Below are 104,186 nucleotides of genomic sequence, written 5' to 3'. Positions count from 1 at the left end.
ATTTTACTTAAAATTTTTGCAATGATATTCATTAGAATGATTTGTCTATATTTTCTTTATCTGTTTTTGTTCTTCCTGGTTTAGGTATCAGCACCATATTTATGTTGTAAAAGGAATTTGGAAGAACTTCTTTGTCTATTTTCCCAAATAATATTGGGATTAATTGTTTTTTAAATGTTTGGTAGAATTCACTTGTGAATTCATCTGACCCTGGGGATGTTTTTCTAAGGGAGTTTATTGATGGGTTCAATTTCTTTTTCTTTTTCTAAGATGGGATTGTTTAAGTATTCTATTTCCTCTCCTGTTAATCTGGGCAGTTCATATTTTTGTAAATATTCATCTATTTTATTTAGACTATCAAACTATTATTAGCATGTAATTGGGTAAAATAACTCTTAATAACTGATTAGTTTCAGTTATTAATTTCAGGTGGTGAATTTTTCACTTTTGATTTTTCATACTGGTAACTGGAGTTTCTTCTTTCCTTTTTTAATCAAATTAACCAATAATCTACCTATTTTATTTTTTCATAAAACCAGTTTTTGTCTTTATTTTTTAGTTCAATCATTTTCTTACTTTAAATTTTATTAATCTCATCTTTGATTTTCAAGATATCTAATTTGGTGTTCAATTGGGGATTTTTAATTTGTTATTCTAACTTTTTAAATTTCATGTCCAATTCATTGATCCATTCTTTAATTTATTGATATGTATTGAGATATATAATTTCTTCTAAGTACTGTATTGTCTATATCCCATAAACTTTCATTTCATTGTGATCATTCTCCAATGAAATTACTGATCATTTCTATGATTTCTTCATTGACCCATTTAGATTTAGAATTAGATTTTTAGTTTCCAATTAATTTTTAATGTCTTTCCATTCTTTATTTAATATAATTTGTATTGCATTATGATTAGAAAAAGATGCACTTAATACTTCTTTTATGCATTTGTTGTGAGGATTTTAGACCCCAATACATAGTCAATTTCTGTCTAGATGCCATGTACTGCTGAGAAAAAGGAATATTCTTTTTTGTTCCTATTCAGTTTTCTCCAGATGTATATTATATCTAATTTTTCAAAAATTCTGTTCACCTCTTTTTACTTCTTTCTTGTTCATTCTTTATTTGGATTTATCTAGTTTGGTGAGGGGAAAGTTGAGGTCCCCTACAACCCTTCTATTATAGTTTTACTATTTGTTTCCTTCTGTAAGTCTTTTAACTTTTCTTTAAAAAATTTGGATACTATACCACTTAGTACATATATGTTTAGCATTGATATTACTTCATTGTTCATAGAACTTTTTAACAAGATATCATTTCCTTCCTTATCTCTTTTAACTAAATCTATTTTTGCCTTAGCTTTTTCTGAGATCATGATTGCTACTTCTGCTATTTTTATTTCAGCTAAAGCATAATAGATTCTGCTCCAACCCCTTACCTTTACTCTGTATGTGTCTCCCTGCTTTAAATGTGCTTCTTATAATCAGCAGGATTCTAATTTTTGATCCATTTTGCTATCTATTTCCATTTTACGGATGAGTTCATCCCATTCACAATGTGTTTGTTTGTTAATGTAAACTAATATACTTTAAGGAATCCCTAAATTATTAGGTAATCTAGCATGTATTGAAGTGGATAGATATTAAGACTATAGTACATTTGATTAAAATTAGGCCTTAGACACTTACTAGCTATGTGATCCTGGGCAAGTCATTTAATCCTATTTGCCTAAATTTCCTCATTTGTAAAATGAGCTGGAAAAGGAAATGTCAAGCCATTCCAGTATCTTTGCCAAGAAAACCCCAAATGGGGTCACAAAAAGTCATACAGGACTAAAATGCCTGAACAAATATATTTTGATCACAGAGTTGAACACAACTGAAACAATTAAACAAAAACATTTGATTTTATACTATATCAACTTGTTTGTACTGCCATCTAGTGTTCTTATAGTATATAGATTGTATTTAGAGTTTCTCGTTTTCCATTTTGAGATATATACATACATATATATCTATGAACACACACATACACACATATATGCATATATACACATACACATGTAGCTATTGATATAAATGTATGTACACATATATGTGTTTTTTGGGGGGGAGAGGAGGGTGGAAACCAGGAAATTGTGCTGAAACCCTAAATGGATTGATGACTATTATATCAGTGCTTGGAGATATGTCCTTGGGAAGTGCTGAAGATACAAAGAAAGACAAGACAGATTTTGCTCTCTAATACCTCATGAATAGCTTACAGGGGGAGACAATATGATGACATGTATGTACAGCCAAGTTATGAATAGTGTAAATTAGATTTTTCTAGCTCTTGCTTGGTTTTAAATTCTTTCCTTTCCCAAAGATCTTGCATGTATACTATTCTGTGTTCACCTAATTTGCTTATAGTTTCCTTCTTTATATTCAAGTCATTCATCCATTCTGAGTTTATCTTGGTGTAGGGTGTGAGATGTTGATCCAAACCTAATCTCTCCCACACTGTCTTCTAATTTTCCCAGCAGTTTTTATAAAATAGTGGGTTTTGGTCCCAAAAGCTGGGATCTTTGAGCTTGTCATAGACTGTCTTGCTGAGGTCACTTACCCCTAGTCTATTCCACTGATCCTCCTTTCTGTCACTTAGCCAGTACCAAATTGTTTTGATGACCACTGCTTTATAGTATAGTTTGAAATCTGGGACTGCAAGGCCTCCTTCCTTTGCATTTTTTTTTCATTATTTCCCTGGATATCCTTGATCCTTTGTTCTTCCAAATTTGTTATGGTTTTTTCTAAATCAGTAAAGAAATTTTTTGGAAGTTCCATGGGTATGGCACTAAATAGATAAATAAGTTTGGGTAGGATGTTCATTTTTATTATATTGGCTCGTCCTACCCATGAGCAGTTAATGTTTTTCCAATTGTTTAGATCTATTTTTAATTGTGTGGAGAGTGTTTTGTAGTTGTGTTCATATAGTTCCTGTGTTTGTCTTAGCAAATAGATTCCTAAGTATTTTATATTTTCTAGGGTGATTTTAAATGGAATTTCTCTTTCTAATTCTTGCTGCTGAGATGTGTTGGAGATATATAGAAATGGTGAAGTCTTATGTGGGTTTATTTTGTATCCTGCAACTTTGCTAAAGTTGTTGGTTATTTCCACTAGCTTTTTGGTTTATTCCCTGGGGTTCTTTAAGTAGACCATCATATCATCTGCAAAGAGTGATAGTTTGGTCTCCTCTTTGCCTTAAGTAGTGTAAATTAAAGATGATCAACAGAGGGAAGGCATTTGCATTATGGTGAGCTGGGAAATGTTTCTTGTGAGAAAATTGAGGGAATTATAGGGTTTGGGGACAGCAAATTGTGGGAATTTAGCAAACCACACTGACTCTATCTTGTGACTCAATTCTGAAGCTAGTTTGGTTTTATCTCTCTTCAATTATGGGTCTAATCTAAATTCTGTCATGTGAGACAATTTTATTCAGTTGTGAAAACTGGGAGAAAATTTCACTGTAGTGTTTGAATCCAATCTTGTGTTGCTTAGGAAATTGGACTTGCTGTTTAGAGACAACCAAGGACTTAGTTTATGTTGACCAGAAATGCAATCAGATCCCTATATATAATTTTTTTTTGGTCTTTTTTTCCCCCCTTTAAGATGACTTCCAAAAAAATTTTTAAACCTTTACCTGCCGTCTTGGAATCAATTGTATTGGTTCCAAGGCAGAAGAGTGGTAAGGGCTAGGCAATGGGGGTTAAGTGACTTGCCCAGGGTCACACAGCTGGGAAGTGTCTGAGGTCAGATTTGAACCTAGGACCTCCCATCTCTAGGTCTGGCTCTCAATCCACTGAGCTACCCAGCTGCCCCCTGACTTCCAATTTACAGTAAGACAGTTCTAAGAAATTCATTCCTTGTTCACAAAAAAGAAATTGTTAAATATTTCTACCAATAAATAACATTTCTCACCATTTTCATTAACACTATAAAATGCAGGAAAAAGGAGGCTATCTCCAGGGAACAGATATGTAATTCTTCATTTATGAGAACAACAACAACAACAAATACTTGTACCGCTACCCAATCTCATGCTTTTTAAACAAGTAAGTTCAGGATCCTTTTGTGATGGAGCTAGTTGAAAGTCTATTAGAGAGAAATCCCTGCTGATCAGACATAGTGTGTGGAGAAAGGATGACAAAGGTGTTCAGGACAACGTCACTGTGAAGGTGGAAGATTAAAATGTACCCTTGTTTCCCAAGCCCCATTGCAAGCTCCCTTCTTATTACACGTTCTTTGCTATAACATGCATAAAGATTAATTTGGGGAATTCTGAGAGGGACAAAGGAGGAAGAGGATAGACTTCAAACTGACTTTTATTGGCAATGGCAAGGTTGTGGGTAGGTGAATGAAACCAAATAATCAAAACAATATCAAATAAAAAATCAAAAGAAATAAAAAGAAAGGAGTTTTCTAATAATTTTACATCTCAAGCAACCTATGCTTCTTGTCTGAAAATTGGTCACCTACTAATCAGTCAGTTATTGTTTCTATGTTTCCTTGATTGTTTACAGATAGTTGCAGAGGAGTGGGACATCTTTTTTCTGATTTCAGTGCATTGTATCTATTTGTTCAATCCTTTCCAACTTAGAATGTCCCTAATCTTTCCTCCTATTAGAAATCAAATGACTTAATGTTTTATTATTTCCTTTTAACTGATTGGCCTTATTTGATGAATTGTTTTTAACGTATTAAAAACACTAAGCTGAAGAAGAGGCTTGCTCTCAATTTGTTAGACAATTGACATTCATTGCTTAATAAATCAATATACACAGGAGGTCAAGCTTTTGTTTCCTTAGTCATTTCATCTTTTTTTTCATTAAATTGTAGAAGATGGCATTTTAGATGGGACTTCAAGGAGGGCCAGAAATTCTAGGAGGCAGAGATGAAGAGTATGAGAATTCCAGCCAGTGAAAAATGCATGAGGAGATGGAAAATCTCATGCAAGAAACAGCAAGGAGACTAGTGTGCTGGATCACAGTGCTGGGTCAAGGAAGATATAAATTGAAAGAAGATTGGAAAGGTAGGGGGGCATGGAGCTAGGTGATTCAGGGCATAGAAAGCCAGACCTGTAGTTGGGAGATCCTGGGTTCAAATATGGCCTCAGACACTTCTTAGCTATGTGACCCTGGGCAAGTCACTTGACCTCAATTGCCTATGGCTTACCTCTACTGTACCTTGGAACCAATATTTAAGATCAATTCCAAGACAGAAAAGGGTAAGGATTAAAAAAAGAAAAAAAGTAGGAAGGGGCTAGGTTTTGGATTGCTTTTAATGCCAAAGATTTTTATTTGATCCTGGAGGTGATAGAGTTATTGAAAAAGGGGATGAAATGATCAGCTCCACAGTTTAGGAAGGTCACTGGAGAATGGACTGGAGTGGGAAGAGATGGAGTAGGGAGAACAAACAAAAGACTATTGCAGTGATCCAGGTATGAGATAATGAAGGCCTGCACCAGGGTGGTGGCAGTGACAGAGGAGACATATTGTGAAGGTAAACTGGACAAGACTTGTCAACAGGGGGTTATATAGGGAGTTGACAAACAAGGATAACACCTAGGTTGTGAGCTTGGATGCTTAGGAAGGTGATACTCTTCATAGTAATAGGGAAGTTAGGAAGAGGAGATGTTATGGGGTATAATCCTCACTGCCTACTTTAATTTCTTCAATATATTTTTTCTTATAGCCAAACTTTGTATTTCTAATACAGTATTAAATAATAGTGATAATGGGCATTGTCGCTTTACTTCTGATCTTATTGAGAAGATTTCTAACTTCTTCCCATGGCAGATGATACTTACTGATGGTTTTTGGTAGAACTATTTATTTTAAGGAATGACCCATCTATGCCTATGTTTTCAAGTGTTTTTAATAGGAATTAGGTGTATTTTGTTGAAAGCTTTTTCTTCATCTATTGAGATAATCAGAAATTACATAGAGATATTACATGGAGAAACAGAAATTACATTTCCGTTGGGGTTTGGTTATTGATATGGTCAATTATGCTGATAGTTTTCACAATATTAAACCAGTCCTGCATTCCTGGTATAAATCCCACCTGTTCATGGTAAATGATCTTTGTGATTTGTTGTTGTAGTCTCCTTGCTAATATTTTATTTAAAATTTTGGCACCTATATTCATTAATGAAATTGGCCTAAATTTTTCTTTCTTGATTTTTGTTCTTCTTGACTTTGGTAACAGTACCATATTTGTGTCATAAAAAGAATTTAATAGAATTCCTTCTCTATTTTTCCAAATAATGTATATAGCATTGGAATTAATTGTTTGATAAAATTCATTTGGCTCTGGGGATTTTTCTTAGGGAGTTCACTGATGGTTTATTCAATTTATTTTTCTGAGATGGGATTATTTAAGTATTCTGTTTCTTTTTTTGTTATCTAGGCAATTTATAGTTTTGTAAATATTCATTCATTTCACTTAGATTGTCAGATTTTTTGGTATATAATTGAGCCAGATAGCTCCTAATGATTACTTTAATTTCTTCTTCATTTGGTGGTGAGTTTACCCTTTCCATTTTTGATGTTGATTATTTGATTTCCTTTATTTAAAGTTCAATAATGCTCTATTTTATTTTTTCATACAACCAGCTTCTAGTCTTATTTAGTAGTTCAGTGATTCCCTTACTTTCAATTTTATTAATTTCTCCTTTTTGATGATTTCTAATTTAATCTTTAATTGGGGATTTTTAATATGTTCTTTTTCTAGTTTTTCTAGTTGTTTTTTTTTATTTGCATGTCGAGTTCATTGTTCTGCATTTTCTCTGTTTTATTGATGTAAGTGTTTAGAGATATAAATTTTCTCCTAAGTAGTGCTTTGGCTGAGTCCCATAAATTTTGATTTTTTTTTTATCCTTATTGTCATTTTCATTAATGAAATTATTGATTGTTTCTAGAATTTGTTCTTTGATCCACCCATTTTTTAGCATTAGATTATTTAATTTTTTAAAATTTGTCTTTCCATGAACCCTTATTGATTAAATTTTTTGTTGTGTTATGATACTAAGAGGATGCATTTATTATTTCTGCTTTTCTGCATTTGGTGACAAAGTTTTTATGCCCTAATATTATAGTCAGTTTTTGTGTAGGAGCCATATAGTGCTGAAAAGAAATTACATTTATTTCTATTCCCATTCAGTTTTCTTTAGAGATCTATTAGTTCTAACTTTTCTAAAATTTCATTCACTTCCTTTACTTCTTTCTTGTCTATTTTTTGGGGGGTTTGATTTATCTAGAGCTGAAGTAGAGGTCCCCTACTAGTATAGTTTTACTATTTTCTTCTGAAGCTCATTTAATTTCTCCTTTAAAAATTTGGAGGCTATACCATTTGGTGCATTCATGTTTAGTATTTATATTACTTCATTATCTTTTTATATAGTACCTTTTAGCAAGATGTAATTTCCTTCCTTATTTCTCTTAATCAGATCTGTTTTTGCTTTAACTTTGTCTGAGATCATGATTGCTACTCCTTTTTTTTTTCTTCAGATGATGCACAATAAATTCTGCTCTAGCCCCTTACTTTTACCCTGTGTATATCTCCCTGCCTCTAATATGTTTCTTATAAACAACGTATAGTAGGATTCTGGTTTTTAAATCTGCTTCTATTTTATGGATGATTTATTCACAGTTATAATTACCAATTGTGTATTCCCCTCCTTATTTTCTCCTTTTCATCCTGCTCTTTCTCCTTTCATTCTGTCATTTCACACAGTTTTTTTGCTTTTAATCATCCCTTCTACTTCCCCCTTCGTCCTATTACCACACCCCCTGCCTTTGTCTTATTCCTCTTCTACTTCTCTATTAGGGTAAGATAGGATAATATATATATACATATTCCCTTTCTGAGCCAATTCTGATGAGAGTAAGATTTAAGCATTGCCTATCACCGCTGTAAGGATTGGGTAAAAGGGAATAAGGAAGGATTGTAACAGAGAATGGAGGAGATGAAAGGACAGAAGGAATAAGGAGGGCTGGTGAGGTAGAGGAGAGAGAGCCATTGGGGCTGAGAAATGATCTTTGTAATTTCTCCCTTTCCTTCACACTTCAACCCATGAGAGAGGTACCCCTTAGTTGATATTAAGGCAAGGATGAATAGGGGCTGTGTCTCAATGAGTAGGCTTCTGGGGGAATAATGGAGTTTACTTCTTTCAAGACTTGGTTGGTACTTGAGTCCTCAGAAGTCCTACTTGTCTGTCAGGCTGACTGTCCCTGTTGGCTCTTTGTTGTTTAGCCAAGGCTAAATGGCTAGCCTAGCTGACTCCCTCTCTTTCTTCTAAACTGCTATGATTTGAATCTGACTGCGAGTTTTTTCAATACAAGATTGTTTATTAATTCAAGTAACAAAAGGGGGGGGCGGGAGAATAGGTTTGTGGGAATAGGAGACCCTATACGTTGTCTTTGTCCTTCTTCAGCTGAGCCAAATGGCTCAGACTTCAGAGTCTCTTTTTTCTCCTTCCTCTCTAATTTCTGTCACTATCTTATTCTAATCAGGTGTCAAGCGTCCTTCCTGGGAAGGTCAAAGGATGGGAAGGGTCTTTGGGGTGACCCTGTGAAGTTCAAAGGATCAACCCCTTTCAACAGCAGTTTGTTGTTCTTTTCTTTCTTCAATTGATGATTTAAAGATATTTAAAGATATTCTCTCTTCTGGCAAGGGCAATGGAGGCAAAGCTCTGTCACCACAGGTTGGGATCTCAGCTTGGGTCCTAACTCCTAACTCTCCAGAGTTCACAGGGCAAAGGCCTCTCTTTTTCAGCTCTCACTCCCACAAGCCCCTTTTGCTGCTCCAACTGCTGCTCCCCCTCCCGGGCACATTCTAAACAATGGTTCTGCAGTCTCAGTTTTCCTTTCCATACCATCCTCATCCTCCCCTCCACTTTAATAATTTTCCTGCCTCTTTAGGCGAGTTAATTTACCCCATTTCACCTCTCACTTCCCTTTTCTCTCAGTGCAATCTTCTTTTTTACTTCTTGATTTTTTTTCATATATCATATGATCCCAATCAACTTAGTCTCACATTCTTTGTCTATGTATATGGAGTATCTCCTTCTAACTGCTCTAATAGTGATAACACTTTTTGAGAATTACAAATATCATCTTTCTACATAGGAATACATACAGTTTTACTTCAGTGAGTCCCTTCAATTTTCTTCCTTATTTACCCTTTTATGCTTCTCTTGGGTCTTGTATTTGGATGTCAGATTTTCTGTTTGTCTGATCTTTTCATCAGGAATGCTTAGAAATATTCTATTTTATTTAATGATCATTTTTTTTTGTTAATCCTGAAAGAATATACTCATTTTTGCTGAATAGGTGATTCTGGGTTTTAAACCTAGATTTTTTTGCCTTCTGGAATATCATATTCCAAGCCTTCCAATTCTTTAATGTGGAGGCTGCTAAGCCTTGTTTAATTCTGACTGTAGTTCCATGGTATTTGAATTATTTCTTTCTGGCTGTTTGCTAAGCCATTTTCTCCTGCATATATATCACTATTAGGGGGAGATATTTCTATTGCTTCCTATATACAGGAATTGCAGCACAAACTGTGTGAACTCCATGAATCCAGAGCTGCAGTTCAAGCAGGACCACTAGACTTTTCACTTTATGACCTGAACCCAGGAGACAAGGTATATAAAAAGAACTTCCAGCATGCTAGAGCAACTCAGCCTTCCTGGGAAGGGCTGTTTCAAATATTGTTAACCAGTCCAACAGCTATAAAAACTGGAGAAAAGGACTCTTGGATTAATTGCTCACAGCATCTTCTATTGAAACTGATTGACAGAATACTGTCACATGCATTGGAGATAATAGGTCATAGACAAGACTGTTTGGGGGAACACATTGAATTCCTGAATTTTTATTTTATTATTGCCTTTCTTTTATTTTAATTAGAATATTTTTTTTTCTCATTTCTTGGACTTAATATACATACAATCAGTATTAATCTTTTTTTTTTTTGCCAAAGGGGACTGCCTCCTAATTGGGTTTTGTCAATGATCCTAGCAAAACATTGGTTTTACTTTATCTCTTCTGTTTACCTCCTATCTTTAACAATTGTAGTTTTCTCTTAGAATGTACAATTTTGTATGTACCTGTACTTAGATTTTTAGAAGTACAAGATGATTATGTTAAATGATAAACTGGGGAGACTAGTCTCCCAAATGATCATCAGGGGGTATTATGAAGATGGAATTACCTCTCCCTTATTTATTCTCTAGATTTTAGCCACCAGGAATGTATACACCCCCACTTAATTCTTAATTGGGGAGGAGAAGGTCTATGACCCACATGTGCTAGCAAGTGGCAAATCAAAAACAACTGACTGCTGTTATATTAAAAACTGTTATAGGGAAGGTTTTAGGGAAAGGTTTCATGGAAGGGTAACAGAAGATAACACTAATAAAATAAATAACAGAGGTATATTTAATTAAAAGAATAAAGGGAATTGAAGGGGATTTAGGGAAGTACTACTTCTATTAACCCACCCAGGTATTAAACTTAATTAAACCTTAACTTAACTAAAACTAAACTACAAGGGGTTAGTAATGTCCACAGGGCCAGATTCTCACAAATTACAGATGATTGGGTCAGACAGCAGACTCAAGATGTAATGTATTAACAAGGTCCAAAAAGAGAGAAGGTTCTCACCATTCACATTGTCCACCAATGTGAAGGGGAACACTCATTCAACCTTACTTGATAATTCAAAGTCCTTGGCAGCTCCTCAAATGGTTTCTTCAGGGAGACCACTAGGCAAACCTTCCAGTCTGACTAGGTTGAGAGAAAAGAGACTTTCCAACTGCCTTAGAATCCTGACCCAGCCAAGATCTGTGGAATTTTGATCTTGCACCATTCCAGGCTGCCAGCCTGCATTGCTATGCCCTGCTAGAAATCCTTTCCTACACTGCCCCCTGGACAATCCGAAGTAAGGTTAAAGCTGCCATTGTTACACATAAGAGTGGACCAAAGGCACAGGAAGTGATGCAAAGAACTGTCTTTAAATTTGGTGGTAACTTCCTGTGAGAGGGGTTTTGCCTTTGAACTTGGCCTTGGAGGAACTTGGGCTTGAGACCTCAGACTGCTTCCCTTTGGACTGACATGAAGGTGAGTGAAAAAGGCTGACCCCCTTTCCTTGATTTTTTCTGGAGGCACTAGCCTTTAGAGAGGCTCCTCATCTTGGAGGAGGCCTCGTGACTGGAAGCTCTCTCTCTCTCTCTCTCATTTTCCTTACTTTCACTCTCCCTATTTGTAAATAAACTACCATAAAAGTCATTCTGACTTGAGTAATTAATTTGGAATTATGTAATTAAATTCAGTTCAACCATAATTTTACCCCTTACAGTTGGCTTGCACTGATGTTGGCTTAGACAGGGTCTTAGGGTCTGAATGTTGGTTTGGGCCCAGGTTTAGAACTTGGAACAGTAGATGTGGGGTATTGGGGCTTGCTGTTGTCTTGAGCTCTGCTCTCACCCTAGTGAACTGCCTACCTTTCAAGTTATTCTCTACATGAAAGTTGCTTCACTTGGTCTTCTTGTTAGTTCTTTCACTGCAGTATTTGTTTTGAGGCATTATTTTAAGGTTGGTTGGAAAGGATTGTTGTGGTTTGAGCTTTCCTTGTTTCTACTCTGCTATCTTGGCTCCACTCTACTTTTTGTTTAAAAAAGTTCTACTTTGGTGTTTAACTGGGTTCTAAAAATTTATTGCTTTTCTATTTTCTTTTTAGTTGTATGCCCAATTCATTGATCTGTTCTTTATTTATGAAAGTATTTAGAGATATAATTAGAAGAAAAAAAGGACTGTTTTACTTATATCCCCCCAATCTTGGTATGTTCTTTATTTATTGTCATTGTCTTTAATGAAATTATCTATTCTTTCTTTTTGTTCTTTGAGTCACTCATTCTTTAGGCTTGAGCTATTTAATCTACTTAATGTTTAATTATTTCTTCAGCAGCCCCTTTATTGAATACCATTTTTCTTGCTTTATGATTATTTATTTATTTTTTTTAAATTTTATTTTATTATTTAATTATTATTTAATGATTATGATAATTTAATATTCCTGCTTTTTGGCATTTGCTGTGAATTTTTTTTTAATCCTTACGTTCCATTTTAGAATCAATTCTGTTTATTGTTTTCTAGGCAGAAGAGTCATAAAGACTAGGCAGCTGATTTGCCTAGGGTCACACAAATGGATGTGTCTGAGGCCATATTTGCAACCATGACTTCTTAGCTCTTAACCTGGCTCTCAATCCACTGAGCCATCTACCTATTCCCTTGTAAAGTTTTTATACCCTAAAACATGGTCAATTTTTCCAAGGTACTATGTGGGACTCAGACATATGTATTCTCCTTTTTTAAAAAAAGTTCTATTTTCTTTTCTTTTCCAAAATCTTTTCCATCTTCCCTACCTATTGAAAAGGCAAGAAAAAAACCCAATTTAAATATATACAGTATAGTCATGGAAAGCAAAATTTTCACATTAGCCATGATGTATTTTCCTTCATATTCCCATTCAGTAATTTCTAGAAATCTAGCCTATCTAACTTTTCTAAAATTCTATTTGGGATCCTACTTTCTTATTTTTTGGTTCAATTTGTCCAGTCCTGAAAGGGAATATATCCCCCACTATTATCACTATAATGATTTTTTTCTCTTAGAATTTAGATACAGTGCCATCTATTCAGTGCATAGTTGTTTGGTACTGACATTAATTATTTCTGGTACCTTTCAGCATAAACAGAAGCAGCTATGGCTCAGTGGTTGGACCCTGGGCCGAGTGTAGGGTAGATGAGTTTAGATGTGGCCTCAGACACTTTAACTGTATGACCCTGGGCAAATCATTTAACCTCTGGTTGTCTGACAAAAGATTCCTGACAACTGGATCCTCTGGAGAACAAAATAGCAAATCACTCTAGTATCCTTGTCAAGAAAAGCCCATGGATAGCTATGGTCCATAGGGTCAGGAAAAATCAGATGCAACAAAAACTTTTCAGCATAATATAATCTCCCGCTATTTTTTTAAAGTCTATTTTTGCTGTTGCCTTGTCTGAAATCATAATTACTTGGCCTGACTTTTTGAGTTCAGCTCTCTTGACTGGAAAAAAACACAGAAGTATTAGTCAAAATCACTCTTTCATCAAGGGGAAAAGGGGCTTAATGCAATAGTAGGCCTCGACACAGAGCTGCATGCCACACTTGTCTCAGAGGATTGAACTCTGGCCACTCTGGACTGACCCCTAGGAAAGCCAACCGTGCTAGATTGGACATTTCCATAAAACTTGGGACTTGAACCCAAGACCCTAAGACTAAGAAGCTCACACCCTACCAAGTTAGCAGGGATGACATTTCACAATATACACAAAAAAGGAAAGACCATGTCAAGGGCTGTGCCACCTTGGTAAGGGACTTTAGCCTAGGGGGACAAAAGAGATATTTAACTTCCGATGGGATTAGCTATTCCCACTCAAACTACCAGGATGTCTATTGTTAGCCTGAGTCCAGTGAAGTAGGACCTTCCCTCAGGAAGAAACTCTCCTGTGACAAGGTCAAAACCTGGGGTTTCTACCTCCAAACTAAATAAACTGGAGATCGCCAAATTCCTTCAAGCTACAAATTTGGGGACTACCAGATTCCACTTTGACAGCTGATATGTAATAGATTTAGCTTCAGTCACTTATTTGAACTCTGTGTAAATCTTCTTAAAAGCAAATTTAAAAAACAATAGCATTTTTGGATTCTGCTTTTCATCCATTTTTCTATCTTCCCTTTTGCTCATGAGCGCATCCCATTCACATTTACAGTTATAATTTATAATTGTATATTTCTTCACATCCTGTTATTTTTCTCTCTCCTTTTCCCCTTACCCCTCTTTACAAAGAAGAGGGAAGTGAGAGAGGAGTGTGCACCAAAAGTTTGATGCCATCTGCTTCTGCTCTCCTGTCCCTCTTTTCTTACCTTCTCCCAGAGCTCAATCACATGTACTTTCTCTTTCTTTTCTTCCTTTTAAACTGCTCTCTTGATCTCTCCAAAATTTTGTTTTGCTTAGGACTAATTTCCCTTCTCCTCTGCCTCTTTACCTGCTCTCTCATTCCCCTCTTTGCCTTCCCTTCTTTCCCTCTTGTTTCCCTGTTGAGTAAGATATCTTTCAGGACCCAATCATTTGTGTGTATTTTTCCCCTTCTTTGATCACTTCATGTTGTGAACTTCCTCCTACCTCTTTTCTCCTGGTCTGTATGGTCTTCTACTTGCATATTGACTCTTCCCCCAGCATATTCCTTTCCTCCTCCCTTTCCCTTCTTTAAGATCATCAAAACATTACAAAACCATTCCCGGGTCCTCTTATTTGATAGCTATGAGCCCTGATAATATTAGGATTCTGAGAGAATACATGTATAATTTCCCCCATTCAAATGTAAATACTTTATTCTTAATTAATTCCTTGTGCTTGTTCACTCATTTTTACCTTTTTATGTTTATATTTCAAAGTTTCTATTTAGCTTTGGTCTTTTCATCAGGAATACTTGGAAGTCCTCTTTTTCATTTAAGAACTTGAACAAGGCAAACATTCATATGGAGTTCAGGGAAAAAAATGGTACAAGGTTTCTTAAGGTTTCTCTGAAGAACTTTAGTATCAATTGTGAGACATGAGCAATGATAGTACAGGATCATACATCAAAGAAGACACTATATAACAAAGCAGAATTGCAGTAGCCCAAAGTAAACATGAAATGGGCAAATCTAGAGACATGTCTGTCCCAAATGTTCCAAAGGACTACATGTGCTCAACCTGTGATAGAATCTGAACTTTTTTTGAATCCATCAGCCACAATACAACATACTCTGACCCCAACATCTTCAAAAACAGTTGGCTAAATGACATGGGCATTGTACCCCCAGAAACTCAGGCAAACTATGATCAGGGAAACTCCCTTGCTCCCTTGCATCCTCGTGACTCTGAACCTAAAAACATCCAATGATCCCTCTAGGGTCCTGAGATGACTATCTACCTTTGATCGTCCTCTTGATTTAAGATGGACAGAGAGAAGCACCTCCAGGCCACACCTCGATTCTATCAGACATCTGTTTGTTCCCTAAAACTAAGGAATCCTTATGTCCCCAGGCAGATGATCACCCTACCTCGCCAAATGCCTGGGTGACTAACACTGTCTGTTGTAAAAAGTATAAAATCCCCAGAACTTATGTCATCTGGGGGAACAGCCTTTTCATTATTAAGAAAAAAATTAGTTTCTAGTAATAAAAGTATTATGTTTTTATGATTTATTAAAGATGAAGAAATAAAGAAAATACAAAATAAGAAAGAACGTGCCTAGGAGGGCCGAAAGGCCCATTCAATTTCATTTACACTACAGCTTGAGAGATGCCTGTGCTTGGAAGCTGAAGCAGAAGCAGGGAGAGAGCATAGGCAATACAATAGCTATTGTGTTTTTGAACTCAGGTGAGATTCAGGGAGATTAGAGGGTAATCTGGGAACTAGTAAGGACTTCTGGGGATTGAAGTCTGGGGTTCAAATCTCCATTTTTACTCCATTCATGCTGTCCTCCCAAGGAACTGCTCCCCATCTTGCTGTTCCACCTGCTATCCTCCTGGCCATTCTCAATATTACCTCCTAAATTAATAAATTTCTCTTTTTGTTTTTAAGTTTAGTTTTGGAATCTTGCAAAAGGTATCCTTCCTGAACCCCAGGGGTACACATCTGCACCCCACAACATGTAGACCAACATTTAAGCAGGCACATAGATATATAGTTGGTTCTTATCATTCCTGGTAGTTATGTCCTATAAAGTTTCTGTGAACAAGGAAATTGTGGATACTGCACCCATTGCTTTTAGAGGAAATGCAGAGTTAGGTAGGTTCCTGAGAGTCTCTAGTCACATTTAATTTAGAACTTTTCAGATCTGCTTCACATATAGATCAGCCTATGAAAACACTGTCTTCATGGTGAAGGAGCCCCAAGCAGGGAGCTGCTTGGTCAGTACAGCACATATCACTATAGAACATCTGACCAACAGACCCCTGTCAGGGAACCTAAATGTGCTGACGCCCAAAACATAGAGTCCAGAAGAAACTTGTACTGACGCCCAAAACGTAGATTCCAGGAGAAACTTGTGGGCCACGTATGGTGGCTAGTGATATGCTGTCAGGCATTGGGTATAAAAGACTCTGCACTCACAACTGCAGGCGGAACTCTTGTGCTGAGCTTCCCCTGGTGTATACCAGAATAAAGGACCCTCCTGCTTGATTGCATTGTCTGTGGGGTCTTCCATGGCGGTGGGCGACGCACTGGACCCTAACATTTGGGGGCTCGCCGGTACCCCTCCACCTTGGAACCCCCCAGACAGGAGGGCCTAAGGCATTGCCTTGGACCGGACCTTCAGGTAAGCTGAATGTTGTGTGACTGTGGGTGCGAATGGTGACCGAATGTGTATGGGGGAGATGAGGACCCCTGATGGGCATAAGGCTCAGTGGGGCATTCGTTTTTTGTGGTTTAAACAAGAGCCCCTATGCCAAGCCCCAGGGCCCGCCTTTTTCTAAGGCGAGAGGCTTAGCCTCGGCGCATCCGACCCTTCCACCTGTTTCTGAGTGCGGATTAGGGAGTACCGCATTTCTGTGTCCTTCGAGAGAAGGCCAGTCAGGAAACTGAGGAAGCGTCTGTGATCAGCAGTGGGGAAAGGATACGGTCCAGGGCAGGTGCCCAGATTGGAACTTCCAGGTGGTTAGAGGCCCCTGAGGACAGAGGTCTGACTCTGCCATACGGAGTTAAAGTCTCTGTCAGGTTGAGATAGCCCTGAGCGTGGAGCTCCGTGTCTCCGCTAGGTGGCCACTGCTCTCAACTGGTTTGAAGGGAAAGGGGTTCAAGTCCCCTTTTGGGAAGATATTGCACCCCTAGGAGAGACTGGGGGATGCCCCATGATCTTTAGGTGATTTTTAGACACACTGAGGTTTTTTGCCACACAGAGGGATTAGGTGGCCAGCCTCTGGCTGCTTGCCCCTGACAGATAGCCGGAGGCAGCCGAAGGAAGCTGGAAACAGCTGAAGGGAGCTGGCCACTGATGAGTAATTGTGGGTATCAGGTTTCTTTCCTGATTAAAACTAGCTGCTTTAGGCAGTTGTTAACCCTTTCCTTGCAACTTCTTGGTCTCAATAATAGAAAATCAGCCTGTTTGTCAAAAAGCTTGCTCAAGGTTTTACGGTCCTTACAAGTACATGCCAAGAAATGAGATCTTAAGATAAGCTCCTAGGATTGGTGAGTTTACATGTCCATGTCTCTGTTATTTGTCTTCTGGCTTTTGCTGTTTGTCTTGTGTGTCTTTCTGTATTTGGATGCAGGTATGTAGATGTGTGGGAGAGGGTGTCCTATAGGGTTCTTTGAGTCTTTGTTGTGGCTGGATTAAAGGGAAAGAAAAAAAAGGGGGGAGTTTGGGATGCAGGGTTACAAAGGAGAATAGATTTTGTACCCCTGCTCCCTCTGCCTGCGTTCCAACTAGGCAAGCTATGATAAAGTAACACTGTGACAGGCTTCAGGGCGGGAGAGAGTGCAATTACCCATTCAATGATTTTTCCCTCCTTTTTCCTTTGGATGGGCCCCCAAAGGAGCGGAAGAGAGAAAATTCTGAGCAGAAAAGGGAGATTCTTACTCTACAGTTAGAAACTTTCTCTTAAAATTAATTCTCAAACTGGGTGGATTGCTAATGATTTTGATACGGTACAAATGTAATCTATTGTAGTTACTGTTTGTCAAATGTGAAATGTTGCCAGATTTTTATTGAACAACAAAACTCCTGATTAGAAGTTTGTTTTGTTAAACCTTGCAATGTGAATTTGAGAATTGTGTAAATGTGATTGATAGCAAGTCTGATGCAGAGAGGAAAGTTTATTCTGTATGGACAGAAATTGTACTGACTACTTTATAGATGTAAAAGTTATTCAGAAAAACTTGTGTTGTTGAAAAGAACTTTTTCTAGAATTTGAATTTGGTAATCCTTCAAATCACATTTATTTTAATATATGTGCTGTCAGAAATAGCAGCAAGAAATTATATTACACACACAAGAAGTTTTTTTTTTCTTTTTCAAAGTAGTTAATCTGTGCATGGCATTAATGAGATAAATGCTAAGAATTGATGTTTTACAAAAGAGGAAAATTTTAAATAATGTTTTTAATCAAGGTTATATGAATTGTTTTTAAATGTGCAAAATGCAAATGCATAGGAAGGAATTTGTAATCTAGATCCAAATGCTGAGTGAATGCTAAATATGTATGCATTATATTATGAAGAGGATTAAGTTTTCCACCTAAATAGGTTAAGGGTATATGACATACAACCTGTGTGCCCTTAACAAGCTAAATTCAACCAGCCCTGTAATCGAGAGGGCTTTTCATGAGGATTAAATACAGTCTAGCTTCAGATATGTCAAAGAGGTCAGGCTGGAATGTGTAAACCTCAAATTTCCTTAGACTTATAAATGTTGGAAATTTCACCAAGTATGAAATATCCCAATGGTGAAATTTCCAACATTTATAAGTCTAAGGAAATTTGAGGTTTACAAATGCCAGGTAACATGAAGCTAAGTAGGGAAAAGTGATTAAGTACATGTGAAGGGAAATAAGTTTATGTCTTATAACCTGTCTATATAAGTTAATAATTGAATTTTGGGGTGTCTGGATTCATTTTATGAAGTGCTCCACTTCAATAAGAGTAATGAATAGAGATACTAATTGATACTATGAATTCTAGTATGAAATAGACACAACAAATTATAAATTGGAATAATGTTGATGGACTTAAATTAGGAATGTAGCAGTGTTTTGAGCTAGAAAGAGACTAAACTGGAGGTTCTGTTCTGCTTTAGACAGGTTTGAGAGAAGTACAGGTAAATGCTTTGCACCTCAGTTTGGTTACACTGAAACATTGCTAAAGGACTTAATCAGAGTTATTTGGAAGTGTGGAGTTCAAATTGAAATCCGCTGAGACTAAATTATTATGAAGGGGGTTTGATACATTCAAACTTTTACATTATAGTGAGCTCACTGGTTAAAGAAGGATGGGCCAAGGTTGCTAAGTAATAAAATCTAAGTCAAGACCAGCAGCCTTGGGATAAAATTGCTCAGAAGCTATTAACCCCTTCCTTGCACCCAGGAAGGAGAAAGAAGTGCTTATAACATTATGAACTGACATAGGGGCTTCAAAGAGTTAGCAACCGCTGTGTGATAGAAGTTAAAGATGAGTATATCTTAATTGTAGAAACGGAGGTTTTAAGGTGCTCAAGCAAGCGAATATTGCCAGCCCTGTCTGACAAAAAAAAAAAAGGCTTGTTTGCAGCTGTGGAATTTTACTACAAACATTCCAGGTCCAGAATGATAAAATGAGTTGAGTGATATGTAATTGATGAAGTTACCTCATACGAGTTCTGGGGATTTGTTGGTTGATATTTTGATTACATTTTGATCTGTATAAGGATATATGTGGCAAACAATAGCCAAAGAATAGGTAGGGTGTTAAAAATGGCATATATGTGAAAATGCTTGCTCAGAAATTTATGATTGTCATGTGAGTGGCTGCTAAAATGTGTTTAAGTATCATTTGGATATTAAAAAAGAAAACCTCACTGTAAATCTGACTCAACCATATAGTTTGTTACCTCAGTCTACCAATTTGTACTATGAACTGAAATTTATAATGGTTGAGCTCTATGCTAAAGACTGTTCAATGATGTAATCTTTTTAAACCAGAATTCTTTGGGGTTACCAATTAGCAATTGAAGTGATACCAGGGGGCTGGTTGTTTGACTTATGATAGTAAAAGCATGTTAGAGAAAGTGGGGAGGTATGTTGGGTTTGAATTTGGAAGAAAGGAACTTTGATTTAAAGTCCATAAAGCTTTAGTATGTGGGTTTGTAAAGGAAGAATGGACGGTGTGTTCTGCTTTTAAGCAGAGGGTTTTGGAGGAACAGAAAGGGAGAGAGAAGGTGAAAGGGAACAGATGAATGTTCTGCTCTCATAATTGGCTCTTTAACTTAGGGATAATATATAAAGTAATGTATGTGGGAAAATCACACATGATTCTTTGAACAGTTACCCTGAAGTGATTCCTGCATGACCTTGTCTTAGTCTTTCAGGTGGCCTCGGTCCAGGAGATGATACAGCCCTGGTTTATAGGGAACTACTTAATTCAGCACTCATGTGACTACACCTGATGTGTAAATACATGAAAATAATTGTGTGATCAGCCTTGTAGGGATATTAAAGGCTTGTTTGGGGGTGTGGAGATTTGTTTCTGGATTGCTGATAAGCAAATTTCTCTGAGCTGTTAATGGGTGAGACTTGTCCTTTAAGGAAAAGAAGGCCTCTGGCATCCAGTGGCAAGTGCTCTAAGGAGAGTAAAGTCCTAGGATGGCTATAGAGAAGGCAGCCCAAGGCTCACTTTGGACTGAATTTTCCTGACCATCCTCGAGTGGAACAACAATGGCAGTGACAGCCTTGCTTGGGGTGTCTTTTGTGACTTGGAGATATTTCCCTTTCAGGGCCTTCTTCCTTTGTGACAACTCCCATGATCAGCACAAAATGCAAATTGTGATATTAAAGTTTCCATTTCCTCAAACAACCCTAATAATTGGGAATTCTCAAATAGATGAGAAATAGATGGAGTTTGTTCCTAGATGGCATGTATTTGTAGCCTTAATTTACCACAGTTGAGGTTTGGTTCTTGAGCTTGGAAAGATAGCTCACAGCCTTCTTGGTTTCCCCAGCCTCTGGGGTAAGGAAATACATCTGTAAGATATCGTTACTTCAGTGTTTTTAGATGTTATAGTTAATGTGTATTTTGCAATGGGATGTTCTTTAACAGAAACATCACATACCAGCTCTGCAAACAACTCAGGAAGGGATCTGTTCCTGTCAGAAGATGATTTCTGAGGATGAAGTCTGTTGGTTAAGATACCCAAATGCAAATATGTGATGTTCACTGCTATTGTATTAATGTCCTGTTCCTATCTGCTATTTGCCCCAGTACACTTCTCACTTAGGGGCTGACTTCCCCTTGTGACCGGTCTGCCAATCGAGGGAAGGAGTGACAGGACACCCTTCAGATCTCCAGGCAGTTCTCCACCGACCTGGGACCCTGGAATCCACTGAGGATGCGCCCCTAAAGACACTCTGCAGCCTTCCCTCCCCCTCTTATTCCCCTCCCTCCCTCTCTCCTACACATAGGTAGGGACAGCTCTACGCCCATGCTCAGCACTGAAGAAACTACAGAAGATCTGGACCTCCCGCCCTTTTCCCCTTAGACATTTGGAGAGGGGAGGGGATGGGATGGCAGGGGGCACTGAACCAGGTGGGGCCTGAGACTCTGGCCCTCCGGGAGGCTATGTGGTTCCCCTATGGATGGCCGGGCTGGCCAGATGGCAGGACTCACCAGAAGCAGTGGGGAGACAGCTAGCAAAAGGAATACATGACCCACTCGCTTCCATTACTTCACTTTCTCCCCTGCCTCTTGGTTTCCCCCTCCCTTGTCACAGAGTATCCCTCAATCGGGAGATACTTATCCCACCCGCAGGAGCGCACTGGCTGTGCCCCGCTCTGGCCTACAGCCCTGTGTCTCCCCTAGCTCCCTCACTGCCCGCTGCACCCCCTCTCAATAATACCCCGAGTGGCCTACTATGCCAAGCAGGACCTCCTCTTCCTTAAGGAGGGGGCCTCTGTGCAGCCTTGGGTGAGGAGTGCTGCTTCTATGTTAACCACTCAGGGATCATTAGGGACTCCCTAGGCTAGCTACGAGAAGGTCTAGAAACCCTGACTGAAGGAGAGGGAAACTGTCAGCCCCTGGTACGCCCACCTGTTCAATTCTTCTCCCTAGTCACGTCCCTCATAGGACCCCTCATAATATTAACCCAGGTGTTGGACATTTGGCCCCTGCGTTTTTAACCGCCTTGTTCAGTTCATGAAAGGCCGGCTGGGTGCCACCCAGGTGTTGGCCCTCCGACAACAGTACCGACCCCTAGCGAGCCCCGGGCTGAGGGCCACAAGCTGCCTCAGTGGACAGGCCTTCCCTCTGCCCCCTAAGAGAAAAAGGAGTTGGGAATGAGGGAGCCCCAAGCACGGAGCTGCTCGGTCAGTACAGCACATATCACTATAGAACATCTGACCAACAGACCCCTGTCAGGGAACCTAAATGTGCCGATGCCCAAAACGTAGATTCCAGGAGAAACTTGTGGGCCACGTATGGTGGCTAGTGATATGCTGTCAGGCATTGGGTATAAAAGACTCTGCACTCACAACTGCAGGCGGAACTCCTGTGCTGAGCTTCCCCTGGTGTATACCAGAATGAAGGACCCTCCTGCTTGATTGCATTGTCTGGGGGTTTTTCCTTGGTGGTGGGCAATGCACTGGACCCTAACAATGGAACCTCCATATTGACTAATTTCCCAGACTGTTCCTAGAGAGTTAAAACAAAGGATAAATATTGAATTAACTATGAATTGGGTTTGTCTTTTCCCCAAGGATTGAGTTTAAAGAAGACAGTAGACTCTTAAATATCTTTCTAATCACCAGAGCCAGGAGTGGCTAAAGATAATAATAAAAAATCTTAAGTATGTCTCAGACATTCAAACTTCTATGATTATGGCTATCTCTTCTTTTCCAAGCTTCAGTGGATTAAAAAGTGATTTTTCTGACTATTTAATAGTTCTGTGTTTTTCTAAATCGACAATACAGACCTACTAGTGGTATTGTGGGTGGCTTGAGGGATTAGGGAAGGGTATCTTTTTTTTTTTTAAACCCTTACCTTCTGTCTTGGAGTCAATACTGTATATTGGCTCCAAGGCAGAAGAGTGGTAAGGGCTAGGCAATGGGGGTCAAGTGACTTGCCCAGGGTCACACAGCTAGGAAGTGGCTGAGGTCGAATTTGAACCTAGGACCTCCAGTCTCTAGGCCTGGTTCTCAATCCACTGAGCTACCCAGCTGCCCCCAGGGAAGGGTATCTTTTGCAGGGATGCAAGACTCTGAAACTTAGCTTAAAAATAAAACGAGAAATGTATTAATTTAGAAGGTAATGTTGAATCTGGCCAGGAGGATAGTATAGGTGGAAGACTGCCTCCTAGGGGGAACAGCATAGGTGAAATACTGTCCAAGATGACATGATTTCTGGGGTCTTTATACATGAAGATGTGACTTTAGAGGTGTGCACTGAGGCATGGGCAGGGGGGTATGGTCATCTGCCTGGGGTCTGCCTGAAGATATAGTGGGTGACCCTCATAGTTTAGGAAACAAATGGATGGTCTGAGACACCACCCAATGGTATCAAAGCATAGCCTTGAGGTGTATGTCTATGTCTATCTCAAACCTAAAGAATGATCCAAGGAGGATAATTCTCTCAGTGAACACACCTCCCCTAAGTTCTCACATCTACCAATCACAGTAAACGTTTTTCCAAAGGACAGACCATTCTGAATTCACACCTGAGTAGACTAAAACCTGAGTAAGTTCTCACCTCTTTGCCCTTTGCAAGTTCACAAGTTGCCTGACCATTATAGGTACTTAGCACCCTTTTGTATTAGATCTAAAAATAGGCACAGCTTAAGGGCTTTTGTCTTACTATAAGTATGGGTTTAAGTACTTTTCATTGTTCAGCAAGGAGTTTACAACTTTTTCTTCCCCTAAAGTATGCTTAAGTAGGGGTGGAGTAGAGTTCCCACATTCCTGATCAAGTACCTTCATTGTTTAAATGGGGAATGGTCTTAACCAAACCTTATGAAGTAGGGTCTGAGAATTTTTAAGATTCATATCACAAGGATAGAAGGGAGCAAAGGAATTTCCCTGCTTACAGTTTGCCTGTAACACTTCTATAGTTTTCGGGGTAAAATACCCATGCCAGTATTACTGGATCAAAAGGTATTCATTCTTTTATAGCCCTTTGGGCATATAAATTTGTTTTGTTGATTAGGGAAAAACACAGAACTATTAAATAGTCAAAAATCACTTTTTAATCGAGGGAAAGGGGTTCAATGCAATAGTAGGCCTCAACACAGAGCTGCGCACCACACAACTGCACAGAGTACGAGGATTGAACTCTGGCTGCTCTGGACACTGACCCTAGGGAAAGCCAACCATGCTAGATTGGGCAATTCCGAGGAGCCATTAAAGTTGGGAAGCTTAAATATCTTTCTAGGTGAAACATGGGGGCTGAGGATGAGAGGGACAGTTGATTGACTTTATAATGGTAAAGGAAAATGAAGAGTTTCAGACCTAAATAACAATGAGTGAGGGGCTGATGTTTTACAATGGACACAAAAGGGAAAGACCCAGCCAAGGCCTGGGCTACCTTGGTAGAGGACTTTGGCCTTAGGGGGAGAGACCATTGCCACAAAAGAGATACTTAACATCTTAAAGTCTATTCTTAGTCTAAAACCAGAAAGTAGGACTTTCCCTCCTGGAGGAACTGTCATGTGACAAGGTCAAAACCTGGGGTCTCCACCTCCAAGCTAAGTAAACTAGGGATCACTAAATCTTTCTAAGCTACAAGTTTGGGGACTTTTAGATTCCATGTTGACACACACCCCTTTTGGTCAAGACTGGACATCGCTGACCAAATAACTGCACAGTTGACATTTCAAAATTGCCCTCCAGAATGGTTGAATAAGTTGACAACTCCACCACCTATACATTAGTGTCCCAATTTTACCACATTTTCTCCAACATTTATCATTTTCCTATACTGTAATATTGGCATAGGCATTGCACCCCCAGAAACTCAGGCAAACTATCATCAGGGAAATTCCTTTGCTCCCTTAGGCCCTCCTGACTCCCCACCCAAAGAGACACTATTCATTCATTTATCCTCCAAATCATGAGAACAACCCCATGCCCTTCCCCACCCCCTGGCTCCAGAGTAAAAGTCTTCACTGTTGTAAAGCGTATTGAATCCCCAGAATTGATGTCCTCTGGAGGGTACAGCTTTTCCACCCATGCTATTCTACCTAGGAGGAAGGCTTCCACCTATGCTGCCTTCCTGGCCAGATTCAACATTACTTTCCAAATTAATAAATTTCTTTTTATTTTTGAGTTGTTTCCGAGTCTTGCATTCTTGCAAAAGGTATCCTCGAACCCCTGGGGTTCACCTCTGTACTCCACAACAATATTACCAATTTGATAGGTATGAGGTGTCATCTCAGTTTTAATTTGCATTTCTCTAATCAAGAGGGATTTAGAACATTTTTTATATGATTATTGATAACTTTGATTTTTTTCATTTGAAAAGTCCCTATTCATATCCTTTAACCATTTATCAATTGAGGAATGACTTGGATTACTATAAATTTGATTTAGTTCTTTATTTGAAGTCACTCTTAATTCCCTTAACTTCTACTTTCACATTCATTGACAACACAACCAACCCTCTGTTTTCTAGCTTCAGCCTCAATCCGCAATTTCCGCCCCGCCCCCAGGCTCGCAGCTTCTTATTGGATTCTTAGGTGCGGTTAATGCCCTTTTATATTTCAAGACTGTTCTAGGTTACTTGCTCCTGTTTAGCTTTTGGTATAATGAAGACTGTAAGATAGCAGGGAAAATTTAAGACTATCAAAGTAGGATGTGAGCAGATCCAAAAGGATGGTTAACATTAAATAGTGGCTATAAGAGGGATCACTGAATGATGGGATTTGTAGTTCTTCCACGGGATTGTGGGAGTGCGCTTGCGCCACTTGGTTCCTGAAGCTTCCACAAGAGGCTCCCTCCCCTCCGGGCGGTTAGGCTGGGTAATTGCGCTTGCGCTTGCGCTTTTCTGGTTGGAGACTGCGTGACTTCTTGCTCCTCCCCGCCGCTGGCCGTTGGGCGGAGGGAGTGCGCTTGCGTGTCTCCGCCCCAGACTCCGGTTCTGCGCGTGGGTGACGGTTGGTCCCGGTCCCGGCTACAGCTCTGTGCGCGGGATGGCGAGCGCATCTGCCCTCGCGGGGAGCTCTGCCCTAGGGCTGGGCGCCGTTGGGGGGACCGGTCCCTGGGGCAGCGCGGCCGGTGGCCCATCCCGCTATGTGGCCGGGATGCAGGAGCTGTTTCGGAGCCATAGCAAGACTCGCGAATTCCCGGCGCACAGCGCCAAGGTGCACTCGGTGGCCTGGAGCTGTGACGGCCGACGCCTGGCCTCGGGCTCCTTCGACAAGACGGCCAGCGTCTTTTTGCTCGAGAAGGACCGCCTGGTGCGCTCGACCCCGGGGGCGGGGGGTTGGGACTGGAATCCAGGAGTTGGGGGGCTTAAGGAACACCTCCTAGGGTGGCAGAAGCTGGAGAGAGAACGCACCCCGGACCAGCCAAACTATCCTCTTTGGTTTTTCTCTCGTACACGACGACATTCCATCTCCCACTTCCATGCCTTTGCATAAACTATTCCCAATGCTGATAATGAACTTGACCCTCTAGGTTTCCTCTCTTTTCGGCGCCCCCTCCTCCGCCCCCAATAGTTAGGTTCAGGTCAGGCGTCATCTCACACTGTTTTTTGTGCCTCTTCCTACTCCTTCCCCCACTGTTACTGCTTTCTTAACAATTGTATTTACTTATATCTGAATTGTGTACCCCAAAGACCCTCTTCCCCCCATGTAATTTAAAGGCATGACTTTTGTTTTTGTATTTCTCCCTTAACATACCTGTTGCGCTAGCAGATGGTTAATAAATTATTTTTGAGCTAAATTGGAATATCTAGAGCTTTTGGGAGTTTAAAATGATGGGGATCTACCTAAAGGATGGAGAAGAGTTAAAGTTGGGACCTGAGAATTATAGGGACTAAGGATTTAGGGGTGGAAGGATAAGGGAAGTGGAATATTAGAGGAGGTGATGGAGCTGAGAGAGGCAATGTGTTGAGGCATTGTGAAATACAAGAGAAGATCATGGGGCCAAGAGCAGACTTGATGGACATCTTTGGAAATGTTCTGGGGCTCTTCAGAGGGGGTAATTGTGGTGTCCTATTTCAGTGACCCTACAATAGTCTCAACAGACCCATGGAAATATTATATTAATATTATATTCAGTATTATATCTGACATCCTTATTTTAGGTAAAAGAAAATAACTACCGAGGGCATGGGGACAGTGTTGATCAGCTTTGTTGGCATCCAAGTAATCCAGACCTCTTTGTCACTGCATCTGGGGACAAAACTATTCGCATCTGGGATGTTAGAACTACAAAATGCATTGCTTCTGTGAATACTAAAGGTGACTGTCAAGAGGGCATGAGGGAGGAAGGGACTCCTGTGAGGTATAGTATTAAGAGCCTTATGGAAATTTCAGTAGAAGACAAAGGTTAAGTGCCAATTTTGAAATTTAGCAAGATGACCTTGGGAAAAGTTCACCTCTGATTTCCTTGTCATTAAAATTGTGATAGTTATTTTCACCTCTATCCCACAGGTTTTATTGTAAAGCAGTATAGAAGTGGGAGCTAATATTTTAATACAAATTAGTCACAAAGTAATTACTAAAAGCAATTTTTTATGCATATATTTATATCCATATACATATCTAGTCTAGTGGAAGGAACACTGGATTTAGATTCAAATCATGTGGGCTCAAATTCCAAATCTATTGTTTACTAAATGTTTGAATAAATTATTTGATCTTTCTGGGCCTCAGTTTTTTTTATCTGTAAAATGAAAATAATGCTTGGACTGTGCCTCACAGATAGCAATTTGGAACCTATACGCATAGGGCTATAAAAGAATGCATATACCTTTTCATCCAGTAATACCACTAGTAGGTCTGTATCCCAAAGAGTAAAAAAAAAATGGGAAAGGACCTGTTTATACAAAAATATTTATAGCTGCTCTTTTTGTGGTGGCAAAGAATTGGGAATTAAAGGGATGTCCCTCAATTGGGGAATGGCTGAACAAAATTGATGGTGATAGAATACTATTGTGCATAAAGAATGATGAACAGGATGATTTTAGAAAGAGCTGGGAAGACCTACATGAACTAATGCAGAGTGAAATAAGCAGAACCAGGAGAACATTATACATAATAACTGCAGTATTGTGGGGTGATCAAATATGATAGACTGCTACTATCAGCCATACAATGATCCAGGACAATTCTGAGAGACTTAAGACAAAGAATGCCATCCACCTCCAGAGAAAGAACTATTGGAATAGGAATACAGATGAAAGCAAATGACTTCTCACTTGTTTATTTGGGTATATGTTTTGGCGTTTTAGTTTTATAAGATTATTTACTTAGTAAAATGAATAATACAGAAATGTGTTTTGTGTGGTGATACAAAAAAAATTTATTTGGTGGATTTTGGTCGAGTCAGTTTGCTTATTTTTTTTCCTTTCTAGGGGAGAATATTAACATTTGCTGGAGTCCTGATGGTCAGACTATTGCTGTGGGCAATAAAGATGATGTGGTAACTTTCATTGATGCTAAAACCCATCGTTCAAAAGCAGAGGAGCAATTTAAATTTGAGGTCAATGAAATCTCCTGGAATAATGATAACAATATGTTCTTCCTTACTAATGGCAATGGTTGTATCAACATTCTCAGGTAATTGATATCACTCCACTTAGGGTAAATTCTCCTATTTATAGCTGGTATGGACTTATAGAACATTAGAGTGGGAAGGAATTTTAGAACCTAAAATGTCTCGTTGGATTGTTTAATCAATTCACATTTAAGGTTATGATTGTTAGGTTTGTGTTTTCATCTTATTTATACAGATTTTTAGCTTCATCTTCTAAATCAGTACTTTGTCCCCGTTATTACTTTTGCTGCCTTGATGCTAGTCTTTTTATAGATTCTTCCTTCATTCTCATTTGCCTGTCCAATCCCAAATTCCTTGAATTTGCTTAGTTTAGAATATAGAATATCAGAGGTGGGATGGGGACCTTAGAAATCATCTAGCTCAACTTCCTCATTTTACAGATTTGTTCTAGGTCACACTGTTGGTTAATGGTAGAACTGGAATAGTACTCAATGCTTTTTCAGTTATATTCTGTTTCTGAACATCTCTTTGGAAGTTGGGACCCATTGAACGTGGAACCAGATACTATATTCCTACCTGGAATCCCTGTAATAATTAGACTTAAAATGAGTGCTGTAATGAGTGAGAAATATTTCAGCCTTACTCCCCTTCATGGGGTTCGTTAAAATAGTCATTACTTGTGGGGAGAATATGTTTTGATATTTTTGAAGCCTGACTTGTTACAGTCACTCATTTGTAAATTTAGAGAAGGCAGCATAGTGTAGTAAGGAGAGTAGAAAGAGTACTAGATTTAGATTCTGATGATTTCAGATTTGAGCACTAGCTATGCCTAGTTAACAGTTGTATCCTCTTGGGCAATTCACTAAACTGATCTGGGTCTTAGTTCATTCCTCCAAAAAACTAGGACTAGATAATCTCAGATCTTTTCTCTTTTGTATCTTGCATTTTGGTTGCTTTTTTAAGAATTCATAACATGAAGATATTCTCATTCATTATCATGGTAATTTAGATTTATGTGGTACTTTATAGTTTATGAAATGCGTTACTCATAACAACTCTATTGCATTATCACCCCTAATTTGACATATATAAAACAGATCCAGAATGGTGTAGGGTCACACAGCTATTATGTAAATGAAAATGTTGAACCCAATTCTCAAGTCTATTGCTCAGTCTACTAGATCATGGCATTTCTCTTATTCATCAAATATTTGTAACCTTATTGTGTAAATTGTGCTAGTTTCTGATCCTTTTCCTCAGGAATTTATAGTCTAGGAGATTAAATTAGACATGAACACAGTTATAATCTAAGTGTCATGCAAATGATACAAAGTGTGCTTTAGAATTTAAGAGAGGAAGAATGATGATTTCATATTGATATCATAAAAGGAATATAGACTAGGTGAATTTCAAAGAAGCAAAGTAGGTAGAGCTATCACTATAGTGATAGATACATTCATTGTGCTCTTGTGAATGAAGAATCTACTCCCTATTCTACAGATAGAAGAGCAAAGACAAGATCTAATAAGATCTGCGATAATAGTTTGAGCAGGTCACTTCCCCCTATAGTCCTGGGTTTCCTCTTTTGTTAAATGAAGGGCTTGGCCTAGATTTAGGATGATAAAGTTGTCTAGTCTAATCCTTTTATTTTACAAATGAGGCAACTGAGACCTACAGCAGTTAAGTGACTTGCTCAAAGTAGCACAGGTAATAAGTAGCATACCTAGGATTTGAATCCAAGTGCTTTGACTTCAAATCTAGTGCTGCTTCTTCTGTACCATGCTCAAATCTCTCCTAACTTTTGTATTCCACGATGCTCTATTTTTTATATCCCTATTTGTCCTGAGAGTATCACTGTTCTTCTAGTCACTTACTTTCACACATAGGATTCTTTCTTGATTATCTTTCTTGCTTTTCCCCTTTTCCTCTCTTCCCTCCATTCATAAAATCTTTGACATTATCTACTCTAATTCAACAAGTTTAAATTATTTAAAAGTACATTTTTATTGCAACCTATCATATTTACATCACCAGTATTTCTCACTTTATTCCTCTCCCTTTCTGGGAGCCATCCCTTATATTGAAAAATAAAATAGGAGAAAAAATCAAGTAAAACTCACCAGCATATTGAAAAAGACTAACATGTAATGTTCCAAACTGATAGTCTTCTACTTTACAAAAAAGTAGAGGGGAAGTATATTTCTTCTTTGAGGTCAGGTTTTTCTGTTATAATTTTGAGGATTCAATTTGTACTGTTTTCCAGCAATCATTTGAAGAGCTTAAAAGAACCCACATTTTAATGGGGGAAAACAAGTAAATCATCATATACCTAGAAGATAAATATAAGAGAGATGAAAGGTATTTTTTTAGAACCCTTACCTTCCATTTTGGAGTCAATACAGGACTCCAAGGCAGTAGAGTGGTAAGGGCTAGACAATGGGGGTTAAATGACTTGCCCAAGGTCACACAGCTGGGAAATGTCTGAGGTCAGATTTGAACCTAGGACCTCCTGGTTCTATAAATTTGATTTAGTTCTTTATATGAAGTCACTTAATTCCCTTAACTTCTACTTTCACATTCATTGACAACACAACCAACCCTCTGCTCTCAATCCACTGAGCCACCCAGTTGCCCCCTGAAAGGTATTTTTGAGAGGGGAAGGCACTAGCTGCTGAAGGAAATGGGAAAGATTTATTGTAGAAGATGGGATTTTAGCTGAGTTGTGAAAAAACCCAGGGAAACCACTAGATAGCATTTGGGAGGGGAGCTTTCCAGGAATGGGGAGAGCCAGTATAAAAGAAAGGAGCTGGTAGATGGTATGTCATAGTTAAGGAACAGCAAGTAGACCAGTATAGATGAACTATAATTCTCTTGTCTTTTCACTCACACCGTCATAGTTCAGTTCTTTTTTGTCTTGCTTGAATTATTTAGTAGCATTGATTGAGGCAACTAGGTGGCACAGTAGATATAGAGCTAGATCTGGAATAAGGAAAGCTTGAATTCAAATTTTGTCTCAGACACTAGCTATGTAATTTTAGGCAAATCATTTAACTTTTCTTAACCTCAGTTTCCTCACTTGCAAAATGGGGATAATTATGTACATTTTGGGGTTGTGAAGAAGTATGATGTAAAATAGAATGTGATTAGGTTTAATAATAAATGAGAATAAAAAACACTGAGAAAATATGAAGAAGTGTGATATCACTTGTAGCTCACATTTGCTTTATTAGTTTTTTTTCCCTTAGAAAATTTTAGTTAATTTAAATATTTTTCCATGGTTAAAAGATTCATATTCTTTCCCTCCCCTCCCCCCACTGTGCTCAATTCCACTGGGTTTACATGTGTCATTGATCAAGACCTATTTTCATATTATTGATATTTTCACTAGGGTGATCATTTAGAGTCTACATTCCCAATCATATTCCCATTGACCCATGTGATCAAGCACTTGTTTTTCTTCTGTGTTTCTATTCCCACGGTTCTTTCTCTGGATGTGGATAGTGTTCTTTCTCATAAGTCCCTCAGAATTGTCCTGGATCATTGCATTGCTGCTAGTAGAGAAGTCCATTACATTTGATTGTGCCACAGTGTATCAGTCTCTGTGTACAATGTTCTCCTGGTTCTGCTCCTTTCGCTCTGCATCAATTCCAGTTCACATGGAATTCCTCCAGTTCATTATTCCTTTGAGCACAATAGTATTCCGTCACCAACAGAGACCACAATTTGTTCTTGCTTTATAGTTAAAAAAAACCTTTCCTTAAAATAATACTATGACAGAGATCATCAACAAGCATGTTTTAAGTACCTACTATGACCTGGATACTGGGGATACAAAGACAGAAATAAAATAATCTCTGATTTCATGGAGCTTTCAGTGCATTTTATTGCAGAGACAACATGACATTTAACTTATATGCAAAATAAATACAAATTAATTATGGAGGGAGAGGACAGGCTCTAGTGCTGGAAGGATAAAGAGCATCTTCATATGGAAGATGATGCCTAAAACAAGCTTTGAGAAGTAGAGAAAAGTATTCACGAGGCACTTACTATGTGCCAGAGTGAATTCTAGGAGCTCGAGGTTAAGGAGAGAATAGTTCTAGAAAGGAGGGGGGATGGGTAGTATAAAAAGGGAGGGTATTAATGAATATTATTACTCAGTTTTACAGGTGAGGAAAGTGTGGCTCAGAAAGACCAAATGTAATTGGTTGGGTTGCCCCACAGCCATTTAGAATTTGGGTCAGTTCCCAATCTAATACCTTAGCTAATTTTGATCCCAGGATTGAGTGTGCGGATAAATGATTGATGTGCCTCTTTCTGTGTTTTTTTCTTCCTAGCTATCCTGAGCTGAAGCCTGTGCAGTCCATTAATGCCCATCCTTCCAATTGTATCTGCATCAAATTTGACCCCACAGGGAAGTACTTTGCCACAGGAAGTGCTGATGCACTGGTTAGCCTTTGGGATGTTGATGAGTTGGTGTGTGTGAGATGTTTTTCCAGGTCAGTGCACTTCCTGATCATTCACCCTTTGTGCCTGTATTTTGTCTAGACCTTTTTTTATTGGTTTCTCTTCTGTAAAGATAGTAACCCCTGCTTTGTACCATTCTTCTCTGCATTTCTTAGATGAATTTCATATTTGGTTCTATATTATGTGTGTAATATTTTGTATATATCAACTCAGTACTCTGGTTGTCCTATCTATTTTGTCCGTGGGACTAGCCTATTTCCCTTCCTAGTGATAATGTATGTTAAACATAAAAGAATTTCTTTGAATCCTGAGTAAAAATGCTGCCTTCTCCAAAAGTCACTTATGTTTCCTTTGTTTATCCTGTACTACAGATTGGACTGGCCAGTGAGAACCCTCAGCTTTAGCCATGATGGGAAGATGCTTGCATCAGCATCTGAGGATCACTTTATTGACATTGCTGAAGTAGAGACAGGTAAAAAAGTTCTGCTTGAGGAGATTAGCATCATGTCCAGTGATACATGTTTTATAGATCCATTTCAGAAAATCATGGAAAGAATAGCTGAAAAAGACCTTAGGTCTCTGTCCCAGCTTTCTTTTTTATAGATGATAAAACTGATGTGAATTAACTTATCCATGGTATCACAACTAGTAAGTGGCAGAGCTGCCATTGAAAGGTTTTCTAAAGCTACGAATCAAAGGACCACTTTCTGAGTGAACTGTATTTTCTAATCTCTCTCCCTTCCCCCCAGTAATTTTATACTAATAGAAACAAATTAGTGGGAGTAGAGAAGTAGATTCTGTCCATTTATGTCTTAGAGTTGCATTTTGTATCTATCCAAAAACTTCCTTAGGTAGTAATTTAATTTGTAGGTACCTTTTACTTCTGCTTCTAAAGCCTGAAAATATTCAGTATTTTTAGATAAAAGATTTTATTGTTACATTTGACACCATTTTAGAGTACTGTTGACAGATAAGCAAATTTAAGAGTTATTCTTGAAGATAATAAAAACTTCAATCAAAGATATCAGAGAAGAAGTTTGAGTAAAGCACTTTGACACAGTTTTGGCAACTCTTTGAAATGCTAATGCAATGGTGAATAGCCACTACCTTAATTCATACTAATTCATTGCTAAATCTTGAGAGAGAAAGCCACCCTGTTATAGATCCCAAGAAGCCAAATTGAGGGAATCTTTGAGGCAACTTGATTTTATACTCATTGGTTCGTTTTAATTTGAGGGAATGACTAAAAAGCACTGTTAGATTTTATTATTCTTATACACTTTGGATCTGGGTGAAAACCCAAAGTGAAAGCTAATCCTTTCTGATATGCAGATAACTTGTCAAATTCCAAGATACAAAAATCTAAGTAAGTGATTAAGAGAAAGGATGGCTGAAAAAGCATGGGTTTTGCTCTCAGAAGACTGACTCTGGGCAACTCACTGTTTTGTTCCTCAATTTATGAGGAATGATTGATATACTACCTACTTCATAGTATCGTGAGGAAAATATTTTGTAAACCTTAAGACCTTACATATAGGTTTTTATTGACTCTTGTTGCCCTTGGTGGGAAAATTCCAAGCCTTTAAACATTGTCAAAATTTATTTCAAAGAATTTTAGTTTAGAGTTTCTTTTTTGGTGGCCTTAAGTTTCAAAGGAGAGAAAATTCTCTCCAGTGTTTTTTGTTTTTTTATTCTTACAAGTTTTTAATAATGGGGCAAAGATTAGCTAGTCCAGTCTATATTTTGGAAACAGTGGAGTAGAAAGAGTATTGGATTTTGTTGGAAGGCTTAAGTTGTGATATTTCCTAGCTCTGTGATCTTTGGCAAGTGGTTTTTACCTCTAAGCTTTAGTTTTTTACTCTTTGAAATGAGGAGATAAGCCTTAATATTATGTATCTCACAGGAGTGTGACGAAGTACTTTTTGGGTCTTAAAGTGCTATAGAAATGTGAAATTTTATTTCTAATCAATCTGTATGTGAATATATCTGACTTATGCTTTCTTTGTATGTTGATTGTAGGTGATAAGCTCTGGGAGGTGCAATGTGAGTCACCAACGTTCACGGTGGCCTGGCATCCCAAAAGGCCACTGCTGGCATTTGCTTGTGATGACAAAGATGGCAAATATGACAGCAGCCGGGAAGCAGGGACTGTGAAGTTGTTTGGGCTTCCTAATGACTCTTAAAAGGAAATTGGGAGGGTCCAGTGTACAGAGGGGAGTACAGACTCCCCAGAGAGGCTGGGAAAAGGCCTGTGAAGGTCAGGTATCATTTTGTCTAGTTTATTTGGTCTGCTTCTCCCTGAGTACATTCTTCTCCATCCCTAAACATCCCAGTATAAAAAGAAAGTTGTTCCATGTCCACCCATTGAATATAATATCGCTTCTGTTTGCAGTATTTTTTGGGGGGTGGTAGGGTGGTAGAGTGGTAGAGTTTCCATTGTAGTAATCTGTTAATGGAAAGGGCACTGAAATATAGAGTCAGAGCAGTGGAAAGAAGACTGGATTTGAGTTTGGAGGTCTCTCTGTTCAAAACATATTTCTGCTACTACCCAGAACTTTGCCTCTCTAGGCCTTAAGTTTTCTCATTTTTAAAATGTGGGATTCAGATGATCCAAGTTCTATTATCTTCCTTTCTCAGGGGATTGCCCTGTGTACTTCAAGAATCTTAGGAGTTAAAAAAAGAATGTTAGGAATTTCTACAGGTAATTGAAGAGTCTAACCAGTTTCCTCTGTTTTTCCTTATTGCCATTAAGTTTGAAGTGTTGTAAAGCTACATTTGGTAACCTTTGCTGACTCTAAAATTATGATGGTCTTAAGAGGTGACAACTTTACTTCCCCATCAAAGATGGCATGGCCCATACGAGCAGTAACTGCGTCTTGAATAGAGATGAAAAAGAATGGTGCCTTTGTACCACACTCCCAAAAAAATAGCTCCTTCCTCTGTAAAGAGAGGGGGTTGGATTAGATGACTTCTAAATTTCTGTGATCCGTTTTTATAGCACTTGGTTTACACAATAATTTCCTCAACCCTAAGGGGAAGGGGGAGGTTATTATCCCTGTTTTATAGGTGATGAAACTGGCATAGAGAGGCTACATGGCTAGAAGAGTATTTCTGCCTAAGTAACTGTAGGTGGTATAGCATGATTTCAAGATCCAAGTTGCTACCTCATTTGGGTATATCCCCATGTGTGATGTGTGTCGACAGCTCTTCTCTGCTTATACTCTTTCTACTTGTGGGGGCCAGGGTTGGTAAAGAGGAATGTAACTTTTTGGGGAAAGTATTTTTTAAGAATAATTTTGATATTTCAGCTTTTAATAAAAGTTAAACTTTTGGGCATTCTTACATTTAGTAAGGTGGTATTTTCTTTATCTGTGAGAGATGGGTAAATATGATTATGGGTAACCTTGATCTTTCCTACTTGGCATTCTGATTTTAAACTCTTGAAGAAGCTGAAGCAAAAGAGTGATCATTTAAGCTATCATTTACTACCTTACTGACTCACATGTCTTCAATGAAAGTTTTCAGAGTCTTGTGAAGTATGAAGCAGGGCAGAGATTATTTTACAGGGTAGGGGGTGGGTCTATTTTAACCAGGAGGTTATCAGTAGAGTACCCTAGGTCCTTCACTTGAAAAAAAAATTTTTATTGATAGCATTTGTTTTTACATTTCATAGATTTCCCCTAGTATTTTTTCTTTATCCTTTTGTAGTCAGCCATTTGGATTTTTTTTTTAAGTCCATGCCTTCTTAGTATTAATTCTAAGGCAGAAGAGCAGCCAGGGCTAGGCAGTGAGGGTTAAATGACTTTCCCAGGGTTATACAGCTAAGAAGTATCTGAGTCCACATTTGAACCTAGGATCTTCTGCTTCTAGGCCTAACTTTCAATCCACTGAGTCACTCAACTGTCCCTGAAAAGAATATTTGAGAGTTAATTGTGGGGGTGGAGCTGGAAGATTGAGATTGCAGTTTTAAGCATTTAAGTAGCTTTTATGTACAAGAAAGGTTTGGCTTTTTCCATTTGGCCACAGGGGGCAGAATGAGGACCATTCTCTCTCTTGTTGGGAGGGGGGGTGGGAATAGAGAGTGGACAAGCATTCCTGAAAGACAGATTCATATTGTGGAAAGAATGATGAATTTGGAGTAAAAGGTCTTTGGTTCAAAATAGTTCTCTGGCACTTAACCAACTGTGTGACCTGTGACCTGTCCTTTTACTTCCCTGGGCCTCAGTTTTCTTCCTCTATAAAATGAGGTTAGGCTGTATGGCCCCTGAGGTCCTTTCCAACCCTGAATCTTTGATCTTATGATTGCATAGCAAATTTAGACTTTATAAAGGAAAAACTAACAATTAGGATGCTCCCTTAGTGGAATGTGTTGCCTCTTTTGTAAAATGAGAGGTAATGGGTTCCCTTTTCATTGGAAGTCTTCAAGAAGAAATGTCAAATATTTGCAAAGAATGTTATTGTGGGGATTTCTTTGGGAGGATAGGTTTGAATAGATGTGTGCTGAAGTCCTATCAAATTCTAAAATTATCTTTTTCAATCAGACTTGAAGGAGAAGTTCTGTAATTTGCCCATGCTCACAGCAGAATAGAGGCAGGGCACAGACTTAGAATCTCTGAATGTTGTAGTTGAGAGACACCTCTGAGATCATCTATTTGCTGTTCCTCAACTCTATGGACTGGAAGGGGATGGAGGCTCAATTTGTGACTTGCTCCTAGGAGGCTATGGAGTCTCATTGTTGGCTGAGCTAGGACTCATCCTTGCTGCTGCATACTGCTTTGCCTTATGCTTGTACTTTATGGGTTTCAAAACACTTTTCATATCCAAGACTCCTTTTGAGTCCTGTGGGGGCAGGCAGACGGGTGGTTTTTACTTTTAATTAACAGATGAGGAAACCAGCTAAAGTAGAGGAAATGATATGCTCACTGCCATATAGCTGGTTAGTAGCAAAATGGGAACTGGCATCTACGTCCTGCGACTCAGATGAGTGTTGCCATGCTACTGCTCTGCCTTGTGATCACCTAGTGTTGTGAAGTGGAAAGAAAACTGAGTTGAGAGTCCTAAAATTTACAGATCTTAGTTTTCAGTCCTGACAACTTGTGTGATCTTGGGCAAACATCATGGAGATATGGTAAGAAATAGTCCTTCATGTCCTAGAGAAACAAGAGCTATTAACATCTTAAGTCATATAACTGTACTTGAAGAGTGAACCCTCCTGTGGCAAATTGTCCTGGCCATTTATGTTGCCAGCATAGCCACTCCTTAAATTCCTGGTGGGTACCTTCAAAGAGGAGCTTGCTGGGTCCATTGATTTTGCACTTCACCGGAAACATTTTGGGTGACCAGCCTTTCAAACCCTCCAACTAATGTTCAGATGTGGCTGACTCTGTGACCCCATGGACCACTGCCAATGGAGTTTTCTTGGTAAATATACTGGAATGGTTTTCCATTTCCTTCTCTGGTGGATTCTTTTGCCTGGCAGTCAGTGATCAGAGTGACACACAGCTTAGGAAGTGTCTGAGGCTGTTTGAACTCAGGTCTTCTGACTCCAGGATCAGACCTTTATTCACTGAGCTACCAACTGCCTCAGTGTTACCTTCAGTCAAAAATAGGTGTGAAATGAAGGGTGTAAGTATTTTGCCAGATTGAGTTGGACTTAGCCCCCACTTAAGGAGTCATTATCTAAAGAGGGGGAGGGGAACAAGTTTTACAATTTAACATGTGAATTTTAATGCCAGAAAATTCTCTTCATGGAATATCAGAAAGACCTGACATGAGGATACACAAAAGCTAGATTTCAGCTTAGATGCTAGCTCTGGGTTTGGTGGAGACCCCTATTGTATCATAGACATGTTTGGTTCAACAGTAACAATAGGAGGAATAAAAATAACATTTTTTAAATTTAATTTAATTTTTTATTTTAATAATAAGTTTCTACACAAGTTTTCTGAAGTCATGTGATCCATATAGTCTCTCTTCAGAGCTGACAAGCAATTTAATCTGGGTTGTACATTTTTATCAATGAAAAACATTTCCATATTATTCATTTTTGTAAGTGAATAATCTTATAGAACCAAAACCCAAAATATATACTCAATTAAACAAGTGATAAATCATGTTTTCATTTTCATTCCTACTCCCCAACAATTTCTCTGGAGATGGATAGCATTCTTTTTCACAAATCCCTTAGTTCTGGATCATTATATTGCTGAGCTTAACACATTTCTAATGTGCTTTTGAATTTACAGAGTGCTTCGGTCACCTTGCACTTCCTTCTTATCTGTTCCTTTGAAACATTCTCAGCTCAGTTACCATTTTCTCCAGGATACGGTTTAAGAGTGATCCCTTCTACTGACCAAAAGTGTTGTCTTTCAGAAATTTCCTTTAGAGTACTGGGTCAGATTTTCCTTTGACCCTGTCACACACTATGATCTTTTGTATATAATCAAATAAACTATGTGCCAAACACTGTGCTAAGGGCCAGGGATCCAAAAAGAGGCAAAAGACAGTCTCTGCCCTCAAGGATCTTGCAATCTTAATAGGTAGACAACATGCAAATAAATATATACAAAGCAAACCATATACAGGATAAGAATTAACTGAAGGAAGGCCCTGGAATTAAGGGTAGGGAAAGGCTTCCTATAGAAGGTGAAATTTTAGCTGAGACTTAAAGGAAGCCATGGAAATCAATAATTGGAGTGAAGGAGGGAAGAAGAGCCTTCCAGGTATGGGGGACAGCCAGAGAGAATGCCCAAAGCTGAGAAATCTTGATCCCGGAATAGCTAAGAGACCAATGTTCCTCTATCAAAGAATATGTATCATGAAGTAAGGGCTAAGAAGACTGGAAAGGTAGGAGGGGGCTAGGTTATGAAGGGCTTTGAATTAAATACTTTTGTGTTTGATTCTGGAGATAATAGGGAGCCGATGAACTTTATTGAGCGCGCGTGTGTGTGTGTGTGTGTGTGTGATGATGCTGCAAAGGTGAAATTCACAGACCTTGGCAACCTTGATTTGTAGGGGGTGAGAGATAGTAAAGAATCCAGAATGACTCCTAGGAAATGAGCCTAGACCCAGAGGGTGGTTATTCTCTTTAGTAAAAGGGAAGGTAGGAGATAGGGCTTAGTGGGCAAGATAATGAGTTTTATTTTGGACATATTGAGTTTATGATAGTCTTCCAAACATCCTTTTTGAGATGTCTGAAAGACTATTGGAGATGCAAGATTGGAGACCAGCAAAGACTCCAAGAGAGGTGAGGTAGATAGGAGAATCATTTGTGATAATTGAATCCATGGGAACTGATGAGATCATCAAGTGGAGTAGTATAGAGGGAGAAGAGAAGAGGGCCCAGGACCGAACCCTAATAGATGATGTCTAGGTTAGAGGAGGATACAAAGGAGTTGAGAAGCTTGAACCAGATATTCTAGGGTCCCTTCATCCTGAAGCCTTGTGAACTTGGTCATCAAATAATTCACATTTCATTTATTTATTTTTGGAAGGTAATAGATTTTAAATCACATTTTACATAAAGCTGAAGCTCAGTACTACAGCTGTATGAAAGAAGCTTAATGTTTTTACTTTTTATAGCTCTAGGACTTATCACTGTGTCTTGTACATGTTTTTCATATATACATATATAAATATATATTGGGTTAGATTACAGATAGAGGTAAAGAAAAAGCAAAAGAGTTTGATGTGCCAAGCTCAAACAAAGCTCTTTCACTCACTTCATCTACAAAGCACCTTAAGTTGACAAGAAGTGTGATATGAAATTCATAGTATAATGTAATGGAGAATATTCCAGACTTGGAGTAGGAAGACCTGGGTTTGAGTTTCAGCTCTGATGTTATTATTTGTGTAACCTTGGCAATAGTGCATCCCCTCTGGGCTTCAGTTTTCTTCTCTATAAAAGTTTCTTCTCTATAATATAATAAATCAAATGGGTTGGACTTAGATGATGTCTAAGATCTAATCTAACCCTAAATCCTGTGATCCTATTTCTTTACTGACCCCACTTTGCTTCCTTCCTGAGGACAGAGTGACTTAGTTTTAAGTATTGGTCTATAGTAATTCAAAGAAAATTTACTCATGTTTCACAGGGATCATGAATGCATATTGCTACAACAAAATGTTCTGTATAATATTTATACAGCATCTGCCTGAGGTCATTTTGTAGAGGAACCCTCATCAACTATTGGACAGGATTGCCATGGCAACCATGAATTTTACCTATTATTCCAGTGTTGGCTGCTCTTTGCTAGTGAGGTTGGGGAGGAGACAGGGATGGATGTTTAAAAAGTTCCCTGGTTCTCAAAAGTATTTGATATTAAAGTTCCTAAAGGCTTTGTTTATGAAAGAAATCTTGAAAGTTTAAAAGAGGAATGTTTTAGATTACTAATTGTATCTTATCTGGCAACTATCCATTTTTGACCTTCTGAGTTTTTCTCCCTTAAGAACTTTAATCCCAAACAACTCTTTGAATCTGAGAATGGTTTAAGAATCCATTTTCCTTTCTTCCCCACCCTATTGATAAGAAGTAAATACATCATACAATTAGAAAAAGCAGAAAGAGCTGACCTTCATGGGAATGAGTTCCCCTTCACTGGAGGTGTTAGATCAGAACACCTCCTGACTGGATGTTTGCTTTTTGGAATGCTATCCAGAGCCAAATTGAATTAAAATTCTGACTCTGACATAGCTATATAATAACTCTTTACAAACTATTCAACTTCACTGATCCCTGGCTTTATGTAAAATCTGGCTCCTTCTTTGACCCAGCTCACAGGGTCACAGAATGAAGGGAACCTAGATCAGCCAGCCTGTATGTCTTGCTATACTAGTGAGGAAGCTGAGGTTCCCAAAAGACAAGCCAGAAAACCTGAATGCAACGTAAATGAGACCTATTGTTACTCTTATTTGGGGAAAGGGATTCCTTTTTGGGTAGCTGCAAGTCTAGATAGATGTTCCCTGAGGTCCTTTCCTTAGATCTGATTCCTTGAACCATGGAGGTGAGGACCACAACTTCACAACTAGCTGCTGTAGACCTGGCCTGGCTCGGCTCTTCTGTGCAGTGCCGGCCACCAGGGGGCAGCATAAGCACAGCAACCAGTACCAGACTGGCAGGTGCTTACGGATCTGGGGGCCTCAGGCTGTGTGGTCACAGTCCCTGCCCTGTGATCAATGTGAGAGCCACAGGCTCTCATCTCGATGTTCCTCTCCCACATTCCCCTCACATCTTGGTGCTGTTGTACGGATGGGTTCTCCTTTGCCCTTCTGGCTCAGGCTTTGCTCAATGCTCTTGGCTGGGGCCAGAGCTTTTTGAATGCAAACAGCTGTGTTTATTTCTCAAGGGCAGCAGAGAAAACAGGGCGCTTTTTGCCTCATCACTCCCAAGTCAAGAAATAACCAACAGTTGCTCTTCTCTCAGTGGAAAACTTGGATTATTTTGTGTTTAGCCTCTATTCCCTAGGGATCGGGACTACCCCTCCCCTTAATTCTTGGAGGGGAGAGGGACAGAGAGGAAGAGAGAATCCCATCCTAAATCCTGAATTGGTATTTTTGGAGTGGACCAAACTACTTTGGTTTTGAACCATCTTCTTTCTACCGTTTTTGTCAGGAAGCCCATCAGAGAAAATGGGGAGCAATGGAAAGAGCCCTGAGCTGGGAGTCAGGAGAAATGGGTTTAGTTGGGAACCTGCTGATTGCCTGCTATATGACCCTTAACAAGCTCTAGGTTTTCTTATTTGTCTCCCCCAGCTTAACATAGAGCCTTGTAGGGAATTTCTATATATTTGTTGAGTGAATAGAAAATGAGGGGGCAGGATGATGGAAAAGGGCTTTGTTTGTCTTCTTTGGGATGTGATCTCCTTTATGAAATGAAGTGGTTACATGGGATCTAGTGGAAAGATACTGTATTTGGAATCAGAAGACCTGAGTTCCAATTCCAGTTTTAACAAATTTTAATTTTGTGACCGTGGGCAAGTCATTTCATGAGCCATGTAAAATGGGAAGAATATTTATACCACCTACTTCACAGGTTTATTGTGATCTTAACACTCTAGAAATGTGAACTGTTATTAGATGATCTCCAAAGTCCCTTGTAGCTCTAACATACTATGGCTGCATCTTTTAAAAGTTGAGGTAGAGGGATTTATGGTCCTTTAAGAGTAATGAGAGAGAATATGTACCCACAATCAAATCTGTTATATATGGCATTGTCTGCTCAGTTCTCTCCATATGTGATCATTATGGCTATACCCAAAATAAAACTACTGAACTGCAGAATAACAGAGCAGCAAAGGACCTAGAGATCATGTCAAAACCCTTCATTTTGCAGATGAGGAAACATGCCCCAAGAATTGAAGGGTCATCAAGTGAATTAATGGCAGAACTAAGACAAGAGCCCAGATCCTCTGACTCCCAGGCCAGAGCTCTTTCTATTCCACCATGACTAATGTAAATAAGGTTGAGACCCAATAGACATTGGGTCTTTCTAGTGTGCTACCTTTGGGGGCTTCTTCCATGGCATGGGGGTGCTAGGGGTTCCCTACTTTGCCATCACACCAGGAACTTAGTGAGAGGTGGGAGGTAATAGTCTTAAGAGTGCAGGTGTCAGTGGAGGGAGACTGCCATAGCAGGGCAGATGTTCCTGGCTCTGAAAACAATTAGAGCCATATCAATATGGATCCAGAGCTGGTTTGGCAGGTGGCCCATGTACCCAAAGAACAATTTCTCCTGGCTCAGGTTACTAATTTCCTCCATCTCGGATGAAGTCACTTTGAAGTTTCATCTTTTTCTATTAATTATCCTTTAAACTTTACAACTAGCCTGCTTTTCTTTGCCACAATAAGGATTTAAGCCAGAATGTTTGAACAGAATATTGTTTTTTCCATGTTAACTGTTCCTACCAGTTGCTGGCAAAGAGCTTCGGCTTAGCTCTGGCTTAGGACAAGTTGTAAGTAAACATGGACTTATTCCCAGCACAGACACTCCCATCCCCGCCTCACCCTCACCCTGTATTTGGATATGCAGTACAGTTTCTAAGCTTAGTATCATACCATCTTAGAACTGGAAAGGATCCTTGATTCAATTTAATTCAACTTGTAGTTATGGTGATAACTAGACTATAAGCTTCTCAAGGTCATGTATTAGCTAAACTTGCATCTTCCCCAGCACTTAGCACAATGCTTTGGATACGGCAGGGACTTAATAAATATTTATTGAATGAATGACTACTTATTGTGTGCTCAGCCTTAGAATCATCTAGCCCTGCTCCCTTATATACAATTGAGATAGCTGAGGCTCAGAGAGGTGTAGGAACTAACTCACAGTTGAAGAATCAAGAGTAGAAGCTGGGTTTCTGAACTCCTAGTAGTAACCTTTCTCCATTACATGCTTTCTCATTGTCAAGTTTGTGCCAGAATGTTCCTGTGACTTCACTTTCTTTACATGGATGTTTCTAAAATTTTTATATATTCAGCTCTGATGACTTTTCCTGAACTTAAGACCTGTGTCTTAAGGGTATTGACCTGGATGTCTCTCCAGCATTTCAGATTCAACAGGTTAAAATTTGATCTTTCCCCTTAAATTTGCTCCTCATGACTACTGTTTCTACCTAGGGTACAAACATTAACTCTCTGTATCCTATTTTTAAAACCTTGGAATTGTGTGATTTTTCCCTTTTGCCAGACTATTTTTCAGTTTCACATTGATCTAGCTTCCCAGGCTTCCTCACCTTTTGCCAGCTATGGTTGTCCTCCTTTTCCTTAGTGGGGCCCATACTTTTTACATGGAATCTCCATAAGGGGACTTTCAGAACAGATGCCCTCAGTCTTCAAGTTAATTCACTAATTTTTAGAGCTACCATTCTAGGTTCCAGCTCAGTTGATTGGTGACCTTGTACAAATGAATCCATCTAGCCCAATATATCTCCTGGCTGGGTTTAGACACCCAATTATACTTCAATTTCACATCTTTTCACCCATCCAATCAGATTATCTCATCATCTGCTCCAGTCTTCCAAGAATAAAACCTTCCTTGATCACGATTATTCCCCTTTATGTTGTCTTCCCTTATTAGAATGTTTAAGATCCTTGGGGGCTAGGTTTCTCTTTGTTAAAAAGATTTCCCTGTTTCCAGTTCCCCACTTCCAATCCATCATTCATGTATTGCCAGTCCAATCTTCTTTCCTTACAGATCTAGTCATGTCACTTCTTTCCCCTAAAATCCTTAGTGGTTCCTGATTGTCTACTGAATTGAATTCAGATTCCTTATCCTGGTCTTCAGGACTGACTACAGTCTGGTGCCATCCTATTTTTCCAACCTTATTTTGTCTTACTCCTATATGAGAATTCTATATACCAGCCAAATGGGTCTATGGGATTACTTTCTATCTTTTGTCCTCCTCTCACTTTCCCCACTTTCTTCTTTCTATGCCTTGGCTCCTACTTTCCCCTCAACTAAAATATCCTTCTTTCTCTTTGTTGAATTCCTGTCCCTTTAAAATGAAATTCAGATATATGTCCTTCAGGAAGGCTCAGGAAGTCAACATTTCTAAAAAGTAATGACTTCCCATTTTCAGTCACAGAAAACACTGTCTTGTACCTCTCTGATAATGTTATTCTGCATAATTTGTTATTTAGTATAGTGATTGTGTGTCATATCCTCCTATGTAACTGCAAACTGTGAGAGCAGAGATCATGTCTCATCTAATTTTGGTATCAACACAGTAGGTGCTTAATATTGAATCTTGAATCCTCACCTAGGTATCTAAGTGGAATAGTGACTAGAGACCTGGATGAATCTGGATGACCTGAATTCAAGTCTGGCCTTTGACATTTATTAGTTGTATCACCCTGGGCAAGTCCCTTAACTGCTGTCTGCCTCAGTTTCCCCATCTGTAAAATAAAGATATTAGCACCCACCTACTTGAGATATGAGAATCAAATGTGATAATATTTGTAAGGCATTTTGAAAACCTTAAACTGCTATAGAAATGTTGGCCTATAATATTCTCTCAACTGAGCTATCTGGTGTCTAAAAGTAAAAGTCTAGTTCTTGTAAACTGGGAGAACTTAGATGCCTTACTGGATTTGGTATAGCTGTGTGAATTTAGTTTTTTGTTTATCCTCTCCAGGCATGTTTCTTTTGTTAACAGGAAGGAGCTGGATTGGATAATCTCTAAGGTCACCTTTGATTTTCCTTGTGGGGGCTATCGTATTACACAAGATACATATTTTTTACATTTTACATTTTATAATTTACATACAATTACATATAGATACATATATCTATACCTATTTAACCTTTTTCTTTTTTAACTCTTTGCCTTCTGTCTTAGAATCAGTAAAAATATTGGTTCCAAGGTAGAACAATGGTAAGAACAAGGTAATTGGGGTTAAGAGATTTGCCCAGGGTCATACAGCCAGCAAGTTTCTGAGGCCAGGTTTGAATCTAAGTCTTCCTGATCTCAGGCTGGGCTTTCTATCCTCTAAGCCTCTAGCTGCCCCTTATTTTATCCTTTAATAAAAATTGTCAATTCATTCTCTCTTTCATTTCCACCCACCTCCCCCCATTAATGGGGGCATAGTACATTCTGGTTCACAGGGAGGAACTGGCATAAGGGAAGCACATTTTCTTTCTTTCTTATTTTTTTTAAACCCTTTTAGTAACACATCTAAGACAGAAGTGCCTTGCCTAGGCAATTGGGGTTAAGTGACTTGACCAGGGTCACACAGCCCAAAAGCATCTGAGACCAAATTTAAACCTAGGTCCTGGCACTGAGCCAGGCTGCTTGCTGCCCTGGGAAACACATTTTCTGAGACAATACATCAGGAGAGCAATACAAATGAAATTTTAAACAACTACAGAGTCTGAGTTCTTGAAGTGGCTTTGTATGCTGTCTCTATAGTAATGGAGATTTACAACCACTGGTTGGAGAATTGGGGGTGTTTTGGGGGAAGGTCCAGGAGGAATGATGTGGGCTTGAGGGCCATGTGGGTAAGGGAGTTGTGGACAAGTGCTGAGCAATGACAGAGTTGGACAGGGGTGTTGGGTAGGGAATAAGGGGGAGGGAAGCTGGCACAGATTCTACCTACTCTGTTTTTTCAAGTTCACATCTTAGTCCTTTTAAAAAACTCCTTGCTCCTTTCCCTCCCCCTTCATTAAAAAAGAGGTAGGGGGGGAAGAGTGAATTGGGAGAGCTGGGAGCAGTGAGTAGGTGAGGTGTTAAGGAGACAGCTTGATTGGGTGGGCAGTACAGATGACAGGCGGGTTTGGAGGGAGAGGGAAGTGGGTGGTGTATGCTCTGCCTTGCACCAGTGGGGGCTGTTTGCAGGCATGGCCCAGGCTTTATCCCCAAGAGATGTTCCCCAGTAGAAGGGGATGCAGACGGGAAAGGGAATAAGTTCTTGGAAAGAAGGTGGGATTCAGACTCACCTTGGAAGGGGGGGTAAGGGAGGGAGAGACTTTTCAAGGCTAAGGACCTTTTAGTACCTTAAAAAGTCACATTTTCTAAATCATATAAGCATGCTTTAAAAGTTTTTTGGGGTAGGAAGAGAAAGAGGATTTGTATCATAAAGGGGATATGATTAAGATATAGACATAAATTGGGGGAGATGATCTATTTTTTTATCAATGCTAGAAAAAAATATCTCTCTCTGTATAAATGCCCTGTGTTATAAGAAGGATCTGTCATGTGAGTGACTATCTGATAGCCTTCTAATTATAAACCAATCAACCGATACTTTAAGATTCTACAATTTCAGCAGGGCGTGTGTTTTGTCCACTCACATAGACTGCATTACTGTATTAATTTTGTAGTTATTTGAGAGTTTTGAGGACTGAAAAATGCATTTCTCCAAAGCCAACCTGGTGATGACCCTCTCTGAAATTAGGGTGACTCTCAGCCAATAGTCCTATGGTTTATTACAATACTTTTAATGAATCAATTAATATTTTTGAGTGGTTGTTAAGTGCTGACTCAACATATAGAAGATTTGTAATCTGCATCACTGGAGAAAATAAAAATCACAGAACTTTATTGTTGAAAGGGACCTCATAGGGCATCAGATCCAGCCTCTTACTTAGATAAGAATACTTGGCAAGCAATCACTTAGCCTTTGCTTGCTGACCTTGAGCCATGGGGAACCCATTGCTTTCCAAAGTAGACTATTCCAATTCCAGAGAGCTCTAATTGTGAGGAAAAATTTTTTTAAGTTGAACATCTGATTAGTCACATGGATGAAATCATAGATCCTAGTAGTATTAATAAGAAGATTGAATGCTTATATATGGGTTCCAGTCTTAGTTCTGTTACTGATTAGCAGTATAATTATAGATAGGTAATTTCATCTTCCTAGGCTTTGGTTTTCTTATCTGTTTTATGGGGTTTACAAATAATAACAAAACATGGTATGTCCTGCCTCTGCCTCTTTAAGTTTATCAAATAGATTTAGTGAAATCACAGGTGTGGAGAACACAATGTAATATGTAAAATGTTATATATAGGTAAGACAGAATATAATTTGGTGGTAAGAACCCTGGCTCTGGAATCAGAAAACTTGGATTGGAATCTTATTTTTGCTACTTACTTGGTGATTTTGGGCAAGTTACTTCAATTCTTTGGACCTTAGTATTTTCAACTGGAAAAGAAGTAGGATGCCCTAGGATAGGAAGGCCTTGTCACCATTTAGGAAATGACAAATTCTTTTAAATATATTGATATGAGAAGCTTATTCCAGGATTTGAAGGTGTGTGTGTGTGTGTGTGTGTGTGTGAGTGAGTGATGATGTTCAGTTTGAATAAGTTTCAAGGGGACAGGATGGGGAATTCATGCATTTGAAGGGCTGTCATGTGGCTGAAGGATTAGATTTATTCTGTTTGGTCTCCTGGGCAGAACCAGGAACAATAGATTAAGATTTGAGGTCAGGAAATGTCTGTTTTAGGGGCTGGTGGATTTTTCCTCTTTGGAGGTCTAAGCAGAGACTGGATGAGCATTTGTCAATAATGTTGAAGTAGGGATTCCTTTTTGGTATAGGTTGAACAAATTAGTCATTGAGTTCCTTTCCACTTCTAAGATTCTGTTATACTGTAAGCTCTCTAAATTCCCTTCCAGCTTAAAATCTTATGATGCTATGTAAGGGAATAAATTATTTAATAGTATAAAAATTCCTACAACCATTTTTTTTCCAGTGATGCAGATTGCAATTCCCTTGCTTTCTCAGTAGACAGTTTAATCAATTGCAGCGATCAAAGAATCAAGGTTTCTTGAAGATGGAAGAACTGTGAGAAGACCAGTAAAAATTTAGCTGCTGACTATGGAATGAAAAATTATTTATTAAATTCTTTCTGTGTTTGAAATGTTGTATTAAATACTGATAACATAAGCAGAAAACTGATAGGTTCTTACTCTCAAGCTCATATTCTATTTGGGAGAAATCACACATAAAGGAGCATTCATATTTATGTTCATTCAGTACATGGCAGATGGAAAAACTGGTTAGTAGTTAGGTAGGGAAAGTAGCAGGGCAGATGGTAAGGCCTGAAGGAACCTGGGGAGCAATGTCAGAGAAGATGATCCCCTACCATTGCTAGAAAAAAAATCACTATTGGCAATCTGGAATATTGGATTGGAAAGAATAATGACTGATGAAGCTTACTCTTTTATTCAAGGTTATACTAAAACATTGTCAGAAGTTCAAGTGAGCCTGGACATTGTCCTCAGACCACAAATCATCACTCAAAAAATATTCGTGTTTTTTTTTTTTAATATTTCCAGTGGACCTGAAGACCTTGTCCCATTTAGGGAATGACAAATTCTTATAAATATATTGATACAATGAGAAGCCTAATTGTTTCAGAATTACAGTAATTCCTAGATTGAAATGATCATAAACCTACATTGTATAGGGTTAGAAAATTTATATAAGAGATCAAGATAAACATGGTTTAGTGGTCTAGGATTTCACCTGATTTAAACCCTTATGAGTTTAATAAATAAATAAACCCTAACTATGGGTTTTAATCGACTAGTCTTGGAAAAATGAACTGTTCATCAAAGGCTTACTTAATATTCAATGCAATAAAAGTATGGTTTCATGATGAAGAATTAAAGAATATGTTTTGAATCTTGTGAACTCAATGCTAAATAATGTAAAAAAGTGATTGTAGCAAAAAGATGTATTGCAAACTGATATTTAAAAATTCATAAAAATTTAAAAGGTTTATTATATGTCAATCAATTTATTTTTAAAAATTATTTAGAATATTTTTCCATGGTTACATGATTCATGATTCCCCCCCTCCCTCCCCTCTCCCCTCCTGGAGCTGTATGCCAATCAATTTAATTATTTTACTTCCCCCCCTTCATTTTAACATCACTGTAACTATATAATGGGGGGATGGTGGTGGCTTGTTTATCATCCTACTTGATTTAGAGATAGGCTGGGAGAAGTAAGGATGGTAAGGGCTTGGATCAGTTTCCTGAGGGAAAGTGAGCTAGATCAAACACAGAATACAATTTATTCTAGAACACAGTTAACACTGCAGGTTTGGGCTATATCAGGAGTTAGACCAGTCAAAATTAAAGAATCATCATGGAATAATAGAATGTTGGGGATTTTTGCAGATTTACAGAAATGGAGGCCCAGAGATGTGTGATTTGTCTTTGGTACTGAAAGATTCAGTAGCAGAATAGACTCGAAGTTAGGACGTCGGGACTCCCAGACCAGGGTTCTTTCTTTTGAAGAGCAGAAATTTTTGCTTTACAAATGGAGAAAACTTGAGTAAATTTCCTCCGGGCACATGTTGAATCAAGGACAAGATTGGTAATTGAGTATAGGCTGAGTCCTTATCTCTAGAGACAACCCCTCTCCCTCCAGGATACTTGAGTGCCCCTGATTGGTATTCACATTATTCAGGGCTTCCCCATCATTTTTTTATTGGGTTGGCAGATCTGCAGATTCTCTGGATCTGCTGGCTTTGAGTAAGAAACACTTTCATCAGTATTTGTTGTCAGTTGCAGTTACTAACTTGGTGGGTTTCCATGTAAGGGAAGGCTGAACTCTTGGAAGGAACTCCAGGGGACAGGAGCCAGGAGGGTCCAGTGTGGAAAGAGAGATGCTGCATTCTTTCAGAGGCAGAGGACCTGAGGCTGCCCTTTCCTTTGGAAGGCCTTTGCTGCTTTCTCACTTTGGACCATGGGCTCTGGACTGTGAGAGAGACCCACCTGGCTATAACCCAAACACATCATTAAAGGGAAGATTAGTCTGTGGGTAGACATTTAGCTCAGCAGCTGAGGGCTGAAGGGAGCTCCCTGCCTAGACACAGTCCTATTTGCTCAGTGCTGGCTGAGTAGCTCCTGGGCTGTGCCATGTAGAAGACTGTCTGAGTGTTTAACCCTCCCTGTGTGGTTCCTTCTTGGTCTGGAAGATGCCTGAATGGATTTGGTATTAGGCTGTTTTTCAGTGTCATCTTCTGTGGTGGGGGAGGCTAGAGGGAGGAGGGAAGGAGAGGGTGAGGAATATGAGAGAGGACTTGGAAGGAAATGGAAGAGAAGGGGAAAAGGGAGGAAATGGAAGGAGAGAAAGGGGATAAAGGAAGAAAGTGGGGAGAGAAAATGGAGGAAGTAGAGAGTAGAAATAAGGAGAGAGGGAGGAATGTGAGGAGGAAGGAAAGAAGTGGGGGAGAGAGAGAGGAGTAATAAGGGGAAGAAAATGGAGAAAGGAGGATGGAGGGAAAGGTGAAAGAAAAAGGGAGGAAAGGGAACTAGTATGGAGAGGGGGATAGGGGATGGAAGTTGGAGAAAGAGCCCTGCTCCCTTAAAGATGTTAATTTGATCAATTATAGGATGAAAGACATCTGCTTCACAGGTTGTGAGGTGCAGCAGTCACGACCTGCCAGGAAAAGATGAATTGCTCAGGCCTATGAAGACTCTTGGTGAATTATTCTCGGCTTTATTTCACAGGCTTTTGTGAGAACAGACTTAAGGAAGGAAGATGGGCAGGTGGAGTGAAAGATGAACACCAGATCTAAGAGAGAAACCCCCTATCATACTTTTCTTGGAACGTCTTTGTTTCCGCACTTTTCTTCCCATCTTTGACTTTCTTTGTTTCATCCATGTGTAACCACCAGAGTGGGACTATAATGTCTGGATTCCTTTAGTGCTAGCCTTTTTTTTTTTTTAATACAGGAGAGAACAGTTTTTTGTATGTGGAATGTCACAGATCTTAACAAAGGCAAATGGCCCTCTGTTCTATGCCTTTCCCACTGAGGAACACCAGAGAGTACAGCATGTAACACCATGGAGAATGGAATGCTAAGTATGAGAATGAGGCTATCTGTCTATGATTGCTTGCCTGACATATATAGGCCTCTTTGGGTAGCAGGAGAGATTAGGGTTTGACCTGCTATGCTGGGGCCAGAAGTAGATTCTTCCTTCAACATCTGTCCAAGGTCTCCTCAGAAGACATCAGGGAGAAACAGTAAGAGGCATCCTTGGGGACAGATGGGAAGTCAGAGCCATCTATATACTCTTCCTCAATGTGGGATTCTAAGTTTTGGCCTCCTGGTTCTGGGCCTCCAAGCATGCCCCATTCCTGCTCAGAGCTGGTCCTCTTTGGGTTAAGTACCTGTCTAGGGGCCAAATAATATTAACTCCATTCAACAAACATTTATTAAATGCTTACTGTTTGCAGAACACTCTCTCCTAAGGTCTGGTGGAGCTATAATATAAATAAACTAAAAAATACAAATCCTACAAATAATAATGGTTTACATTTCAGTTGCTCTTTACAAGTTATTTGACACAACTTACCACAACCCTGTGAAGTAGGGACCTGTTATTTTCCAGATTTTCCAGATGGGAAAACTGAGGCTCATAGAGAGGAAGTAACTTGCTCACAGTCAAACAATTTGTACTTGGTCAAGTCAGAACTGGATCCAGAGTACCATAGATCATAGGAATTCAGGATTTCTGGCTCCTGGTCACAGGTTCTTTCCACTCCACCATGTGGTGAAGTGGAAAGTAATAAGTGCAATGTGAGGAGTGATAATGTAGTCTTATACAGTCTTGACATAAAAACTAGACTGCATCTCACAACTCTGCAAAGCAGATGTCTTCCATCCTACAGTTGACCAAACCAGTTTCTTTAAAGGCATGAGGGTCTCCCCCATTTCCTTCTTCCTTCCTCCTATCTATCCCCCAGTCCTCTCTTAACACTGTTTCCCTTCCCTTTCTTCTTTCTTCATCTTTCTCTCCATCCTCATATCTTTCTTCTCTCTTTTTCTCTTTCATTGCTCTTTTTTCCTTCTCCTCCCTTTTTGCACAGTACCAGTGGTTCAAGGTTTATTCTCTAGACCAATTAAGTCTTCTTAAACATTTTATTTTTATCATTAGTTCCAAATGCTCTGCCTCCTTCCACCCCCTCCCCATCCATTGAGAAGGCAAGAAATATAATACCCATCACACATATGAAGTCACACTGAACATATTTTTGTATTACCGATGTTTGGGGGGAAAGGTAAGAATAATGAAGGGAAAAATGTTTCAATCTGTACACCAAATCCATTAATTCTTGATCTGGATTTTTATGGTAACTGTTGGCTTTTGCTTCTCATGTCTGGATTTTTGGAGGGAAGGGAGGTCAGTTGGTCTGAGTATTTGGAAGGAAGCAGCTGTTGCCTATCACCTTGATGAGAACACCAGTTCCCTTTTTCCTATGAGGCTGCCAGTAGCCAGCCTATAAAGATGGGGCTAGCTACAATCTCTAGATGAGAGCACTAATGATGTTGCCAGGAGGGAGAACAAGAGAGCCAGAGCATCATAGTGATTCACAGCTCTGGGGAGTCTGGTTACCTGGGAAGCTTTCCCTGAGGTGTAAATGTGTACCTATGTATGTGTGAGTACCCTGAGGAGAATCTTGTACAGAGGGGTGTACTACAGACTACTGGAGGTCTTTTGGTACATCATGCACCAACTTAGGCACTTATCCTGCTATATAACAAGGTCTTTCATTACTGCATCTTTGACAGCACTAGTTCCTTAGGTGTGGCCTAAGGACTGCATAAGCCATGTTTTAGGGAAAAAAGAAAGAAAAATATATTTTAATCTGTATTCTGAGTCCATTAGTTCTCTGACAAGGTGAATAGGATTTTACATCCTTTGGAATTATGGTAGATCATTGTATTCAACATAATTACTAAGTCTTTAACTGTTGATTATCTTTATAATATTTCTGGTGCTATGCAGATTGGTCTCCTGATTCTGCTCGATTCACATTGCATCAGTTCATTGAAGTCTTCCCAGGTTTCTGAAATCATCTACTTTATAATTTCTTATAGCACAATAGCATTCCATCATTTCAGATATCCTAACTAGTTCAGCCATTTCCCAATTTCTGGGTATACCCTCAGTTTCCAATTCTTTGCCACCTGAAAAAGAACTTTTATAAATATTTTTGTACATATGAATCCTTTTCTTTTATCTCCTTGGGATTATAGATCTAGAAATAGTATTGTTGGGCCAAAGAGTATGCACAGTTTTAAAGTTCTTTGGGTATAGCTCCAAATGGTTTTCCAGAATAGTTGGATTCATTCATAGCTCCATCAACAGTACATTAGTGGGGGCAGCTAGGTGTTTCAGGGGACTAAGAGTCGGGGAAGAGATGGGAGGTCCTGGGTTCAAATGTGACCTCAGACACTTCCTAGTTGTGTGAACCTAGGCAAGTCACTTAACTCTCATTATCTAGCCCTCACTGCTCTTCTGGCTTGGAACCAAAGCTCAATATTGATTCAAAGATGGAAGGTAGAGGGTTATAAAACAAACCCCAGTGCATTCCTATACTGTTTTTTTTTACATCCTAACTGTAAATCCCTTCCCCCTTTCCTACTTTTCTAATTTAGACCACATTGGTTTTGTGCAAACCTTTTTAAACTTTATGTGATCAAAATTATCCATTTTATCTCCCTTGAACTTCTCTATCTTGTATGGTCATGAACCCTTTTCCTATTTCTAAAATCCAAGTAAAATTCATGTGGCACAGATCCCAATGACTTCCTAAATGTCCTAAAAAGTCCTAAGTAATTTATTCAGCAAAATTCTTGGACAATATTAACATTTCAGTCTGTATGAAGGGGTTACTATAGTTGGTGGGTCTGGCTGCCACACCCAAATATTAAAGTTACGCAATTTTAAAAAATGACAGTTTACCACATTTATCCACTTTGGAGGATGGTTTTTAAAGATGCAGAACACATTCATATCTGTCTCTAGTTGATGAATGTTCAGACAGTTTACTTTCTAATTCTACTCTTTTAGTGGGAGGCCCCTCTTGGTGTGTGACTGGAATTACTGCCAGAAGCAATGGGGCCATGGAGTGATGAATTTTCATATCAAGGGCTATGATTACCACAGGCTTCCCTTCTTCTGCATACCCATTCTCCACCTTTAAGGAGGTCATTCTGTTCCAATTCTGCCTACTAAAGTCTAATGTTGCAGGTGAAGTCTGAATTTAGGCTGGTTCAGTGATTCAAATTTGGAATGGAATAAACTAAAACAAACTAAATGGAACAAACTAAAACATTTAGCAATTAACAAAGGGAGGTTTGCTTAACCATAATCCTTCTTAATTCCAGTGCCTTCCCTCTCTTAAATATTCCTCTTAATCCTTCTATGGCTTGTTTTGTGTATATTTGTCTGCATGTGGTCTCCACTGTTACATTATAAGTTCCTTGAGGGTTGGAACTATCTTTTTTCTCTTTTTTATTTCTCCAGCTTTTAGCACAGTATGTGGCATGTCATAGTTACATAATAAATGTTTATTGGCTGATTAATTGAAAGGATATTCAGAAAGAATGCAGCATTGATTCAGTTGCCAGAAGCTTCTCTGCCTTTCTGTTGGTCAACCTGGTGTACCTTTGAAGCCAAACCCCAACTGGCAAAAGAGAGGTATGGGCTAGGCAATAAGTGACAGCTAGGAAGTGTCTGAAGTCAAATTTGAACTCAGGACCTCCCATCTCTGGGCCTGACTCAATCCACTGAGCCACCCAGCTGCTACCTCCAGACCATCTAAGTCTTGAGGTCTTCAGGTCTTCAGTACCTTTTAAAGGAACAACTAACTTAGCATGGGTAGGGTTTTAGAAAAATTGAATTCAGACTTTGTCTCCATTTTGCATTTGCTATCCTTCCTGGTTTCCATCCCTCACAGGATAATCTTCTCACTTCTAACCTCTTCACCCTTCTGCTAATTTAAGCCTTGATTACTTGATAACCTAAGCTGTCTCCCTTAGCTTCCTCTCCCCACTGATTGGAGGATTGAGTACCAAACTTCTCTCAGTGCCTTCTTTATGGAAGGAAGAAACTGAATTTAGATCCCTCCACTTTTCTGCTCTGCCTGATTTCCACTGCATGGAACAAGATCTGCCCCACACCTGCCCTATGCTGGGCACCCCTTGATGTTCCTTCACCACCTGCCTCTTTTTCTGCCTTCTTTTGTGTCTTGTCTCACTCCTTGGGGTCAGGGACTGTCTTTTTATTCATGGTATACCCAGTGCTTAGCATAGTGCCTGACAGGTCTCAGGTACTTAAATAACTGTTTATTGGATTGGATTGGATTGGATGGTAGATAAAGCTCTTACTAAATACTCTTTTCAGGTACTATGTTTTTGAGGGTTGCAATGATGAAAAATGCCCTTAAAGAATTTGTAATGATGGGGTTATGATATATACACAAGCCAGTCTGATATAAACTCAGATGTGATGAGGGCAGTGAGAGAATATGAGGGAGGAATTACTTTTAGTTAAGGGGATCAGGGAAAGCTTTATGAAAGAGGAGTTACCTGAGATGGCCTTCAAAAGAAGAAGTGAATCTTTACCTGGAAGAGATGTGGAGAGAGAGAGTGTCTTTTAGACATGGAGGACTATCTGTGTATATGCACAGACATGGGACAAAAAAAAGAATATAGTTGGAAAAGAGATATTTTAACTGGATTGAAGAGCATGTGAAGGGAAGTGACATGCAGTAAAACTGGGAAGTAAAAATTGGAGTTGGACTGAAGAAAACCTGATGATTGCTAATAAAACCTTGCCCTCATCTAGAGGCTTTGTGGAGGGAATGGGGCTTGACCTTAAAGGATGGGGAGCACTTAGACGACTGGAGAGGAGGAAAAGGGCAACCTAGGCAAAGGAAACAACATGAGCAAAGGTGTGGGGATGAGAACAATAACTTCACATTCCCATATAGCTAGATCATGTGCTCAACCCTCCTCTTCATTTCCTCCCCCAAAAGTGAGGTAACAGATACATAGTAGCCACAACACCAGGAGACATCTTTGATCTCCCCTTGCCTAGATTATTTTAGCAGCCACTGAACTGCTCTTCTTGCTTCTAGCCTTCAATCCATTCTTCATACATTTGCCTAAATAACTTTACTAGGAATGGGTCTGACTGTGACATTCCTTCACTTGGAAACCTCAATTGTTCCTTAGTGCTTCTAAGATAAACTCTTTGTGGTACTGAAAACTCTCCAAAATCTGATCCCAAACTGTTTTTGCTGTCTTACTTCACATGACTTTACATATTCTATGTTCCAGCTAAACTGATTTTGTTCCTGGATGTCATTCTGCCTCCTCTTTCCTCTAGGCATTCATATAGCTTTAACTCTATGCCAGAAGTCATCAAGAAGCATTTATTAAGTGCCAAATTTCTGGAGATACAAAGAAAAGCAAAAGCTAGTCCCTACCCTTGTGAAGTTCACAATCTAATGGGGGAGACAACATCCAAATAACTTTGTTCATATATCAAATGAAATATAAAAAATACAAATAAAGTATATCAAATAAGATACAAAAAAGATTCAAAACAGGCAGAATAGATAAACTCAGGAGGAAGATACTAAAATCAAGGGCAGGGGTGTGCTGGAGCCAGCTCATACTGGTTTGTGAAAGTTATTGTTAAATTTTAAGCATGAAGGGCAGATAAGTGACTCAGCAGATAGAGAGCAAGGCCTGGAGATGGGAGGGCCTGGGCTCCACTGTGGCCTCAGACACTTCCTAGCTGTGTGACCCTGGTCAAGTCACTTAACCTCAATTGCCTACTCTTTTCTGTCCTTCTGCCCTGAAACCTATACTTAGCATTGTTTCTAAGACAGAAGTTAAGGGTTTTAAAAAATAATTTTTTTAGTGTATTTACACCTTAGAAATCACCAAAGGCTACAAATGTGGGCTTGCTATATTCTATTGATTGTCTACAATTAAAAAAGCAATAGAGAAAATGTTAATAATGCAGATTAAAGTGTCTTGTAAGCATGGTTTTTTTATTTTGGAAAGCCGGTTATTAAACATTTATGCGTACACTCCTTAGTAAGGGAGATTGGAAAAGCTTCTTACAGAAGGTGGGATTTTATCTGAGACTTGAAAGAAGCAGAGGTGAGACATGAGGAGGGGGAGAGAATGATGGACAGCCAGTGAAAATACTTAAGAGTCAGGAGATGGAGTATCATATGGGAGGAACCCCAAGAAAGCCATAAAGTATATGGAGGAGAATCAACTTTAATAGGACTGAAAAGGTAGGAAGGGACCAAGTGATGAAGGACTTTAGAAGTCAAATAGAGAATCTTGTATTTGATAATAGGGAGCCATTGGAGCTTATTGAATAGATGGATGACAGGGTCAGACCTGCCCATTGGGGAGATTATTTTGATAGTTGAATGGAAGAAAATTCTGGAGTGAATTGTCCTTCCTTCAAGATGTTTCTTCCTTTAAGATTCAACTCAGTTAGGGGCAGCTGGGTGGCTCAGTGGATTGAGAGCCAGGCCCAGAGATGGGAGGTCCTAGGTTCAAATTTTACCTCAGACACTTCCCAGCTGTGTGACCCTGGGCAAGTCATTTAACCCCCATTGCCTAGCCCTTACCAGTCTTCTGCCTTGGAACCAATACACAGTATTGATTCCAAGACAGAAGGTTAGGGTTAAAAAAAAAAAAGATTCAACTCGGGTGTTCTTCCTTCTATGAAGGTTTCTCCACAGTAAGTAGTATTCTCTTCCTCTTCATATTTTTCTAGAATATTTTGTCTGGATATGTCCTTTGTTTTTGTTAGACTCTACTTGTGTAAAGTATTTGTGTTGTCTCCTTTTGCTCCTTGGTGGAAAGTAAGCTCCCAGAGGTCAGATACTGCCATTAAAAAAAAAAAAAGTCTTTGTATATACAACTAACAGTCTTCTACTTTTCTTCACATGCTCTATAGTGTTTTTGATATCCTTTAAATATGACATTCTATCTGCTATGTACTTTTGCACAGGTGTCCTCTATACTTGGAATGTACTATTTCCTCATCTCATTTCCTCCTGTTGTTCAGTCGTTTTCACTTCTGCCTAACTCTTTTTGAACCCATTTGGAGTTTTCTTGGCAAAGATACTGCAGTGGTTTGCCATTACTTCTCTAGATCATTTTCCAGATGAGGAAATGAAGGAAAATGAGATTAAATGACTTGTCAAGGGTCACACAGCTAGTAAGTGTCTGAGACCAGATTTGAACTCAGGAAGATGAATCTTCTTGACTTAAGGACTGGCATTTTATCCATTGTACTTCCTAGTTTCTCTCAAAGTTCTGCTCATTTCACCTTTCTAGAAGATGTTTCCTGATTTTCCATTTGCTAATGACTCTCTTCCAAATTACCTTTTGTATATTTTATATGTACTTATATATATATAAATTTAATTTTTCTTAAACTCCTTGGATGATGAGAATTATTTATTTTTTGTCTTTGTGTCCCTATCATTTAGCATAGAGCTTGGCACATATTAGATACTTAAAAATGTTTGTTGATTGACCCTTCCTCCATGAGATGTCAAGGGATGTGTGCATATCTTTTCATAAGAAGACAATCAAAAGTCCCAAATAAAAGCTTACCAGCCTGTAAACTCAAGTTGATTAGACAGTTGTCTAATATGCATCAGAAAAAAATTTTTAGCAGTGGCATTAAGGCAGATTTGAGAAGATAGAACAAAGTCAGGATAATCAATTGGGAAGTTATTAAATAAATAGAAATGAAGTGATTAAAACTTGAATTGGAGATGGAGGGACCATGGGGAATAGAGAGGACGGGAATTGATAATCATAAGAAATATTGAGAGGAAGAATGGGGCAGGAATTGGTAACCGATTGGAGGAGGGAAACTAAATATCAATGAAGAATCTGGAATTTGGAGCCTGGGAGGATATTGGTGCCATTAACAGAAAAAGGAAGTTAGGAGGGACAAATTTAAAGGGAATAAAATAATGATGAATTCACCTTTGGATTAACTTGAATTTAAGGATCTCCAGAAGGAAATGTCTAGCAGGCAGTGGTAATTGTAAGGCTAGAGCTCAGTGATAAGATTGAGGCTGGGTATATATAGATTTGGAAGATATTCATGAAGAGGTGATAATTGAAACCATGGGAAAATATTAGCTTGTCAAGAGGCAGAGTTAAAGAGCTGCCCACAGGGCTTGGGAAGATGCCTAACTTTAAAGGGGCAGGAGGTGAATAACAAATCAGTGAAGTAGCCCAAGAAGGAAGAGTCAGTTAGGAAAATAACAGGAGAGAATTGTGGGAAGAGAAGGGAGTAGAGAGGAGGTAGTCAATGGTGTTAAAGGCTCGAGTGCTCATGGAGGATGAGGATTGCGAAAAGGCATGTAGCTTGGGCCTTATGTCCTTGGAGCTATTGGGAGTGGTATGAGTTATCAGGTAGAGTTGAGGCAATAGAAGTTTCTATCAGATTTTATTGATCTCCTTTCTTTTTTGAAATGGTAAGGCAATAGAAGGGAGAGATTCATAGTATAAATTTACCTGTCTCTATCAACCATCTCCATGGGTTATTATAAGTCACTTGGGTCTGTTTGCCTATTTCCCATTGATGCTAAGCTCTGGCTTCCCTTGTCACTAAGGATGATAGATCCAAATATATCCCATGTGATCCCAGAAATAATTGTAGGTCTAGCATTGGGCCATCTTGGGATAAGTGAATGCCCATATTCCTCTATCCCTGTATTTCCACAAATAATGACTATAATAATAATAACTCTATTTATATAGTCGAAATGAGAGTGGGGTTAATAGAACTAGAATGGACCTTAGATGTCATTTAGTACACTCTCATTTCACTGTGAGGAAACACAAAGTGAGGAAATTAAGACCCAGATTGGTTAAGAGAGTTGTATAGGGTCACCTAGCTAATAAATAGCAGAGTCTGGTTATGAACACAGACCCTCTAACTTCAGAGTCATAATCTTTTCCCATAACACTGTACTGCACTACTTCTTACACTTTAAGATTTTTTTTAAACCCTTACCTTCCATCTTAGGATCAATACTGTGTATTGGCTCCAAGGCAGAAGAGTGTTAAGGGCTAGGCAATGGGGGTTAAGTGACTCGCCCAGGGTCACACAGCTGGGAAGTGTCTGAGGCAAGATTTGAACCCAGGACCTCTTGTCTCTAGGCCTGGCTGTTAATATACTGAGCTGCCCAGCTGCCCAGCTGCCCCCACACTTTAAGATTTTCAAAGCAGTTTCCCTACCACATCCCTGAATAGAGGAAAAGGAAGGAGGTAATGAGAGTATTACTGTCTCCATTTTATAGAGGGGTAAACTGAATTTCAAAAAAGGCGAAGTGATTTGCTTAGATAGCCAGAAAGATTTAGTTGAGACTTCAAATCAAATTAAAAGTAGTGTAGTGAAAAGAGCACAGCACTAGAAATCAATAGATCTGAGTTCAAGTTCTGATGAATCTGCTTTCTGGCTTTGTGACCCTGGGCAAGTGAATTATGGGGATAATCATGTACTAGGAGGCTGGTCAATGAGCCCAGACTTATGAACGTGTATAGGAGAGCTCTGCTGATGCAATTCTTTGGAACATGTGCAGATATTCTGTAACTGGTTCTGATTTGACGACCATATGATGAGGCGCATGACCAGTTAATTACAGAGCTGGGACTGGAGTGCATTCCAAGGTACTAGTCAGTCAGGACCTACCCCTTGTTTTGATTTGCTTCTTACCTGCCTAGCTGCTATTTGGGTGAGGGAGACAATGATAGACGAGAGCTCAGGCCCTCCCTATCTGAAGGCTGCCCTGAGTCTACGAGAATGGACCTTTTTTCCTTTGGTGCCTCTTTTCATTTATTCTTGGATTAGGTGAAGGAGATTGGAGATGGCTATGATCCTGTGAGCTTTGGAAGATCAGGCAAGTGAGCCATCAGGAGGTCTGGAAGTAGAGTATATGTTGGGTTTTGCAACCAGTCAGTACAGAACTGAGGCCTCAAGGGATGTTCTTTGGAACCCAATCCAGGATATATGAGAAGAAGACTCTTCTAGCAACCATGTTGCATTCAGATGTAAATCTGGTGGGACTAATACTAGGTAGAAATTACATTGTCTGAGGTCACTCTCTCCAGGGACCAAAATGGCACAGGAGAAGAGGGTATTTCTGTTTTTCCTATATCTGCACAGTAAATATCCCTTTGTAAAAGGGGGAAAGGAATAAACCTTTATATGTCATCTACTGTATGGCAGATACTATACTAAGAGCTTTAAAAGTATTATCTCATTTGACCTTCACAACAACTCAATGTAATAGATGCTGCTATTACCCACAATTTGCAGCAAGGGAAACAGATGAATAGTAGCCAAGTAATTTGGCCAAGGTCACACAGCCAGTAGAAGTCTGAGGATGGGTTTGAACTTAGGACTCCCTGATTCCAGGCTCAGCATTCTATCTGGCATGCTGCCTAGATGACTCTAAAAGCTCTGTGTGTGTGTGTGTGTGTGTGTGTGTGTGTGTGTGTAACGAACGAAAAACACACACCAGAATGAGTACTTAAACTGATAGGATTAGAGAAGAGGCTCTCCATTATCCCTCAGGTATACCCTAGAATCCTAAGCGGTTCTCTAGGATCACTCTGGGAGTGTGAGGACAAAGTCATCACTACAATCATATTTGCACTATCTGCCTAACATGGTTATTATGAAGAAAGGGCTTTAGAAATCTTAAAACACTATAGAAATGGTATTATGTCTATATGATTAAATATGGAGTTCTAAAGTTTCTCCTTTTTATTGTCCAAGGATGACCCTTCTCCTCTGCTATCCCCATTGAAAACTCAGCCTTCCGTGTGAGGTGGGGTGGGGTGGAGCAGGAACTGTGTGAGGGGGAGGAAGGAGAGGGACCCCCAGATCACACTTCCTTTGTTGTTGTTCACAGGCCGTCAACGCCTTGCCATGAGTCCCCTTGAGCAGCTCGTTAGCAGAGGACAGCCTCCTCCAATTGAGCATATGTAGAAGTATTTTTAGGCCGTTAGCCGCCCGCCACGGAGCGTTTGTTTGGCATGTCGTCGGTAAACAAAAAGCATTTGTCAAAAGGAGATGTTCCAGTTTCCCTCCTCCGCCCTGGCAGGCGGGCAGCTAAGCCAAGAGCCCCTCTTCAACGGACCAAGCTGATTGGATCCAAGATTGGGAGGCAGCCATGGATCCAAAGTAAGATGCCTAGGGTCTGAATTCTAGCTCTGATAATTACAGCCTGGGATAGCCCTGGACAAGTCTGTTCCCCTCTCTGGGCTTCAGCTCTGTAATAGGAGGGAATTAGACTAGATGATCTCTAGGGTCCCTTCCAGTTCCAAACCCTACAATCTTATGCTCCTATCACAGGTCTTGGAGCAAATTTTACTCCAGCTGCTTTCTCCTCCTAGAGCTTTTAGCCCTAGCCCTTCCCAGTCCTGTTACATCCCTTTCTACCTCCCTTTCCTGGCCTGGTCCATTGAGCCTGTTCTGTACTAGAAGGAGTATATTGTAATGAAAAAAGAGCTCACAATCAGGAGCCCTGGGTTTGAGGGCCAACTCTTCCATTTACTAGCTGTCATTCTGGGCAAGTAACTTCTTTTTTAAAAAATTACTAATTTGCTTGATTATTACATTAAAGTTCCCAGGTATTCCCTTCTTTCCTTCCCTCACCTCCCTGAACTAGAGAAGATACAATTTGACAAAAAGATATATGTATGTATAAAACTACGTTTTGCTTGTTTCTAGCACAAAGACAATCGTCATTCTCGGTTACCGAGAGACTACTACCATTCTTCAGTTCTTTCTCTGGAGGTGAACATAAACAGTAATTCTTCAAACCTGTTGTACACAATATTCTCCTGGTTGTGTTCATTTTGCTCTTTATGATTTCATGTAGACCTTTCCATGTTTTAAAAAAAATTAACCCACTCATCATTTCTTTCAGCATAGTAGTATTCCATCACAATCTTAGGCCACAAATTTGTTATCTATTCCCTAACTCATGGACATTCCCTCAGTTTCCAGGTCTTTGCCACCACAAAGAAAGCTGCTATAAATATTTAAGAACATATAAGTTCTTTTCCGTTTTCTCTGATTACCTTAGGAAACAAACCTAATGGCATTGTTGGGTCAAAAGGTATACACCATGGTTTTTTTTTTTTAAACCCTTACCTTCCATCTGGAATCAATACTGTGTATTGGTTACAAGGCAGAAGAGTGGTAAGGGCTAGGCAATGGAGGTTAAATGACTTGCTCAGGGTCACACAGCTAGGAAGTGTCTGAGGTCAGATTTGAACCTAGGACCCTCCCATCTCTAGGCCTGGCTCTCAATCCACTGAGATACCCAGCAGCCCCCTATACATAGCTTTATAAGTCTTTGGGAATAATTCCAGATTGCTCTCCAAAATCAGTTTATAGTTCCACAGTGTAATAGGGTCTCTGCTTTTCCACATCCCCTCTAACATTTATCATTTTGCCATTTTATCATTTTAGTCAGTCTGATAGGAATCACATTTCTCAGATTTATTTTGATTGGCATTTCTCTAATCAATAATGATTTAGAGTATTTTTCATAGAGCTTTGATTTCTTCATCCCCAAACTGTCTCTTTACATCTTTTCAGGTCACTTCCCCTGACTTCCAGGAAGTGCTCTTTGAGGTTAGGGTCAAAATGAATAATTTTTGTATCTGTAGAAAACAGTACAATGCTTAGGTGGCCTTCAAGTTACTCGAAGTTGCAAGGGCAGCTAGGGAGCATGGTGGATAGAACACCAGGCCTAGAGACTGGAGGTCCTAGGTTTAAAGTTGACCTCAGGTACTTGCTAGCGGTGTGACCCTGGGCAAGTCAGTTTACTGCAATTGCCTAGGCTTTGCTGCTCTTCTGCCTTAGAACTGATACTTCATATTAATTCCAAGATAAAGTTTAAAAAAAAAAGATAACACTCAGTCTTGAGATTTGACTGGTGCAATGGGATACCACTCATTGGGGGCAAAACTAAAGATCCTAGGACATGAGTGGAGTGTAACTGGAAGGGATTAGGGTTGGGGAGCAGAATAGGTTGCTTTGTCTTTTATATCAATTATTTGTGTACTGGCTAGATTTCTCTTTAGGGCAACTAGGAGGTATAGTGTTTGTATAGGAAATATAGGGCCTAGTCTGGAGTCAGGAAAAACTGAGATCAAATCTGGCCTCAGACACATTAGCTGTGGGGACCCTGGACCAGTAGCAACCTCTATCTTCCTCAACTGTAAAAGGAATAGCACCTACTTCCCAGGGTGGTTGTGAGAATAGAATGAGAAAATATTGTAAAATGCTTAGCATTGTGCCTGGTACACAGTAGCTGCTAAAAACATATTTATTTCCTTCCTTCTTTTATAGATTATAAGTAGCTATAGAATAGGGTCTTTTATCCTTTTGTTGTTATTAGTTGTTTTTCAAATATATCTGACTCTTTGTGACCACATTTGGAGTTTTCTTTTTCCCCCTAAAACCCTCACCTTCCATCTTGGAATCAATACTGTGTATTGGTTCCAAAGCAGAAGAGTGGTAAGGGCCAGGCAGTGGGGGTTAAGATTTGCCCAGGGTCACACAGCTAGGAAGTGTCTGAGGTAAAATTTGAACCTAGGACCTCCCATCTCTGGGTCTGGCTTCCAATCGACTGAGCCACCCAGCTGACCCATTTGGGGTTTTCTTTCTTTTATTTTTTAATTTATTTTTTAAATTTTATTTGGTCATTTCCAAACATTATTCATTGGAAACAAAGATCATTTTCTTTTTTTCCTTCTCCCTCCCCCCCCCCCCCCCATAGCCCACGCACAATTCCAATGGGTATCACATGTGTTCTTGATTCAAACCCATTTCCATGTTGTTGGTATTTGCATTAGGGCGCTCATTTAGAGTCTCTCCTCAGTCATATCGCCTCTACCCCTGTAGTCAAGCAGTTGCTTTTCATCGGTGTTTTTACTCCCACAGTTTATCTTCTGCTTGTGGATAGTGTTTTTTAGATCCCTGCAGTTTGTTCAGGGACATTGCTTTGATACTAATGGAGAAGTCCATTACCTTCAATTGTACCACAATGTATCAGTCTCTGTGTATAATGTTTTCCTGGTTCTGCTCCTTTCGCTCTGCATCACTTCCTGGAGGTTGTTCCAGTCTCCATGGAATTCCTCTACTTTATTATTCCTTTGAGCACAATAGTATTCCATCACCAACATATACCACAATTTGTTCAGCCATTCCCCAATTGAAGGGCATCCCCTCATTTTCCAGTTTTTGGCCACCACAAAGAGTGCAGCTATGAATATTCTTGTACATGTCTTTTTCCTTATTATCTCTTGTGGGTACAAGCCCAGTAGTGCTATGGCTGGATCAAAGGGCAGACAGTCTTTTAGCGCCCTTTGGGCATAGTTCCAAATTGCCCTCCAGAATGGTTGGATTAATTCACAACTCCATCAGCAATGAATTAGTGTCCCTACTTTGCCACATCCCCTCCAGCATTCATTACTTTCCATAGCTGTTATGTTAGCCAATCTGCTAGGTGTGAGGTGATACCTCAGAGTTGTTTTGATTTGCATCTCTCTGATTATAAGAGATGTAGAGAACTTTTTCATGTGCTTATTAATAGTCATTTCTTTGGTTGAGAACTGCCTGTTCATGTCCCTTGCCCATTTATCAATTGGAGAATGGGTTGGTTTTTTGTACAATTGATTTAGCTCTTTGTAAATTTGAGTAATTAAACCTTTGTCAGAGGTTTTTATGAAGATTGTTTCCCAATTCGTTGCTACCCTTCTGATTTTAGTTACATTGGTTTTGTTTGTACAAAAACTTTTTAATTTGATGTAGTCAAAATTATTTATTTTACATTTTGTGACTCTAAGTCTTGCTTGGTTTTAAAATCTTTCCTTTCCCAAAGGTCTGACAGGTATACTATTCTGTGTTTAATTTAATTTACTTATAGTTTACTTATAGTTTCCTTCTTTATATTCAAGTCATTATTCACCCATTCTGAATTTATCTTGGTGTAGGGTGTGAGGTGTTGATCCAAACCAAATCTCTCCCGCACTGTCTTCCAATTTTCCAAGCAGTTTTTATCAAATAATGGATTTTTGTCCCAGAAGCTGGGGTCTTTGGGGCTTGTCATAGACTGTCTTACTGAGATCATTTTTGCCAAGTCTATTCCACTGATCCTCCTTTCTGTCTCTTAGCCAGTACCAAATTGTTTTGATAACCACTGCTTTATAGTATAGTTTGAGATCTGGGACTGCAAGTCCTCCTTCCTTTGCATTTTTTTTTCATGATTTCCCTGGATATCCTTGATCTTTTGTTCTTCCAAATGAACTTAGTTATCCATTTGGGGTTTTCTTGACAAAGACACTGGAGTGATTTGCTGTTTCCTTCTCCAGCTCATTTTCTAGATGAGGAAACTGAGGCACAGCTAGTAAGTGTCTGAGGTCAGATTTGCATTTAAGAAGAGGATTCTTCCTAACTCCAGGCTCAGAGTTCTATCTACTGTGCCACCTTTCTTTTCTATATTTTAAGTTGCTTTAGAACAGGGTCTGTTATCCCACTTAACTTTATATATTCCACATTGAGCATAGTGCCCTTCCTACTGTGGTTGCTTAGTTAATGTTTGTTGGAGTAAATTGAATTTAATCCCTTTAAGAATTTAGCAAATGGTTCACAAACTTCTCTATTCTCTCTTCTGTTAGAATCCTTCATCATTTCATGAACTTCACCATTTGTATAGGTGAGTCTTCCAGCCCCTTGCTGTTTAGTTTCTCAACTCTATATCTGTATCTATATCTATATTGTTATTGTTAAATTTAGGGGTTGAGATTGAATATAATAATTATTGGTCACCAAGGATTTTATTTGTAAAATCCTAAATGAAACACTCAAGTCAGAATGGAGTTTTTATGGTGATTAATTACAACAGGAGGAAGAAATTATTAAAGGGAGAGAGAGAGAGAGAGAGGGAGAGAAGGAAAGGAGTTTAACTCAAAACCACTCTGGCTCAGGTTGAGTCAAGGCAGTTGGCTCAGTTGAGTTTAAGGCCTTGGAGAACGAAGGCAGAGAAGGGAGTCAGTCCTTATCACTCACGTAACCGGTCTGAAGGAAAGCTGTCTGTGGGGCTCCTTCAAACTGGAGCTCCAGGACTGAACTGACGTCTAGCCCTCTCCACAGGAAGTAGCGAGAACTCCAAAGGCTGTTCTCTACCTCACTTCCTTCGTCTCACTTGTGCCAATGGTGGCTCAAGCTTGGCTTAGGACAGCCCAGGGGGGCAGTTAGTTGTTTCTGATTTGTCATTAGCTAGCACATGCCCGTGTAGTGTGGGTGTGCACATTCCTGGGTGCTAGACCAAGCAAGATGGAGAGAATTTAAAAATCACAATATCTATATCTATATTTATATCTATATCTATATATCATCATCTATATCTATCTCTTTAACTCTGTCCTTTACCTCTACTCTAGCTTTGGGCCTCCCCTTCCATTTCTCAGATCCTCAACTTGGAAGTTTCCTTCTTAGACCTTCATTCCTTCATTCTTCAAATATTTATTAAGCGACTACTAGATACCTAGCACTATTCTTGGTGTTGGGGGAGCTTTAGAGGCTAGAGCAGATTAGGATCAATTAAGCAACAAGGGATGTTTAATCAATTGAAAATATTTAGGAAAGTCATAAAAGCTGTCATTGAGTATTGGAAGGGGTCTTATGTAAAGAGGGATATTGAGGAAAGGAGGGATAAGATGGAGGTAGGGGATGGATTTTGAAGAAAAGGCAGATTTTAGATGAAGAATAAGAAAAACTTTGATAATTAGAATTCTTCTAAAGTGAATTAATGGGCTGTTTTCAAGAAGTAGAAGATTTTTGTCATTAAAAATCTTCAAGCACAGGTTGGATGGCCAAGCATTAGAGATTAGCCACTTTTAACTTTCTACTTCATTATGGAGCTGGAAAATTTCTTTTCCTCTGCCTCAGTTTGTCAACTGCTGGCAGAAACCTGGGACAGATTCTGTAGCTCAGTGTGATTCTGTGATAAAAAATACATAGTAGTTCATGGAGATTACAGTTTAATAAATACAAATAGCAATAATACCCAATATTTACAAATACCCAAAAAATAGATAGCATGATATAATGGAGAGAGCCTGGCAGTGGAGTCAGGAGGACCTTTGTTTAAGCCCTGATGCTAACAGATTTTAGCTAACCTTTTACTGTCCCCATGTAATTCTTCAGAGTTATAAGTTCTAGATGGATTGCCAATCATATCACTGAAGGTTATTTCCATACTGACAATAGAAGGTTTGAAATGCAAATTTGGGAGTCAAGAGAAACATAAAAAGGGACATTTATTTGATCAATTGGAAAGAACTACATGATGACACATTGCTTATGTTCTAATGGGAAAGAAGGAAAAAAATGTCTTCAAGGACCATAGAGAAAGTTAAATAAGATAGGTAGAAGGCCTGGAAGTGTGTGTGTATGTGTGTGTGTGTGTGTGTGTGTGTGTATGTGTGTGTGTGTGTGTGTGTGTGTGTGTGTGTGTGTTGATGATTTTGAACAAGAAGGAAAGGGTAAGAAAAGAACATATTGGGGGAGAAAAGGAAAAGGAGAGGGAATATACTTTCTCATATAACAAAAGCACATAAGATATAATGTATTCAAAGTTGGAGGAAGTAGGAGGGAGAAGTATTCCATGAACCTCACTTTCAAAGGCAGGTTGAACACAAGATAGAATTTCATTCTTTTTTTCACTTGCATCCCCAAAGCTCTATGAGTGGGTCAAGGCAGCAATAATTTCCTCTGTTTTAAAGATGAGGAAACTGGCTTAAGGTAATTTAGAAAGGAGTACATAACTAGTAGGTGGTAGTCTTAGGGTAAGGACTCCAAGTGTCTAGAATTTTTTCTACAGCACAAGGCTGCTGGGAGAGTGAAGTCAGAAATAATTATCAATAGTCCCTTCTCCATCTTCTGCATAGACACACAATGATCTTGGGTGAGTTCCTTCTGCTCTTTGGGCCTCTGTTTTCCAATCCATAAAATGACAGGATTGAACTAGATAGCTCAACTTTCTTTACAATTCTAATATTCTAGGTTTTATGATCTAAGATCTCTACTAACTTTGATATTCTCTGTTCTTTGAGGTCTCTGAGGTATTTTAGACTCAGTTCAGCTTTAAGTACAAAAGGAGTGTAGTACAAAAGGAGTGTAGGCCATACAGTATGCTTTAAGATCTCATACTTGGGGTAGCTGGGTAGCGGGTAGCACAGTAATTAGAGCACCAGGCCTGGAGACAGGAGGTCTTGTGTTCAAATTTAGTCTTAGCCATTTCCTAGCTTTGCAATTCTAGGAAAGTCATTTAATCCCAGTTGTCTGCCTTTTGTCACTCTTCTGTCTTAGAATTGATACTAAGACAGAAAGGGTTAAAAAAAGATGTGATGTTTGACTCACAATCCAGTAGAGCTGGATGAAGAAACCGAATTGAGGAGAGCTCCTGGCACAGGGAAATGGAACTGGGAAGACTCAATGGGATAAAATAGCTCTTCTAGCTGGTACTTTTCTTGATCTTGACTGTCCTTTTCCTAGAACAGACCAACCTCTTTTGTCTAGAGTTAATTAATGGCTTGAGGAGCAGGTTGGATGTATCCAATGCCCATCTCTGATCTGGAGTTATCTGCTGCAATGCCACTCCTTTGCTACAGCTATATTGTTTCATTTCCTTTGATCATTTCCTTTCTTGTTCTCCCATTGTGCAAAAGCCCTGCTCTCTGCAGAGTAGAGAATAAAGGCCTATAGACTGAGATTGGCAATACATTTTGGCTTAGTGGGAAAACTAGTGGGCAACGAGGTAGCACAATAGATAAAGTACAAGGCCTGAAGTTGGGAAGATCTGAGTTTAAGTCTGGCCAAAGACACTTATTACCTCAAGTACCTTATATCCCATTTGTTCAGTTTCCTCATTTGTAAAATGTCGTTAATAATAGCACCTATCTCCCAGAGTTGTTGTGAGGATCAAGGGAGATAATAATTGTAAAATGCTTAGAACAGTGTCTGGCCCATAGTATGTGCTATATAGCTATGAAGATGATGATGTTATAAAAAGCATTACATTTAGTATCAAGGAACCTGGATTTGAATCTTTCCTTTAGCATTCTGGTATTAACTGTGTGACTTTGGGCAAGGTATTTCCTCTTTCTCAGCCTCAGTTTCCTCTTCTGTAAAATGAAGATGTTAGAATTGGCCATCTCTACCGTCCCTTGGAGGTCTGAATCCTATTACTAGTGGCCATTAAATATTTTCTTCTGAGGAGTTTGTGGGATGTTCAGGGAAAACTAGCACCTCTAATGTGAGGGCTGCTGTGCCCTTTTTCAGGGCTGCTTTTCTCCTTTGGTGTCCATCTGTCACCCAGTTCTCAGCTGGGGCTCCAAGAAACTGTAGCATGCTCAGCCACCACATTCCAGTAAATCATCTCAACAGGCAGGGCTAAACCAGGGTGATTGAAGGTAATGGACAGGCCTTCAACCTGTTAATGAGTTGGTGGCTATCTGTGCCAAGCATGTGAAGACTTCCCCCAGTAGATTGGGTGCATGAGAACAATCTGTTCTAAAGGCCATGAGGGTGGCAGAAGTAGGTGCTGTGGACTGCTTAGAGCTTGTTTAGACATCAGAGATGCCAACTTTGTCCACTGCATCCTAAGCCATTGCCAGTCATCTTGACTTTTGTTTTGCCACTGGACTCTGATGACTGTGGAAGAGAGAGTGAGGCTGATGACTTTGTACAATTCTGCCTCACTTAAATCCAGTTTATGTGCAGTTCAAAAGACATCATTCATACCATTTTACACCTTACTATTTTATCATTTTAGTATTTTATTATTTTATTCCTACTTCAGTGTCCAGTGGTGGTGAGCAAATGATGAAGCAGCAGGTGCAGATTCACTGGGAGCTGTGCTCACAAGCCTGCAAACAGGCATAGGATCATCTTCTCACAGGTTCAAAGCAACAGTGGGCTCCAGCAGCTACCTGGGTGTCTGAGTAGTCTTTTGAAGGACCACACTGCTCACCTGCTATTGTGAGAAAGGGGCTAGAAAAGACGTCCTAAAAATTGTCTGCTTCACTTAACCTAACCCTGGCTGGCTTACCTTGGCAGGTGGGGATTCTACCCTGAGATCACCTGACAAGATAAAGTACCAGACACTGAGGCCCTTTCTTGAGCTGAACTGCCAAGAATTCAAACTGTGCTGCAGAGAGAGCAATGTCAAAGGTCTGGCCATGTTGAAATGCCAAACACATGCTTGTCTATAAGACCATTTCACAAGACAGGTGCTCACATCGAGGTTAGAAGAAGCAATATAGGGAAAAATTCTTAAGATCTCTCTGAAGAACTTTGGTGTCAATCATGAGGCATATGAGACACTGACACAGGAACACCACCTGCATCAAAGAAGGCCCTGTGCTATATGAGCAAAGCAGAATTGCAGTAGCTCAAAAGAAACAAATTTAGATATCTCCATCCTGAATATTGACATGGGTATATTTGCCTAATCTGTGTAGAGCCATTGTAGTTCATACTGGTCTGATTAGCTGCAATCAGACACACAAAGATTGACCCCATTGTAGGCATGTCATTTTGGTTTTCTTTGAGTATGAAGGACCACAACCACTCAAAAACCCATTTTTTTTCTGAAAGTAGTCATCTTCCCAGCTGTTAGTAGATCATGTGCTTTAGGATTTATAAATCATTCTAAAAAACTTCAGTGAAAATGTAGTACATATGAAGAAACTATGACTCTGAAAAGTGTATTGAGTGGCTTGCCAGGGGGTCATACCAATAGGAAATGTTCCATCTAATATTTGAATCCAGTTCTTTTTTTGACTCCTAGACCTAGTTCTTTCCACTGTCCTCTCATGTTAGAGACAGAAAGGACTTCAGAGTCATCTCATCTCTCCTCTTCATTTTCTTTTATGGGGAAAAGAATAGCTAACATTTACATAAGGGCAGCTTAGTGGTACAGTAGATAGAGTGCTGGACCTGGATTCAGGAAACTCGTCTTCCTGAGTTCAAATCTCACCTTAGACACTTATTAATTGTGTGAGTCTGGGCAAGTCACTTACCCCTGTTTGCCTTAGTTTCTTTATCTGTAAAATGAGCATGAGAAGGAAATGGCAAATCACTCTAGTATATGTGCCCCCAAAATCTCCTAAATTGGGGTCACAAAGGGTTGCATACAACTGAAATGACTTGACAACAAAATCATTTACATAAAATTTTGTTTGCAAAGCACTTAAAAAACTCCCTTACCTTCAATCTTAGAATCACTACTGTGGCAGAAGAATAGGCAGAAGGTAGAAGAATAATAAAGATTAGGCAGTGGGGATTAAGTGACTTGCCCACGGTTAAGTAACTGAGGCCAGATAGGAACCCAGGACTTCCTGTTTCTAGGCTTGGCTCTCTATCCACTGAGAAACCTAGCTGCCTCCATGAAAAACAGTTTTTATTAACATCATCTCATTAGAGTCCTATCACATGAAGTAGCAGCTACAATTGGAGTAGGTGTTAGCATTTTGCAGATGAGGAACCCGAGGCAGAGAGGTTAAGTAACTTGCCTGGGATCACACAACTGCTAAGTGTCTGAAGCCAGATTTGAGCTCAAGTTTTCTTGACTCCAGGTCCAGTGCTCTCTATTTACTCCTTTACTTAGTTGCTGACTATGAACCCATAGGTGGGAAAGATCTTGCTCCATGTCCATCAGTGAGGAATGGGACTTTCTTCACTCCTAGATGTAGCCTTCCTGACAGAGGGCCTTGGAGGCAATGGCCTTCTCTCTGCTCACTGTCAATGCTAGACGCAAATTTCTCTTTTCTCACTAAAGATGGGGGGGCGGGGGAGGGACACACTGCTAAACCGGTAGCCCTCCAAATCCTTCCAGTAGTCTCTGAGGTGGGAGCTAGAAGGAGGGAAAGGAAGGGTGGGAGGAGGCGGGGAAAGGAGGGGACCAGGAATCCTGGGCCCTAGTTGAGGGGGAGGGAGGCAGGCAGCTTCATTAGTTTGTCCCCAGGGGAGCCCTGACAGCCTGTTATTAAATGTGTGTGAAGATGCTGAGCTAAGGAGACAGGGGGAAATTCCTGCAATTTGGGGGAAGGAGAATAATAGTAATGACAACAACAGAAATGACCCATCCTCATATCAACCCTGGGACAAGAGTGGAACTGGAGCTTGGAGAAGTCACTTGCTCAAGGACACAGAGCTAGTAAATATGTGGACTGGGTTCAAATCCAAGCTTTATTTTCTTTTTGCTATAACATATTGCTATTACACACTGTTGGGCCTGGGTTTGAGTGGTGTGTGACCCAAAAGGAGTCTCTGTGGTATTTTGGAAATTATACTGGACTTTGAGTCAGGAAATCTGGGTTTTAGTTATCGTTTCAACATTCACTAGCGGTGGGACCTCAGGGAAAGCAATTCCTACTCCTTTAAATCTTAAATTATTTTCTTCTTCAAAATGTAGATAATAGTACTTGCACTTCTTAGGTGGTGAAACTTTTGTGAACAACACTTTAGAATATTACAAAAATGGGAGTTCTTACTACTCCCATTTTACAGAGAAGAAAACTTGGACTGAATAAAAACACCAAGGATAAAACCCATTAAGGGGGGGGAGGTTGAGAGAAGGAAGAAATCTCCAGTAGAAGAGAGAGTATCACCTTTGGCCTGTAGTGGAAAGGGTTTGAAACTAGAAGGGCTTCAATTTCCTCCTTTGTAAAATGAACATGTTAGACTAGATGACATTTCAGGTCCCTTCTCTCTCAGAGCCATATGATTTTAGGATTCCAGAACCAGACATTCTAGCCTATTGTAGTAGAAAGGGCACTAGATTTGAGTTGGAGACCTGGGTTCAAATCCTGACTTTTCCATTGATTAGATATATGTAAGTCACTGACTCTCCCTGCTCTTCCCTTTAGAAATGAATTAGATTAGATAACAATGTTTTTTGATAAATGAATAAGATAAAAGGATTAGATTATATGGAATTCCTAAAGCTTCTCTTAGATTTAAATCCAGTGCTTCTAGGTTTGCAAAAGAGGGAGCAAGAAAAAGAATGAGGAACAGTTGTCTGTTTTTCATATTGGGCTAGAGAAGATTATTCCTCAGTGTAGTTTGGTGGACAGTGAATAGAGCCCTAGGTGTAGAGTCAGGAAGACCTGAGTTCAAATTTGACAACAGATACTTTACAAGGTGTATGACCCTGGGCAAGTTACTTTACCCTATTTGCTTCCTTTTCCTCATCTGGAAAATAAACTGGAGAAGGAGATGGCAAGCCATTCTGGTTTCTTTGCCAGAAAAACCCCAAATGGGGACACTAATGCATTGCTGGCAGAGTTGTGAATTGATCCAACCATTCTGGAAGGCAATTTGGAATTATGCCCAAAGGGCTTTAAAAGACTGCCTGCCCTTTGATCCAGCCATACCAATGCTGAGTCTGTACCCCAAAGAGATCATTTAAAAGGGTTGTACAAAACTATTCATAGCTGCACTCTTTGTGGTGGCAAAAAAGTTGGAAAATGAGGGAGTGTCCCTAGATTGGGGAATGGCTGAACAAATTTGGTATATGATGGTGATGGGATACTATTATTCTATAAGGAATGATGAACTGCTTAATTTCTGTGTGAACTGGGAAGACCTCATGAGCTGAAGCAGAGTGAGAGAAGCAGAACCAGGAGAACATTGTACACAGTAACTGAAAAACTGTGGTATGATCAAATGTAATCGACTTTGCTACTAGCAGCAATGCAATGATCCAGGACAACCCTGAGGGATTTAGGAGAAAGAATGCTATGCACATCCAGAGAAAGAACTTTGGGAGTAGAAACACAGAAAAAAAATCAGGATTTTTATATGGGTATAGGATTTGAGGTTTTTCTTTTAAAAGACTATTATAAAAATGAATAATATGGAAATAGATATCAAGTGATAACACATATATTAACCCAATGGAATTGCTTGTCAGCTTCAGGAGAGGAGAAGAAAGAAGGAGGGAAAGAAAATGACATATTACCATGGAAAAAATTTTAAGGAGGGAAAGAAAATGACATATTACCATGGAAAAAAATTTAAAAAAATAATAAAAAAAGAAAACCCCAAATGGGGTCCTGAAGACTGACATGATTGAAAACTACTAAGCAACAACAAAAAAGGTATCTGATAATGGCATTCTGAGAGCCTAGAAATACAAGCTCCAGTGCTTTCCTCAGTGATTTAAGCTAGTAATAATATTAATATCATAGGATTTAGAACTGGAAGGGATAATCTAGTCTAACTCTATGACCCTACCCCCAACATTTTTTATGAGAAAACGGAGGCCCAGAGGGGTTATGTGTCTTGCCCAAAGTCACTGCTACTTAATGGCAGAATCAGGATTCAAATCCAGTTTATCCAAGTCCAAATCATTGACTTCATCATGATCATTATTGTCATCATTGTTCATCATCATCAACTAGTACTTTCACCAGAATGACATTTGCCAGTGTTTCATGCTTCTTATTAGACCTTTATAGGTATTGTAGCCATCTCAGGGAACATAAAAAACCCCACTACAGATCATTGTGTCCCCTCACCCCATATCAGGGATCATGGGTTGGGTGTTGATCCTTTAATTTAAGAACAATGTTTTTAGTAGACTAGACATATCAAATAATCATCATCCCCAAGCTCTGTGGTATGAAAAGCTTTCAAAATATAAAGAATTAGTGGGAAGAATAAAAAAAAAAAACAAGACCCTGTTAGAACAAGATGAGATATGTGTTATTACCATCATCCTACCTAATATTGTAGTTCAACAAACTTCAAGTGGGCTTCCAGAAGATGAACTTCCATTTTAACACTTTATCTATTTGGTAACACTCTGCAAAATATTTTATATATATATATATTTATTTATTTATTATTCATTTCAGTATGTCCAACTCTTTGTAACTCCATTTGGAGTTTTCTTGGCAAAAATACTAGAATGGTTTGCCATTTCCTTCTTCAGCCCATTTTGCAGTTGAGGAAGCTGAGGCAAACAAGGTTAAATGACTTGGCCAGGGTCACACAGCTAGTAAGTGTCTGAGGCTAGAGTTGAACTCAGGAAGATGTCTTCCTGACTCTAGATCCAGCACTCTATCCACTGCACCACCTCAATGCCCCAGAATATTATATACAAAAAAAAAAAAAGAATAATAGAGTGATAGAGATTTGTCTTAGGACCATTTCTATATGATTTTTTAAAAATGAGAATAAGATTAATAATGATAATAAAAGTATCTGACATTTGTGTAGGGCTATACAGTTTAAACAGCACTTTATATTCATGATCTTACTTGCTTTTCACAGTATCCCTGGGAAGTAAGTGTAGTGTTATTATCCCTGTTTTTTATAGAGGAAAAAACTGAGGCTTAAAGAAAGGGAGTGACTTACTCAAGGTGCACTTAATGACTAAGTTCTTGAACTCAGCTCCTTTAACTTCAAATGCAGTGCCACAATTTCTAGAGTATGGTGTTCTCTCCATCCCCACAGCCTTTTTTTTTTCCAGGACAGGCTCTAGTCATCTTAGACCTTATCCAGTTTAAGAAGACCTAATGAGCCTTCTTTGTTCCCTGTTTCAAGCTTCCTTTTCTGGCATAAAGAAAAATCTTTTGGAACCTTCTCCCCTCTCCTCATTCCCTTCCCTTCCAAAACCAAGCCATGTCTCCATTGCCATATAAAACCAAAACAAATCCCCCACTTTTGAGACCTTTTCCTAAAGAGCTCCACCTATTGGCCCTGAATTTATGATATCTATCTGGTTAGACTGTGAGCTTGTTGAAGGCAAGACTAGGATCAGGACCTTTTTGTTCCTTAAAGAAAAATTAAATTGGGGACAGCTGGGTGGCTCAGTGGATTGAGAGCCAGGCCTAGAGATGGGAGGTCCTGATTCAAATCTGGCCTTAAGATATTTCACTTAACCCCCGTTGCCTAGCCCTTACTACCTTTTTGCCTTAGAACCAATACACAGTATTGATTCTAAGACAGAAGGTAATGTTTAAAAATTTTTTTTTAAATTAAATTTTTCTTTTGTCCAATTATTAAACTTTTTTTCTTCCACTGACTTCTGCTTCCCTGGTGGAAAAAAAGAAAAGAAATAAAGAAAACCTTTGGGACAAAAATTCATAGTCAAGCAAAACAAATATCTATCTTGGTCACATCCAAAAATGGGTCTCTCCTTTTGTCACAATTAGACAAGAGACAAGGAGCATGAGATCTGGGGTGTGGGTGGAATGAAACTTCAGGATGAGATGATTGGGGCATTGACATTGGCAACCCCAAGGGGTTCTCTCTCTCTCTCTCTCTCTCTCTCTCTCTCTCTCTCTCTCTCTCTCTCTCTCTCTCTGTCTCTCTCTCTCTCTCTCTGTCTCTCTCTCTCTCTCTCTCTCTCTCTCTCTCTCTCTGTCTCTCTCTCTCTCTCTCTCTCTCTCTCTCTCTCTCTCTCTCTCTCTCTCTCTCTCTCTCTCTCTCCCCTCCCCCTCCCTCTCATCTGAAATATTTGATTTGGTTCCGGGCATTACACTTTAGGAATGACGTGGGACTGGTGGAAAGTACCCATAGGTGGGAGACCAGGCTGATGAAAGATCTAGGGGTTATTCCATGTGAATATTGAAGGAATTGGGGATGTTTAGCCCTAAGAAGAGGAGGGCTAGGGGCACAGGAGCACTGTCTTCAAAGATCAAAAGCACTGAGCACTGTCTTCAAATACAAAGTCTTGTCATATGAAAGGGATAGAGATGGTTAGGCTTATTCTGTTTAGCCCCAGATGGCAAATGCAGGGGGAAATAGCAGAGAGGCAAATTTCAGTTTGAGGTAAATTTTATAATCTCTGCTTCACAAGGAAAAACTTAATAATGACTAGAGCTGTCTAAAATTGATATGGGAGGTAGGTAGATCTCTGTCAGAGGAAATCTTCAAGAAAAGTGATGAGAGTGTGGCAGGGAACCATGTTGTTTTTGGTTTTTGCTCCCCAGAGTTTAGCACTTAGCAGATGAGGAATTATTGGGATGTGGTCAGGAGTTGAAGAAGGGGTTCTGGCTCAGGTATGGGCTAGACTGTATGCCATGAGTCTATCCCTTCCAGCTTTTAGAGCCTGTAAAACAGGGTGGGACAGGAGGAGCAGAGAAGGGAGATTGGAGAGTTATGAAAGACAAGAAGTGAAAGAGACAACTGAACATTCTTATGATGGAAACTGGATAATGAGAGTGACAGAGATGCAGTGTGACACAGAATAAGTGTGACATGAGCATGGTACAAAATAACAAGGTCTGTCACCCACATAATACAGTGTGGCTGGGCCATGGGCACAGGTTTTGTCTATATATGTGTGTCTGCACATAATGGATACTTCGTTTGTTCAGTGTTTTTGTTTGTATATATTTGTGTGTGAAATAGAAGGACTATGGTATGTTGGGATGAATAGTGGAGTCAGAATCCTCACTTTCTTCCTTTGTGGCCTTGGGCAAGTAGAATCACTTCCCAGTGCCTCAGCTTCCTAACTTGTAACATGAAGGGGTTGAACTGATGATGTCTATGATCTATTTTGTGCTTAAGTCCTGTGACACTATATTGGATATATGTATGCTTATGCATTTATGCATCCTATAGATACAAAAGGATCCACTGGATATGGAATGGCAAACAACTCCAGTGTCCTTTTAAAGAAAACCCTATGGATAGCTATGGTCTACAGGGTTGTGAAGAATCGGATACAACTGAACAACAGCAGTGAGTGTGTGTGTGTGTGTGTGTGTGTGTATGTCTGTGTTTGTTTTTTTTTTAAACCCTTACCTTCCATCTTGGAATCAATACTCTGTATTGGCTCCAAGGCAGAAGAGTGGTAAGGGCTAGGCAATGGGGGTCAAGTGACTTGCCCAGGGTCACACAGCTGGGAAGTATCTGAGGCCAGATTTGAACCTAGGACCTCCCGTCTCTAGGCCTGGCTCTCAATGCACTGAGCTACCCAGCTTCCCCCTTGTGTTTATGTTCTTGAGGAGAGATCTATAGATTGCATGTGAGCATCTTTCTATATGGGAAGAGGTCTTTGAATTCAGTCAGGAACTGGAATAGGAGGAGAGAAGGCAGAAGAGTGAATGGTGGTCATCAAGGCTGCAAGTAGGAGAGAAAGCCCCCTAGATCGATCTTCATTTATTTATGTATTTATTAAGTTTATTTCTTTTTCCCTGGATATATGTGTGTGTGTGTGTGTGTGTGTGTGTGTGTGTATTGGAAAATTTTATTTAATTAATTTAGAATATTTTTCCATGGTTACAAGATTCATGTTCTTTCCCTCCCCTCCCCTCAACCCCCTCCTGTAGCTGGTGTGCAATTCCACTGGGTTTTACATGTGTCATTGATCAAGACCTATTTCCATATTATTGATATTTGCACTAGGGTGATTGTTTAGAGTCTACATCACCAGTCATATCCCCATCAACCCATGTGATCAGGCAGTTCTTTTTCTTCTGTGTTTCTACGCCCACAGTTCTTTCTCTGGATGTGGATAGTGTTCTTTCTCATAAGTCCTTCAGAATTGTCCTGAATCATTGCATTGCTGCTAATAGAGAAGGTACATTCAATTATGCCACAGTGTATCAGCCTCTTTGTACAATGTTCCCCTGGTTTTGCTCCTTTCACTCTGCAATTCCTGGAGGTTGTTCCAGTTCACATGGAATTCCTCCAGTTTATTATTCCTTTAAGCACAATAGTATTTCATCACCAACATATACCACAATTTGTTCAGTCATTCCCCAATTGAAGGGCATCCCCTCATTTTCCAATTTTTGGCCACCACAAAGAGTGCAGCTATAAATATTTTTGTACAAGTTTTTTTTCCCTTACGATCTCTTTGGGGTATAAACCTCAGTAGGGGTATGGCTGGATCAAAGGGCAGGCAATCATTTAGTGCCCTTTGGGCCCTGGATCTATCTTTAAAGGGAACAAACTGGTAGAGGTGAGGGTTGTGGGAACTTGTGTCTCTTTTGCTTTCATTTATGCCCTGTGTTACTAATCCTGAACTCCCACAGCCTTTCTGAAACTCAGTCAATGTCAGCCTTCTTTGTCCACTCCCACTCTTGGGGGTTTCCTGTCTAAACTCTTCTACAGCCTCTAGGGTGTTATTTGCTCCTGAATCCTGTGGCTAAAGAAGCTAAAGCCAGAGTAATGATGGCAGAGTTTTATTGTCATTATTATTATTTATAATGATGATAATGCACATCCATAAAGGACTTTGTGGTTTCAAAAATTTTACCCATATTTCATTTGGTCTTCATGACACTCCTATAAATCAATATTTTACAGATGAGGAAACTGAGGCTCAGAAGAAACTTTACCAGAATTCTAAGGCTATTCTATTAACAAAGCTACTTTCTTTACAACAGTTTTGTAAAGTAGCTCTGTCTAGTGCAAGTATTGTTATTTACACTTTATAGAAGAGAAAATGGATCCAGAATTGGGAAGGAATCGTGTTCAAAATGATACATCTATAGGCAATGTAAAAATAATTTCTTTCCAACTACAATGGGTAATTTCTAGTTCTTACACAAGGCCATGTCAAAATATTTTTCTTTCTTCTTCAACTCAGTTTGAATTAACTGTGGAGGCTCTATTTTTGACTGACCATTACTAGCTTCTGATTCTTCTCCTGTTACCTAATTTTGGGACCTTCCCTCTCAAAGGACTTATTCTTAGCCTTCTTCTTTTGATTCCGATGATTCTCAGATGGATGTTTTTTCTCCTGTTTTACAGACCTGGACTTCTTCCTACCTGATAGATATCTCCAGGTAAACAGTGATTTTTCTTTAAAGGCAAATGTGGTTAACTGAGGTGTCCAGGGTCATATAGCTAGTAAGTGTTTGAGGCCAAGTTTGAACTCAGGAGGATTGGTCTCCTTGACTCTGGTAGTTTATCCACTAGGCCACCCAGCTGTTTCCAGTATTGGGTTTAATTATCATTTTTGGTGAAGTGACTCATAGATTAATATATCCAACCCTTGTCTCTTTCCTGGGAGAAATGTTACTAACTGCCTACTGGACATTTCAAACTGAGTGTTCCATAGACATTAAAACTCAACAGATCCAAAATGGAATTCCTTAGCTTTCCCTCCAAATCTCCCTTTATTCCAAACTTTTGTGTTTCTTTTGAGGGCATGGGTACCATTTCAATTTCTCAGTTTTATAACCTTAGCTTTATTCCTGATCCCTCACTCTCTTGTACTCCAAATATCCTTTCAATTGTCAAATCTTGTCACTTCTATCTCTGTAAACTCTTTTGTATCTATTTTATTCTTTCTATTCAAATGGTCACCACCTTTGTTCAGGATCTCATTACTTATTGCCTGGACAATTAAAATAACCTCCTTTGAAAATGATTAAAATGCTTTTTGCACTTGACATACACCAATTAACATGAACATTTCCATATTCAAAGATCAAAAAAAGAGAATTAGATGTGAAACTGTGAAGCTTGTTTCTACCTTTAAAAAAAGCGTATCATAAATTCAACATGTTAGCTTTAAAGCTGTCTAGCTTGTTTGTGTTTCTCTATGAATCTCCTTCTGTTCTTTGTGTTTTTTTAAATGCTTTAATGACTTACCTTTACTCCTTTTTCTTCTGTTTTTAAAAAAAACTTTTAACTTCTGTCTTAGAGTCGGTTCTAAGTATTGGTTCCAAGGCAGAAGAGTGGTAAGGGTTAGGCAGTTAGGGTCATGGGTCATTACTAGAAAGTGTCTGATGCCAGATTTCAACCCAAGTGTCCTGATTCGAGACGTGGTGCTCTATCCACTGAACCACTTGGATGCCACCTTTAATTCTTTTTTTTTTTCATATTACTATTACTCATTCCCTTCTTCTTTCAAATCCCCCTTACTTGAATTAAAAACAAAACAAAACAAAACAACAAATCTTTTTCTTTACAAATAAGTATAGTTAAATTCCCCTATTGACCATGGCTAGAAATGTATATCTCATTCTGCATCATGCATTTATCATCTCTTTGTAAGGAGGTGAGTAGCATGTTTTATCAGTGGTTCTCTAGAGACAAGGTTGTTCATGCAACCAGGTTCTCCTAATCTTAGTCTCCTTGTCTTAGGTCTTTCCACCTGTCCAATCCATCCTCCCCTTAGGTGCCCGAGTGATATTCCTAAAGTGCAAATCTAATGATGTAACTCCTGTTAAATAAATTGGAGCAGTTCCCAATTGCCTCTAGGGAAAAAAAATACACCCCTCTTAAAGCATGCTACAATCTGGCTTCAACTTACCTTTTCAGTCTGATTTTACATTGCTACCTTTTTCACACTCTAGTTAGAATTGAGACAAACTGGTCTTTTGTGCTGTTCCTCCCATATGATGCTCCATCTGCTGTCTCTATGTTGTCGCACAGGTGTCTCATATACCTGGAATGCATTCTCTACTCATTTCCATCTTTGAGAATCTTTTGTTTCCTTTAAGACTTAAGTCAAGGGTAGCAAGGTGGCTCAGGGGGTTAAGAGCCACGTCTAGAAAATGAGGTTCTGGGTTCAAATTTGGATTCAGACACTTTCTAGCTGTGTGACTCTGGGCAAGTCACTTAACCCTCATTTCCTAGCCTTTACTGCTCTTCTGCCTTGGAACCAATACTTAGTATAGATTCCAAAATAGGAGGTAACAGTTAAAAAAAAAAGGCTCAGATCAAACATTACTTTTTATATGAAGCCTATCTTAATTCCCTAGCTCCTAATGTTCTCCCTCCTCAAATTGTCTTACATTTATTTTATATTTATATGTTATACATTGTCTCTTCCTATAAATTCTTTGAGGGCAGAGACTTTTTCATTTTTTTTTTTGCTTTTTTCCATTAGTGCTTAGAATGGTACCTGGCACAAAGTAGGAGCTTAATAAATGCTAATGAATTGATTGATTGGGCACTTGAGATACTAATATCTAATATAACTTAAAATATGAAGAGATAATAAAACACATTAGGAAATCCCACAGGAAAGTTGACCAGAAATATAATAAAAAGAGAAAATTCAGCTAGATAGAATCCAACAGAACCAAAAGAGAGAAACCCAAGTTTGCTTACAAAGAAATATGGTAAAAATTCAGAATTTAATATAGTATTAAACATTAAGCTAAGAGGAAGCACTTCATTTAACTTAGGAAGAATGTTTTTCATAAAACTAAGGACTAAACAAGGCCAGAACTATAAGACATGTGGGACAAAGCAATGAGTGGAGGGCAGATAGGCAAGAATCTAGAGATGTATCATGAATCCAGATATGATACTGAGTAGGTAAGTCCTCCCAAGCTGAGGAGGAACTTATATATAATGTTGGAAGACTTTGAAATCTCATTTCTAAGGTGTGCTGCCCTTCATCTTTATTGTGCCATGGTTTGCATATCTGTAAGCTGCTCATGATCGAATATTATCATACCAAGGAAGTCCTATTCCTGAGAGAATTCAATTTGTGTCCTTGAAGTATAGGTGATAATTTTTTGACAACTTTAGGTACATTAGCTATAAGAGGGAATAGGGAAAGAAGGCATGGCAATAATTTTGATTTTGGGATTAGTGGTCACAATGGACAGTGGATCTCTAGTCCTGGGATAGATATACAGTAATTGGGGTGGTGGCTTGGCCTAGGTAAAAGAGTTGGGTCAGTTATTGATCAGGACTGGTGGCACAAAGGTGGTGTGGAGCTTAGTGGTAGCTGGGAGAATGGGATGGATAAAACTATAAATGGACTATTCATCAAATTTGTAGATAACATTAACTATGAGCAGGCTCTGGTGGTGTTGATTATATTAATAGACATAGAAAAGTTTATATTTTAAGAAAGTATCACTTATTTTTATTAAAAATTTTAAAAAATAGATTTGGAAAGATCCTTCTTAAAATGATTAAAAGTATGGGGGGCAACAGGGTGGCTCAGTGGATTGAGAGCCAGGCCTAGAGACAGGAGGAGGTCCTAGGTTCAAATCTGGCCTCAGCCACTTCCCAGCTGTGTGACCCTGAGCAAGTCACTTGACCCTCATTGCCTAACCTTTACCACTCTTCTGCCTTGGAACCAATACACAGTATGGATTCCAAGACGGAAGGTAAAGGTTAAAAAAATGATTAAAAGTACAGTTTAAAAGCCAGGAGCTAGCATTATTTTCAGTGGAAAAATGCTGGAATCTTTCCTAGTTCGGAATGAAGTAAAGATGCCCACTCCCTTCACTGTTATATGATATAGTATGAAAAAAATTATCCATAGCAGAAAAAAAAAGAAAATCGGGAAAAGAATAAACATTGGCAAAGAGGAAGCAAAATTATACTTATTTGGAGATGATATGATGGCTCGTTTAGAAAACTTCAGAAAATAAGTGAAGAAACTATCAAGATGGTTAATTTCAGCAAAAAAGCAAAAAAAATTTCAGTGATACAAAACAAGTGCACAAAATCATAAGCATTTTTGTATATTACTAAAAAATCAAGGGGAAAAAGATTTAAAATAATTAATTCCAAATAACTACAAATGGAAAAAATAGGCAGTTAACTTTACCAAGAAAAATTCAACTTGTTTGTTATAGGTATGAAATATTCTTTATAGAACTAAAGAAGACTTGAATAATGAAAGATTCATTATTTATAACTGAACCACATAAATACAAATAAAAATGATAAAACTACCTAAATTTATGGATTTAATATATTAATAAAACTACTGAGGGGCTCAGTTAATTGAACTAAACAAAATAATAGAACTTATTTGAAGGAGCAAAAGGTCAAGAATTCTAAGGGAAATAATTTAAAAGAAAATGGAAAATAAAGGGTCCTACCATGATCAGATCTGTAACTATTTTTTTTTAAACCCTTACCTTCCATCTTGGAATCAATACTCTGGTTTGGCTCCAAGGCAGAAGAGTGGTAAGGGTTAGGAAATGGGGGTCATGTGACTTGCCCAGGGTAACACAGCTGGGAAGTGTCTGAGGCCAGATTTGAACCTAGAACCTCCCATCTCCAGGCCTGGCTCTCAATCCACTGAGCCACCCAGCTGCCCCCCTGTAACTATTTTAAAGGAAATAGAATCAAAACTATTTTTTACTGGCTAAAATGTAGAGAAGTTGATCAGTGGAATAGACTGGATCAACAAGAACTAGAAACAAATGAACCCTGTGCAGTAAACACAAGAAAGAACAAAAAATACTGGGGGAAGTCTTCCCCATTGACAAGATTGACTGGAGAAACTAGGAAACTAATTTGCAGAAAAAGAGGTCTTATAGCATATCACAATATAAAGGCATAAGTGAATAACATAGAAAAAGTCACATCATAGGAAAAAAATAGAAGATGACAGATAATATCTTTTACTACCATGGTTAAAGCAAGAATTCACAACCAAGTTAAGGGATAAAAAACATTACAAAATGCTAAATAAATTTTGATTATAGAAAAATTTTAAAAGCTTTTGCTCATTTAAAATCAATGCAAGTATCCTAACTTTTGGAACAAGAACTCACTATTTGACAAAAACTGCTGGGAAAATTGGAAAACAGTATGAAAAAAAATAGGTTTAGGCGTCTTACACCCTATACCAAGATAAATAAAAAATGGGTAAATGACCTAAGTATAAAGAGTGAAATCATAAATAAATTAGGTGAACATAGAATAGTATATCTGTCAGATCTATGGGAAAGGAAGGAATTTAAGACCAAGCAAGAGATAGAGAACATTACAAAATGTAAAACGAATAATTTTGATTATATTAAATTTAAAAGGTTTTGTAGAAACAAAACCAATGTAACCAAAACTAGAAGGGAAGCAACAACCTGGGGAAATTGTTTTTTTTTTTTTTGTATCAAAACTCTTTGACAAGGGTCTAATTTCCCAAATATATAAGGAACTAAGTCAAATGTACAAGAATCTAGCCATTCCCCAATTGGCAAATAGTCAAAGGATATGAATAGGCAATTTTCAGATGAAGAAATCAAAACTATTAATAATCACATGAAAAAGTGTTCTAAATTCCTCCTAATTGGAGAAATAAAAATCAAAACAATTCTAAGGTACCACCTCACACCTAGCAGATTGACCAATATGAAAATAAAGGAAAATAATGAATGTTGGAGGGGACATGGCAAAATTGGGTCACTATTATACTGCTGGTGGAGCTGTGAATTGATCTAACCATTCTGGAATGCAATTTGGAATTTGGCTCAAAGGGTATTAAAAGAATACCTGCCCTTTGATCCAGCCATACTACTGCTGGGTATGTACCCCAAAGAGATAATAAGGAAAAAGACATGTACAAGAATATTCATAGCTGAGCTCTTTGTGGTGGCCAAAAATTGGAAAATGAGGGGATGCCCTTCAATTGGGGAATGGCTGAACAAATTGTGGCATATGATGGTGATGGAATACGATTGTGCTATAAGGAATGATAAGATGCTTGATTTTCATACAAGCTGGAAAGATCTCCATGAACTGATGCAGAATGATATGAAAAGAACAGGAGAACATTGTACACAGAAACTGAAACATTGTAGGATGATCATATGTAATCAACTTTGCTATTGATAACAATGCAATGATCCAGGACAATCCTAAGGGACTTGTGAGAAAGAATGCTATCTATATCCAAAGGAAGAACTGTGGGAATAGAAATACAGAAGGAAAACATTTGATTTTGCACTTGTTTATATGGGTAGTGGATGTGGGGTTTTGGTTTTTAAAAGATTATTACAAAAATTATTAATATAGAAATAGGTATTGAGTGATAATACATGTATAACCCAGTGGAATTGCTTGTCAGCTCTGGGAGGGGGGAGGGGAAAGGGGAAGGAAAGTACATGAGTCATGTAACCATGGAAAAATACTTCAATAAAAATAAAAAAAATAAAATCAATGTAGGTATTGAGTATTAAGAAGGGGAGTTGCTAAGTGGGAAAAAGAAGTCTTTGATAAAAACATCTTTGACAAAAATTTAATATCCAAATACATGGAAATTGACATAGACATAGACTTAAAGACATTCTTCAGTAGTTAAATGGTTATATGATATAGAATTTTTCTAAAAAAATGAATAAAACCTAACAATAATAATTTAAAATGCTTCAATTGCATTTTCTAACAGTAATATATACATATATTTAAAAATATTCTGAATGTATAAAAATATGAAGGAAAACAATTCTGTGGTATTATTCCACACTTATCAAATTGACACAAGATGATAGAAGATGAAATCAGTTAACATTGAAGCAGCTGTGAGAAGATAGGAATGCTGCTACATTACTGGTAAAAGTGAGAATTGGTTCTGCTGTTATGGGAAAGAAACTGGAATTATGTAAGAAAAGTAACTAAGCTATTCATGCCCTTTGATCTAGCAGTTTCTACTAGGCACATATTCCAAGATGGTCAATGATAGAAAGATTTCATATATATCAAAGTATTAACAGAGTGCTTTTTGTGGTAGCAAAAAACTAGAAGCAAGTCTATACCCAGAAATAGGAGAATGATTGAATAAATTTTGATTTATTAGGTATAATGGAATATTTTTGCTCTATAAGGAAATATGAGGATTTCATTCAACCAGTTAGTGAATAAACGTTTATTAAGCACTTACTACATGCCAGGCACTGAGTGACTAAGCACTGGGAATACAAAAAGTGGCCAAAGACAATCCTTAAGGAGCTCACAATCTAACATGAAGGACAATAAGCAAACAAACTAATAATATAAATAGTTAAATAGGAAATCAACAAGAGAGAAAAGGCACTAGAATTAAGAGGGATAGGTTTCCTATAGAAGATGAGATTTTAGCTGCAACTTGAAGGAAACCAGAGTGATCAGTTGTCAGAGTGGAGAAGGAAGAGTATGCTAAGCCTGGGGGACAGCTAGAGATAATACCCCAAGTGTTGAGATGGAGTATCTTGGAGATGGAGTATCTTGTTCATGGAGTGGCCATGAGGCCAGTATCACTAGATTGAAGAGAATGTGCCATAGAAAGGTGGAAGTTTATTGAGTGGAGAGATCACATAGAGCTGAGTTTTAAGAAAATCTTTTTGGTGGCTGAATGGAGGATGGATTGCAATGGGGAGGAACTTGAGGCAGACATGAACAGACTATTTCAATATTCCCCATATGAGATGATGAAGGCCTGATATAGAATGGTGGCAGTCAGGGGAGAGAATGTGTAGTCAAGATGTATTGATAGGTCTTGGCAATAGATTAGATATAGGAGGTAAGAGATAATGAAGAGTTGATTCTTAGATTGTGAGCCTGAGGGACTGGGAGGAAAATATTGCTCTCTCCAGTAATAAGGAAAGTAGGAGGTGGGGAGTGTTTAGGCAGAAAGAGAATGTTTTGAAGATGTTAAGTTTAATATATCTACTGAACATCTGGTTCAAGATGTCTGAAAGGCAGTTGGAGGTGTGAGATTGGAAGTCAAGCAGAGAGGTTAGGACAGGATAGGTAGATTTTAGAATCATTAGTATAGAGATGATAATTAAATCCATGGGAGCTGATAAAATCACCAAGTGAAGCAGACAAGAAAGAGAACAAAACAGGCTTCAGCATAGAACCCTGTTGGACACCTAAGGTTAAAGAGCTGAATCCAGCAAAGGAGATTGAGAAGGAAAAGTTAGGTAGGAGGATAACTAGGAGACAGTGGTGTCCCAAAAAACTAGTAAGAATATTGACAAGGAGGAGAAGGTAATCAATAGTGTCAAAAGCTTCAGAGAAACATGGGAAAACTTGTGTGAACTGATCCAGAACAACATAAGCAAAATCAGGAGAACACTATATATGATTAAAATAATATAAATGAAAATGGTTTTAAAAAAATGAAATTTAGAGCAAATGCAATGAACAGTTTTGTTGAAACACATTATCTTCTGGGTAGAGAGGTTGAGAACTATGGATGTATGGTGTTATGTACTCAGTTGTAGTTCTTGTATAAGGAGATGAATATAATATAAAAATCTAAATAAATCTTTTTTTTTAATGGAAGAAAATTCTTCTTTGCAAAAAGTTGGAAGTCTTCTATTTTGTTGAATGCCCATACTTTCCCTTGGAAGTATATAGTCAGTTTTGCTGGGTAGCTGATTCTTGGTTGGAGACCCAGCTCTCTGGCCTTTCTGAAGATCATGTTCCATGCCTTACGATCATTCAGAGTAGAACTTGCAAGGTCTTGTGTGACCCTGATTGGCATTCCTTTATATCTAAATTGTCTTTTTCTGGCTTCCTGTAGGATTTTTTCTTTTGTTTGATAGCTTTGGAATTTGGCAATTACATTCCTGGGAGTTGTCTTTTGGGGGTTTAGTGTAGAAGGTGTTCTGTGAGCTCTGTCAGTGGATGTATTGCCCCCTTGTTCTAGAATCTCTGGGCAATTTTCTTTGATTATATCTTGTATCACCATGTCCAGTTTGGTGTTTATTTCTGGCTTTTCTGGGAGTCCAATTATTCTTAAATTTTCTCTTCTCCCCCTGTTTTCCAGATCTATCACCTTGTCGGTGAGATATTTTATGTTCTCTTCTAATTTCTTGGTGTTTTGGCTTTGCTTTATTAGTTCTTGCTTTAAAGCCTGGTTTTCTTTTACAGTTTGGTCAAACTGGTTTTGTAGATGCGTGAATTTCTTTTGCATCATTTCCCACTTTTCCTCCCAGAGGGCTTCCATCTTTTTGGTCCTTTCTGATTCAAATTCTTCATGGGTTTGTGGAGAGTTTCTATTTCCTTTGGAGGATTTTGGAGAATTTTCTTGTATATCTTCTTCTATCTGCTCTGTATTTTGTATTTTGGCTCCATAGAATGTGTCCAGAGTCGCCCCTTTCTTCTTATTTTTCTTGGTATTTTGGGGCTTCGGTGCTTCTGTGGAGTTTGTCATCTCTGAACGTGGAGGATTGGCTTTTCTTGTCTTTGTCTGGTGATCAGAGGCTTTAGTCCTGGGCAGATGTTGGTTCTATGAGCGTTCCCTGGGTTAAACTGAATATGCCTCACTGGAACTGGAATGGAAGGGTCGGACCACGAGGCCACACTCTCCCCCTGGCTCGATTTCCGGAAGTTGCCTTCAGAATCGCTGGCCGTGAGGCTGTTTCGTCGGCCTGCGGGGGGATGGGCTGCCGCTTCCCCAAGCTCCGAGAGCACAGACTTTCACTGAGACTTGGATAGCAGGATCCAGCCCGTGAGGCTGTCTTGCCCGCCCTGAGGGTTGCTGTTGTTTTGACCAGCTCTCTGCAGCGGAGGCCCCAGGCAGTAACTTTCCCCCCGGACCGACCAGCTCTTTGCAGCGGAGGCCCCAGGCAGTAACTTTCACCCGGACTGGGACTTGGGTAGAAGACCCTGAGGGTTGTTGTTCCTCAGACCCTGCTCTCTGAGCCCAGCGTGGCTGCCGCTTCCGGGAGCCTTGGACTCTGCGCTCCTACCCCTGAGGTCCGAGGGATCTCGGGTTCTGGCTTTTAAGGGGAGCCGTACCTTTTGAACCGGGTCCAGGTCCAGGAGGAGGGTTCCCAGGGTCTGTGCTGTTGATCGTTTTGAATTTCGGCGCCTTAGGAGCTTCTAGTTTGAGATCGGTCGGGAAGGGTTTTCCGGAGATCTGAACTTCAGCTTTCTCTAAGCCGCCATCTTAACCGGAAGTCCGGAAGAAAATTCTTCAAGGTAAAGAAGGTTCATAAAAGTCAATTTCATCTTCATCAGGAGAATTTCATCAAGCACTTAAAAGGTAGAAGAATGTGACAGAAAAAAAAGAAATGTCTACGATAATAAAAAGGGAAATTTGAAGGGGAAAAAGAATAGGGAAAAGGGACTGTTAACTACTTATAGTTGAGTAATGCATATGAAATTCTATCCTTATGAGAAAGAAGCAACAATTTGTACTTCAGGGAAAAATTATGTCAATCTATAGATATCATGAGAAAACATAATATCCAGTAAGGATCAGAGGAAGAAGAAACAAGTAGTTGAAACCAATTATGACTGGTGACTTCTTTCTGAGGAGGGTACTAAAAGGCAGTTATTTGTCCACCTAAGATTAACAAAAGAGTGATTTTTGTTTTTCTAGGGCATGCATTCAGGACATGATAGAAGACCACCCAAGACTTTTTAAATTTTGTGACTACTACCTACTTCTGGCGATTCAGGTAAGCTGAAAATTAAGCAGTTAGAGTCTGACAAAAAATTGAAGACTTTAGAGAGAGCATAGAAAGCATTTCCATCACTGCTGACCATTAAAAGCAAGGGCTTCAGGAAAGGCAGATGTGGAAACTAAACAGCTGGTTTAGAAATGGTACCTGACAATTGGATTTAAAATTCTGGGCTATGGATTAAAATGTAAGAATATGAACTATAATAATATGAATTCTTGGTCAGAGATGGAAAGCATTCAACAAGAGCAGGTGAAAATGCATTATCTAACGTCTTGCAAATTTAATCAAAAGAACTTTAAAGTGAGAAAGAAGGGAGAGGGATAAAGTTGTCTAGAAATATCTATTCATTTAGATGCATCAGTCTTATATACAATGAAGGAAATACAATAGAAATATCCATACCTGGTAATTCACTGAAGACAAAATTGAAGAAATAATATAGCAATAAAATCCATGGTCTCAGATGTCAATACATAAATGTATAAAGTATGAGTAATAAGCAAGGTTTTTTTCTTTATATATATCTTTACTTTTTTTAAACATTATTTTTATTTAGTCAATTTCAAACATTATTTCTTGGATAAAAAAATTATTTTCTTTTCCTCCCTTCCCTCCCTCCCATAGCTGACACTCGATTCCACTTGGTAACACATGTGTCCTTGATCCAAACCCATTTCCATGTTGTTGGTATTTGCATTAGGATGTTCATTTAGATTCTACATCCCCAATTATATCCCCAATCATACTTGGCTCCTGTAGTCAAGCAGTTGTTTTTCTTTGGTGTTTTTACTCCCACAGTTTTTCCTCTGCATGTGGATAGTGTTTTTTTCTCATAGATCCCTGCAGATTGTTCAGGGATATTGCATTGATACTAATGGAGAAGTCCATTATGTTCGATTGTACCACAGTGTATCAGTCTCTGTCTACATTGTTCTCCTGGTTCTGCTCCTTTTGCTCAGCATTACTTCCTGGAGGTTGTTCCAGTCTATATATATCTTTAGATGTATGTGTTTGATATAGTTTTTCTTTGTATACATGTATGTATGTGTATGTATACACACACATATAAAATGAGCAGGAATGGAGAGGTTATACAATGCTTTCTCCTGACAACTGCTGCTGAGGAGTGGATAGGATATATTTTATTATCTACTGCTACTTGTTGCTGAGAAGTGAAAAAAAAAAGAGATAACAGAAGATATTTCTCTGGTTTACCATCTGTTGTTGTTAAGAGGTGGAGAAGAAAAATACTGCAAAAGAAGCAGAGTTGGAGAGGCTTTTTCCAGTATTAAGATAAGGGTCTCTGCTTTTTCCTAAAAGAGCACAACAGTACTTCAACTTGAGGGTATTATCTAAGCCTGAAGCTGAAAGTGATGGATACTATAGTTGCTTTTGAGGATCAAGTCAAGCAGAGCAAAGAAACAGGATAGAAACAAATTATCAGAAAACCAGTACAGTAGATTAACTCATCCAGCTGAGATGCTGTACCTAGCAAGGGATCATTCTATCAGCAAGGATCCTCAGTTTAGCAGTGGAAGCATTTGTTCAACACAGAAGCTACACTGATCAAGGAACTTTTGTGAATGATTTCTAAGACATAAAGAGAACATGAAAGTCTATAGCTACAGAGCTGTGTTTCCCTGGACACATATATTCCTTATATATGTACCCTACTACTTTGGGACTTACAAGTGTTTATTTTCCCCACAGGCACTACTAAATGCTCTGGCAGGAGAGTGTGATCTAGTTTTATGAGTGAAATGTTATGTAAATATTATGTGTGTTTGCTTTGAATTTTAGACATATATTTTGGTTAATGTTAATTGGGCATTAATGGATGGTTTATTAGTTAAAAAATACACTAGTAAGGGGCTCATGAGTAATAATATAATTAGGAATATTCACCCATTCCTGAGAATATACAATGTAGCAGCCATTTTCTCTCTGGAGAAACCCCAATTTGCCATCATAGAGATAGGTTGAGGGGAAATCACAGAGAGAACAAATAAATGGCACTGAGAAAGGAGTGAAGGTCTAGGAACAATACTGTGGATTGATTAGCTCTGGGTAAACAGACCCTACAAAAGTAAAGAAATAACAGAAATTAATTGATGAATAGTTCATTTGGAATACTGGCTGCCTGGTGCTTCTGGTGAGAAAGAACAAAATAGGATTTCTTTCTCCTCTTTGTTACCCTGTCTCTGGGAGGAAGGAAAAATAGTACATGAATGTTTAGATAATTAACTGAAGGTTATAGGAATCTTAATGCATAGAGTGCTGGTCCTGAAGCAGGAAAAATCTTCCTGAATTTAAATCTGGCCTCACACCCTTACTATGTGATCCTGTACTATGTGATCACTTAGCTTTCCTTGCCTCAGTTTCCTAGTCTGGAAAATGAGCTGGAAAAGGAAATGATAAACCACTCCAGTATTTTTGCTAAGAAAATCCCAAATGGGATCACAAAGAGTCAGACATGATTGGAAAGGAATGACAACAATAATTCAACCCCCCAGGGATGGAGAAAGGAAAAGGAAGGTGTTAGGGACCCTGGTGTGGGTGGCTTACTACTCCACTCCATTGTTCTCAACTACCATTAGTGGCTAACCTTGACTGGTTCACACCACTGAGGCTCTAGCCATTGTTGTGTCTGGGACTCTAAGACTGTCTTTTGTTTTTATCAACAAAGTGCTTGCCTCAAATATATCACCTCTCTTGTCTTACCATCCCTTGTGGTTCCTCTCCTTTACAGAAGTCCTCTGAAATTCAGCATTCAACATTTGGAAACTGGGTAAAATTTTTTACTCAGCTGCTGTAGTGACTTCCTGCATCTCCTGTTCCCATGGTAATACGACCAGAAGAGAAGCCAGGATTGTGTATGCATGAGAAGACAACTAGGACCACAGGGAGTAGAAACATAGTGAGAACATTTGAGTAAAGATCATTGAGGAGAGAAATATAAACGGGAGTGTACAATAGATTATTTGGTCAGAAAGAGTAAATAGATGAAGAGTTTGGGAAAAAGATCACAAGTCTGTCACATCATTATGACAGAGTGGGGATAGGGGATTGATTTTAGTTACCTAGATATCTGCTGTAGCTCCTTTTCTGTCCAAAGTCAACTGATTTTTTTGACTTGCCTTAATAATTCAATCCTTCAAAAGACAGAGGAAATAACAGGAAGGAATTGCTATTCTGGATATGATTCTGGCCAACAGGAAGAAATTGGTTGCTAAAGGAGAACTGGGGAACTTTGAGCACTATATCTTAGAATATAAAAGAGGGCAGGAAAAGCAGCTATAGTCTATTAAACACCTTAGATTTTGGGAATACAGATTTCAAAGTTTTCAGAGAAAGGTAAAAGGAAGTCCTATGGCCTAAAATTCTATAGGGAAAGGCTTCCCCTGAAGAATGGAATACTCTTAGGAGTAAAATTCTGAAAACACCCAAAGAAAACCAATTACATTAGTGTAGTGAGGATACCCTGAACCATTCTCCCAGAATCAGGCCTACTAGCCTATATCCTAGGGTATCCTGAGGGATTTGAAGTATCTTCTCTATTATTGCTTGAGCTATTACTGTCTGTGTTCTCTGAATTGTTAGGTGCCAATGACTAGCACTCTAGTTCCATTTAACCAATTAACATCTATTTACATTGAAGTTATAGCAAGAACAAATGTAGAAATATTTCCTCCCAAAACCTCAGGGTCACACCCTTAACTTAGTTCCTTACTAACATTAGTCCTACTAAGTTTATGTCCAGATGTGGCATGATTGCAGAATGAGTCGTCAACTCGGCTTCCAATGGACTGTGTCTCACAGGTCACTCCTGAAGGTCACTCGTTCTTTGGGGCATAGAGGCTGGACTGACTAAGTCCAAACACTGGAATTCTGGGACATTGAGCATTGTCTTAACCTTTCAAAACTCAACTTTCAAAACTTTCCTTCACCTAGAATGGAAAAAGAACAAAGGTCGAGGCCAAGGACTGATGTCCATTTTGTGGGGTTATATAGCCTCAAAAGGGACAAGGCTCCAAGGCCTCTCTCTTCCAGTATTGTCTCTCATTGGATGCCCTAAGTAAAGGAGATAAAAGGTACTTCATGAGCATAGCCAAAGAGAAAATGGCTAAATGGTCTAGCCCAAAGCGGACAGCCTTTGAAGATACTCCCAGTTTTATCTACACAGATAGTTGAAATAGGTTATTTATAACTGCATTATTAGCAGAACAGACCAGTTACAGATAGAAAAACTCCATAGCCTCTCCTTGACTTCCAGGTCCCTCAATCTCTCCACATGGAGAGATGCCATCTGAGGATCTCTGAAAATGCATTAGATACAAGAGAAAAAAGGAGAATTGAATAAGGACAGGACAATTTTTTTAGAGAAGATAGGTATGGTATGGTTATGGTTATGGTTGACCAAAATGATATCACTATGTCATGGTCAGTTTACATTGTGTCTGACTGTGGTTGATCAGACCATTATGGGCTTGGAAGGCTCTAACACAGATTGGGCACAAGTAGTCCATATGAACATTTGGGATGGAGATAGATGTATCTAAATTTGCACATCTCATGTTTCTTTTGAGCTACTGCAATTCTGCTTTACCCCCAGAGCACAGTTCTTTTCTTTGACGTGGGCAGCATACTGGATGGTCCTGTGCCAGTGTCTCCCAAGTTTCACAATAAATAACAAAGAGATCTTTAGTGTTTTTGTATTGTTTTTTTTTCTGACCTCTGTGTGAGCACTTGCCTTGTATTAGTTTTCCATAAAATAGTCATCAAATAAAATGCCAATGTGCATTTGGCATTTAATGGGATAGGGATAATGGATGAGGAAGAGAAGGCAGAACTACTCAACTCTTAACTTTGTTTCTTTTTTACTCTGCCAAAGATAATAATTTCGAGGCTGGAAAAGACAAAGTAAAAATAGGGAATTGAAACAGAGATAATAACTGGGAACTTAATTGCCTTAGGCACCAGTGCTTTATTGAAGAAACCATCAGATTTGATTGTTGAGGCACTGTCAATGACATATGAGAGTAGAGAACAGTAGAGGTGAAGGACAATTGCTCTGATTTAAAAAAAACAGAAGAGAATGAGGTCTGTGACTAATAGGCAATGAATATTGACTTTGATTCTAGGGAGAATATATTAACATCAAAGAGATAGTGAACATCTAGAAAAAGATGTGGTGATCACAGAGAGCTAATATGGCTACATCAAAGACAGGTCATTCTAGACAAATTTAATTTAATTTCATTTTTAAAATAATTTCTAGATTGATAGGTCAGAGAAATGTGGTAAATATAATTGATCCCAATTATAAAAAGGTATTTGACAAAATCTCTCATGCAATTCATGTGGAAAGTATAGACAAATGTGGGTCAGGTGATAGTATTTTAAAGTGAGATCAGAGCTGGTTGGATGAATGAACCTTAAAATAGTCAACTTAGGAGGAAGTTTCTAGTAGAGTACCCTAGGATTTGCACTTGGCCCTGTGGTATTTATCATATTTATTAATGATTTGATTCAAGCTATCAATGAAAAAACATTCATTACATACTTATTTTGTGTTAGGCACTGGGGATACAAAGATAAAAAGGAAATAATCTCTGTTCTAAAGGATCTTATATTCTATTGGGATGTGTGTCTATATATATATATGTATATACACATATATATATATATATATATATATATATATATATATATATAAACAAATACAAAGTATTTTCAAAGTAAACAGATGGCATGCTTACCAAGTTTGTAAATAACAAAAAGCTAGGAGGAATATCTGACACATTGAGTAACAGAGCTAAGTTTCCAAAGGGGAAGGGGACAGCCATTTATTAAGCACCTATTATATGCCAGGCATTGTGCCAAGTGCTTTATAAGTATTATCTCTGTTGAACCTTATAGTAACTTTGGAAAGTAGATGCTATTATCATTTCTATGTTATAATTGAAGAGACTGGGGTTAACAGAATTTAAGGATTTGCCCAGATAGCTAGTAAGTATCTGAGACTGAATTTGAAATAGTGCATCACCTTCATGCTCATCTAACAATGGATGGAAGTTACAAAAAGGTAGATTTAGTATTGATGTAAGGGAAAACACTTAAGAACTAAAATTGGAATGGCTTGCTTTGAAAAGAAGGGCTTCCCCATTACTGAATATATCTTCCCCATCACTGGATACAAAGCAAAAACCTTGTTCAATTGGACTAGATGGTGGCTACAATCCCTTCTAATTCTGATATTCTATAATTCTATGAGCAACAAAAAAGAAAGAAATTAAAACATATAGGATCATAGAGTATGCTGAGGGAATTAAGGTGCAAGAAGACTAGAAGGTGGCTAGCTTTTATGAAAGCCTTTAAAAGCCAAACAGAGGATTTCATCTTTGGGAGTCATATAATAGGGAGCCAATGAAGTTTATTCATTGGATGTGTGTGTATGTAATATGGGGACCCACCTCTATATTCATATGAAATCTATCTCTGTAGATGTAACTCCCCATCTTCATTGCCCGGGTCCAATTAGAGAAAGTATAATCACTGTTCTTCATGACAACTCTTTAGACACTTGAATTGTGTTTTTACTAAGTTTTTTGTAGACTAAACATTCCCAGCTCTTTCAACTGACATAGCTTTGAGTGCTCTTCAAATTCTGCTTACCCTCCTCTGCCTGTGCTTCTGATTTTCAATATCTTTTTTGTTTGTTTCTTAATTAAAATTTTTTTCTCACATGTAGAACCAATTTTTCACATTTGCTTTTTAAAAATTGAGTTCTAAATTCCATCCCTCCCTACTCTCCCCACTCATTGAGAAGGTACACAAATTGATATGGATTGTATGTGTATAGTCATGGAAAATTTATTTTCATATTAGCCATGTTGCAAAAGAAAACACAGACCCAAACAAACAAAAAGTCCCCAAGAAAAATAAAGTTCGAACATATGCTTTGATCTGCATTCAAACTCCTTCATGTTCTTTCTCTGAATATGAATAACATTTTTCATCATAAGCTCTTCAGAATTCTTTTGGATCATTGTATTTCTGAAAATAGCTAAATCACTAACAGTGATTATTGTATAATATTGCTGTTACTGAATACCGTGCCTTCCTGGTTCTGCTCACTTCATTTTGCATCAGTTCATATGGTTTTCCTGAAATCCTAGGTTTTCCTGAAACCATCTTTCTCATCATTTCTTGCCAAGAAAATCCCAAATGATGTCACAGAGTTACATATGACTGAAAAATGATTCAACTACAACCTGGTCAATAATTTTATCCTTTTTCATCTGGAGAAATATATCATATCCCTGGCTACCCGGCAGTTACTCAATTCTATAGTGGCATAATGATTTTTATGAAAAATATAAATGGGATTAGCAATAAAAAGCAGACATAATGGGAAGATCACTAGGGCCATAGTAGTTATGCAACCTTTGGCAAGTCACCACTTGTCCTGGAGCCTCAGTCTATTCATCTGTAAAATGGAAATAATAATACTTGTACAGAGATATGGCAAGGAAAGTGCTAGTGGCTCAATGGATAAAGTGTGGGCACAAAAATATTTATAGTATTTCTTTTTGTGGTGTCAAAGAATTGGAAATTATGGGGATGCCCATCAATTGAGGAATGGATGAATAAGTTGCGATGTATGATTATAATGGGTGGCTCAGTGGGTTGAGAGCTAGGCCTAGAGATGGGAGGTCCTAGGTTCAAATATGGCCTAAGATACTTCCTAGCTACATGACTGGGCAAGTCACTTAAGCATCATTGCCCAGCCCTCACTGCTCTTCTGCCTTGGAATTAATATACAGTTTTGATTCTGAGACAGAAGGTAAGGGTTTAAAAAAAAGAAGCTTAGAAAATGTTTATTGATTTGAGAACTGAGTTGTGCCTAATTTTTTCATTTACCAGTCATGTGACTTGGAGCAAATAATTTAGAACCAGTCCAACCAAAGGAGAATTTAATATCTCCAGGAGACTGGGAAACAGACTAGAAGACACATAGGAATTAGTCAGAAAGAGGATGGGAGAGAGAAATCAAGGTTTCTTGGGCAGAGCCGAGTGCTGGGTTAGGGAGAAAGAAAGTGATTATAAAGAACCCAGAAGTCAATGGCAGTGAACCCAGGTGAAGTACAAATAATTAAGAAACTTGTATCTGAAGTGATCAGGTTGGGAGTAGCAGTTCTATATAGGATTGTAAGTCTTTGTGGATCAACCTTTTGGTGAAGACCTTCTCTGTTTGACTTTTCATAAACATTTTGTTTTGCTCCTCTTGAATTTACTAAATGTAATTCTTGTGGGGGCAGTTACATGGCACTAGGTAGGCAACTAGACTTGGAGTTTAGAACAACCTGGGTTCAAATCTGACTTTAGATATTTCCTAGTTGGGTGATCCTGGTCAAGTCACTTAAACTAGCCCTTTCTTTTTTTCTTAGAATTGTTACTAGGACAGAAAGTAATGGTTAAAAACAAATAAAACATGTAATTCTTGTATATTATATAATTATCTTGTTTCTGTCATCTCTCCACTGGAAAGTAAGTTTCACGAAAGCAGAAATTATATCTTATGTCAACTTTATATGTCCCCAGGTACCAAGCCTGTGATTGAGCACAGAGAAGGTGATGAATAAATGTTTGTTGAATGAATGAGGTTATGGTTCTTTAATTTTGTCTCTGAAGCTATGAGTCTGAGGATCAAGGCTGAGAAGAGCCTGAAGAATAAAGGAAACTGCTATTGAAAGTGTAAAACTCTGAGAGATTTGGACATCTAATTGGTATTTCAGAAGCTTCTGATTAATGAGAAATAGGGAAAAAAACCCAGAAATCTCCAGGTTGCTTTGGCTTTTTGGCCAAAAGTGACATTTTTTAAGGACTTAATAGGTGTCAGAAGTCATAGGGACAACTATGTGGGAACCTTTAATGTTGGGCTGATTTGAATTTAGGCAATAAGACTTTAATGAGTTCTGGCTGCTCCCACACCAAACCCTTGCCACACCTCTGTATCCAATTTCTTACCTGTTATCACTTTATTATGCCTATATCTATCTTTCTGAAAATAGGAACTGCTTAAATCTTAGAGTGCATCTGCCTTAGAACCAAGAGGCCTATGAGTATTAGATGTGTTCATTGAGGAAGAGCGTAAGTAGAGCTCTGACACTTGCCTCACTTTCCTTCTTCTTAAAACAAGGGAGTTTAAGACTACCTGGTTTCAGGGGAAGCTAGGTAGGTAGCACAGTGGACAGAGAGCCAGACCTGAAGACCAGGGGTCCTGGGTTCAAATGTGGCCTCAGACATTTGCTGTCTATGTGACCTTGGGCAAGATACTTTACTGCAATTACCTAACTCTTACTTTCTTGGCCTTAGAATTGATTAGTACAGATTCTAAGACAGAAGGTGAGTCTCCCAGACTCCTTGTAATTGCTATTTTGGGTTATCCAACTCTGACATGCTATCTTTTTTTTCCTAATCCTAATCTAGGATAAAATCCAAACTTTCTTTCCAGCTTTGACATTTTCTATTCCAAGGATTCTTCCAGTTCTTGTGGTCAGTGTTCTAGTCCTGATAGTACTTGTTCTAAGAGCACCCCCAGTTCTGACATTATATATTCTCAGTTAGCTAGTCTAGCTCTTCTCTAGGCTAGAGTGATGGGCCTAGAATCATGAAGACCTGAATTTTAATCTTTTCTCAGACAATTACTATCCTTGTAGCCCTAGGTAAGTAATTTAGCCATACTTAACCTCAGTTTCCTCATCTGGAAAAAGGGGACCTTAGTAATGCTTACCTTACAGGGTCATTGTGCAGATCAAATGAGATAATGTGTCTGTAGAGCATTTGGTAAACCTTAAAATGCCATGTAAATGTGAATATGGCCTCTATTTTAATCTTCCAAGCCTCCTTTATTATAATGCCAGCTATTATTATTCCCTTTAGCTCTGACATTGGGTTTTGTATTTGTGGGTTGCCTTTAGTTGGAATAATTGTTCTATTTTTTAAGGTCATTTGCAGCTTAATGTTTTTCATTTTCTTCTCTATCTGATATTCTCCGTTCTAAAGTCCCTTCTCATCCTGATAATCTGTATTCTATTTCCTTAGTCCCTCTCCCAGTTCTGACACTTTATGTTCTATGTTATTATAATAATACTAATACTAGCTAACATTTACTTAGTGCTTACTCTGTGCCTGGTACTATGTTAAGCATTTTACAATTATCTTATTTGATTCTCATAACAACCCTGGGAGGTAGGAGCTAATATTATGTCCATTTTAAGGATGAAGAAACTGAGGTAAAGTGATAGTTAAATTATGTTTAAAGTTCCTTTCACTCTTTTCTTTTAACCCTTACCTTCTGTGTTAGAATTGATACTAAGTATTGATTCCAAGAAAAAAGAGACAATAGGGGTTAAATGATTTGCCCAAGATCAAATAGCTAGGAAGTATCTGAGGTCACATTTGAATCCAGGACCTCCCATCTTTAGGCTTGACTCTATCTACTGAGCCATCTAGCTGCTCCTACCTTTCAGTCTAGAGCAGTGGTTCTCTACCTTTCTAATGCCGTGACCTGCAATACAGTTCCTCATGTTGCAGTGACCCCAAACCAAAAAATTATTTTGGTGGCTTCTTCAAAACTGTAATTTTGCTACAGTTATGATTCGGAATGTAAATACCTGATATGCATTATGTATTCTCATTGCTACAAATTGAGAGGTTGAGAACCGCTGGTCTAGATAGTCTTAGTTCTAGTTCCTAAATCTCTTCCTAACTCTGAAATTCTATGCTTTGTAACAGTTAAAATTAGTTTCTCTGCTAAAAGTATTATATTTTTATGAGGTTTATTAAAGATTAAGAAATAAAGAAAATACAAAATAAGAAAGCACGTGCCTAGGAGGGCCGAAAGGCCCATTCAATTTCACTTACTACATCTCGGAGTCGGGTGTCCCTAGAAGTGGTGAGCGAGAGCCCCAAAGTAGGGGGAGAGTCAGCCTAAATACAATTTCTGTTCTCGGCCCAGGTGGGAATTCAGGTGAGGTTACAAAGCATTCTGGGAAGTGGCCAAGGACTTCTGGGAATTGAAGTCTGGGGTTCAAATCTCCATTTTTACAGCTTCAAGGTCCCTTCTAGCTCTGGCATTCTGTGTTTGGTCCTTCTGTCCCTGGCCAGAGCTGGAACTAGCAGGGGAAACCTGGATTTTGTACCATGATTCCTCTCCCTGGAGCTCAGGCTTTGTTCTCTGCCCTACTCTTGTGGCCTTTTATAGTCCCCCAACCTCTTAGCCTCTGTGGCTTTCTCTTTGGGCAGCCTTCTGATGCCCTTATTTTTACCTCCTGGTCTGGGTGATAAACCACACATCAGTGGGCTCAGTAGAGGAAGGACAAGGAAAATATTTCAGGAAGAGAACATCTGCAAAGCTGTCTGCTGTGCCCACCCTCTTTCTGGGAAAAAAAAAGAAAAAAGAAATAGAAAAAAGAAAAAACCTATTGTAAGAGGGTGAAATAATGTTTGCATGACCTATCTCAGAGGGTGGTTGAGAGGAAATGTGAGCTCAATGTGCCTCTGCTGGCAACCACATGCCTACTGTAGGTTACTAAAGGAATATCACAGAAAAGACAAAAATCTGTATGTTATTAGAGAAGGACATGATCAGTTTCATGAGTGACAGTTTATAGAGGGACCTTAGAGACTGTCTAATCTAACTAGACATTTGAGAGGTG

At 38.9% G+C, this 104,186-nt stretch overlaps 1 protein-coding gene and 1 long non-coding RNA gene across 4 annotated transcripts; both read left to right on the top strand.

Annotated features, from left to right (window-relative positions):
- Nucleotides 1-8,444: 8,444 nt before the first annotated feature.
- Nucleotides 8,445-22,754, top strand: LOC130456402 (uncharacterized). Of its 2 annotated transcripts, none has more exons than XR_008915188.1 (2): nt 8,445-16,457; nt 21,089-22,754. It is a non-coding gene; the product is annotated as an uncharacterized LOC130456402 (long non-coding RNA). The 2 variants fall into 2 exon arrangements; XR_008915189.1 differs by lacking the exon at nt 8,445-16,457 and adding an exon at nt 16,468-17,326.
- A 3,152-nt stretch (nt 22,755-25,906) lies between these two features.
- On the top strand, nt 25,907-97,167 carry THOC3 (THO complex subunit 3). Of its 2 annotated transcripts, XR_001626432.2 has the most exons (7): nt 25,907-26,267; nt 27,119-27,275; nt 28,391-28,595; nt 32,871-33,032; nt 33,372-33,472; nt 92,379-92,457; nt 95,213-97,167. XR_001626432.2 is itself a non-coding variant. In XM_001380853.5 (6 exons), exons 1-6 carry the CDS (start codon nt 26,001-26,003, stop codon nt 35,181-35,183), a joined length of 1,056 nt encoding a protein of 351 aa, XP_001380890.1. In that variant the 5' UTR covers nt 25,908-26,000; the 3' UTR covers nt 35,184-36,342. The 2 variants fall into 2 exon arrangements, 1 of the variants encoding a protein (XP_001380890.1); XM_001380853.5 differs by lacking the exons at nt 92,379-92,457; nt 95,213-97,167 and adding an exon at nt 35,020-36,342 and having other exon boundaries at nt 25,908-26,267.
- The last annotated feature ends 7,019 nt before the right edge of the window (nt 97,168-104,186 follow it).

Source organism: Monodelphis domestica, chromosome 1 (genome assembly GCF_027887165.1).
Source record: "Monodelphis domestica isolate mMonDom1 chromosome 1, mMonDom1.pri, whole genome shotgun sequence".
Lineage (NCBI taxonomy): Eukaryota > Metazoa > Chordata > Mammalia > Didelphimorphia > Didelphidae > Monodelphis > Monodelphis domestica.
This window is presented reverse-complemented; position numbering and strand designations above follow the sequence as displayed.

What these genes read in the sequence shown, in the direction of transcription:
- THOC3 (XM_001380853.5), top strand. Translation starts at nt 26,001, where the DNA reads ATGGCGAGCGCATCTGCCCTCGCGGGGAGCTCTGCCCTAGGGCTGGGC. An exon ending in TGCTTCTGTGAATACTAAAG is followed by an intron (nt 27,276 to 28,390) that starts GTGACTGTCAAG and finishes TTTCCTTTCTAG; the next exon opens with GGGAGAATATTAACATTTGC. An exon ending in CATTGCTGAAGTAGAGACAG is followed by an intron (nt 33,473 to 35,019) that starts GTAAAAAAGTTC and finishes TGTTGATTGTAG; the next exon opens with GTGATAAGCTCTGGGAGGTG.